Source organism: Meriones unguiculatus, chromosome 2 (genome assembly GCF_030254825.1).
Source record: "Meriones unguiculatus strain TT.TT164.6M chromosome 2, Bangor_MerUng_6.1, whole genome shotgun sequence".
In the NCBI taxonomy this organism is placed as follows: domain Eukaryota; kingdom Metazoa; phylum Chordata; class Mammalia; order Rodentia; family Muridae; genus Meriones; species Meriones unguiculatus.
In genome coordinates this window covers 59001873-59146051 of record NC_083350.1, presented here as the reverse complement: position 1 = coordinate 59146051, position 144179 = coordinate 59001873, and the positions used below count along the sequence as shown (strand labels likewise).

The following is a 144179-nucleotide window of genomic DNA, read 5'->3' as shown; positions in this document are numbered from 1 at the left end:
TAAACATTTCTAACCCTGATATATTTACTGGTTATGGATTTCTCTGAGTACTTTGATCGTGTGGTAATCAATTCAAATATCCCTCCTAAAAATCCACTGGAAATAAACAATATCACTTATATGAAAAGTGCTGCTTTAACGCTGTAGCGTACAAAATAGAATCTGGAAGACAGAATCTAAAATATTAAATTTGAAATTTTCTTAATACTTTGAAAGGAAGTAAAGAGAGAGAGAGAGAGAGAGAGAGAGAGAGAGAGAGAGAGAGAGAGAGATTGAGAGACCAGAGACAGAAACACAGAGAATTTGGTTATGATGGTGCTTATCCTAGAACTCCTGAAGTAGAGGCAAAGGGATCTGGATTTTGAGCGCTTCCCAGGTAATAATGAAAGTTTAGATCAGTTCAGGCTGCACAGAGAAACCTTGTCTCAAACAAGAGAAAAAGAAGCAAAAGCAATAACTGCAACAGCACAAGCAGCAACATCAACAAACTTGAGTGAAGGGAAACCTCCCAATGGAAGAGAGAAGATGGACTTTCAGTGCTGTGAGGGAGCATGAGCAAAGGCGTATGGATCAGAAGTACAGAAAAGAGTGAGACAGGAGGCAGGTTTTATGGTAAATACCCAATCACTATCTCAGCCTTCTCTGCTCTGAGGGAGGAGCAGGCAGAGTTAAGGCCACTTTAGACTATATAAAGAAACTCTGTCTCAACTTATTAAAAGGTCTAAGAGAAGATAGATAATGGGAGATGTTATTATCAAAATATATCATATGCACTCTGTATGTTTGTAATGAAAGTTTGAAATTGTTAGGTGCTGTGGAACACGCCTGTTATCTCAGCTCAGGGGGACAGTGCAGGCAGATCTCTGAGTTAAAGGCCAGTCCAGTCTACAAAGTGAGTCCAGGACAGACAAGGCTACATAGAGAAATCTTGTCTCAAAACAAAACAAAACAAAACAAAACAACAAAAACCAACCAACCAAAACAAAAAACAAAAACAAAGCACTTGCAATGTGAGTATTAAAAATCAGTGCAGAAGCAGGGTGCGGTGACACATGGCTGTAATCCCAGTGCTCAAGGAGGCAGAGGCAGGCAGATCTCTGTGAGTTTAAGGCCAGCCTGGTATACAAAGTGAGTCCAGGACAACCAAGGCTACACAGAGAAACTTTGTCTGGTAAAACAAAAAGAAACAACAACAAATCAGTACAGAGAAGGGAAAGAAAAAGTGAGATGAGGTATAAATGTGGTATTCAGACTGTGGGAACTAATTTTAAATTTGGTGGCACATCAGGATTCCATGGGTCACTAAGCCAAGCTGAGCATTGAAATGATAATTAACCCTATCCATTAGTTAAGACTATAGCAATTCAGCATGAATTTAATGTTGTGAACTTAAACATGAGTGTTAAAGTTGTCCAGTTGCCCCTTTTCAAAGAAGATGGATATTTCTTGTTTTCAGAACCAAATTCTTCACAATAAAACACTGAGAATGGTGGATTTTCATTTCTATCATTAGAAACTTATTGATAATTTCATCATCCACTTGGGTCTGCTAACAAAAGAAAACATGAGTGGGATACAGATATTAGAATAAAGTACCCTTCAGCAGGATGACTGTTGTGTCGTAAGAAGAATGTACTACATCATTCAGCTGACTCAGGGAAGTCCTCAGCTTTCCCTGGAGACTCTGGTCTGAGGCCAGGTCTGACCATTACATTTGAAGCCATTGCCCAGAATCTAAGATGAAACGAAAGTAAGAAAAGCAAGTGAAAACAATGTGGATGAAGAACAGTTCAGCTGTTCTTGCTAGTTGGGTAGTTTGCAAATTTCCTCAAGGGACAAGTAAATTCTGTCTCTCAAAATAAGTGTGATCTAACATATGCCCTCATAGCTACTTATGACATGGCTGAGACCCTGAAGAACAGAACTGCTCCTCCAAGGAAGTATAAGCAAAATTGGGCAGCAAAGAGACAGAGTAAGTCCTAAGTAAATACATACATACATACACGCACACATGAATACATACACACATGCATGCATACATATGTGTATGTAGGGGATGATGAGCTGGCTTATGCAAGTAAAGTTGTGTAGTAGGAAAAGTAGGTAAAATGGAGACTAGAGTTGCAGTTAAAGTATCCATGTAAAAACCAGACACAGCAGTGCAGGCCTATAATACCAATGAAAGGAAGGACAGATGGGAGGATCCCCTTAGTTTGCTGGTCATCAAATCCCCCCATCAGTTAGCTCCACCTTCATTGAGAATCTGTCTCAAACAATATGATAGAGAGCAATGGAGAAGCCACCTGAGGTGGACTTGATGTATCCATGTGCATATGAACACACACACAAAAACAAACAACTGTTAAATAGAATGTGCCAACACTAGCTAAGGGGAGAGTAATCTTGTCGAAAACTATTAACATAAGTATGTTATCAAGGCCATTATTTGCAAATACAAAGTCATAAAATATGTAAGTCCAAAAGTCATTGCAAGCTTTAGATATTTTTAAATTCTGTTTTTGCCACCTGGATGTTATCAGTTGGATGCATTTAAACACTAAACCAAAATCATTTCAGAAGGCTCAGCAACACTGGGCTCCTGTTAATTTTGTTTATTTACTTTCCATTCTGTATCCTAAATTGTTTTGTTCTAATAGCATTAAAGAAATCGAAATTGGACATTGTGATTGAAAACAATCCTCTTGCATTGAAAATAAGTGAGACCTCACCTTAGCGGCTGACACGTTCAGTTCTGTCCATGTTACCAGAAGCTGTTCTGATTTCCCTTAAACTTTAGGTTTAAGGGAAATTATTTATCAGAAAGTCAGTGTTAACCAGCTCTCGGCAGACCACTGACAGAGGATCAAACGCCCGTGTACTTCAGAATCAAGCATTAAGCTTTACACAAAGCCGACTTTATGGCTGCCTTCTAAATTCAATTAAACAGAGACAATGAAGATCTGTGACCAGTGACAGCCCCTGCCCTTTGATGAAACCCGTTGACAGGACGTATTGCAGAACTCTGCCCATTAACCACAAACTTCTAACTTTAATCTTTCTTTTTAGTTATCTGGTGTGGCCATTTTCCCGGCTCTGTCATAGCCACCGATTAAATATGTTGCCTTTAATTTTATTTTGCTCTTCGTGGTTAAATTCATATATTTCCACTCTTGCAGAGTGCCACTGTGCCCTACAGAATAAATAGTGTCTGGAACTTGCTCTATAGATCTATATTTGTAAGCTTGTGGAATAGTAGGTTTCCATGTGGAGTTTTGACCATTCTTAGTGTAAGATATCCCTCTCACCAACCCATCCTCTGCCCTACCCTCCCACCCCTCTTTCCATTTAAACCTCCCACCTATTATGCCACTTTCCCCTTCATGAATCCTCAACTTATTTCTTAGTATAAATAAGAACAGACACCCCGTGATTTACATGCTGTAGAAACACCTTCCGCCAGCTTTGCCTTTTTTAGCGAAAGTTTTCTGATAAATTGTATATGCTTACTTTAACACATAGTCAATTGCTTTATTTATATTTTGTGGGACATATACTTAGTTGTAGAAATTCTTTCACATTCTAAAGTCATAAAGCCATGCCTGTGTGACTTTATCCAAAGTCTGTCATCTTTGATTCATGCATACAAGATTGTAATTTGCCTGGAAGCACAAGCTGGTGACGGTTAAACTAGGCTCTCACCGTGGCACAGTCTGGCGTATCTGAGCGTATTTCAACAAGGAGATTGCCTGCTCTGACTGAGCTGTGGGGATGACTATGAGGCACTCATTTGATTGCATGTTCCTGTAGGAGGGCCAGCCTATTGAGCATGGGCTGGATAAGCGGATGCCGGACGATGAGCTGAGGCAAACCAGTGAGCATCATTCCTCCGAGTTTCCTGCTACTTCTGCTCCTGCCATCAGTGGGTGTCTGATTTCGTTTAAAGGAGTCTGCGAGGCAGATATTGGCCATATAATACAGGATAACCATACTAAAATCCTGTGATCCATACTAAATGTCTGTGATCTGGGACTGTAAGATGAAATTAACTTGTTCCTTCTCCAAGTTGGTCTTGGTCTGAACGCTTCCTCATGACCAACAGTACAGAGAAACTGGTATATTATTTTATCAGTTAATGCTCTTCCTTTCAAAACAATGAAATGTTACGCCAATTTACACTTTGTCAATTTAGCAGTCTTTGCACATTTCATGTAATTAACGCTCTACGTCTATGCATGTCTATTTCTAGCGTTTCAATTCTACTTCCTTAGTGTGTCTACTCTCCATTTCTTTATCTTGACATAAGCAAATGGCTGTAGTAACTGTGTCTTCCTATGAGTCTCCTGGGTTAGTATGTACCTTTGTTTTTCTACACACATATTAAAAATAGTTGACAAAAACGTGGTAGAAACATCATTTTTTTCTATTGTATTGGACCCTTTAATCTAATTTTAGAGTTGAAATTTTTTTATATTATATATTTCAGGTCTATGATATCTCCTTATGTATTCTTTAATGAATTTACATCAAATCAAACTTTTCCATTACAAAGGCAACACATTTCTTATCATAATGTATTTCTGTATTTTCTTTATTAAAAAAAAATAATGCCAGACACAGTGGTGCATGCTTATAATCTCAGCAATCAGGGAGGTAGAGGCAGGTGGATCTCTGTGAGTTGAGGCCAGCCTGGTTAATAAATTAAGTTCAGGAGAGCTAAGGGCAGTACACAGAGAAACCACTTGATGAAAAAAAATTATTTTGCAAACAGCATTAATGATTTTAAATAGTATTGTATCATGACTGGTTTGTTAAATTGTAAATCAATCATAATTTATCACTTAGCTAAGTATCATATTATATTCTTTTACTAATGTTGTTTTTCTTTACATGTCAAATATGGCATTTATGTAGGTAATAATATTTTAATTTATGATATTTTTTCTTTTTGTTAATTTTTTTAATTAATTTATTTATTATTAATTACAAATTATTCACTTTGTATCCCAGCTGTAGCCTTCTCTTTCATCCCCTCCCAATCCCATCCTCCCTCCCTCTTCTCTTTCCATGCCCCTTCCCCAGTCCACTGATAGGGGAGGTCCTCCTCCCCTCCCCTCTTACCCTAGCCTATCAGGTCTCATCAGGACTGTCTTCATTGTCTTCCTCTGTGGCCTGGTAAGGCTGCAACCCCTCCCTCAGGGAGAGGTACTCAAAGAGCCAGCCACTGAATTCATGTCAGAGACAGTCCCTGTTACCCTTACCAGGGAACCCATTTGGACACTGAACTGCCATGGCTACATCTGTGCAGGCGTTCTAGATTATCTCCATGCATGATCCTTGGTTGGAGTACCAATCTCAAAAAAGACCCCTGGGCCAAGATTTTTAGTTTTCTTGCTCTCCTTTTGGAGCTCCTGTCCCCTCCAGGTCTTTCATCTCCCACTTCTCTCATAAGATTTCCTGCACTGTGACCAAAGTTTCACTATGAGTCTCAACATCTGCTTTGATTCCCTGCTAGGTATAATATTTCAGAGGTCTTCAGTGGTCTGCTCCTGTCCTGTTCCCTGTTTTCATCCTCTTCAGATATCTATCCAGTTTGCCTTTCTGAATGAGGATTGATCATCTTACCCAGGGTCCTCCTTCTTGCTTAGCTTTTTTAGGTGTACAGATTTTATTATAGCTGATAATTTTATTTAATTTTATGTCTGGGAGTTGCAACTCTATAACTAAGTTGAACAGCAATAATACTGTTGGAGTATTTTTATTTCATGTATAACTCATTCACAGGCTTTCTTAATAATCTCCGTTGATAAAGCCATCAAGAGTGTCAGTTACTTCTTTCTGATTTATTCATAAGTGGACTCTTGCTGCTGGTGTCTTGCTTCCCTGTCTGCTGGCTGATTTTAAACAGGCGTTTAGAAACCGTTTTTGAAAGGATTCTTTCCTGTGGTCCAATAAAGTAATGAAAAACAGGATCTAACCTGGCAAGTCCACTTGCATTTACATTTGTCTCCTTGAAGTCACTGCCTACCTCTGCACATAAGCGTGTTAACTATTCAAGGATTGGCTATCCAGAAATCAGCAGTACCTAACCTATCTAACAAGGCAGAAGACTCAGAGATAAAAGTAACCCAGGCATTTTATTGTCCTCTTCGTGAATGTATTGACTCATACCACCTAAAGGTCTTTGTCATTTTCCAAACCTGGAGTCACCTTGAAACCCAGGAGGAGTGGAACGTTGTGAACAGAGAATCTCCAGGAAAATATCCCCAGGTGATGACAGGTGTGGAAAACATTGGTTTGCCTAGGAAGAGTGGAACCTTGTGAACATCCTCAGATGAGAATAGGGATGGAGAACACTGGTTTGCCCATAGGCAAGAGAAATCTCACAAGCACCTTGCTGCTTGAGCATTCAGGATGTCTTTGAATCACTTGGATCCAGTGATGAGACAGGATCAACCCCACTACATCTTGATTACACATCTCCTGTGTCCTTTGTACCATTTCATCCCTTTTTTAAAGCTATAGTTCAGGTATGTATCTAGAAGATGAACATGAGTCACTGAACCCTTTATCTGGCTGTCTCAGTTTTGAATACAGTGCTTGAATCCTCTCTTGTGGTAATGAATCATTATTTTGTTTGTCATGGTGCATTTATGGACAGACATGGCTTGTTGGGGCTGGAGGACTCAGGGCATTTACCATAAAAGCCTTTACAGTGTAAAAATTTTCCAGTTTTATTGGAATTTTGCTGGATACCTTAATCTACGGTACTTTTGTCCTTGATTCAGTTGAGACCTAGGGTATAGCAACAATCTGACATTACTTTTATTATTTAGGGTTTGTGACTGGTTGATTGATCAATTGTCTGTAGTTCTGTATTTTACCTCATAGAGGTGCAATTTTCCCCGTTGGGTCCAAATTTTGGTATCACTACCCCTGGGTTACTACCTCTTTTATGTACAATTTCTCCTTGCTTCATTCACTAGCTTTGAGTTAGCTGACTAGTTTGTTTTTTAATCTTAATTAATTAGAGAGTCTTTTTTTTTTTTTTTTTTTTTTTTTTTGGAGCTCAGCAGTGCATTCATAGATATCCTTTCAGGGTTTTTTCCAGTATATCCTCTCTAAATTTTGTGCCCCTCCCCTCATATTTCTGCTACATATTATATAGGTCATCTTTCTTCCTGAAATCTGGAAGCTTCCCCTCATTGTCTCTATTTAAATAATAGTCTTTGTTGTTTGGTCTTTGAGCTATGCTGAGCCCTCTTGTGAGTGTGATCCTAGATGACTGAGGAACATAGTGTTTTGTGTGTTTTGAATAATATCCATGACAACAAGAATTCTGTGCCTTAGGGGAAAGTTAAACTTCCCAACCAAAAATAAATAATTTGGAATGCAAAGAAATAATGTGCAATGTGTCTTAAAATTTCTAATTTTTAAGTGAACTATTAGGATTCAATAGGTTTAAGAATTACTGAATTACTAATAAGTGTGTCTAAAGGTCGCAGCTGAGAAAGGCAGGGTACATTATTCTGACATGTGGACATTGATTTCTGGGCACATCTTGTGATGACAGGGCTTACTACTATCACTCCTGGCCCTTCTTTTGCAACCTCTATATTCTTAGTTTCCCTCCTCTTTTCAAGCATATTATGTCCAACTTATCTCATCCATCTTGTTTGTTTGTACTGTATTTTTGAGATGTGGCTTTACAGCTCAGGTTAACCTCAAACTCACTATGTCTCCAAGGGGAGCCTTGACTGCTGATTTTTTTTTTTTTTTGTCCTGCAAAATATCATACATTTTTTTTGTTGTTAAGTTTACTTTTCCCTCTCTCTGCCAGATCGCTGCTGTTATAGACAAGAGACACGTGAAGCTTATCAAGCTGGCTAGGGTAACCAAAGTGCTGGGCAGGGCTGGTTCTCAGGGACAGTACATGCAAGTGCCTGTAAAATTTATGGATGACACCAGCCACTCTATCATCCAAAACATCAAAGGCCTTGTTGGAGAGGGTGATGTGCTCACCCTACTGAAGTCAGAAAGAGAAGCTGAGAGGTTGTGCTGGTTTGCTGCTGGGTTCCAGATATCCACCAACTGACCAATGGGATAACCTGCAACTGTTAAATAAAGCATTTATATTATTGAAGAAAAAAGTTTACTTTTCCCAATCCAGGTATTTAATGTCATCTCTTCTACAGCATTTTAATATCTTTTCAGACTATGCTGTAAAGTCCTATATGATCATATTGCTGTAATTCACTTTGTGTTTTATTTGTGTTTATTAATTCATGTCATCATCAGGACAATATGCACGTGTAAGGATTTACTTGAATTCAATTTTTCACCTAGGACTCAGCAGTAGGTATCCAGTAAACACATTCTAGTTGACAATGAGAAACAGTATACATATTTGTCTAGGTAAAATGCCAGAACCTGATGGTGATTAGCTTAGTTAAACCAGTATTTAAAAATGATCAACATGTGAGAAAAATACTGTAAGGTGAAAAGAACCAATTCCTAATGAAGTAAGTATGAGTGGGGAGTGAGAGAAAATGAGCTGACTGTGAAAAGTGGGAGACATATAAGACCTCAGTAGAAGCCAAACTAAGGCAGTTCTTGTGAAACTGAATTATCTTGGGTTTTTCTAAAGGTCAGATAAAAAATTTCAAGAGTGTCCCATTTGTCTTTCTGAATTAGGATTGAGCCTTGTACCCAGGGTCCTCCCTCTTGCTCAGCTTCCTTAGGTGTATAGATTTTAGTATGTTGATCCTATATTATATGTCTTATATCCACTTATAAGTGAGTATATACGGTGTGTGTCTTTCTGCTTCTGGGATACCTCACTCAGGATGATCTTTTCTAGATCCCACCATTTGCCTGCAAATTTAATGATTTCCTTGTGTTTAATTTCTGAGTAGTGTTCCATTGTGTAAATGTACCACAATTTCTATATCCATTCCTCAGTTGAGGGGCATCTGGGTTGTTTCCAGGTTCTGTCTATTAGCAATAAAGATGCTATGAACATGGTTGGACAAATGTCCTGTGTACCTGAGTATATTTTGGATATATACCTAGGAGTGGTATAGCTGGATCTTGGGGAAGTGTTATTTATAATTGTCTGAGAAAGCGCCAGATTGATGTCCAAACTGGTTATACAAGTTTCATTGGAGAAAGGAGAGAACAGGAAGTAGGACAGGAGCCTACCACAAAGGGCTTCTGAAAGACTTTACCCATCAGTGCATCAAAGCAGATGCTGTGACTCATAACCAAACTTTGGGCAGAGTGCAGCGATTCTTAGGAAAGAACAAGGAGATAATAAGACCAGGAGAGGACAGGAGCTCCACATGGAGAGCAACAGAACCAAAAAATTTGGACACAGGGGTATTTTCTGAGACTGATACTCCAACCAAAGACCATTTATGGATATAACCTAGAACCCCTGCTCAGATGTAGCCTTTGGTAGGTCAGTGTCCAGTTAGGTTCCCTAGTAAGGAGAACAAGGACTGTCTCTGACATGAACGCAGTGGATGAATCTTTGATCACCTCCCCCTGAGGGGGAGTAGCCTTAACAGGTGACAGAGGAAGACATTGCAGCCAGTCCTGATGAGACCTCATAGGCTAGGGTCAGATGGAAGGGGAGGAGGACCTCCCCTCTCAGTGGACTTGGAGAGGGGCATGGGAGGAGATGAGGGAGGGAGGATGGATGGGGAGGAAATGAGGGAGGGGGCTACAGCTGGGATACAAAATGAATAAACTGTAATTAATATATAAAAATAAAAATTTTATTTAAAAAATTTCAAGAGTGGACAATTTTAGCTGAGCAGACTCAGATGAATCGGTTAATTGTTTATATTAGACTTAGCAGTCCAAATATGGAGTCCCCAAAGAAGGTGCAATATAGCATCACTAGTGTTTGGTTAAAGATAAACTTGGCCACTTCTACGGATTATTGTTCTGTTTTGTTTCTACTGTTGCTTTTTCTACATTAGTAGTATTACAATGAGCCTTGGAGACTATGTTTAGAGCTGAAACTTTCACATGGAATAAAATAACATCACCAAGTTGTGCATGTAGAAGCTCCAAAGATAGCTCTAGAAGGATGATATTCTGAAGTTAATTTTCTGTCAAAGGTGAATAGTAGCTTTTTAATTAAAACAGCAACAGTTATTCAGGTGGGAGGGGCAGTTTCTTTCATCTCTTGGCTGGTGCTGCATGAAGCAGCCTTGTTTGTGTTGAACGATGACTGTGTCACTTCAAAGGATATGGATACCAAGGACTTCAAAGGTGCTTTGGCAGATGGTGCATGTGTATGTATGGCCCAGTGCCGATTCTCACATTAAAAGGTGTGTGTGTGTGTGTGTGTGTGTGTGTGTGTGTGTGTGTGTGTATGCCTGTGTGTGTGTGTGTGTGTTTTAACATGAACTCTGTTGACATTTAAACATGGTAATGAGCTCAGCTTTTCATCTGCTGTGCTTTTCTGCTGTCTTGACACCCTTACTAGCCATGAAAATCCAGGAAAGGCTTGGAGTCATTTTGAATATATGGAAACACAAATGAAATGCCTTTCAGAAGCATCTGACTCCTAACAGGCTCTTGTCAATAAAATCTGCTTTTGGAGAGAGAGAGAGAGAGAGAGAGAGAGAGAGAGAGAGAGAGAGAATGTGGGTTTTTTGACTATTCGCTGTGTTATCTTTTTTTAACTGATTCCACTCTACAAATATTCACTGAATGTTTCCTCAAAGTACAGCATTACATGAACTACTATAAAGAAGCCATTTTAAAATTAATGTGTAACTTCTGTCTAAGGAAACACACACAAGGTTTTTAAACACAGGTATCAAAGCACTCTGTGGAACGAACCAGATACCCAAAGTCATGGTCTACACTGATAGAACACCAAGGGCAAATACATGCATCACATGTTTGTTAAAGCTTGCACAGAGAAGAGTCCTTTGCAAAATACCATTAACCAAAAACTGTTGAGTTACATCTTGATCTTACACAAAAACTTTAACAAGAATAAAAACTGGGGAGGAAGAAAATAGAATGCAGAGGCAACCCCTACAAGGACTGGCAGATGGGTCTTTCTGTAAAGTTCTTAACCTGAGAGCCTGAGGACCTGTGTTCTATTCCAGAACTCACATGATAAAGGCAGCCATGACTGCGAGATACGTTAGTACAGTGGTGGCACAAAGGATGTGGTAGTAACCAAGAAATATGTGAGTTGATTTAAAGTCAGCATCATGAGATGGAATTCATGTTCCACTCCCCATTCTTCTCCCCCCTGCCCAACACACACACTGCTCTTGTGACCAGAACTAGAGATTGGATAGCCCAGTGACCAAGGAGTACAACAAGTACTACTATTCTACAAATGGAATGAAAAATAACATGATTCCTATGATATTCTGTAACAAATGGGAACAAATACAAAGAGCCAGAAACTATGCAGAGAGAGAGAGCGTGCGCAGAACACTCTGTCCTAAGTGGGATGTTTCCAACAAATATCTCTTCCCTTAAGTCTTGGGGAACTCCAAAGAAAAAAAGCAAATATGTCTAAGAGCTGGAGGGTATTAGAGGATATCAAGAAAATAAGTCCATCTAAACCCAACAAGATCACAGGATCTATGCACATATAAACTCACAGAGACCGAAGCCACATGCACACATTAAAGCAGGGGTTTGCACCAGATGGAGCCCTGAAGCTGAAAGAAGTGAACACATGTCCTCATGTCTAACACAAAAGCTATCTCCAGTTGATAACCATTCACAAATAAAAAAAATAGTTTCTCTATGGGAGTTTCACCTGGGAAACAAAATATTCTTAAGGGTAGGACATATGCACAGAAGTAGATAACTAACAGAAAACAAACTCAATGGCCAATTTGGAAGAAACTTTTCTTGCTAGGTGGTGTCAGCACTATTTTAGTTTTGAATTTTCATTTTTTTATTATTTTTACTTTAATTTTGTTTATGTATTTTTCCTATAGTTTTGTATATATTTGTATTATATATTATATAATATATATTATAGCTTCTGGTTTTGTGTTTTTATGTGATTACAGAATGTGTGAACAAGTGTCTCTATGTGTCTATATCTGTTTCTTTGACCTTTTTCTTTCTGTTTGTTTTGTCCTGTTGTTTTTTTTTTGTTTTAGTATATTTTTTATATTATATTACATTCATTATATTATATATTATGTTTCTCAGGTACCTGTTTGTTTTAAGTCCTGAGTGAATCTGAATGGGTGGGGAGGTGGAGAGGAACTGGGAGAAGTGGAGAAACTGTAATGAGAATGTATTTAATTGTTCTGGTTTGTAATCTCATTGTCACCAAACAGAACCTACCCACTGAGAGTCCTGAAAAAAAAAAAAAGTGTCCATGAGATCTGGCATGGTAGTGGTTTCTCTTCTATTATTCTGTACACGAAAGCACAGAAATAGAATAGTAACTAAGAATTTCATCGGTTTTTTAAGCATGAAACACAAAGATCACTCATGTCATAGAGCGAATGCATATGGACTATTTAAATTGTTTTCTGCTGATATAAAATATCACTCTTAATTCATTTGGCATTCTGTTATTTTGATTCATCTAAATGAATTCTGAAAGGTTACCGTGGAGATGACTATCTAGCATTTTATCTGGCAATGAACAGAGGGAAAAAAATGGAGACTGTACATGGACGCTCTGATCTAAATGTGTCATTAGACTGAGAACAAGTTGTTAATGTCACACTTGAAGGTGACCTTGTCAGGAAGAATTGTAGGCACCGCCATGCAATCTCCAGTCAGAACTGTCTTCTAGACCTCTTCATCATCCTTCTTCCAGTGTGGAAATACATCACTGCTCTGAGGTACTGATGAGAGTACACCAAGCACACACTCGTTTCCACAGCAATTTAGATACACCAGGGGCAGGAGAGTGACATTGGTTTTGGAAGAATTCTTTGTTAATATTTACAATGAATAAATTTCTTTCAGGCGTACAAAAATTTCACACACTAGCCTCTCCTTATGTGCAGAGAACATATTCCAAGACCAAACAAAGATACTCGAAACCTCAAATGGCTTCAGTCCTTCAGCCCGTAGTTAGTTTACTGTTCCTGCTTATACTGACTCATAGTAAAATTAGACTTCTACATTATGAATAAGAGATTAACAGGTAAATGTTAATCAAGTGTGCCAATCATGGAGAAAAGGCCCATGTCTGTTACCCCACTTCTGGAGGTAGACTGGTAATGATCAAGCATCTAAAGCTAATAATACTACATGGGCATTCTCTCTCTCCCTCCTCCCTCCAACCTGTCTCTCTCCCTCTCCCTCGCTCTCTCTCTCTCTCTCTATCTATCTATTTCTGTCTCTCTCTCTCTTTCCCTCTCTCCTCCTCCTTTTTTTCCTCCTCTTCCTGTCTCCTCTATTTTCCATTATCTCACTGTACTCACTCTTCTTCCCATGACAAAAGAAGACACCATAGACACATGATGAGCTGAAGACCTAATTGAAATTGTCAGGTATTGTAACATTGCCAGGCTGCTTTGTAAGGTCCTTAAACATAAACACTGCTGCAATCAGTATGAACTGAAACAGTACCATATACATTACTGAGTTGCTGTACAATGGCAGATTTGTGTCCTACTTGGGATAGAAGAGAGGATTCAGGTTTGCATGCATTACTCAGCACAATTCACAATTCAACTTAGTAGTTGATTATTTGTGAAATCTTCCTTTTAACAGTTTTATACGGTGAATGCATGCAGTCAAAAAAAAAGACAAACAGAAAAAGTATGGATTACAGGGGTTTTTATCTTAAAAGGTTATGAAAACAAGTAACCCCTAATGACACATAACATTATCCAGACATCAAAAGGAAGTGTTCCCTGGCAACAACTGCAACAAAGAAAGTGTTTTCACCTAATATCTAAGCTGGGGCAGATAAAATGAGTATGTACCTACTCTTTATGGCTAGCCTTCAAGCATCTAGGTAAGATCATCCTTGTAAATGCTAGAGCAACTGATATTCTAAATGTGGTGTGCACTGAATTTCTTCTAAATAATGCAGATGTTTCTTTCTTAATACACAAGGATTATTTTATTACCAGGAACAAAACCCAAAGCTTTATACATTCCAGTCTAATATTATGCCACTGAGCTCCAGCCTCAGCCTTCATTTCCCTACGCTTCAGAACACCATGTGTCTCAGTGTATTTACAACTTAAGCCACTTAACCTTCCTAATCAATGTGGATGTCCTTCTGTTGAACAATGAACTTTTCTAGTTTTAGAATTATATAAAAGAAGAAATTAAAAATACACCATGGGCTCACTTTTTTACCTAAACCGGTGTGGTCATATTCAAAATCTTTAATTATTTTACAAGAATCTTTAAGAATCTTATTGGTTACTAAGCACTGAGAACAATTACTAAAAAGATATGCATGAAATTTCCCTTTATGGATCTTATTACCTAGTTATGAAAATATTTAAGGGCCATATCAGTAAATATTTAAGGATTGTTACTGCAATAGCTAAGAAGCTGTTAGCTCAGCAGTTTCTACTGTTCTAGACCAATGACTAGAATAGTCCTGTTTTCCATAATCCTGTACAGTGGTTAGAATTTTTCTGAGCTCATCAACAAAAAAATAGTTCAAATCATTGAGTATAAATTTTATATCTGGTTAGAAAAAGCCCATCCCATATACGGGTGTAAGTGACAATGTTTGTCATTCAGATACACATGAAAACAAACATTTTTGATTCCCATGGGTCTTGGGAACCTGATCAGGAATTGGGTTTAACCTGGGTCTTCATCTCTGAATAAGGACAGGCCACCTTCAGAAAATGCCTCCTCTGAGCTTGGTGTTGATGAAGTAATTACTGCTAATGTAAGTTTCCCAGTTTGATAGAGTAGTCATTGTTATCTAAGAACCATGGAAATTTATAAACTCAAATGAAGGACAACCATAAAATTACATAAACACGCATATAATATATAATTAAATACATGTGTGAACACATGCATGCACACATAGATGCACAGACAAACACACACACACACACACACACATTCATTGACAAGGCCCTGGGTAAAAGGAAACTAAAACTGTGACACTGATTTAGCTGCCGAGCTATGGAATAATAGTAAATAGAAAGGGAATATGACAAGACTTAAAAAAAAAAAAAAAAAACAGAGACTTACTCTGTACAGTTGGACAATGTTTGATAGAATTGTCTTTGCAAAACTGGTGGGGACACAGTGAGTGTTCTAAACCCCTGTGTCTAGGATTAGTGGCCAAATAAAACTGGAGAACCATTAGGATATGATATTTTGGCTGTTGTTGTGTATGTGTTCTAAACATAACCAGTAAAGGAAAACTTTAGAATTTTCTCTTTTTTAATTAAATTTTTATTTTTTATATTAATTACAGTTTATTCACTTTGTATCCCAGCTGTAGCCTCCTCCCTCCTTCCCTCCCAATCTCATCCTCTCTCCCTCATCTTCTCCCATGCCTCTCTCCATGTCCACTAATAGGGAGGTCCTCCTCTTCCATCTGACCATAGCCTATCAGGTCTCATCAGGACTGGCTGCAATGTTCTCCTCTGTGGCCTGAAGGATGCTCCCCACTGTGGGTGGGGTGGGGGTAATCAAAGAACCAGCCACTGAGTTCATCAAAGATGGTCCCTGATCCCCTTACTAGGGTTTTCAAATAGAATTAATGATGATAAAAGTGATTTGGGACTTAAAAAGCAGAAAAAGCCCCTGCTTCTAGAATCAAGAACCCCTGCACAGATGTAGCCCATGGCAGTTCAGTGTCCAAGTGGGTTCCATAGTAATGGGAACAGGGATTGCTTCTGACATGAACTGATTGGCCTGCTCTTTGATCACCTCCCCCTGAGGGGGGAGCAGCCTTACCAGGCCACAGAGGAAGATAATGCAGCCACTCCTGATGAGACCTAAAAGACTAGGATCAGAAGGAAGAAAAAGAGACACTCCCCTACCAGTGGACTTGGGGAGGGACATACGTGGAGAAGGGGGAGTAAGGGAGGTATTGGGATGGGAGGAGGGAGGGAACTAGAGGGAGGATACAAAGTAAATAAAGTGTAATTAAAAATAAAATTAAATTAAAAATATCAAAGAAAAAAGAAAGAAAAGAAAATAAAAATAGAAATCAACTTTCAAAGTATTTTCAGTAGAATCTGATGTCTCAGTTTGCATCAAAGATAAAATATGGATCATATTTTCATCACTTCACATGATCACTATTGAACTGAGAGAGAGACTGAGGAACTTAAATGTGGAAAATAATAGATGTATATGGAAAGAGAAATATACTATTGAAAATATAGAACCTGTTGAAAGTCAGAATGATGAGAATTTTCCACAAGAAAATTTATAGTCAGTGTTGCCCTGCCAGTTCTGTGGATGTTAAGCAACTATCAAAAAGTGAGTTTGGAGACAGAAGTATTTATTCATAGTACTCAGAGGTAACAACAACTGAGGAACTAGAATTGTGTGTGTGTGTGTGTGTGTGTGTGTGTGTGTGTGTGTGTGGGCCTGTCTCTACATTTTCATAGGACAATGTGCTGAAAGCTGCACACCCAGCACTTTGCAAACTAGTGGAACCCTAAACTTATCAGCCATAGGATTTGTCATATCCTTGCACTGGAGGCTTTTTTTTTCTTATAACCATTTAAATAAAATGTTCTTTGCTTCAGACAAATGACCCTTAAATTCCAGTCATGTTCCCATAGGCACATCTGGGGAGGCCAGTTGTTGAGAGGGGACAGCCTGTGCCTCCAGTTGTAAGATGTGGACACCTTGTGTCACCCAACGTGTAAGTAAGTGCATAAGCAGCTCTCAGAAAGCAAATAGGCTGTAAAATAACAACTTTTTGAGGGAACAGAATTACTGAAAATGTCAAGGTCTAGACGAAATTTTTGTTTTAAGATTTCTGAATTATTTGTGAAAATGATACAAAATAAGCAAATAACCAAAGATTAAAAAAAAAAAAAAGTTATACCACCAAATTTGTGAAGTTGGAAGCTTTGCATTGTCAGGGTGGGCTGGTTTTAGACTTTTCCTATCTAACTACGGAAGGTAGTGAACAAAAACTTAGTCTCTCGGAGCAGAAAACCAAAGAAGACTGGAAAGAATTATCCCCAGGGAACAAAGCCAAGTTCATCGGGTTCACATCTTCCTTCCAACCTGTGACAGGCGACAATTCGAACAGAAGTCGCGCCATTTCTCAATTCAATCTTCAGTAACTGTTTCTCGATTTTGTTCTCCATACTCCGGGTGATGCTGTATTTTATTGCAATGCAGGAAATTACTTCTGGTGTCATTTTGTATAGGACTAAACATATCTGAGTTATGTTCCAGCAGTCAGGCAAACCCAAATGCTCAGGAGTATACAACAGCACATTTCAGCTTAGTGCTTGCTTTCATACATGTTTGTTTTCAGTGCAGGTCTGCACTCTACATGGTGTTTGTGCAGCTTAAAGGCATATCTCAAGGCATAGCTGGGCACAAGGAGAAAGAAAACAAGACAACAGTGCCAAGCAGATTTCCCCAAATTTCTTTTAAGAAGTACTATCAGCCCCCACATGTTCTATAACATTGACAGCAAGAGATCACATGATTTTGTTGAACACCAATAAGGAAGAACCAAATAACCATTCTTCTATTATAGGCATAATGGAAAGAACAAGCGAATCTCCCGTGACTCATCACATGACTGAATGGCCATTATGAAACAATCTAGAAAAGAGAACCTAAACCAGATGGGAAATCTTTAAAAATGTATTTCTGTACTTTTCTGGTTTAATCTTATGTCTTTTCCCTCATGTCTTCCTGTGTAACATGATGTGCAGTGCCCAGGGAGGAGGTGTGAGATTCCCTGGATGGTGGCAGAGGGTTATGAGCTCCAATATGGGAGCTGAGAACAAGCCTGGGTTGGTCCTCTTGAAGAGCAAACAGTGCTTTTAACCACTCAGTTACACCATGCAGGGTCCCAGAGAGAGCATTCCTAAACCAAAATATGTGTTTGTTTCCATGAAACATGAAAGCATTAAGTGTTATAATGGGGCTTTTTGGTAGTGAATTTCTAAGGTCCATGAGAATTTGACTACAGAAAAACATGATCAGCATTATAGGAAGAAGAATCCTCTGATTAAATCAATATCATAACAGCACTTTTCCTGAGTCTGGCATTCTAATATTTGAAGTGTCAACATCACAGAAACTGGTGATTGGTAAATCCCAGTGTAAGCATGATTAACATACATGATCATATTGTTGTATTTCCCGGGTGGTTTTCAAAGAATATTAGTGAAGTCTGTGTAGGTCAGTGAATATCTGTGTGTATAGATTTATCTATATTAATCACAATGACAATTGTAATTAGTGTATTGGTGAAGTGAAATTCTTTTCTGTCTTTGCCATGTCTTTGGCCTCTGATAGAATTGATCTTCCAGACAGGAATAGAATTCATTTAAAGTGAAAAAAAATGTTTATTGCTTTCTCACCTAAGTTTCATTATTTGTTTTATTTGAAAGTAAGACTGTAAGTTAAATGTTCTAGGATAAATAATTATTAGGTAAAACACTAACTTCAGACAATTCTAGGATGGGAAATTTTTAATTAATTTTAAAGGTGATGCAAGTTTATTCCAAAGTTGTACAGCATAAAAGACCCAAGGAAGAAGAACACATTTAAGAAATTAATCTACAAATGTCAGAAAAATAGGCAAAAATAATTTTGTTTTTCTGTAGGACAAAGAAGTAGGGGGGCAAAGTGAGTAACAGCTCAATTTGCTGTGTTTCATGGCCTGGGAAACTTCAATTGTGCTGTTTATTAGTTTACACCGTGGTGGTTCTGCCCCCATTTAAAAGGACTCATTGTGTAGGACCCCAGAAACATGAGAATGCTGGAAGAAAGGTGGCCATCATCAAGAAAACACACAGAGAAATGAAATGCTGTTGGTCACCTCTCAGGCTGTTCTGTTGACCCGTCATCCCAATTTTCTCTGAGTGGTTTCCCTCACAATTCTTAATAGGCTACAAAAGAAAAAAAAAAAAAAAAAGCAATGCCTGCGTTTTCAGAGTGAGCAAGCCACCCTAAAGGCTGCCCCTTAGAAGTAAAGAATTGTAACTCTGTCGTCTTTGAGTTCAAATTCCTTTTCCTCTCAGACCTGAAAGAATATTCTTTTGAGTATGATTTCCTTTCTTTTTCATCAGGCATGAGTGATAAAAGAAGGACACTAATAAATGGAATTAGACTCTCCTGCCTGTTCTCAAATCAAAAGCTTCAGGGGTAAATCAATTCTGCCATCCATTTTTTCCCCACAAGGACAGAACACACAAGAATGGATTACTGTTAGGGAGTTTTCACCCCAGCCATTGAAGGCACAGAATCACCAGCAACTCACTATGGAGAAGGGCACTGGAAGATTCCAGTACTCCTGTTTTCACACCACATCCATGCAGTAAAACAATTCCATTAAGAAACTAATGATGAGGGACACTGGTGTGTGTCACATTTTCCCTCCAACAAACTAACCCTCTAATACCCGTGTGATTCATCAGCCGTTTTCAGATGATAATTTAAAAGTTCATAATGGTAAATCATTTCAGGACACAATAGATGAATTAAAAATTCGTGACACTATGCACTAGCCATGTAGCTATGCATAACCTATGAAGTAAGAGTGTTGCAAACTGAGGGACTGAAATCTTCCTGGCAACCAGCATGTATTTTACAGAGCACGTGAGCGAAGTTACTTGTTCATCCCATTTATTTTTTCCCACTTATCACATATTTGGTTTTTGCTTGATATTGCATTAACTGCGGTGTGATAAAACTTCCCTTTCTATTATCTTTGACTGGTCACACTGTTTCTTGACACTTCTGTCTTGATTAAAAGCCAGTTTTATGTACATGGTTTCTTTGTACACTTAGAAAAATGTGTTGGTTTAAACAAGAGAGCATAAAATTTAATTCCTATGAGGTACACTGATATTACATCTGGCAGTCAGAGCTCACCCATGCTACACAATGACCAAGCCAGTTCAACTGTCACAGGAAGTCACAGGAAGCCCTAACAGCTAACTGTTGTCAATTTGCTAAGGTCAGTTTGACTTAGTATATGACAATTTTTTTCCTATCTAAAATCTTTTCATATTGTCTCTTTGCTCTTGTTTTTATTTACTTGTTTTTTTTTAAACAACATAATTATCAGGTAGATTTTGATAGATTCTATTTTTTCTGCTAGTATTTCAAATGCTGTTGATTTACTTTAATGAAACTTAAGTAGGTGTTTTGTTTTGTTTTCTATGGTTGGCCATACCAGGTGTGACATAGTTTTTAAAGTTGAGAATAGCATGACGAATTTCCTGGGAAGATTTCTTCTCTAGAGAATCCACTTTATAACTATAACTTTTTGGGTGAAAAGGACCATTGTATTAAATGCTCAGTAACACAGCAAGTTTGGGATAGTCTGGTTTTTGTGTTTCTTTTTTAAGTACAGGGAAGTGCTTTTAATTGAGAAGTTAGCTGCCTCTTAACTAAAAAACTTGTGTGATGTCCGGGTTTATTCTGTCTGTGGGGAAAAGGAGGAGATATAAATACAGGCCTCCAGGAACTTGGGCTTGAGCCACACTGTAGAGACCAGCTGATCAAATTGAAACCAGAAGAGATTTTCTTATGTAGCAATGCGTATCCTTTTGTTTCTCATGTTCAACAAAAACTTCTAGAAAAGAGAAAACCCACAAGGAAAACAATTGGACTAGGAGCCCATTTATAATTCCCAGAACATTTAAGAGACATGTTTTCTCTGCTTCTCTTGCTTTTGCGGTGCTGGGGATCAAAAAACATAATTTGTGCCACTGTAGTACACCCTCTGACCCAACTTTTTTTAAGTATTTTTTTTATGCTTGCTCCTTCAGAGGATTAGAAGCAGAGACTCCTAATATGCTCAAAAGAGCTACTGAAATCAGAGAAGAAATTACAAATAAACGCTGAATGAAAACGGTTATATTTGAGCTGGCCTTTGCACTATCTGTATGTTCCTTCTCTCAGGGGAAATAGGAAAACCTCATCGAGAGTATAGAGTATACCACGTAACATGGGCATATGTTTGCTTTCTTCAAGTAAATGTAATATCACAGGAAATTGTCGAAGTTTAAAATTATATTCAACACAAAGTCGTACGAGTTCAGTCTTATAAACATCTAAGTTGAAAGCAATTTTTACAGCCTCCCAGGTGTTTGCTTATCTATTACACGTTTTCAATCCCTATTCTTTAAAATAAGTGGTCCAAGGGGGGATAAAAAAACTCTTGTTATGTATTTTGAAAACAGAATTTTAATTAAATGTACTACAAACTCAGATAAGCACAGTCCTAGAATTCTCCTAAAATAATAATGTTTTCAAGATCAAACTAGTACAGATTAATTGTCAAACTTAAAATACATTTAAATACATATACTTACTGTTTTCTCTCATCAGAATAAACAACTCTGAGCAGTTGCCTTAGCTGCAAGAAATTGCCTTAAGAAGAGAGACAGAGGGAAGAAATAATGAAAAAAGAGAAATAAAAAAGGTAGGAAGGAAGAAAGAAAGGAAAAGAAGACAGAGAGAAAGAAAAGAAGAAAAAAGAGAGAGAAAGAAAGAAAGAAAGAAAGAAGGAAAGAAAGAAAGAAAGAAAGAAAGAAAGAAAGAAAGAAAGAAAGAAAGAAAAGAGAAAAAGAGAGAGAGAAAGAAAGAAAGAGAGAAAGAAAAAGCTGTTCACAGGCCTGGGTAACTATTGGTTCACAGTCATTTTACTGCCCTGGTAGAAATGAAGATATTCAAAACTTTAAAGTATATTTAGAGCCTAAAGATAGAGTCTAAACAGAAGTGTTTCTTAATGTGACCATCAGGATGATTATGAAACCAACAGCCCTCACAGAAACGTAAATTACCCCAGGAGTCATGTTGTGAGACAGAAAGGGTACCAGCCAGTGGGGAAATTTGTCTCCTTAAAAGAGGTTTCTAAACAAAAAGGGGGAACTGTAGAGAGCTGCGGAATGCTATGCCTTAAAGATGGAGCTGGTTTCCGCCTTCCACCTTCCCGATGGTGAGTGCTCTCTGTCACGAACAATTCCACATTTGGCTAAGGCTGAGGATCTGGCTTGCTTCCATGTATGTGGACCTATCTGCATTGCTCACGTGGCACGCCTGGGTTGGCTACCCAGAGGCTATTTAAGCTGTGGGCTGGCTTTCTCCAGGGTCCGAGGATTGTTCAAAGTTCCTGAATAAACTGCATTGAAAAAAAAAAAAAAAGAGGTTTCTAAAAGTTAACAATTGGTCAGACCACCTTATAAGATGAGATAATGATGGTCAGTAGTGGGTGAGACCATACCTTGACCAGGTCAGCTTGGCTGTCCTTATGCTTTTCTATCTTACTTCAGGACCCTGAAGATGGACTTGCGAGGCTTACTGAATCTCTTTATTCTTCTTGCCAATAAGACCACAGTGAATAAACCCTGCAACATTTTTTTCTTTCTATTTTTTTTTTTCCTTTACACTTTGAATTTGCTCTTTTAATTCACTTATTGAGGACAGTTGCCTGGGTCTGCCTTGATGTTGTGATATTCCCCATGCCCAGTTCAAAAACATCTTCATTTGTAATTTTTACTTAGGAGGTATTAGTAAATTAAAAAGTTCAGTGTCTGTATCATAGTTACAAAAGATATAAGAATATATTACAAAAAATATATTACATAGTTACTTATTTATTACTTAATTTTGAGAGGGACATACAGGAGAATTTAGAATGAATCTTCTTCCCTTTCCTGTGCTGTCTAAAAGCCTTGTTCTTATGACATTTGTTGCTAAGACAGATCTATAAGAATATTAAACTTGTTGCCACATTTTAAAGTGTCAAAAGGTGAAAATTAGGTATTTTCACTTTGCTTGGATAAGTTGATAGGAATCGATCAAAGCAGAAAAAAAGAAAAAAAAAACTAAAATGAAATTATTAACTAACTGGGATGGGCCAAAAACACATGCTGGCAGAAAATCAGTTTAATTCAATAACTAGCCAGCAATCCAAGGTCAATAAAAAGAGATGCATTTGTGTTTTTATTTCTTGTTAAAATTTTGATTAGGCAATTTTCAAATGTGCATTAGAAATAATAGGCTACAGTGATATGCCACTCTTGACTTACATGCCAAAGCTGATGAATGAGTGTGTAATAACTGCATTTTTTGGCTGTATTTGAAGTCAGTTTTAAACTTTTCTATAGCACAACAACAGAGCAAGAATCGTGGAGGAGCTAGAGGGACATCTCAGGAGCTAAGACCACAAGTTCAGTTCTCAGAATCCACTTTGTTCAACTCATAAGTACCCATGACTACAGCTACAATGCTCTCTTCTGACCTTGGTAGGAAACAGTACTAACATGAACATTGCACATACATATATATATATATATATATATATATATATATATATATATATAAACATAAACACAATTAAAAATTTAAAAAGTGTGTCCTATATTAGATGCACGTACAGGGTGCATGCATGTTCACACAGACAACACAGAAGGGTAGTGCAGTAGACACTGACGTATGCCAATCATCCAAACATTTTTAACTTGACATGGAAAAAAAAACCTGAGCCAAAGCTCTCTGAAATCAAATGTGAACTCATTTTGAAGCACCAGCAGTGTTTGAATTTTAAATTAACCTATTTACAATGAAACTCTGCTTCTGATTGCCGTCATCTTCAGGAAAATTAACAGTAATGATCATTGGTGTCATAATGCAATTTCCCCACAAAAATCACGCGGGCTTCATTACTGTTTACATAAATTGTCATAAATACCAATTATGGTTTAACATAGAATGTAATGCTCTTTTTTAAATCATAATCAGACGATTGTTCCTCTAATTCCTGTGCTAGGGGGATGAGGTTTAGATGCAACCTTTGTTGTGCGGGAAGTGTTTTCATGGTAGTTAGTGTTGCTCTAAGTGTTGGCTGGCTTCTTGTCAAATCATTCACTCTCCATTTGGATCATGTAGTCCTTGTTCCTTCTTGGAGTGCCCTCTAACACATAGGGAAGAACAGGGAGACATGAAAATGGCAGATGAGGGAGATACAAGCTGGAAAGTGTCCTCCAGGCATCTGCTGATAGATAGCTTCCAGTGGGATTGATAACAACCTTTGGTGTAATTACAGCAATGGCCTCATAAAGGACTAACACAATTACAGGACTGTTAGAAGAAGGTATTTGCTGTATCAATTCCAGCTTCCCCCACAGGTCAGCAGAATAAATAGCCAGTAAAGAAGATGTCCTGCTAAGTGGCTAGTTTTCAAAACAAAGAAGTGTTAAGTGCCTGTCAGGGGAGCTAGGAGAAAGGTTAGGATACAGAGCTGCAGTATTTGTATCATTTTGGTCTCTAAGAAGGGGATAAGGCAGCCCTGTAGGGTTGGGGGTGGGGGAAGGGGCCATTCCCAGGAAAAACAAGAACAGTTCTCCCTGATCCCTGAGGACAAAAGCCCTGGTCCCGCTTTTTGAAATATGACAAAGCGAAGCCAAGAATCATGCCATTTTGATCTGCTTGAGCTCGGCCTAGAATTCTTTGTTCATTGTTCTCTCTCAGTTCTTCTAAGCCTACTCTGAAGACTTAATAATAAAACTTGCATAAATTTCTTGCATAAATATATTGTCTTCTGATTCAGACTCAGGGAATTCCTTAAAAATGAGAGTCTGAAATAAATCAGCCCATGGTTCCTCGAAGGGCTCTATCCTGTGTGCCTGTTTCCTTGTGTACTTATGTAGATCTAGGTGTAGTCTGAACTCCTCCACAGCTCTTCAGATTCAGTGTTCCTTGCTCCCGTGACTTGTAGAACACAGAGATGCATCTCAGCTCTTCTCACTTGTGGCTTCAGCCACAGAACTTTCATGAAGCAACTCGAACTCAGTTTAGGAAAATAATAAATAACATTATAACATTGAAGAGAATTTCATCTTTGGAAAAACATCAAAGTAGAATGCAAAAAAAGTCTCAGAAAATTAACCATTGTTTAGCTGTCCAAATCAGATGGACACTAACAGCAAACTGCATGAACTGGGAAGAGAGATGGATTTTTTTATACCTTCGTCTTTCATGCATTATCAGTAACAGGGTGAGACTTTCGAATCAGCTGTGATTGTCATTAAAAGCCAGACATTTATCTCATCACACCACATTAAATTCCCAGAAGGAAGTAGGAAACAAGAAAGTACATGAGAGGCTCATGAGCTATGTAATGAAACATGGAAGCTGAAGCTTTTCTTGATCACCATTTATAAAAGAAAAAAAAAGTCTTATATTGGATAAAAGTAGTTCCAAATAGAGCCAGCTTGGACCCAGGACCTTGGCCTTTTGAGAAATCTCTACTGTGTTCTGACTTTGTTTAATAAATTTCTAATTATGTTCTACAACACAAAATTAAATATTTCTGTCTCCATTGTGTGAGCTTATTCATGAGCTGGGCATTAATCGTAAAACAATGTTTCTTGTTGTTTATTTATAGCAGATGTGAGTATTTATGTTGCTAAGCTTAGTTCCCTGCTAGGTCTTTATTGGTATAGGAGCTGTCTGTTTTTGCATGAAAATGGTTTCCGGGCTCTGGAGTTCATCTCTACCCTTGTGTTTAAAACAACAACTTTTTTTCTAAGGGAAGAATTTATGAATAACTAAGAGATTTCTGCTGTGGCTTCTCTGGTCTCTCACCAGCAGGGCATCCAGAATATGTTTTTGGGGACCAAGGAAATTCAATTTGGGATTTACTTCACAGTTTACAATGCTGGCTGCCTGCAAACAAAGCCAGCCTGATCCAGGGAGAGCCTGCTTCATACACATATTTGCATGGTGTTAATGTTCTACTTATTCATTGCTTTTTTTCTATTTTTTTAAAATTTATTTATTCACTTTACATCCCAATCTTCAACCCCTCCCTCCTCTCCTCTGGATCCCACCCCTTTTCTCTCTTCCCCTATCTTCCCTCACCTTCCCCTTAAAAAAGGGGAGCCAACTCCCACCAACCCACTCCAGCACATCAAATGTGGAACCTTATTGTGTACAACTGTGGTGATATCAGCTCACCTTCCCGGTTCTGTCTTCATGTTACACCACTCAGTTTATGACGATAGTAGGTATATTTTTTTAAGTGTATCATTTTCTACTTAATAAACATAATTAAAAATATAATTTAAAGATTAAAAATATCTTCTTTCTATTCTGTTTGTTATCAGGCACTTTGATGTCTGTATTAAAAATAAGTATTTGGCTAGATAGATAGATAAGAGCACACATGTTTGATTCCCAGAATGCATGTTGTTGGCTTACAACTGCATGTATCTTCAATTTCAGGGAACTGAATTCTATTTTCTGCCCTCATTTGGCACCAGACTTGCAAGCAAACTCCCCATACACATATTAATATAAATATAATAATGATGATGATGGAGATTAATTACATTTTATCATTACTTTCTCTAATTACTATTTTGTTGTATAGATTTTCCTATGTAAACATCTTCATGTATTAGTTTTTGTGCTTATATAATACATTATCCATAACATTTCACAGTCATTTATCATGAACCGGCTATACAAATCAAAGTTATTGTTTCATTTTAACTTTTTGATAAAAAATTGCTTATCTACATTGACTAGGCAAATGGTTCATTTAATGATCTAAAAACATGGTTCTTCATCATGAGATAATCAAAAATTCATGAAATGCTATTAATCCTTGTATTTAAGTCAAGATAATGGGTTTAACTACCATCAACATGGAAAAGCATAGCCAAAACACCTGGAAACTGGTAAGAGCAATGGACGGCTCTCCCAGAGCACACAGGTTTGATTCTCAGAACCCATGTTGGTAGCTTACAATTACAAGTACCTTCAGTTGCAGGACACTGGTTTTCCAGTGTTGGCCTCCTTGGGCACCAGGCACCCTTATAGTACACAGCTATAGAAACAGCCAAAACACCAATACAGATAAAATGAGTAATAATAATAATAATAATAATAATAATACGAGTAATAAATTTAAAAATTAAAAGAGATATTTCTCTTTTTAATAAGAATACGGGAATATGAAGGATCCTGGAATGTAATGTGTAATGTGTGACATGCTATGACCAGGGATCCATAATAGACATCATTGTGAACTGCAGGCAGATTTAATGGTAAACATTTAAAATGCTTTTGAAGCCACTAAAATAATCAAATGGCTTAGAAGTTTAACACTAAAAGAATCAATGTGTGCTGCTGACAACTTTCATAACAATGGCCTTCATTCTCTCATGGGGAAAGGCTAGGACCTAAGGGGTTTGTTTTAAGGTGATCTTGTAGTAGCCTCTGTGATGGGATCCCCAAGTTAGCATACAGCAGTGTCCAGGTGTTGAATTTTGACATATGTGGGCAACTTGCCTCAAAGATATTCATCTTTAGCAATTAGAGCTGCTGGTCCAACAAAGATGAGGAATATCATTAAGATGTAACCCTCATATTTTACAAATGTTCACACTTGGCATCTCCCCTCCTCCAACATAGACTTGGGGTTATGCATGAAACATTATGATGGGAGAAAATTCAGATTCCTTATTGGTACTCTGCAGACATTTTTGCATAGTGGGAAATTTAACTATAGTATAGAAAGCATTTAGAATCACTGGACAAATCCTAAGATTAAACCAACATGAGTACTTGAAGAGATGTGTTATATTCAAGCAGCTTGAGATTTTCAAACCTGAGTGACATGAACCAGTAAATCCTATAACATCTTGGAGAGAATTGCTATCAAGGGGAAACTGAACACATCACTTCACACATATACATACGGATATGGATTCATGATTCAGACACATAGACACCTTCACTGGAGTCAGAATCAGGAAAAGAAAAACCTAAACTGATAGACAAATCTGTGGATTACTCAGAAAGAGAAATGAGATGGAAAGTTCACTGCTGGTGCCCTGAGTTGGTGAAGGATCTCCTTCAGTTAGTGATACCAGCAGGAGCTGCCACAGTGCAGGCTGAGGAAATGCAGCTTTCTGCTCTCTCTTTGTGAGAAGGGGAAAGGTGTTGGAAAATAAGCTGGACCACACTCCTTTTATTATAACAGGGTCTTCAAGTGAAATTCTTTTCTAGAGCCAGGAAATTAAAGTTTCCTCAGAAGTTAACTGACCAGGAAGAAGGAAAACGCCCAACTCCAGTCTACTTCGGGTATCTGTGGAGGTTAGCTTTAATTGCAAACCCGGCATAACCTACACTAACTTGGGAAGAGTCTAAGTGAAGGTTGATGAGCATTGCCCTAGCGATTTTCTTAATTAAATTAATTGATACTGAAAGACCCAACCCACTCTAGGCAGCACCATTCTCTAGGCTAGCGGTCCTGAACTGTTGGCAAAGAGACATTGATCTGAGCACCGACAGGCAAGTGAGCATGTGTGCACTCATTTCATTCTTCTCCCAGCTGTTGGTATGATGTGACTAGATATCTGAAGTTCCTGCCTTGGCTTCCTCAAAATGATGAACTATAAACTGGAATAAACCTTTTTTTCTCTGAAGCTGCTTTTCAGTTTATTTGAACACAGTAACAAATGAAAATAAAACAGCCTCTCATCTTACCATCTCACAAAAGGGGTTGTGGGATAACAAAATGAAAGAGAGAGAGAAGTGTAAAGGAGTACTGGACATGGGAGTGTTCCTCTGACAATCACAACACTAAAAACGGGTTCTTCTCCAAGACTTTTACCCAGTCCATACATTTATTTTCACTTTGATGAAAATTTTATGGGTATATTAATAAACAGCAAACACAGTTTCAAGAGAGAATACACATCACAATCAGGCAGATGTGGCAGAGATGTTGGCGTGATCACATCACATATTTAAAAAAGCTATAATGAATATGCTAATAGCCCTAATGAAGAGACTACTGCTTAAGAATTGGAGATTTTAATTCAATAAGCAATTTGCATCCCATTGTCTTACATACTGTGCATTTTTTGTTTGATTTTATATGAGAAAACGTTCTTATAAGGGAGAGGAGTGTGAGATAGATAAAGAAGACATGTTATTTAAGGATGGACAAAAATCATGCCTATGTCAGAATGTGAAGTGGGTCAGTTAGCCCATGGATTCATAGAGTAGAAATCTGCAGACAAAATCACCCTGTGAATATAAAATGGGTCTGAACATGGTGACACCTTGCACCCAAGAGCTATGTGAGGGAAATCTAGGAGCACCGGGTTATGCTTGTAGACAGAAGAATTATGAGATACACTCACCCCTTCCCTCAGTAGTTCACGTCCTTTGACCAGCCTTAGGCTTGCTAGGTCTGCATAAGACCATCCAAGCAGAACCTGTGGTTTTGAACAGTCATAGAATGTAGCCTTTCTCTGCTTAGCATCCTTTCATTTTGGATTTTCTGACTTCTGTTTACTGTGAAAGGTACACTCTCAGTGGACAATGTATCTGAGGCTTTAAGTTTTTTTTTTTTTTTTTTTTTTTTTTTGTGTGTGTGTGTGTGTGTGTCCCAGCCACTGACAGGCAGCAGCATCTGTCTCCTGGTTCCTGCAAGGACTCGAGGGAGCCATTGCATACATAGAAACTCTGTTGGGTACTCTGCTGCTGAGTAATGACTTTCAACAAATAATAGCTTTAAATACATTTTCAATGTGCTATGTTTTCAGGTTATAATGAGTTTATTGGATCTCAGATTCATTGTAAGATTACAATTCTGCATGTGTGTGGAGGCTTTCAGTTTATATTAACACCTAAGGACAGGTGTGGTTTGAGTTTCCAAGTTGACAGTTTAGCAAGTGATTTAGTTGTAACCCCCGACCATAACGTCTCAAGGGGAACAGCATCACCTGTTGACCTACCTTTGCCTTCAGAGCTTTGTTCTTCGGCGGGAAGAGAAAACTAGAGAAATGCTCATCTGCTGTTTACCACTGCATTTGCTCAGGAAATGGGCAGAACTGGGGAAAACTCATTCTAAAATACTCATCTTAATGGTACAAGTGTATGAACTGCTGGTACCTTTGTCTAAGAACACAAAATATCATCAGGTTTGAAGGCCAGCGTTATTAAGAAAAAGGCCCATTATCCACCCAATCCAAGGAACTGGTATGTGTAGGAGGAATGAGGCTGGATTTAGAGAGGTTTTTCACTCCACATCTCTGGGCTGAGTCCAGATAGAATGAGACTGACCAAATGTCACTCTAATTAGAAAGCAATAACATTCCATGGCAAAATGAATTCCACCCTTTGAACTTGCTTCAAGGCGACATTTGTCTTCATTATGTGATGTGCATCCATGGCTTGGCAGCTGGATGTGCTTTACAGAGGCTTCTGCTGTAATAATGGGAAGGCAGGACCTTTTGCCTGACTGCGAGCCTGGGGTGTGCCCCAAACAAGGTGCTACTCAGCCTGGGCACCCTTCATAGTGCTTTTCAGTAAGTGTTTATAAAAGAATGTGAAGAGAACAATTCCTAACAGATCTCGGAAGGGATGTTTATGAAAATTAGACCAGCTAATATGACACAGTCTGTAAGTTCTCTCAATCTTCTAGAGTTACACACTCCACCTTTCCACTCTGGCTTTGAATGAGACACAGAACTCTTTTGGCAACATAGCCAAGTCAATAACAAGGGGAAGCTCCTGTGTATACAGTATTGTAGTCAGGAGTAATATAATATTGGATAAACATACCAAAACCTACAGACCTGAGGAAGCTAAACAACAAGGAGGACACTAGCAAAGATGCTTAATTCTTATTCAGAAGGGAAAACAGGATAAACACCGCAAGAGCAAAACAGAGGGTACAGGACAGGAGTCTACCACAGATTTTGTCTAAAAGACTCTGCCCAGCAGGGCATCAAAGCAGATGCAGAGACTCACAGCCAAACTTTGGACAGAGCACAGGGAATCTTATGGAAAAGGGGAGAGGGAAGATATAAAATGACTAAGAGGGGACAGGAGCCACACAAGGAGACCAACAAAGCCAAAACACACAGGGTCCGAGGGACTGCAGAGACTGAAGCATCAATCAAAGATCATACATTGAGAGGACTTAGACCCTCTGCTTAAATACAGCCCATAGACAGTTCAGTCTCCATGTGGGTTCCCTAGTAAGGGGAGAAGAAACACTCTTTGACATGAACTCGGTTGCCAGCTCTTTGATATTTTCTTCTATAGCCCATTATGGGTTATTAAAGTCAAATGATAGATCTTTTCATTGATGTGATTTATTTTTAATGAAAAAAGTTCTAAATAAACCTGGTCATGTTTTGATGTATGAAAATTGCATTAATAGAAAAACAGCATAAAATGGAATTTATATATAACACGAATTTAAGTCTTGGTCTGTGTCTTACCCTGCATTGTACTGGTGCATAGAAAGACCACAACTCAGACATTCGTTTAAAAAAAGTCACAAATTCATCATGCTTCAGGAGACTGAGACATCTGAAGTTCAGCTGTCTGCATATAATAGAAGGTAGAAGAACAAGACAGTGAGGAGAAGAAGAAAGGCAAAGAGACAACAAATTTATCCTTTTTTTTTAAATCAGGAATTCCTGCAGTAGTTAGCCTGCTTTTATAATGACCAAACCAAACATCCTTTTTTAATTACTTCTTTTATTTTTTGAGATTATAACAATTTTATTATTTCTCTCTTTCCTCGTTTTCCTCCAAATTCTTCTATATACCCCTCCTTGCTCTCTTTAAAATTCTTGGTCTGATTTTTGTTATGTGTGTATCTATACACACACACAAACACACACTCACACACACAGAGACAGAGACAGATTCAGATACATACACTGTTAAATATCATCTGCTCCATCTGTCTAATGTTACTTGTATTTTCATTTTCAGGGCTGACCACTAGAAAACTACCTGGTGTTCTCTTCCCTAAGGGAAACTATATCTCCAACTCTCAGCATACCACAAGGCTTCATTCTTACAGCAATGTATCACCTTTTAAAGGATTCCTATCTGTGTTTCACTCATGAAGAAAAATATGTGAACGTGAAGGAAGACTCCAAACCACGGTATCTTGACAAATGAACAATGACATGCAGGTCCAATCACTGAGTTCTACTAACACTCCAGTATTTTTTTTGAACAACAACCCCTCACACCCAGAAAAAACAAACTTCCAAACAACCAGGTTTCTAAAATTGCTCATATAGTTAAAGTGCAACTGTTGACAATGATGGCTCTGTGAACTGAGGTGCAACAGAAGTACAGTAAACCAGGCTGTGCCATATTGATGACATCCAAAAATGTCACCAGCCTTGAACTTCAGAGTTGGAAGAATAGGAATGACAAATGAATTCAACACAACAGAGAAAACTTCTCAAGGTTACTGCTACCACTAGTTTCCACATTTGTTTCCTATATTCACTTGACCTAGTAAAAGTCTGCATTGTATCACAGGGGAAGCACAAATCCTCATTTGGTAAATTGATCAACTAGTGTAAGTCAAACACAAAAGAATATATCTATATTGGACTTTCTTAGGCAAAAGAATTTATTTTGGATTAAATCTTAATAATTCTCTTTGCTTCATTTGTGTGTGACCTGTGCTTAATAAGCGTACTTTTCCCCCCACTTGTATCAGCCTACACTGATGAGAAAACCTCAAAGATCCCTTCTCAACCCTTTTCTCCAATCTGTGAAAAGCATCACCAGTGCTTGCTCCCCTGGAACAGGACTTGCTTTGCACCAACATCTTCTGAATATCTTAACTTATATCCCTTCAAAATAGAAACCTGACCCAGGTTCAGAGCATTACCACAAACACTGAAGATGAGACTTTAATCTTTGGGAATTCAGTTTATTAGCATAAGCTCTACCTTCTTCTCTTGGGAATTTAATCAGAAGAAATTTTCTGTAAAACTCTGATACTATGTAAGGTGTAATAATACTGTTCACTGTTTGTTACTCCATCCATACTCTTCAAGAGACTACTTGTGCTTGATAAAACAAGAAGATGGCAAGCTACACCTTCTCCTTGATGTTCTATCTTTATAACTCACCAGAGCAAACTAACAACCCAAACCTGTGAACTCCATGAAAAAGCAAGGGGTTTCTTGTTTTCAGTTTTAAACACGCTGGCAAACAAAGGCAGGGGTGACTTCTATTTGGAGCTATAATAACTGGAGTATCAATAGAGCCAGCTTTATGCCATGTATATCTCAGCCCAAAACAAATACTTTTCTACCCAGAAGGATCTTCCCTGAAGGGATGAGAATGACTCAGAGGAGAATACTTCCTCAAAAGCCCCTGCATTATTCATCTCATGTTAAAGTTTTTAAACATCCACTGTAGAGGTGTCTTTTTAATGCTGCTAACTTTTTTGCCTCTACTGATGATAGCATTATTGATTAATTAAAAACATAAATTCACCCTTATTAATCAAATATTAATGTTAAGTACTATAAGCATGCAGTACACTAACTACTAACTTGTCAACGTGCCTGTAACTTTCCCTTCTATAATCTATATGACTTTTTTTTAATAGAGGATTCTCAAGCTCAGTAGTAGACTCTTAGTTTTCTTAGTCATCATGTTCCTTGCCACTAAAGAATGACTTGTCCATCTCAGGAGGACTATTTTACTGTGACATTCACAAAGAAAGTTTCAGAGACGTTACTACAAAAATACACAGTTTTAGTTTTCACTATGTATAAAGAAGCTTGAGTTTTAATCATAATTACAACTACCACCAAACTTTCATAAATGTTTCAGGGACTTTGATGAGCTATTGAAATAATCTTCTGAGTTCTTAAAGCAACCTCATGGATAAATGTGATGACTTTTACAATCAGTAAATTGAAACATAGCAAACAGAACTTCCATGAGATCACACAGATTTCCCTTGCAGAAGTCAAGTGCTGAAGCAACTAGGGTTAGTCAACTTGAACTCTTCCTTTTGTTTATGGGATTCTCTGATCAAGCCAAAGATATAAAGATGCTAATTCATATTAGAAGTTCTGCTATGAAACCTTTACAAAGTTTATCATAATGCCCTGTTCACTTGGCACGGTATAAGATGCTATGAGAGAGGATTTGATTGACTTTCTCTTCTGGAAGGAGAAATTATATTTGTAAAAACTATCACGAATATGATTGATATTTTGAAATTTTCTGAAAGTACTAAAAGGTCCTGAGATAAAGCTGCCAACAGCCTTTGACCACAGGGAAACTCAATATGTATTCTTACCAGAAGAGACACTGATATGTGTACTGTGGCTATGCAGTTGTCCTTGCAAAATAATTGGGCCAATAAAGTTGGGCTTTTGGAATTCCACCATATGGATAAACTCTTAAAGTTGGAAGTCTCTGTTTATTTTACTTTCAGTAGAATTAGGAAAGATTGCAATTCAGAAAGAACTTGCTTTTATTTATGTATGTTTTTAACCAAGAAGGTAATTTTTTGTCTTAGGAAGGGTTGGAATGATAAATATATTAACCTGCTGCTGTCACTATATGAGTTCACCAGATTTCCAGTGATTCCTTGTGCTACTCACAACATCAGCTTTTTATTTCTTTTTCTTTTTTTCCTAAAGTCTAGTTGTCTCCATTATATCATAAGGCTAGGATCAGTGTTACACCTATCTCTAAAAGTGTTTTAGGGATGGCTTCTGTCTGACATGCCAGTTGGTAGGAGGCAAAGAGTAGAGAGGCTATGTCTATACTCAGTGTTCTGAACTATGAATATATGAATGATTAGTACCTAAAATTCCCTGAAAAAATTGAACTGGAGACAACCACCATTTTCAAGGCCCCAGTGGCTCCCAGGACCAAGAGCAAGATGAAGACTAGAAGAACCCCGCCTAGGACTGAGGGCACCAGGATGGAATGAACCTGAGACAGATGACACAAAGCACCACTGAAGTGGGCCAGTAGAGGAGCAAGCCCAAGACAGGTGGAATGAGGGCTAGACAGAAAGGCAGCCTGAGATGATCACAGGCCTTGGGGTGGGGGTGGGGCAGATCATATCCAAATGACCCTGCGCAGCTCCATAATACACGAGAGCAGAAATAGGACCCCTGAGAAAAACTTCTAAAACCTCTCCAGACCCTCAGAGACCCAGGCCACCTCTAAAAACAAAGCAAACAAGTGGTGGAGAAATGGAATAGAAACAGAAAGATGTGGGCACAATGATGAGAGGCAGAACTCTAGAATCGATGGTAGTGAGGGACAGCCTGATGTGAGCAGTCAATGGTGCCACCTGGGACCATGGTGTGGTTCTGGCCTGTACTGAGTCCTGGGAGCCATGTCTGGGTTCGTAGCCCTGAAGCTGTATGAGTCTCTTACAAATGACAAGGTGGATGTCCCTGGCCTAGGCTGCCACCTGGGGACATGTTAATGTCAGAGGGCTGTGTAGAACTGTCCGCACCCTTAACCTGGGCATTCTGGGAGAGCTTTCCCTAAGGGCCTGAAAGCTGGAGAGCTGCCGCTGCCACTGGCCGGCTGCAGTACTTGATGAGCTTCCCTGCACGTTGCAGGAGTTGAGGGTGAGCCAACCCTAGAGATTATGAGCATCGGTGACCTGGCCCCACCATTTGTCTTCCCTGCAGAAGCACGGATGAGGGAAAGATACCCTTCTCCCATCTCGCCCCTCACCACCTGTGTCAGGTAGGAGACCTGGCCCCTGAGTCATGAGACCAGGGGAGCTGTCTCTGTCCCTCACCAACTGCAGCACTCTGGAGAGCAGAACCTGCCCCTTTCCTGAGCAGCAAAGCTCCAAGTGGTGGGGGTGCAGGCAAGCGGTCCCAAAGACGTGGGCATGGAAGAGCTGAGCCCCCCACTACTCTGACATGCAGCGACATGGGCAAGGAGCAGATGACCCCCTTCTCTCCCCTTGCTATCTACAGCAGCCAAGAAAGCTGGCCCCAACCTTGTCAGAGCTCTGCCCATTGCCTACTGCAGCACTTGGGAGAGCTGGGCCTGTACCTCACTTTGGTAGCACAGTAAAGCTGGGCCTGATTGTGGGGGTTGTGGGTGAGGTGAGCCATTCCTAAGGATGTGAGTGTGGGAGAGCTGGCACTGCCCTTATCTTCCGTGTGGTGGCCCCTGTGAGGAAAAGATATCCTCCCCTTCTCTTTACCCTCCCCACCATCAGCAGGCAGAAGACTTGACCCAACAGGGTCATGAGAGTAGGAGACTTGTCCCTCCCTCTGGCCTTCTGGAGTACTCAGGAGAGCAGGACCTGCACCTCACCTGGGCAGCAGAGCAGAGTTAACCCTGCCAGGAGTGCATGCAAGCTGGTCCTGAGGGTGTGAGTGTGAGAAAGCTCACTAGTCTGAGATGGGGTGACTTTGGCTAGGGAGAGATGTCCTCTCTCCCTTGCCACCAATGGCCACCAGGAGAACTGGCCTTAATGGGTCATCAAAATGGGAGAGCAGTCCCTACCCCTCACCTGCTGCAGCGCTGGGAAGATCAGGCTCACCTGGGCAGCACAGTAGACCTGGGCCTGGCTGTGGGGGTTGGGACTGAGCCAGTGCAAAGGGTGTGAGTTTGGGAGAACTGGCCCTGCCTCTTTTCTGCTGGGTAGTAGCACAGAGAAGGGACATACACCTTTTTCTCTGCCTTCATCCTTCACTGTCTTTGGCAAGTGGGAGACCTGACCCTGGGGTCATGAGAATGGGATAACTAGCCATGTCCCCTACTGTCTGCAACACTTGGGAATGCAAGCCCTGCACCTTGTTGGGGCATTAAGGTAGAGCTGGACCCATTGTCATGAAAGAGTGAGGGCCGAGAGGCTGAGCAGCTCACATACTTCTCAGGCTCGGATGCAGGCCTTTGAACTGATCCACCCCAACATCTACACCATCAAAGAACTGCTGGAGTACATGAAGTGGCCAATTTACCGATCTAAAACTAAAAGATCTCTGTGACCACACAGCAACAACAGAATGCATGAGAAGAGTTCCAGTGATGTTCCAGTATCAAAAGAGCAGCAGAAGCCAGGGGCCTCAAACCAGACCAATGATTCATTGCAATGAACATTCACAAACAAAGAACTGTGGACAAATGGTATACTGTGGAAAAAAAATTGTGACACACTACAGTTTCCACAAAGAGGTATTTTTTTTCTCTGTTGGCAGAGAGGTTGTAAGTGTAGAGGGCAGGCATGATACCAGGAGGAGATGAATGGGAGTGAAGTACATGATGTGAAATTTACAAAGAACAGATAAAGAATGTTTAAGAAAAAGAAAGAGAAAGAAACAGTGCTGTAATTTTCCACGGCAATGCCTAAGTGGTTAGCACCAAGAAAGAGTTTTGTGAAACAGAATAGAGGGAATGAGAAAAAAAGAGAGATGAGGCTGTACATGTCAGATTTACCCAGGAACGTTTTATCCACAATCCCACCATGCCTCTGGCCTCTTGGTTCTTCAAAGCTCCTTTCTTCTACTTGGATTTATAAATATACCTTTGATTAAATACGTTGTGATTCCTAGATTTACTTTTGTTGTTTTACCTAATGAATGAGGATATGGTATAACTGTTTCCTCTCTTTTTCTATTTTTTAGACCCTATGGGATACTTTTTTTCAAGAAGCCAATGAAGTCTTATAATATCAACAAAGCAAAAGAAGTAGATCTGGAAATTAACAAAATCCATCACCCAAATACACACGCACTCCCTAAACACAAACAATCAAACACGTCCACACAACGAAATGCATACAACTCACACAATCAAGCAAAGACATAAACATGCATAAACATATAGGCTACACACACATACACACACACACTCACATATACAGACAGAAAATTAGAAATTCAAAAAATTTCAGGAATTGTTCAAGGTGACACCACCCTGTGCTGCACACACAGGAAGATGTCTCAGAGGGGAGCTACCTCTCAGTCCCACAAACTCCATCTTGTCCTGAGCTGTGCTACAGAGCCTAACAAATTAGCTTTAGGAATATTATGTTTCATATTGTCATCATTTTTCTTTTAAAAATTGGCACACAATTTTTGTTCATTGGACCATCTAAACTTCTACTTTTCATTGTTCAGGGGAATTGTCCCTAGAACTGTCAACAAAAATGACAGGACCATCTATCCATTTGCTCAGTCATCTGTCACAAACTCCAAAGCTGACACTTATATAGATCAACACTATGAGCAAACACATGAGGATAAAAAAGAAAGAAAAGATGGCAAAAAAAGATATTTAGGGTTTCCACAAACAATTTTTTTTATAATACAGAGTATCCAATAAACATTATTGGGACAGGAGGTACATCCATTACAGCCAAGGTCATGCATTGGTGATAGCAAGCCAGCTATATTCAATAGATCCATTACAATTGTACTCATTCAAGTACTGAGACATACATGGTCGGTATTTCACCAGCTGGTTGACTGAATTGTAGAAATCTACAACTATTCACAGAAAATAGAAGAAACTTCTTGCCAAGGAGATGAACATATTTCTAGAACCATCAGTGCAACTCACAGTAACCCTTAAACTTATATCGTGGATCAAATATTTAATAAAAAGAAACCTGTGGTAGATCCACTTTCATTAAATTGCATTTTCACCTGCACAAACATATATTTAAAACCCAGACACATATAGACATAGGTAAAGAATGGTCAATTTTAAAGCTTTAGAAACATTTCCAGACAAGTAGCTACTCTGGACTCAAGATATATCAAAAGGCCAAATCTTTCCTCTTTTCTATTCTCTCACACACGAGTAAAATGGCTGGGCACACAGTCAGTGCTCAGCAAATTGACTGAAGTATTGATTGATTTTTTTAGCCTGTCACCAGCTCTGCAGAGTCTGTTTTATAGCCAGAGAGAAATTCTATGGTCATCAAACAATGATCAATTTCTTCAAGGAAGTGACTTAGATCCTGAAAGAAAGAAAGGCGATTTGGCAGTTACAGGAGTTTAGATTGCTATTTTGTCCTTTTTCTTCTATCTCTGGCAGTATATAAGGGCCTAGAGTTGAAGGGGATGGCATTCTATTTCCTTAGTGATAACTGTCTTTCTGCCTCATAAATTTGGAGGAAATAAGCCAGCTTTCGCTCACATGCCTCTCTGTGTTAGCCATAGCATCACTTCCTCCATTGGGGCAGATATAGACCAGGGTTCAAGTTAAACTCTAAACAGTATGAATGAAACAAAGTAAAGGTTTTCTGGGAACTGCCAACTTGTGACTTGCTTGACAAGCCTAGTGTCAGGTTTTCCTCTAAAACAGCTGCTGAAGAACATTTTGCCTCCCCTCTATCCCTTCTTGATGGAAGGGTGAAAAATGAAAAAAAGAATTTGTGCATTGTGTGTCTGATCTGATGTGAAAGTTCCTAGGAATAAAAGACTATTTGAGCATGTCTGGAGTACAGAGATACTGAAGAGAGAGGGTTTGACTTTTTTCAAGTTTTTAAATGGGGTTCATAAATTACAACACCCAACTCATAATTAGCGACTAAATGATATTATATTATTTCATATTATATTATATCATATTATATTATATTTCTTTGAGTCTGAGGTACTTACTGTTTATCTGTATGATGCTATCATATAGTGTTGCCAACATGACAAATTATAGATCACCTGGAAGATGATCTTCTGATCATATCTATGAGACATTATTTTGATTAGTGTAAGAAGATGGGAATAATAAGTTCACTTTGGGTGGCATAATTTCTTAGACAGGAGACCTTAGACCATATAACTTAGAGAAAGCCAGCAGAGCATTTAAATTGTATTTCCTCTGGTGGCAGATATGATGTGACCATGTATTTTAAGCTATAGCTGCCTTGAAATCTGCTACGATGATGGCATCGTGAACTGTGAGCTAAAATAAGCCCATTGTCTGATAAGTCTGATAAGTCATTTTTCTTAGGTATTTTATCACAGCAACATAAAAAGGAACTAAGTAAGATACCTAGAGATAGGTCCTCTACAGGTCACCCAGCCCTACTTGTCACACAAGGCTGGGATCTCAACTAAGTAAGTTACAGAAGACTTCAATTCAGTAACATCAATGCTGATGATTTCTCCTTACACAGACGAGATGGTTTGGCATAGCTGCAATCTGCTAATTCTGATATTATTCTTAGGTTATGCACAGAACAGTTCTGGTTCCTCTTCTCTGTCTCCCACTTAATGCTATCCTTTACTAGGAATCATCTTCATGTTGAATAACAGTAGCTCACATATTTCTTACACACTTTAAAACAACTTTCATCTCAAGTGAATATTTTTATATTGTCACCAGCATGCCTACACTGTGACCTGAGGCAAATTCAGCCTTCCATATATAGTCTTATCCGTGTATTGAATAGAAGACCAGGTTTATTTTCTTCTTCTTTATTCTGTTTTATTTCCTTGAGAATCCACCTAAGTGCTATTCTCACATGCTGTTGGCTTGGTTAAAAAACCTCTCGTGCTCTTGCAGGAACCTAGACAAAATTCTCTACCTTATACCCTGGGGCTAAATACACAGCCTGTGTGATAATTATCTTTGGGGCTAAATATAAATGATTTTGGCCCTAGTTTAATGATTCCAAGAAAAGAGACTCAAGAAAGTTTATTACTCTGCAAATATTATTTTTATTTATATATTTTTAAATACTAGAAGTTTTATTAAATATTATTTTCCTTAAGTATTATCTTTCTGGTGTTTTTAATGTTTTTAATATCTTAGTGAAGCCATTCAAAAATGAACCATTAAAATGGTTCAAGCATTCATTCTATCATCAACCTTTTATACTTTGCTTCATACATAAATATATAATCTACCTCCCAGATATTACAAGACTTGTTTACCCAGTCCATGGACTTGGCATCTCTTGAACTCCTGTGTAGACACTGGGGCTCTTACTTTAGGCTTCTTCCTAAGAAGAAACTTTTAACAACACTGATTTGTAGTACATATTAATATATGGAATAACTGATTTCTTCATCTTTACCCTCAAACTATGATATAAATAAATATAAGCCAATATCAGCTATACACAAGTAGCTTAGAACACAATTTTTTGGATTAGTAACTACCAATTAATAAATTTTTCAAATACAAAAACTCAAGAAATAAAGTAACTTCCAGTCCTACTGTAATTTTTGACAAGCCACATAACTTCCTCAGAAAATATTGGGAACATTATTAAGAAAATTTCCTCATTTATCCATTCTCAGTCAATTTTAATGGTTACCTAGAGTTCATGTGGGTAAAGGTCAAGGAAAAGAATACAGGTTACAGTTAAAGGCAAATGCAAACATGCAAATTTTGCCTTTGACACACCAGGGTGATCAGAATAATTTGATAACTAACTTCTCTGAATAAGTTTTTGCATTTTAAAAATAGGAATGTGAAAGTAAAAATAACAATATTAACCACCTAAGATGTTTGTTAAGATGATTAAACAAGATGATACACATAAGTAACTAAAAACATGTTTGCTTTCCTTTTCTGAATATGCACTATGCCTGACAAAGAAAGTGTTTGCCTGCTTCCTGACTGATGGTAGGTCATACTCTGAATTCCTTAATGTAAGAACAATGTTTCTTCAGTTATTCTCTAAGCCACAAATACGTTAATGCCCATCAGTGGAAATCTTGAATAGCTGGACTGTCAATTTAGGTAAATTCTTAACTTAGATGACAAATCAAAATGGAGTAAAGAAGGAGTTAGAGATCAGGTCACCTAGGGAAACCATAGATGTATCTTGGGTTCTTTGTCTTCTAAATGATGCTTTGTGGTTAAACATCCTTGGAGGTTGGCTTAAATTTGTTCTACTTTTTCAAAAAATAAGGCACTAGGGCACACTCTAAATTCATCTAGAGTACCATTGGAAGAAACTCCATAAAAGTTGACATTCTGTCATGTCATGGAAGAGGGGAAGGGCTACCTTTTAAGTTCAGGCCACCTTTTCCTCAAACATTTGTTACCATGCTTAAATCTACCTACAAAACATAAACAGGGTCTTGTGGCACCTATTAAACACACACACACACACACACACACACACACACACACACACACACACACACGATGAATTTCTTAATACACGATCTTCCATGTTTCTTTTATCTGGCTTCAACAAAGGCCATTGAAACCTCTGGTCTTTTGCTAGATAAACTTCTTAAACTATCTGTGTCTTTCCACTGAATTTTTTTCTTAAAGACAAGAACTCAATCAGTAGGGTCTTTTAGAGGATTGCTGTGGTAGGTTCCTGTCTTATTCCCTGTCTTTTCCTTCTTCCAATGTCTATCGCTTTTGCCCTTCTGAATGAGGATTGATCATCTTCCCTAGGGTCCTCCTTGTTGTTTAGCTTCTTTAGGAGTATAGAATGTATATCCTATATTATATGTCTAATAACCACTTATGAGTGAGTGTACACCTTGTGCATCTTATTATTTCTGGGTTAGCTCACTCAAGAAAATCTTTTCTAGTTCCCACCATTTTCCTGCAAATTTCATTAATTCCTTGTTTTTAATTGCTATGTAGTATTCCATTGTGTAAATTTACCACAGTTCCTGCATTGAGGAACATCTAAGTTGTTTCCAGATTCTGGATATTATGAGTAGAGCTTCTATGAGCATGGTTGAGCAATTGTCCTTGTTGTATACTTGACCATATTTTGGATATATGCCTAGGAGCGGTATAGCTGGATCTTGATGCAGCACTATTCCTAATTGTCTGAGAAAGCACCAGATTGACTTCCAAAGTGGTTGTACAAGTTTACATTCCCTCCAGCAATGGAGGAGGGTTCTCCTTTCTACACATCATCTCCAGCATGTGTTGTCACTTGAGTTCTTGAACTTGATTGAGGTATCAAAGCAGAGGCTGAAACGTATAGTCAAACTTTAGGCAGAATGCATAGAATTTTATGGAACAAGAGGGATATATAAAGACCTGGAGGGGACAGGAGCTCTGGAAGGAGACCAACAGAGCAAAAAACAAAACAACAACAAAAACAAAACAAGCTTGGGGGCCCTGAAGAGAATGATACCCTAACCAAATACTATGCATGAAGAGGAACCTAAAACCCTAGCTCAGATGTAGCCCATAGATTTAGTCTTCAAGTAGATTCCCTAGTAAGGGGATTAGGGGCTTTCTTTGGGTTGAAATCAGTGGCAGGCTCTTTGATCATCTCCCTCTGGGGGGTATATCCTTGCCAGGCCACAGAGGAAGACAATGCAACCAGGCCCAATGATACCTGATAGGCTAGGGTCAGATAGAAAGGGGGAAGGACCTTGCTATCAGTGAACTAGGGTAGGGTCATAGGAGGAGAAGAGGGAGGGAGGATGGGATTGGGAGGAGATGAAGGAGGGGGCCACAACAGGGATACAAATTGAATAAATTTAGTTTCTCCTGATTTTTCACAGTGTCTCTGAGAAGTAGTGTAAAAGATGTTTATACATAAAAAGAAAACACATATACGGAATTAAAAGTTTCACCTGGCTCTCAGCTTTCATAGCTGCTAAGTTTTAAATCATTTAATATAAATCATGTGGGCTTTTGTTTATTTATTTATAAAACAAGAGGTAGGACATGTTGACACTCTTAAAAGGTATTGAAAACAATAAAAACTTTAATAGAAATGTCTTTATAAACTTATCCTGTAGGGAAAGTACCAAGACATGAAAACAATGTAGACAATAAAAGTGTATTCTTCCCCTAGACTTTGTGTCTTTTCTACTCTTGTGATGATATTTAGTGATATTCTTGGTTGGATTTGCTTTATGATTTTTTTAATGAAAATCCCTGGAGGGGTATTAGAAGTAACCAGTGAGATTGATTTCTGTCACCATTGCATTTGCTACTTATTTTCACCACTGTCTCCCCATGCAGACGGCCACATAACACCACAGATGTTAGCAGACTTCCCTAAGTAAGTCCCCCATTGGCCTCTTATGAGGTTAAGTTGCTATAATGGTCTCATTCCTTCAGGGCTCCTACTGAAGCTATCATTCCAATTTTTCTCTCTGATCTGGGTCAAGGCTAATGTGATATCCTAGGAGGGTTCATATATTAACTAGTTAACATATTAGCAGGGGTTATTGTATCGGATTAAGCCATTACTACCCACTATGTTGTAGCAGAGAAAGGACTCCCCAAGGATACAGCACATGATGGTCATGTTTGCATGAAAGAGAAACAAAATAAAGATAATGAAAATTAGTTCAGCTCTTGTTAAAATTTTGGTACTATACTTCTATGCAGTAGGCACTGAGATTGGCACTCCAGAAGCTGCTTACCAAAAATAAATACTCTGTTTTGCAAGTGTCATCCTTTCTTTTCATGTTAGACTCCATGTGAGATTTAGCAAGGGGTTTCATTACATTATTAATATTAAAACTCTTAGGGCCATGTGATAGTTCAGTGTGGAGAAGTACTTGACATGAAAGCTTGAAAACCTGATTTTGCTGCCTGAAACTCAGAGAGGAAAGTGCACACCCACACACATGCGTGTGCACGCAGACTCACACAATCATAAAATAACAATTAAAATACAGTAAAAGCCTTAATTTAAATTTTGTCACAAGTGTAATGTGAGTGTTAAATTTCTTTCTCATATAGATGTCAGACTTATGATGAGCACAAGAACCATCTTTTGGGCAATTTGTTTCAAGCTTTAATTAATTTTATATATACATATATATTCATCGGCACATCCATCTATTTTGAAATCATTTTTATTTAAAATAAAACATCAGTTCCTTCAAGTCATTTAATATTTTGGTCCCTACAGAAAAAAAAAATCATCTCAGAGACCTCAAGCCGTAAGATGATAATATTGAAATGCAAGTCACAAGCTTCAATTAGGTACAATCAGAAATCATGCAGTGACTTCATTAAGTATCATTAAGAATGATCAAAATATTGCTCTTAGGAAAAATACATCAAAAGCCTTGCATTTACACATTGATTAAACAGGATCTGCGATTTCTAAAATCTGGTACAAGAAAAAAGAATGGAGTAAATTAAGTGCTCATATCCTACTTAGCAACAAGGGAGTGCTTAGCAACGGGTGAAGGAAGGAATAAAGAGAGATGGTGAAAAACAAAATATGATCAGCCTAGGAAGGGGGGTGTCAAGAAATAACAATGTAACTGATTAGAGATGTTGGAGGCTGATGTTTTCCAAGCAGTGGGCAAACTGACATCTTACTTTGCTAGAAGTGCTTACTTTGCTATCTATCTATCTATCTATCTATCTGTCTGTCTGTCTGTCTGTCTGTCTGTCTGTCTGTCTGTCTGTCTATCTAGAGAGAACCATAGTCATAGAGTAAAGAACAAAGTCATCAAGAAAGTCTTCTTAGCCCAAGGTGCTCTTCATTAACACGTTTTCTCCCCAGGCCATTTGAGTGTGTGGTCTAGTTTTGATCTTTGCAAGGTGTTTAAGACTTAAAGAGGCTTAGGAGAGATTTGACATTGTATCGCTTTGATGGATCTCTAAGAGATCATTGTTCTTCTAATCACCCTACAATCCCCTTACTTTGCACTTGATCCCCTTTGCCTTCCAACGTGCTTCTATTCACCCCTGTGGCCATCTTGGTTGGACTGACATTCATAGTCTTTCTTCAAGCACTCAGAGATAATTTCATTGCATATTTCTATTTGTGTTCAATGGCCTCCCACAGGCTACTCTCACCTCCCTGCAGAACTTAGGACCCATTCTTTTACTCATTTATCCATTTGCCATCATGGAATATCCTACACATACACCAGTACTCTGTCCCAACACTACCACTTTCATATCTTTTCACCTGCAAATTATAGCTGAGTTCAGAGAGTACATCTCTGAAATCTATGAAACATTCTTTACAATGGTATTTCATAGTCGATCTAAGATCAAGCATTCATGATACACCCCAAGGAAAAACACAGTCTTCCTTGATGAATCTTTCATGATGAATATTCCTTACCTAAGCCAAATTAATGTCTTCCTTTTAAAAATGATTATTCTATCCGCATGCTACCATCAAACACACCCTTACTCCTAGCATATATTGCCTAAAGCCTCCTTGGGGAACTTGTATTATATACTCCTTTTGGGGTTTCTGTCTTCTTGATGAACCAGGAAATGTCTCAGAGGCTCTTCATGTTTCCTTCTTTGTGTAATGTTTGTTATTGAGGAAACATAAGGAACAGATACTTACAATAAAATTCCATATATACTAAGAAGCAACACTGGACCTAGCACCTATTCAGCAAGTATGTGCTCAGCTGCATTAAATACATGAGCACAGAAGCAATTTCCCCAATTCAAAAGTCACAGAGCAAGAGCTCCAAGAGGTACACATATATAACTCTTGGTTAAGGGATTCAAGGACACATTGAGAATTCTTCTTCTTCTCCGCCCAAGTAGGTTTCAGGGATGAAACTCTCAGGTCATTTGGCTTGGTGGCAAGTGATTTTATCCAGTGTGTCATCTTGCTGTCCCCCAGTGATTTTATGGACCATGTCTGTGAAGATCACCACCTGCTTCAGTGACTCATTTGACTAATTCATTATTTCGACTGTGTTTAAACTATTATGGATGTTTTGGCTGCTGTATTTATTAGTTTAATATGATTCTTTTCAATTATATTATTAAACCAACTGAAAATCTTGCATGCCATTGCCTTAGATATACTTAGTGTACAAAACTAATGGTCTCCAACACTTGTTAAGAGACATAAACTGTGGCTCCTTCTTCCTGTGGGTGCTACAGATGACAGGGTCTATACAGACCACTCTCTGAGGACCCTTTAACTGGCACCTAGAAGATATCACAGTGTTTTTTTTTTCAGTAGCCATCCATTTGCTTCTTGAGGATCGACTCTATTTCCTGAATTTTCATCTTCTCATCTGTCAAAGCCATTTCTCTCTTTATCTAATGCTTATAAAATTTTAACGGTGCATCATTTCTAATCTCTCAAAACCTAAATTAATCTTAATAAAATCTCTTTCTCTCTTTTCTTGTTGTGAAAGTCCATAAACTTTACCAGTAACCCTCACATTCTCAGTATTTACTAATGACAAAGACATCTTAGAATATGATTACGTCTATGATAAGAAAGGAGAAAGGAAAACATGAGGATGCAAAGAATAAAGAGGAGAAACCAGAAAGATACAGCTATAGCCAAAATTAAAGTAATGAGCAAACAAGCAGCTGCACAATTGAATGTAACAAATATCCAGACAGGACTGCAGAAACCTTTCTCCAGTGTCATCAAGGGAAGCAGAAATACTGGAACATCAAATCAGTAAAAAAAAAAAAAAAAAAAAAAAAAAAAGAAAAAAAGAAAAGAAAAGAAAGAGAGGGAGTAAAGGGGACATATTTAACCCTTTCTGCTGACTCTCATTCTCTCTAAAAGCTGGACAGGAAATATTTCAGGCTGACAGCTTCTCTGCTTACACTGTGTCTTCTGGGCCTTCAAGATGGTTTTATCCGGATAAAACCCAGATTCCACTGAAGCATCAGAGTGTTCTAGTCACTCAATGCGACATTCAGATTTCTTTGAAACTCTTGTTAAAGGAGCCTGAACATAAAAATATTAAGCGTCGTTGTGGGGCCCTCACCTTAAGATACCTACCAGTTAATCTTGCCAAGAAAAGAGAAAAGTACAGAGTAGCCAAGGAAGAACCAAAAACCCAAATGTCAAATCTCATTGATTAAAAACAAGACAGATAACTCAGCAAAGGCTTATCCAGCATGACTAGAGAGTAAGGTCGGATGGGGCTGTTTTTGTTTTTAATTGTGGTTTTTTGTTTTGTTTTGTTTTTAAATATGGGGTATTTTCAAGAATTGATTACTTAGTCAGAGCATTAAGAAGTAGCTGTGCACATTCATTTAATGGGCCAGTGCCTCTTGTACAGGGACGGAGCCACAGCATTCAATCTCATCTACTACTTGTTAGGCTGTGCTTCTCCTGGAGCATGTTTATTTATTACATATGCTATAAGCAGAAACCAGGAACTCGAATAATAAATAAACCCCTAAATGGGCTCTTGCCTTCCCCACCACCCATCTTCCCACCTGCAATCCCCACTTTCATAATCTCTGAATACTGGCTTGTTTGTTCCTTCAGGTCTGAACAAGTTCTTTTTTGCATTAAAATGTAATTTAACCAACAGTCACTTATGTGGAAGTATTTGAAGCACATTGGGGTGTGGGGAAGTTCTCCTGTCCCCAAACCTGCTATGAAGCTGTCCACTAAGAGAAGGGTGTCCTTCAAATAGATAAACACTTTCTGCAGAGTTTGTATGGAGGGTTATTGATGTAACAGAAAAAAAAAGACTATCTGTGTTGCTGGTTCTCCAACTGGAAACAAGTACCAAAGGAGAAATGAGAGGTATTTGGAATGCAGATCATAAAGCAATGCTGAATTTAATTGTGGCACCTCAAGGAGACATGTCAGACAGCAAGGGGTTTAGTGAGATTGGCTCACAAGTTTTGCAGTCTGGGGAAGGTCACTCAGAAACCTACTGGTTCACTACTGTACTCACTCTATTTAACTTGTTAGTACCAAAGAAACTGTCTATCCCAAGTTAAAACACTACAAGTCTAACCCCCTCTCCCCTCTCTCTCCTTTCCTCACTCTCTCACTCTTGACCCCTAGGCTCCCTCATTGGAAAATGAACTCATAACCTAGCATATATATACAATAGTATTACTTTGACTGAAATTATCTCCATCCAATTCCCACTGAGTTTGCTTCGATAATCATGTGTGTTACAGATGATTTTTATTTTTCACCAACACTATACATTCTTTCAAGATTAGTTCTATCATACTTTTATTGTAGTTTGTCCAATGTCAGATAGAAGACCATAGAACTTTTGACTCTTTGAATTTTTTATATATGTATCATATATAATATATATATTCATATTTAAAATCTTCGTTATTTAATAGAATGGAAATATGTATAATTTTGTCATATTCCATAGTCAACATGCATCAAACCTTAGCTTTCAAGAACGTAACTTCATACCTTAATATAAATGAATTCCTTAAGGGAAGATAGATGTCAATGTGGTGAAAAATTTATTTTCTAGGATTAGATTTTTCTACCATTTCACAGTGAACTCATTATCATATAATTAAACAGTCTAAACATCCATGTCCCACACACAACAAAATGTATCCTAGACCTGATCACTCCATGGTCAAGGCAATTAGCATGAGACCATGCCAAATTCAAAGAGGTAGGCACTAAAAGCCATACTTTAATATTCCAAGACTGTAGAGTTGATATTTAAAACATATGACATTGTCCATTTTAAGAAGCCTGATGGAAATTAAACAAATTTGATAAGAAAGTTAAGCATACTGTGACCCCTTCCCAGTTCATCTTTAACTTGAGACTTCACCAGGTGATTAGCAGAATGCCTGCCCTTCAGAGAGAAGCAAGGCCTCTCCCTGCTTCACAGGCATCCAGCTCTCTCCCCTCAGTACAGATGGAGGCTTTGTCCTACTGAAGGTTTTTAGGTGTTGTGCCTCTCCAAAACAAGGGAAATCAGCTCAGATTTAGGATCCCACGCCTGTTTAGAAAAGTAATGCTCCTCTGTCCACTCCAAAACCCAGAACATCAAATATTTCCCTCTTGCCAGGCAGCTTGGCTATTCCCCAGGCGTTTTCAATCTAGTTGAGTAAAACAAAAATTGCATAATTTGTCATTATTTCCAAGGAATGAGATGTGCCTTCTCCAATCCCTTTCTGGTTAAATACAATGGTGCTGAGCTTCCTGTGAATGCCAATGCCTTCTTTCTCTGCAAGAACAGAAATAAAGAATGGCAAAAAGAAGTACTCCGCTGATTGCCTGTAGCTCACTGCTTTAGGGTTTGTTCCTGGGGTATTCTTTATAGATGTGCAGCAAAGAAATTTCACACTTGCTGGGAAAATCTAGGACTGGAAGCCAGGACTCAACAGTCAAATTTAAGATTTACATCAACAACAATATAGCATATATAACAATCATAACAACATTGTAACAATCATATCAATGCAGGCAAGCCAGGTCACAGCATCAGCAGGGTTTTCATGCTTAATATGTGAGTTGTCTTCTCTTAATGTGTTCCATTATAGGGGGGAAAAAGCTAAGAAAGTGTTTTACAATTTTTAAGTATTTTCATAAATATATAGTGGGGTGTTTTGGAAGAAAAAATATAAAGAATGCTGTCACCCTTTCTATAGTGAAAAGCTTGAAATCTGTGCAGAAAGAAGAGTTTAGAGTAGAGAGAACACAAGACCAAACATTGGAAAACAAGAGCATATTAAATCTTATCTACCAAGGGCACAGGCAAACAATGATGCCCCCACCGTGTCTTTTGTGTTTGGTGCCCCTCTGCTGACACTTGGTTACAACCACAGAGTAAAGCAGGCTCATAAAGTAAGATTGATGGCTGGGAGGGTGATCAATGGCTGCCATGAAAGGGGAAAAATACTGATAAATGTTTTTTCCTCTTTTCACAACCTTTTGCTAAAGCTGTGCAAAATGTGTCATGCATAAAAAGTATGCAATTTTCATGTAATTAGAGAAACACAAGATGAAAATGAGTTCCATCAGAGCAATCAAGGATGGTAATGTGGCGTGTGTTTGTCAGTGTCGGTTTGTCACGAAAGCAAAACCCAAGTGTGTGTGTGTGTGTGTGTGTGTGTGTAAAATTTCATTTTAATTCTGAAATATATACATGTCTTTTTTGCTGTGGCAAAATCAGTAGTTTTGTTTTTTTTGTGGGTTTGTGTGTGTGTGTGTTTGTTTTTTGCTTTTTGTTGTTTCAAAGAGTAGAATATTAGTTTATTTAAAACATTGGTATTACGAGATATATTTATTCCTTGGAGGACCATATTTAGAGCAGGAGTTGATAAGTTTACATGTTGATATATATATATATATATATATATATACACATATACAAGCAATAGCATAATTTATTGCCTCTAAAATTACATTTCCATCATACAATGATAAAATGACACCTGTTCCTGGTTGCATCACCAATTCCTGAAAACCAACACTGTTGCGCTGTTGTTTCTAAATCCTGTTTGCACCAATATTTCTAAATACTTTTCCTCCCTTTTGGTGAAAGGGCTTTCATTTTTCTTCATTGCATGTTAGTTCTTTCTTCTTTACTTCTTTCACTAATTTCTTTCATCCTAATCATTTATCATGCTACTTGAAGCAGTTTATTGAGCATCAAATTGTGTCAGGCATGCTGAATTCTCTAGTGATAGGAAAGTAATGAAGTCATGACTGATGTGCCCAGACTGATTCTACTTTCATGGAACAGAGACAATTAACAGAATGTGATAAGATTTAGACAGGATGGATTTGGAAATTCAAGAGATAGTTAACATTGCTTTCTCTCATACAGCCATGAGAAGTTTCTATGGAGCTCAGTCTTGCCACTTAGGAGTTAGAGCTGATGTGGTAAAGAGACATCTCAACAGAGTAACAAGTAAAGGCAATACACCATAGCTTGATCCATCATGGCAAGCTCAATGTCAAAGTTCTTTACAGGTCAGGTTGAGTACCTAAAACTAGGTCCTGGGGGTAAACTAAAGACCTGTAATGATTTCATGAAGTAGTATGACACAGTCAAAATAATACATAGAAGGAAGAAAGTTGCACGTGGAGTGTGTGCATTGGGTATGAGTTATCACATCTGTTGAGAGCAAGTTTGGAAAATCCAGATGAAACACGGGGATTACTGAAGTTACAGTAGTCATCAGTGTTGGGGAGAAGTGTGTGTGTGTGTGTGTGTGTGTGTGTGTGAGAAAGAGAGAGAGAGAGAGAGAGAGAGAGAGAGAGAGAGAGAGAGATACCACATAGGGATTTATGAGACATTAAGATAAGTGATGGTTGAGAGTGAAGTAGAGGTGGACTTTAGGTACTTAACACAAGCAACTGTGTGAGAAGTAATATTTTTTATGAACCATAGAGCATGGGAAAGGAGAGGGAATGTGCTAGAAAATAATAAGCTAGGATTTAATGTGGAATAAACATAGACATTTAAGTCAGCAACACTTGTACAAAAGAAATCAATATCAGGATTTCAAACACTTTCTGAAATACCAAGAAGTTTTAAGATCATAAGATTAGTGCTGAGAAACATTCATTCATGTATTGAAATAGTTAAAGTAGGGATAAAGGAAATTTGACATCAGAAATTTGATCTTTTAAAATACAAACCATGGTTTTGCCATATATGAATTCTTATATTAGACACTTAAATTCATTCTAAGCCTTGGCTTCCTTGTATGTGAAACCAGAGTGATGGATAGCAAGCTTATATAATCAACATGATGAATCCCACAGCATATCCCATCGGGTTCCTGACATAATTTACATAATATCACAAGCATGTGTGTAAAGTAATGGAAGGAAAATATTGCTAACAAATATGAGTTATCAAAGCTTTTAATTTTTTCATAATAAATGTCTCCTTCCCAAATTTAACCATTGCTTAGCTTCTTGCTTTATTTCTCTATTCATATATTATATTGTCTATTAGAAGTTAATTTGGTTGAAAGTAAACTTGTAACCGCATAAATGTGGAGTGATCAAAAGTTACAGATTTTATTTACCTACAAGTGTGAACATGGTAGCAGGAATTTATCAGGTACGTGAACTTCACACGACATATGCAGCTACTGAACACTGGCAGGTACAGCCACCCATAACACGCTGCCTCTTCTGTTGGCAAATCAAGGTATCCTTTGTACCTTGCTCTTCAGAATGGATGAGCCTCATCCGCTCAATAAACACAGGCTGAGTTTTGAACTGCGATGATAAAAATATGATATTCCCGTTTTCTTTCTCAGGATGTCGATTAGAATTAGAAACATAGCATGCACATGACAAGTCTGGCATGTGCAATGGGAGGAACTGTGGGGCAGGAAGCTTATGAGAGTTAAGAGAAAAAGAAGACAAAGAAAGGCGGGACAGGAAGATAATGAGTTTGCACCCACTTGCAAAAGTGTTGCTAGTGGGAAACCACACAGGCATCTCTAGCTGGCGATTGTTCATGTGGATGAACTTTGTCCTCACCTCTTCAACACAGCATTAATCCTCCTTCTGTCACAGTCTTCCAGTTTCTTATTGCCCAGTATTTGTTTCCTTACTCCAGAGAAATTCAGGTAGTGGCTGTGTGGCTGCCTGTGAAAACTTTTCGACCTAATATTTTGATCTAATATTTTTTTTTAAAAAAAAGCTTATTTGAAAAGCCTATAGTGAGAATGCTATCTATAATTCTTACCATCAATTCCTTTCCTTTTCTCTCTTTGTGAGTAACATTTATGTTTTCAGCCACAGCCATGTGGATGAAATTTTCTTCATTCTGAAGTGAAAATGTCTTTTTTTTTCCAGAACTTTCTTGTGCCTCTAAACTAATTCTCTGTTACTATACACCTCTTTTAACGTTGACTTACATATTCTTTTATGTCAAGCGCAATAGTCTCAAAATCCTCTTTGTGAGGCATCTCTCATCTCATGATTGTAGAGGTCCATTCTGTCTTCTACAGGAACAGTATAGAATTTTTCTCAAATTATGATGGTTTCTTAGTTAATATATTGTAAAAATAAAACACACTGCTCTTTTGCTAAATATTTGTGTTTGTTTTTCTTAGTATTTAAAATATACATGAGACATTATAATGTTCATGTTTTCTAACCTGGGGTCAAGGAAACTGTTTTCAAAGAAAGCAAATGTCAAATTGTGTGAAATTGGCTGGGTTAAGTCACCAAGGCTCAGTTTTTCTATTGTAACACAGAAACAGCTACAGACAATACAAGAAGAGTAAGTTAGAATTTATCCCTGTTTTTCATTTACAAACGTAGAATTCTGACTGGATTTGATACGTAGTATAAAATTTGGCAATTCTGTTAAACGCAGTTGTCTATTTCTGTATTCTGTGTGGAGAAGATAGCCAAGTGATTTGGAAATGAGGCACCCTAAAATTCCAATAGCTTGGAAAGATGACTTTGAAGTTCTGACTAATTCCACTCTGGTGCATCTATGCCTGTGTTCCTGCTCATTCAGTAAATGTACGAAAACAGGGAATGCATCCTGGGAAGTTTATAATCTTCAGGTTTATACTAATCAGCTATTCATGTATGGATGCAATTTTTAACATACACCTTTGTTTCTTTCCTCTCACTTTTCCTGTTGGATCTTAGTTTTTCAGTTATTCTCATTTTTTTTGTTTTTACCAACAGTTTTATGAAATTATATGAATTTATCATTATGATTAGGTTCCCCTCTGGGAGAGAAATCAGGAAAAAAATATCAAGGAATGGTGAGCCAATTTTATATAAAATAGGGTGGACAGAGATCATGTCACACTAGGCTGTGCTCTGGTATCTGAAATGAAGACTCAAAGCAACAAGAAAAGCAATTAGCTAATTCCTGAAGGACTAATTACCTAAAACGTCAGGTGGATTGAGAAGCTCTGGACAGGACTTTACTGATAACACCTGTGGGATCTCCTAATGAGGAAATCTGGGTACCAAACCTGCTGGCATCTACCAACATTTCCAGACCACAGGAGTACTGACCTGCTGATAGACCTTTCCATCCCAGAAGTCCCCCCTTGTGGTCCCATAAAGACCAAAGACCATGTTCCCACAATATCCCTTCTGCAGAGAGACTGCAGCCCTTCTGTTCTTATTGAAGAACAATTCTGATTTCTGGAAATGCCTGTTTTGTATCCCTTATTCACTTCCATCAGTCATTATCAGTTCCCACAGCTACATCACTTTTCATAAGCTTAGATAGTTCAGAGATTTGAGACCTATACTGACAGGTCATTTCTCTGACCTTCTCAGTCATCTCAAGAGCTCCTTCCTAAACATTATTTGGGAAGAGCTAAGTCTCAAACACTGTCACAGGAAGTGAAAACTGACCTCTGTCCACATGGTTTTTCTGAAACATGAGATGATCTGCTTGTTGGAAGCCATTGGCTTGTACAGCTTTTTGACCCATGGCTCTTTCATTGTTTCAAGCATCTCCTTACTTTTAGTTGCTGTTCTCCTCTTTGTAACAAAATGGGCAACAGGAGCATGTTAATGGATCAAAAGTGTGTTTCTGCTCACAGTGCCTACTGAGGAGTCTATCAATTGGCGGTAAAGAAGTGCCACTGGAGTGGATCAGCCTCCAGTGATAGGTGGAGCTTCCTATTAATAGGAAGTGTAGTGAGAGGAAGCAGGTCCAGGTCCAATGGGACTCCTCCGGTCAGCCATGTTCCCTTCCAAAGGTTCCAAAACCAGTGGAAGGTTCCTAAGTAGAGCAGTGGCACCATTTGGTCATCAAGTAACTAAATGCATGACCTTGAGGGGAAAAGTTCACATGCACTTGGGTACAGAGTCCTCCCAACCTGTAGCAAGGAAGACTTCCCTCAAGCTCAGTTTGTAGATTGAAGCTCCAAATCACTGAAGCCCAAACCTTACCCGGATTCCTCATGCAGATAGGACTGTAGACCTATTGTGTGGGAATGCTTCTGAGCTATTCTCCTTTCCTATTTCAATCTGAGAATTGAGAAAATGTGTAACCACACAACTGAAATTTTAAAACTGTGGAGAGTGACTCAAAAATCAAATTAAAACATAATCAGAAAAAATGAAGCTTATATTTTGCATTTGAGTGCCTCACATATTTACTTATGAGTATTTAACGTGTATGTTCTTGATTAGAAGCCAACTATACCTAGCCGTAATGATTATAGTGAATCATTTATGAATAACCACGCTTGAGTCTTGAAAATGGTATTCCTCCCCCACTCCCTAAAGTATGGGAACTTGTGAAGAAACTGGAAATTACACAAGAAAAGATGAGTAAAACTGAGGGACCAACCAACGCTCTTGAATGAGGCGAGTATTGAGAGTGAATGGCAACTAAACATGTAACTGACATTTCTTTTAACACTTGGCACAAAACTGGGTGGACTGGAGTTTGATTTGAAGAGATCAATTGGAGTAAGGAAAACAGTCAGCTGGGATTTAAATGGTCTAACTCCACCCAGATAAATGCAGTTAACTCAGAGTAAGTGCTCTAGGCTGTGGTCTTGGGGCTATGCAATGATCTCTGGGCCATGAAATACATATGTTAAAGGCAAATTTTCTAAACTTGAGTTAGCAGGGGATGTTACCCAAGACCCAGATGGAAGGTGTCAAGAAAATAATCTTGTCACCTACCTCTCCCCCCCACCTCCTGCTGATATACAAAGCTGCACCACTGTGCTTGTTTATCCTGAAGCGAGAGAGCATGTGCACACTACCAGCTGAACGCTGCCAGTGTCACACCCCAGTGACACAGGGCCATCTGTCCGGATATTATACATTTTGATTCTCCCGGAATGTATGAAACTGTGATTAAGGATGTCCTCCTATACTATCCGCTCTCAGATCTCTCCCTGAAAGGGTATACAAAGAACTTTCTAGTGGAGAAAGTGAACACCATAAAAGGTGGGGGAGCTGTGAGGAAATTTGCTACTTATCTGAGCCCAGGAGGCCCTGCAGAAACTGATGTACCAACCAAGGCCCATACACAGAGAGGACTTAGACCCCCTACTCAGATGTAGCATGTGGATGCTCGTGAAAGGGGAGCAGGGCCTGCTCTGTTGTAAACTCAATTGCCTGCTCTTTGTTCACTTGCCCCTGGTGATGCAGCCTTGCAAGGCCACATAGGAAGAGGACCCAGGCATTCCTGATGAGACATGATAAGCTAGGGGAAGATGTCAGGGGATGAGGACTACTCCTTTCAGTGGACTAGGGGAAGAGGATATGGAGGAAGAAGAAGGAGAGAGTGTGGGACTGGGAGGAGTTGAGGGAGGGGTCTACAATTTAGATTTACAAAGAATAAATATAAAATACACTTCAAAGGTCTGGTCAAAGAAAAAATAAAATAAGTGGATGAAGAAACCATATGTTTGGGTAGACCTGTGCTCCTCAAGTATGTCAGCTGAGGAAGTCCTCCTAGCCTTAAACTAAGGAGCCTTAGTCCTCCTTAGTTTAAGGAGGTTGTTGAATATATATGAATGAAATTTCATCTCTGAGTACACCTATGCCAGGAGACAGATGAGTTCAGTTTGTCTATTGAATAGGCAGGAAGATTAGTAGAGGCAATTATACTGTCTGTGGTACCAACTAAGTCCCCACCCAATAAGAATTATGCAGGAGAGATATGAGAGAAAGCAGAGGAAATACATTTCCTGAGGAGGAGGCGTGCCTGCTAAACAGATCGCAGGTTATTTAGATTCTTTCAGACACAAAAGTTTCCAGTGTGTTCCGCACTCATAAGGCATGATGTGGTTGGAACAGTGGGATTTTGCCTGGAAGTGATTATTGTGGGTGAACCTTTCTTGCTATATTAAAGAGTCACATGAGAATTGTATCCCAAGGAAATTATATTCTAAGAGGTGATCTCTTGAGTCAGCATGAACATACTATAAGAAGGGTAAGTGATTTACTTTTTTATTTTTTTTTTTTACGTTAGTTGTTATTTATCATTTGCAAACTGCTTTATGGTTTAAAGAATCTCACTGGGTGAAAAGTGGTTCTGATGGTTTTTGAATTAAAATATAAAAATAAAAATGATAAAGCTCTGAGCTAACCAGAACTTAGTATTATAAGCAAATAATAGGCAGAAGATAAAATCTGTAATATTATTTAGAAATTGATTATAAAAATGTATTTGCTGTCTAGATAAAATGTAAACTTCATTTCGGTTTGTTCATGAATGGATTGGTTATATAGTAAAATACACAGTTTGAAATATAGTGGAAGAGATATCATATCAATATTTATTCTCTTCTATCTTCTTTATCTTCTTAGTGGCATTACCTTGGCAGGACATGAGAAAAACAGAAAACAAGCAAATTCTCGGTCATTGTTGGCAACTGGACGCTCAGGCACTTTGAATCCTGACTTGAATAGACTATTTTGAGATTCGCTTGGCAGAGTCTTACCTGTCTCTCCTAATTTGGCCTGGAAGCAATTTGGAGTAACACAAAGAACTTGTATTTTTGAGGCAAAGAGTTACATACTTCTGGTTGCATTTTGAGTTTCAGAACATTCTATCTGCCATTCAGGAAATTAGCACACACTGCTCTTGTCTGGAATTTGTCATAGGGATTTTAATCATCATTGCAAATAGACGATGTTGTCTGGGAATAAAATAAATAAATGCAAAAATATCTATGTAATAGACATGTTATAATGCTATATTACTTATCTTGGTTCTTACCCAGTCCTGCATAATAATGTGATATATTATAGTTAGAGAGCTACTTCAGGGCTGGTGCAGGGGGCTACTTACTGGTCAAGGCTGGAAATTGTAGCCTTCCCTCATGATCACTGTGTCTAGGGGACAAAGAAAAATGTAGAAATTTACTTCTTTACTTTCTCTCCCATGCACTTTTCCCTCCTTTACTTGTGTACATCGCAATAAACAGCACAAAAACCCTTTTCAGACAAAAAATAAATAAATAAATACATAAATAAATCCCAGAGCCAGCTTGGAAGAACGTTTGATAATCTGAACCATTACGGAGGTGAAATTTCATTACACAGATGGTGACATCCCGATGTCTATCGTCAAAACACAGCAGGTAGAAACTATCAACCAGGCCCATTCCCATCTATAAAATTACACTTATATTAATGTCACTCCAGATTTCATTATGCAGAAAATGATATTGCACAGGTCTCTAGCACAGAAGAGGTGGTAAGCTGGGGGTGAGGAGATGGTAGGGGAAGACAAGGGTGTAGAGGCTGGGAAGATAAAATGAGGAAGCCATCTGTGAAGAGACCACAGATACAAACTTACATGAGGGCTGCCTGGGACTAGGCATGATGGTACAGAAATTATATATATATATATATATATATATATATATATATATATATATATCACAGATTCTGCTGCCAAGTCCTGTTGATTCTTGATTGATTTCCTGACAGACATCCTTCTGAGGTTCCTGACAGAAGGTTTAAAAGTCCCTACAGTGAGAAGCAGGATGATTTACAGCTAATTTTTATTAATGGAGAATGACAAGTATTTTCCTTGACTCGACAAGATGCTATATCAATCCAGAGAAATTCCCCTGTATTTACAATGCCATCTTCATCTCCATCCACCTTAGTCAATATCTCAGAAATGGAGAGAGAGAGAGAGAGAAAGAGATGTATATATACACATGCATACACACTGACACAACCAATTACAAAAGCCTAAGGATTTAATATTTATTAAATTAATAAAAAAAATTATTCACTTCTATAGTATACTTAGTGAACTAGTTAAAAAAAAGGAAAGGCAGAGAAGAAGTCTCAGTGGGTAGGGTGATTGTTATACAATATGAAAAACTAAATTTAGGTCTCGAGAATACATGTTCAAGAACAACAACAACAAAAAGGAGCCCTCTGTGGGTACACTCCTGCCTTGTTCCTTGTATTCACCTTCTTCTAATACCTATCCTAATTGCCTTTCTGAATAAGGGTTGATCAATGGACCCAAGGTCTTTTTCTTGCTTAGATTCTTTAGGTGTACAAATTTTAGTATCCTTATCCTATATTGTATATCTAATATCCACTCATAAGTGAGTATATACCATGTCTTTTTTCTTCTGGGATACCACACTCAGGGTGATCTTTTCTAGTTCCCATCATTTGTCTGCAAATTTCATGATTTCCTTGTTTTTAATTGCTGAGTAATATTCCATTGTGTAAAAGTACCACAATTTCTGTATCCATTCCTCAACTGAGGGACATCTGGGTTGTTTCCAGATTCTGCCTATTATGAATAAAGCTACTACAAGCATGGCTGAGCAAATGTCCTTGACATTCACTTGAACATATTTTGGATATATACTTAGGGATGGTATAGCTGGATCTTGAGGTAGTACAATCCCTAATTATCTGAAAAAGTGCCAGATTGATTTCCAAAGTGGTAGTACAAATTTACATTCCCACCAGCAATGGAGGAGAGTTCTCATTTCTGCACATCCTCTCCAGCATGTGTAGTCACTTGTTTTTTATCTTAACCATTCTGATGGGTGTAAGGTGAAATCTCAGGGTCATATTTATTTATTTATCTCAAGGTCATATTTATTTATTTATGTATTTTTATTTCAGTTTATTCACTTTGTATCCCAGCTATAGCCTCTTCATTCCCTCCCAAAACCACCCTCCCTCCCTCTTCTCCTCCTATGCCCTGACCCAGTCCAGTAATAGCAAAGGACCTCCTCCAATTCCAGGTCTATCAGGTCTCATCAGGACTGGCTGCATTGTCTTGCTGCTTCTAGGGTACCTCACTCAAGATGATTTTTTCTAGTTCCCACCATTTGCCTGCAAATTTCATGATTTCCTTGTTTTTAATTGCTGAGTAGTATTCCATTGTGTAAAAGTACGACAATTTCTGTATCCATTCCTCCACTGAAGGACATCTGGGTTGTTTCCAGCTTCTGGCTATTACACATGAAGCTGCTACAAACATTGTTGAGCAAATGTCCTTTTTGTATACTTGAGCATCTTTTAGATGTATGCCTATGAGTGGTGTAGCTGGATCTTTCCCTAATTTTCTGAGAAAGCGCCAGATTGATTTCCAAAGTGGTTGTACAAGCTTACATTCCCACCAGCAATGGGGAAGGGTTCCTTTTTCTCCACATCCTCTCCAGCATGTGTTGTCAGTTGCGTTTTTGATCTTAGCCATTCTGATGGGTGTAAGGTGATACCTCAGAGAGTCTTTTTGATTTGCATTTCCCTGATGACTAACAATGTTGAACATTTTTTAAGTATTTCTCTGTCATTCGAAATTCCTCTATTGAGAAATTTCTGTTTAGCTCTTACTCCATTTTTTAATTTTCACTTAAATTTATTTTTAAGTTTTATTTTTTTTATTAATTACAGGTTATTCACTTTGTATCCCAGCTGTAGCCCCTTCCCTCATTCCCTCCCAATCTCACCCTCCCTCCCTCATCTCCTCCCTGCCCCTCTCTAGGTCCACAGATAGGGGAGGTCCTCCTCCCTTTCCATCTGACCCTAGCTTATCAAGTCTCATCAGAACTGGCTGCAATGTCCTCCTCTGTGGCCTAGCAAGGCTACTCCTCCCCTGGTGTGGAGAAGGAGAGGTCAAAGAGCCCACCACTGAGTTCATATAGGAGACAGTCTCTCTTCTCCTTGGATCCACTTGGATTCTGAGCTGCTATAGTCTAAGTCTGAGAAGGGGTTCTAGGTTATATCCATATATGGTCCTTCACTGGAGAATTAATCTCAGAAAAGGCCCCAGTGCCCAGATATATTTAGTTCATGTGACATTCCCGTCCTCTCCAGGTCTTAGTAAACACCGCCCCCCCCCCCTTCTTTCATATGATTCCCTGCACTATGTCCAAGGTTTGATTATGAGTCTCGGCATTTTAATTGGATGACTTTATTTGTTGCTGTTTAACTGCTTGAGTTCTTTATATATTCTGGATATTGGCCCTTTGTCAGATATAGGGTTGGCGAAGATCCTTTCCAAATCTGTAGGCTGTTGTTTTGTTCTGATGACAAGGTGCTTTACAGAAGCTTTTCAGTTTCATGAGGTCAATTTATTGATTGTTGATCTTAGAGCCTGTGCTCTGTATGTTCTGATCAGGAAGGTCTCCTATGCCAATGAGTTCAAGGCTCTTTCTCACTTTTTCTTCTAACAGGTTTAGTGTGTTTAATATTATGTTGAGGTCTTTGAACCACTTGGACTTCAGTTTTTCTGCAGGGTGATAAATATTATTCTATTTGCATTTTCTACTTGTAGAGATATGGTGACAGTGGGCAGCCTTGTCTTATCCCTGATTTCAGTGGGATTGATTTAATTTCTATCTGTTTAGTTTAATGTTGGCTATAGGCTTGCTGTATATTGCCTTTGCTATATTTAGGTAAGTGCCTTATATCCCTGATCTCTCCAGGACTTTAAACATAAATGAATGTTGGATTTTATCAAATGCTTTTTCAGTATCTAAGGAGATTATCATGTGGTTTTTGTTCTTTCAGTTTGTTTATATGGTGGATTACACTGATGGATTTCCATATATTGAATCACCACTGCATACCTCGAATGAAGCCTACTTGGTCATAGTGGATTATATCTTTGATGTGTTCTTGGATTTGGCTTGCTAGTATTTTGTTGAGTAATTTTGCATAAATGTTTCTTAGGGGGATTGGCCTGAAATTCTCTTTTTTTGTTAGATACTTGTGAGGTTTAGGTGTCAAGGTGACTGTGGTTCCATAGAGTAACTTTAATAAAGTTCTTTTTGTTTCTGTTTTGTGGTACAGATTGGAGAGTATTGGTGTTACCTCTTCTTTGAATGTCTGGTAGAATTCTGCACTGAAACCATCAGGCCCTGGGCTTTTCTTGGACAGAAGACTTTTGATGACAGCTTCTATTTCCTTAGGGGATATAGGATATCTAATTTATTTACCTGATCTTGATTCAGCTTTGGTAAGTGGAATCAATCAAGAAAATTGTCTACCTAGCAGGGTGTTAAAGCAGATGTTGAGACTCATAACCAAACTTTGGTTGGAGTGCAGGGAATCTTATAAAAGAAAGGGGGATAGAAAGATCTGGAGGAGACAGGAGCTCTACAAGAAGAGCGAAGCGACAGAACCAAAAATCTGGGCATAGAGATCTTTTGTGAGACTGACATTCCAAACAAGGACCATGCATGGAGATAACCTAAAACCACTGCACAGATGTAGCCCAAGGCAGCTCAGTCTCCAATTGGGTTCCCTAGCAACCGCAACAAAGGAGGTCTCTTAAATGAACTCAGTGGCTAGGTCTTTGATCACCTCTTCCTGAGTTGGGGGCAGAGTTACCAGGCCACAGAGGATGAAAATGAAGACAGTCCTGATGTGACCTGATAGGCTAAGGTCAGAGAGACGGGTAGGAGGACCTCCCCTATCAGTGGACTGGGGAAGGGGCATGGGGTGCAGAGGGAGTGAGAGCAGGATTGGGAAAGGATGAGAGAGAGGGCTACAGCCTGGATACAAAGTAAATAAATCGTAATAAATAAATAAAAAATTAAAATAAAATACAACTAAAAAAAATCAGGTCTGGTGGTATACCTCTAATATCAGTTCCTGGCTGATGAACACTTGTGGAGAAAGTATTTGAGCTCCAGGTTCATTGGGAGATCCTGGTCTAAAAACTAATGTAGAGAGATATTAACAATGAAACTTCTCACCTTCCTCCAGCCTTTACATACATGTGTACAAGTATACACAGAAAGAGAGAGATAAAAACAGAGAGAGAGAAAATTGATTTATACAAAGAAAGGTGGATAACAAAAAATTTTATTCGTGTCTTTTTCCCTCCTCTTCTCACACAGTTACTGAGATGAAGGAAGATCCCATCTTCATTTCTTACTGGGCCTCTCATATTGACTACCAAGAATGGCAAAAACTGGTTTTCCAGAATCTGTGGTATCTGCATCTTGATGCTGAGAACAAAATTCAGGTTCTCTAATAGAAAAGCAAGTGTTCTCAACCATTGACCCATGTCTCTGCCTCCCAGGAGCTGTATGTTAACCATATTTCATCAAAAGAAATAAAATCTCTGTTGCCTTTGATAAATATCATATGTATGTATGCATATGTATATTTACATATACATATAATATTACTGACACATGTATAAATATTCTAATCTTAGAGCAAGTAGTAATAAATAAGAAATTGTTGAAGCAAAACCACATTGACCAATAGCTTTATTCTGTCAGGTGCCTTCATTATTAATTTTCCTTTGTATGTGTAAGTTAATAACATCTAGCTTATTCCCTTTTTCTTTGCAGTGTCAGGATCTATAATTCTCATATAGTTGCTTTTTCACACTCTTTTTACAAGAAAGATGAGGAATTTGATTATTGAAAATGTGATTGACCAGGGAACTTTACCAAGTCACTTAAATCAGTCTTTACTGGGGTTTTAAAATATAGGAGTACTCAGAGATGAGTTAAGTGAGCTGCTTATATATAGTTGTTTGTTTTTCATTTCCTAATAGAAAATTCAGCCTGGCTTTAGTCAATACCCTTGTAGGAATCTCTCAATTTCCAATTTTAACAGTTGTGTTAATCTTTTAAGAAATTTATTTGGGTTTATTTAATGTGCATTGGCATGGTGATATCAGATTCCCTGGAACTGGAGTTACAGACTGTTGTGAGATGCCATGTGGGTGCTGGGAATTGTTCCTGGGTCCTTTGGAAGAACAGCCAATGCTCTTAACCAATGAGCCATCTCTCAGGAAACCAGTCATGTTAGGCTTTGCATGTCTTTACCAAGAGTACTTTTTTTATTATTTTATTTTATTTTTTTAACTTTAAATATTTGTTAATATTAGTTACAGTTTATTAGTTTTGTATTCCATCTGTGTCCTGCTCGCCCATGACCTCCCAATCCCATCCTCCCTCCCTCAAGTAAGGGGAACAGGGACTATTTCTGACATGAACTCAATGGGGGGGCTCTTTGACACTCCTCCCCAGGGAGGAGCAGCCCTGCTAGGCCACAGAAGAAGACTTTGCAAGCAGTCTTGAAGATACTTGATAAACCAGGGTCAGATGAAAGGGGAGGCAATCCTCCCTTATCAGTGGACTTGGAAAGTTTTTCTTTTTTTAGGAAAAAAAAATAGTGATAAATTAAGTAGAAAAATGCAAGGCTGTAAAGAAAATCCTTTCTTCCCATGAGAGTACTTTAAAAGTTGTATCTTTTCTTTTTCAGATTATAATATAATTACATCATTTACTCCTTCTTTTTCCTTTCACTAAACACTCCTTGCTCTTCAAATTTATGACCTCACTTGTTCATTGTGTCATGAATATACAAGCTGCACAATCCATGTTGTTTCTTTTTTTATTAAATTTTTATTTTTTATATTAATGACAGTTTGTTCACTTTGTATCCAAGCTGTAGACCCCTCCCTCATTCCCTCCTGATTGCATCCTCCCTCCCTCACCTCCTCCCATTCCCCTCTCCAAGTCCACTGAGAGGGAGGTCCTCCTCCCCTTCCATCTGAACCTAGCTTATCAGATCTTACCAGGACTGGCTGTAGTGTCCTCATCTATGGCTTGGCAAGGCTGCTCCCTCCTCTGAGGGTGTGGTCAAAGAGCCTGGCACTGAGTTCATGTCAGAGTCAGTCCCTGTTCCCATTACTAGGTAACCCACTTGGATACTGAGCTGCCATAGGCTACATCTGAGCAGGGGTTCTAGGTTAACTACATGAATGGTCCTTGGTTGGAGAAAGCCTTAGAAAAGACCCATGTGAGACTCATAGCCAAACTTTGGGCAGAGTGCAGGGAATCTTATGAAAGAAGGGGGAGATAGAAAGACCTGGAGGGGACAGGAGCTCCACAAGGAGAGCAATAGAACCAAAAAATTAGGCACAGGGATCTTTTGTGAGACCGATACTCCAAACAAGGACCATGCATGGAGATGACCTAGAACCCTTGCACAGATGTAGCCCATGGCAGCTCAATGTCTAAGAGGTTTCCCCAGTAATAGGAACCGGGACTTTCTCTGACTTCAACTCATGGGCTTGCTCTTTGATCACTTCCAACTGAGGGGCAGCAGCCTTACCAGGCCACAGAAGATAATACAGCCAGTCCTGATGAGACCTGATAGACTAGAGCCAGATGGAAGGGGAGGAGGACCTTCCCTATCATTTGACTGGGGAAGGGGCATAAGAGAAGAAGAGGGAGGGTGGGATTGGGTGGAGACAGGTGAAGGGGATACAGTTGGGATACAAAGTGAATAAACTGTAATTAATAAAAATAACAAAAATTAAAAAACCAAATACAACAGATTTAAAAAAATATATTGGTATCTTGCACAATCACCATCGGAGAGAATTCCTCAGTCAGAAAATGAGAATAGGCTAGACATTATGCTGAAAGAGTATCTAAATTGGAGTTCTCCATTGGTTTGCTCCCCTCGGAGATAAGGTAATTCCATGAAAGACAGGATGAAAAGATTGTACGAGTCACAGGAGATGAAAGACACTGGAGAACACGACCCACTGAATCAACTAATCAGAGCTCACGTGTTCAAAAAGACTAAAGAACATGCACTGATCCCTGCATTGAAGTGCACTAGTTACGTATATTTTATAGCTGTTAGCCTGGTGTTATTGTGAGGCTCCTAACACTGGGAGTAGGTTTATCTCTGACTCTTTTGCCTGCTCTTGGGACTCTAATCCTTTTATTGGGCTGCCTTGTACAACCTTGACACTGAGGGCTTGTCTTAATGTCTCTTGTTTGCATCATTTGGCTGTTATATCTTAGAGGCCTGCTCTTTTCTGAAGAGGAAATAAGAGAAGAATTGGGTCTGGAGACAAGAGGAGGTGGAGGGTATCTAGGAGGAGGGAAAAGAGAGGAAACTATTGCCAGCATTTATTGTATGATATAAGGCTTTATTTTCAATTAAAGTACTGACTTAAAATAACAGTAAACTAATTAGCAGAATTTTGAGTTCTAATCTTCAGTCTTTTGTAATGAATTTTAATTTATACTAAGAAAATGTAAAAGTGATTGAGTGTGGGTTTAACTATTAACAAATTCAGTCTAAAAATACATTCCACAAACTACAAATATTCCTTGTATGTTTTTCATGTAACTCAATTTTCTTGCTGTACATTTTGCACATGTGCACATGTTAATAGCACCAAATTCACATTTTACGTTTCTCTCATCTTGAAATTATATATTTTGCAGATATGTATTATTTCATGTGTAACTGATTTATACTTTTGATACTAATTATTTTTTCATAAAATATTGTCATTTATCTCTTCATTGATTGATTTTAAAGTTTATAAATAAAAGTAATGTCATCATTTTAGACTATATTAATTAATAGATATTTATATTCTTCTTAGGTAAATAGCAAAGAAAAAGAATTCTGGATTATATGCTGGACATTTTTATTATGATTTCTAAAGATATTTTCTGAATTGCTGCACAATTTTCATTTTTCACTACCAAATAAATCTTCATTTCCCTTTATGGGTACCTCCTCTGAAATTTAGCTATTTTAATGATTGTCCAGTGGCAGCTAATAATTAGTGTTAACTTGATGATTAGTAATTGTGTTACCATAATGTATCTAGCATTCGAATATCTTTTCTTATGAAGTATTTGTTCATATTTTTGTTACTTATAGAACTGAGGTCTTTGTTTTGGATTGAAGACTACCATTGATGCAATGTTTCAGCTTACTTGTTTATGTTAAGTAATCTGAACTTCAATAAGAATGAAATCAAATTCATCCAAAATAATTTGGATGAAGACTAATTTATCAATTTCTTTTGATGGCTTTGTTGTCCTTAGAAATGATTTCTTATCGAAAGTTAGCATTGAGTTGGATGGTGTTTCTTTGTAGTTCCTTTTTTTATTAATTAATTCACTTTACTTCCTGATTATAGCCCACATCCTCCTCTCCTCCCTGTCTCACCCTTCCCTTCTCTTCCATCAATCCCCTTCCCCTACTCCTCATAAAATCGGAGCCACCACCACCAACACATCTGAGCACATCAAATTGCATCTGGACTGAGCACATGCTTTTCCCCTTTGGCCTTGTGAGGCAACCCAGGCAGGATAAAGTGATCAAAAAACAGGCAACAAAGTCCATGTCAGAGATAGAAGGGATTTCCAGGAGATCCACCTGAAGTCCAAACTGCCCATTGGCTTCAGCTACATCTGTGTAGGCAGCTTAGCTCCAGTCCCTGCATGGTTCTTGGTTGTTGCTTCAGTCTCCACAAGGCCTCCTAGGCCCTGATTAGTTGGCTCTGTTGGTCTTCTTGTGGCACTCCTGGCCCCTCCGGCTCCTTCTATTCTTCCCCTCATTCCTCTATAAGTCTCCCTGCGCTCTGTTCAATGTTGGCTCTGTTAGGCTCCTGTCTACAAGCATAGCAGAGAATTTATAAATGTGTCTGGGGTTGGCTCACTCCCATGGGGTGGGTCTCGGGTTGGGCCAGGGATTGGTTGGACATCCCTTCAAGCTCTTTTCTCTCTTTATCCCTGCACATCTTGTAGGCGTTGTAAATTTTGGGATGAAGTATATGTGGATGGGTTGGTGTTTCTCTCTCTCCAATAGGAGTCCTGTTTAGTTAGAGAGTGGTCACTTCAGTCTCCATGACCCCTATTACTACGGGTCTAAGCTAGAGTCACCCCCATATCCTCCCAGGAGCCTTCCCTGTTGCAGGTCTCCAGTTTGTTGCAGAGATGTCCCTGCCATAGTTTTTCTTCTATTTGTAGAAGAAACCTCATTTCTTTCCACAACACCTCTCCTACACTGTTTCCCCTCTTTAACGGTTTCTGCTGTCTGTTGTATTTCCCCTCCTGAGTGATGTTTAAACATCTTCCCTTGGGTCCTCCTTGTTATCTATCTTTTTTGGGTCTATGAATTGTAGTATAATTATGCATGGTATGTACTCACTTATAAGCAGAACTTAGCCATACATTTTTCTTCTTCACTAACAACTTGGCCTTCAAGAGTTTCATTTGTTTTAGTTTGATTTCTTTGTGACTAACTCTCATTTGACAAAATTGAACAGAATACTCTAGAAATCAACACATTTTAGTTAAAAATTGTGTTGCTTTCTGAGTACTGTGATAATACTTTTAGCCATCTGCTTCTTCCCTGTCATTAATGTGAACATCACCTACAGCTAATATGTACTCCACTCACATACCAGCTAAGAAGCATAGGCAGGCAGATACACAGAGTTCAAAACTGTCTGCAAATTCAGACAAATCTCTCAGAATATATCTACATGCATAAGCAGAGACTTAATGCTTAAAGAAAGTCCTTATTTTTAATTTTCACACCTTATATTTACGCTAAGTATTTTGTTTCATATAAGTTGTACATTGTAAGAGTCATTAGACTTTCATGCTTCCATTTTTTTTCTTATGGATAATCAAATTCTCCTGCATTCTTACTTAAAAATAACTATTGTAAGAGCTGGAGAGGACAGGGTCTCCACAAGGAGAGCAACAGAACAAGAAAATTTGAACACAGGGAACTTCCCAGAGACTCATACTCCAACCAAGGGCTATTCATAGAGATAACCCAGAACCCCTGCACAGATGTAGCCCAGGGCAGTTCAGAGTCCAATGGGTTACATAGTAATGGGAAGAGGGACTGCCTCTGACATAATCTGATTGGCCTGCTCTTTGATCACCTCCCCCTGAGGGGGGAACAGCCTTACCAGGCCACAGTAGAGGACAATGCAGCCACCTTTGATGTGATCTGATAGACTAAGATCAGAAAGGAGAGGAGAACCTCCCCTATCAGTGGACTTGGGGAGTGGCATGCAAGCAGAGGGAGGAGGGAGGGTGGGATTGGAAGGGGAGGAGGGAGGGGCTTATGGGGGGATGCAGAATGAATAAAGTGTAATTGATGAAAAATTTAAAAAAAAGGGAAAAAATAATTTAAGAACCTTAAATGACTTTCAAAAGTGGAGGAAAACATGGAGTTAGTCAACTGGCATGGAGCACGTCTCGCCCCTGGGGGCAATGGTCTCCTGAACCTACTCAGACCTCGGATACCACCACTGCTAGTTCAAGAACTGATGCAGGATGTTCCAACGAGGGGGTTAAGGCTTCTCATAATATTTCCTATAAGCCCACACCTGTTTGTTTATATCCCCTATTTTTATTCATTATGAGCCAGATAGAGCCAAGTAATTGTGGTAATGATACTTGCTTTTTAGCCGAATGCTGGAATGCTAGTAAATTTAGGTATGCCCTGGTTACTCGCATACCTCACTGGGTGCCTGTGCCCATTGATGCCCCTCACGCTATGACTCTCTTCAGACAGAAAAGGGATCTTGGAACTACAGCCACCATTGTTACTGCCATCTCATTGGCGGCTGTTGGAGCTACCACCACGGCATTAGCCATGAGTAATACTGTGCAGACTGCTCAGACCCTGAACAATCTTTTAGCCAATGTAGCTCATGCCTTAGATGTACAAAAATGAATTAATGCTCAACTAAAAGGAGGCTTGATGGTGTTCAATCAGAAGATTGACCTTGTGCAGGAGCAAATTGACACCCTATGGCAAATCGCTCAACTTGGCTGTCAATGAAAGTATGCTGGACTTTGAGTCACTAGCATACAACATGAGAATTTTTCTTGTGCTGCAAATCTGTCTAAACAACTGTTTAGCTATATTTTAGGTAATTGGACTGGAGAATTCGATACTACGATGGAGCAGCTGAGAGTGGCCATTGTCGCAGTAAATTCTACCAGAGTGGACGCAGGACTAGCCACAGGATTATCATCATGGATTGCTGCAGCCATGAATCATCTGAAGGAATGGGTGGGCATGGGAGCATTAGCAGGCCTTCTGGTGTTGATCTCCTTGGTTTGCCTGTGGTATATATGCAAGATTAGAGTCTCACAACAGCGTAATGCAGCCATGACCATTCAGGCCTTTACAGCCATTGAAGCAGGACAGTCTCCCCAAGCATGGTTGGCTACCATAAAAAGCTAAAATGTTATGCTCAGGATGCGAGGCTAAGCACTGCACTCAGGGTCAGCCGCTTTCGACCCAGAGAAGAGCATGTCTGATTGCATGCAGGTTGATGCCCCAGGTCCCGCCTCTGTGAAAAAGGTATCGGACGGGTCTGATGCTCTTTGGGTGGATGACACCTAAATGAACATTGCTACAAAGTCCCAATTTATTTCTAATATCAGAGATCAGACCTCTACTCTTGCCTGATGCGTCTAAAACAAAAAGGGGGAACTGTAGAGAGCTGCGGAATGCTATGCCTTAAAGATGGAGCTGGTTTCCGCCTTCCACCTTCCCGATGGTGAGTGCTTTCTGTCATGAACAACTCCACATTTGGCTAAGGCCGAGGATCTGGCTTGTTTCCATGTATGTGGACCTATCTGCATTGCCCACGTGGCACGCTAGGGTTGGCTACCCAGAGGCTATTTAAGCTGTGGGCTGGCTTTCCTCAGGGTCAGAAGATTGTTCAAGGTTCCTGAATAAACTGCATTGAAAATAAAATAAAAGAAAATAACTATTGTATCCAAATAACCTTGTCAACTTTGACATTTGGCTACATATGCTTTGGTCTGCTTCCACTTATCTATCATTACATCAGTCACACAACTATCTTTATGATTTGCCCCATTCAAAATCTAAAGTATATCAATTGATAATTCATTTGGCTCTTTTTTTGGAGGGAGAGTTTGAGACAGGATTTCTCTCTGTAGCATTGGCTATCCTGGACTCGTTGGTCAGGCTGACCTCCAATTCAAAGAGAAGGCCTGTCTCTACTTCCAGAGTGCTGTGATTACAGAAGTGTGTCACTGTGCCTGGTTATCTCATTGGGTTCTTACATCAGTGAGTCTATTTATATTCTTATTAACAATAGTGAACTTGTAATTTTATATTATATGTCACATAAAATTAATTAACTGAATACTTCATTAAATATAATTTCAAATTTTAGACTACTATATTTTATGCCTTTCTGTGCAAATGTACAATTATAAGTAATATTGGAATAGAGCATGATGCTTTATACCTGTGGTATACCACTGTGTAGTACAGGAGGAAGGATCATGAATTCATGAATATCTTTGGTTACATAGTAAGTTCGCACATGAAGAGAAAATGGGGCAAGAGTTGAGAGAGAAAAAGAGGAGTAGAAGGAGAAAGAGGAGGAAGAATAGGAGAAAGATAAGAAGCCAAAAAAAGCTGCCAGTGGCTGAAATGTCCATGTTATATACTTGAGCATCTTCTGGATATATGCCTAGGAGCGTTATAGCTGGATCTTGAGGAAGCACTATTTCTAATTGTCTGAGAAAGTGCCAGATTGCTTTCCAAAGCGGTTGAACAAGTTTATATTCCCACCAGCCAAGGAGGAGGGTTCCCCTTTCTCCACATCCTCTTCAGCATATGTTGTCACTTGAATTTTTTATCTTAGCCATTCTGATGGGTGTAAGATGAAATCCCAGGGTTGTTTTGATTGCATTTTCCTGATAACTAAGTATATTTAGTATTTCTTTAAGTGTTTCTCTGCCATTCAATATTCCTCTAATGAGACTTCTGTTTAGCTCCATACCCCATTTTTTAATTGGATTACTTGACTTGTTGCTTTTTTTTAATTTTTTAATTTTTTTTATTTTTTTTTTATTGTTTTTTCTTCTCAATGCAGTTTATTCAGGAACCTTGAAAAATCTTCTGACCCTGGGGAAAGCCAGCCCACAACTTAAATAGCCTCTGGGTAGCCAACCCCAGTGTGCCACGTGGGCAATGCAGATAGGTCCACATACAGGGAAGCAAGCCAGATCCTCAGCCTTAGCCAAATGTGGAGTTGTTCGTGATAGAGAGCACTCACCATCGGGAAGGTGGAAGGCGGAAACCAGTTCCTTCTTTAAGGCTTGTTGCTTTTTAACTTCTTGAGTTCTTTATATATTCTGGATGTTAACCCTCTATCAGATATAGAGTTGGTGAATATTCTTCTCCAGTCTGTAGGCTGACATTTTGTTCTGATGACAGTGTCTTTTTCTTTACAGAATCTTTTAAGTTTCATGGAGTCCCATTTATTGATTGTTGCTCTTAGAGCCTGTGTGTTTGTGCTCTGTTCAGGAAGCTGATTCATTGTGCCAATGAACTCAAGGTCCTTCCCCATTTTTTCTTCTAACAGGTTTAGTGTGTCTAGTTTTATGTTGAGGTCTTTGATCCACTTGAACTTTAGTTTTGTGCAGGGTGATAAATATGCATCTATTTGCAGCTTTCTACATGTAGACATCCAGTTAGACCAGCACCATTTGTTGAAGATGCTGTCTTTTTTTCCATTGTATGGTTTTTGCTTCTTTGTCAAATATCAAGTATCTGTACATGGGTGGAAATATTTCTGGGTCTTCTATTCGATTCCATTGATCCACCATTCTGTTTCTATGCCAGTACCATGCAGTTTTTATTATTTTGCACATGCTCATAGTGGCTTTATTCATAATAGCCAGAGTCTGTAAACAACCCAGATGTCCCTCAACAGAGGAATGGAAGCAGAAATTGTGGTACATTTACACAATGGAATATTACTCAGCAATTGATAACAAGGAAATCATGAAATTTTCAGGCAAATGGTGGGAATTAGAAAAGATCATCCTGAGTGAGGTATCCCAGAAGCAGAAAGACACACATGATATGTATTCATTTATAAGTGGATATTAGATATATAATATAGTATAAACATACTCAAATCTGTACACCTAAAGAAGCTAAGCAAGAAGAGGACTCTGGGTAAGATGGTCAGTTTTCACTCAGAAAGGCAAAGGGGATGGACTTTGGAAGAGGGAGAAAACAGGGAACAGGTCAGGGGCCTATCACAGAGGGTCTGAAAGACTTTATCCAACAGGTTATTAAAGCAGATGCAGAGACTCATAGTCAAACTTTGGGCAGAGTGCCGGGGATCTTATGAAAGAAGGGGGAGATAGAAGACCTGAAGGGGACAAGAGCTCCACAAGGAGACCAAGAGAACCAAAATATCTGGGCCCAGGGGTCATTTCTGACACTGATACTCCAACCAAGGACCAGGCATGGAAACAACCTAGACCCCTGGACGAGATGTAGCCTATGCCAGCTCAGTGTCCAAGTGAGTTAGGGGAACAGGGTCTTCTGTCTCTAACATGAACTCAGTGGCTGGCTCTTTGATCACCCCTCCCCGCTGAGGAGAGCAGCCTTACTAGGCCACAGAGGAAGACAATGTAGCCAGTCCTGATGAGAACTGATAGGATAGGGTCTGATGGAGGGGGAGGAGGACAGCCCCTGTCAGTGTACTGGGGTAGGAACATGGGAAGAGAAGAGGGAAGAAGTGTGGTATTGGGAGGGGATGAAGAAGGGTGCTACAGCTGGGATGTAAGTGAATACATTGTAATTAATAAAAAATAATTATGCATGCACCTCCCCAAGTCCACTGATGGGGGGAGGGTGGGACCAGGAGGGGAGGAGGGAGGGGCTTATGGGGGGACACAAAATGAATAAAGTGTAATTAATAAAAGTTAAATAAAAAATAATTAATTTTTAAAAAAGAAGTTGCTAGTAGAAGAGGAGAACAGCAATGAAAGAAAGGAGAGAAAAAAAGATAAAATTTGTAATTTAAACTTAAATTTTTCCTTTTTGTTTGAAAAATGATTGATTTAAAAATTTGATTTAGAGAATTTATAACTCTTTATTTTACCTTTGGGGTCATGAAAATAAAACTTTATTAGAGTTATTAAATCAATTATTGATAAATTAATCCTACTCTGGAGGTGAGGATAGTCACCAGTCCTGACAATTGATTCTGAGAACCTGAGCCAGACATGCATGTGTGTTGTGACTTCAGAGATAGTTTCATTAATGCTTGGGTCAGTATTAAAAGTGCTGTGAAGTTGATGACATAAACATTTTCCTTTCTTTACCACCTGTCAATCTATGTTCTTTAAGAAGATTTGTCCCTATTGTGACCCAAAGCACAATATGGAAACACTCCAGAGTCCTAAGAACAATGAATTTGCACCAATTGCATCACCTGATAAATCTCCTCCATTTCATACAATACCAATCACATTATGTACAAACCCCAGTTTAAAAGTCCTGTAGTATAAAATATTAATGATTTCAGGAAATCAAGTTAAATTATTAAATCAGATATGGGAACTCCTCATAAGAATCTTAGAGCCTACACAGTTGCATGACTCAGAATAAACACAGCAAATAAAACTCTCTTCAATTTAAAAGGAAGAGACTTGAAAGGGAAAGGTATAACGAGCTTGTAAATGGTGAGAAAATGAATTATTGAAGGACAGGAACTCCACAAGGAGAGCAACAGAACAAGAAAATTTGAACACAGGGAACTTCCCAGAGACTCATACTCCAACCAAGGACTATTCATAGAGATAACCTAGAACCCTGACAATGCAGCCACTTCTGATGAGAACTGATAGACTAAAATCAGAAAGAAGGAGAGGAGGACCTCCCCTATCAGTGGACTTGGAGAGGGGCATGCATGCAGAAAGGGGGGGGAGGGTGGGACTGGAAGGGGAGGAGGGAGGAGCTTATGGGGGGATACAAAATGAATAAAGTATAATTAATAAAAGTTAAATAAAAAATTAAAAAAAAAGAATGGCTAACAAAAGGCTGGCTTCTTGGTGTTGCATAAAATAAGCTGTGGAGCATAAGGAGCACACAGAGAAAGAAAGTGACCACGTGACTCTGACTCATCACCACCACCATTTAGGAGTTCTTCGAATTTTGGTAACTAGCTGTGTACTCAACAAACATTTGAAGGGCCTTGGGCAATTTACTAAGAAGTCTGGCCAGCATTCATCACATTACAATTTCTCTACATCATCACTAGCAGCATTTTGGATACAGGCTAAAATAAGAGTGCTGGTCTCCTCTGCAGGCATGGGTCATCAACATGACAAGGGAGTGTTTAAAAAATGCCCATTTAACAAGCTTCATGTAAAATAATGTTATTGCTCACCCATGGCTGTTGAATCTGGACTCTACTGTGGAATGTGAGGTCCAAATTCATTGCAAAGTCCTGTAAGCAGCCTTGTATGCCAAATAGTGGATAATTGTTCTAAGTCTTTATGAATAGTACCTATTTATAACGTAAAGGAATAATGGTGCGCTGTAGGTATCAAGTAGAAAAATTGAAAATGACATAAATATCAATAAAATGGAACTCATGTAGTCTACGTGTGTTTGCTCAACAGTCACTGACAAGAAGCTGAAGGGGCCTCTCTACAATGACTGTCAACAGTGCGGACAACTGAAAGGATTTACAGAACTCCTTCCACAGCAATGCTTCAAGCTCCCATTATTTTCCATCAACACATGATCACTTGTTGGATGTTTTCAAAAAGGAAAATAAAAGCTGAAGATAAAAGAAAATAAATAAAAAACACAAACAAGGAAATAAAATCAGCTCAGCATTTTTGCATCCTTACTGCAAACTCCCCATGCTCCATCATGCATCTGTCTTTGGAGTCTATTTCCTCGCTAGGGAAAAGTCAGGGCACATGTTTGTCAGCACAACATGGAATCAAACACACTGTTTCTCCTCAGAGAGCTTTGTTGGCAGTCACAGGTGGATCTGCTCCAGGACCAGCAGGTTTCAGGCCCCTGGAGATGGCAGATTTACAAAGGGCAGGGAAGAATGGCACCAGCACTGACTTTGATATTGTGTGGTTGTAAATCTCTGAAGGGTGGGAATGCAGAGAAGGGGGCTTTTTAAACAGTGCTTCCAGAGGGCTGAGCTAGAGTACAATGGGGATACACACCCACACATCAGTATAAATCTCACTCTGTCTGCTTTGGTCCAGTTCTCAACCATATACTCTACATTAAGGTGTTTCTTCTTCCTGCTTCCAGGCATCATTTGGAAACTGCTTTCCTGCCTTGTCTTTACTGACATAGGAAACACAACTTTTACTTTCTTTTTGGGGAATGGTGGTATTAAAATGAAATACTGTTTTATTAATAAAACTCTGTCTTCTGTAATATTATATATACACACAATAAGCCCTGAACTGTAATATTTACTGTAAATATTGTTTATAATAAATAATATCAGATTTTAAATCTTTGGGTTTGATAAGGCATATCCTTAAAAATCTTAGGGAACAGTGTTTATTTCTCAATTGTTCAAATAGAAATTATGTCCTTAAGATGTCTTTTGATACTTTGAAGGATGCTGAAACTGCCACAGCCTCAGAGTTCTTTCCAGTCAGCACCAGTTCACACAGAAGCTCCGACTCTGGGTGAGCTCTTCAGTGCTGCTTTTGATACTTCTGACGATGGTGCACATGACTCCTTCTTCTTTAAAGCATAGCTACTCCTACCTCAAACACTGGTTTGTAGTGCTTCTTGTTGATGCGCACCACGTCTAGCATGATCAGAATTCTGAGAAGACCTTCCTAATACATACGCATGCCCACTGTTTTAGTAACCTCAGCATGTACAAGACATTTCACTTTATGGAGCCCTTTTGCATTCAAGTTTCCCAGAAAAAAAAATAAAAGATAATAAAAAGTAAAGAAAGGAAGCCAAAATTGCAGGTCAAACAAACCTAAGAAAGGAGATTTCGGTACATGTTATTTCCACATAGAAGTCAGAGGAAGGAGGTTTTCCAAGTCCAGATATCCAGCTATGGCTGGTGTGGAATTGAGGGCCAGAACTCTTGGTTTATGTGTTTGCTATGACTCTAAAAGAAGCTGTTCACCAGAGTGAGGCTGAAAATACACTGACAAGACAGCCACCAAACCCAAAGGGCAGCAATGGCAATAGGGTGCCTCTGATCTTGATAAGCTTTGAAGTAATGGGCAGTTAATGGAGCTGAGTATACTCTGGTTAGTTGCTCTGTGTAATTTCTCTGCAATCACTCTCTCTAGATGTCCTGGTGTTTCTTTGTATTCATAGATTTTCATATTCCATTTTTTAAAACTTACCTACAGTTGCCATCTGGAAAGGGCTTGTATATGCCAATTCCTCAGAAATGATAGCTTCAACATTTCTATTAGGAAACAACAAAGAAATTATGAAGAACATCTTAGAAGAGGTAGCTATCCTTGGGAAAATGCTTCAGTTGAAGTTCTGAGGACAAGAAGACAGAAAGCTTTATGCCCTGTGAAAATGTCTTATCTTTAATATAGTAAGCTAATAAATCATTAATTACACCTTATCTTCCACCTTGGGTCTTTTATCTTCAAAACAACTTAGAGATCTGGCCACACTTGTTAGAGTGTGACCTAGTATGCATGAAGCCCTGAGTTCAGTTATTAGGGTTGCATAAAACAAGATGGGTTTTGACTGTAAGTTAAGCACATGAGAGGTAGAAGCAAGACTATAAAGTGAAATTCATCCTCAGATATATCCTCTCCTTTAGACTAAGTTTGAGACCAGCCAAGACTATTTGAGACCATATGTTTAAAAATAATAAAGTTGGAAGACTGCAGTTAAACTTACAACTCATGGAAAATTCAGTATTTTCCAAGAACATGGCACTGTGTGTATTAGGTAGCTGGCCAGATTGGCAGATATTAGCCAGCTTGTTATACACTGGGACTGGATATCCCTTATAGTCAACAGCCTGTAAAAGCAGAAACTGGGACTTTAGGATTCCAACCTCTGATCGGAATAGTATGACGAGATTCATATCTATGATGCTGAAAGAGCATGTGGTATCTTTATCTGCAGTTGATGGAGGACTATCTAAATCTGGCAACAGGGGCCCCAAACCAAACATGATAACTGTCTAGTGCAAGTGTTTCTGCTAAACAACCAAGACATACCATTGCCATTGCTATCTACAGACAAATCCCTACAGATAGAGACAGTCTATCTAAATAGGCCTGTAAATGAGCTGAATGGAATATAGTCCTACAGGAAAAGCCACTTTTTCTAGAGCTAGAAGATAATATAAACCTACGTGAAATGTGTAGGACAGTGGTCTCTCACACACTGGGGTTGTATTTTCTCTTAGCCTGGGAAACTACTCAATGTGTTCTGTGAAGCAAAAGGAGTGCATACACACACAGGAGGAGTCTGAACAACAAATTTCTCTAGACCTCCCGTAAGTAATTGGACTTTGCACGGCATAAAGTAAGTTCCATCAAGCTTGGAAGACACACAGATATGAAGAAAAGTCATTGTCAGCTTCAAGACCTAAATTGTGTCTATGCTTTAGAGAATCTTACTGAAAAAACTGGGGACACGTTTGAAAATCTCCTGACTGTACTGGTGAATTTGGAAGCAAAACCGAGGTCTGGGAAGATTTGTAAAGGAAAACATGTCAGAAGCCTTCAGTGGAGGTGGTACATCAAAATCAGACTGGCAACTGAATGTCTTGTACATGGTGATTTTATGTTTTTGGCAGGAGTTTTAATGCAGTGTAGGGGGTGGAAAATAGCATAAAGGCAAAATAGCAAAAAGATACATTTTATTAATTTGTGTTTGTGTGTGTGTGTGTGTGTGTGTGTGTGTGTGTGTAAGTTATAGCTTACAGGCTAACCGGCATCTACACTGAGAACCAAACTGTGGTTCTCTGTAAGAGCAGCAAGTTCTCTTGACTGCAAACCTCTCCATCCCTGACATTGTTTCATAATAAAAAAGGACACAAAAATTTAGAGTTGTCAATTTTCCTAAGTTAAAGTCAGGAAATATTTGTTATGAAGTGTTATGAAGCAAGACTTGGAATCCAATTTGAGTAAACTGCAAGTCACAAAAGTGTTGAAAAGACCATTAAATCAATAAGCCAAATGTCTTTTGATACCCTCTCAGCATTTACACCTATTTCACTCTGTTTTCTGTCCCTACTTCATAAGTATATGCTCCATTCTCCAGATTCTTGCAAACCTTCTTCGAAGCGAGTAATCACTTCTGAGTAGTCTTGAGTCACAACTGTGTGTCAGGAGTGCTTAAGTACACGAGGGGTGCCTCATGTCAATGCATGCCAAGATCCCCAGGGATCTTTAGCTTTCTATCTGCACTTTACTCACCCAAATACCCCACTAACTTCCTAGTTTGTTCTTTTGAAGGCTATCATTTCTGTGTGTTCTGTTCTTTATGCCTTATAGTGTTTACTTTCTGTTCTATTATCAGTTTTAAAAGCCCTCTCTTGAACATTTTCCACCTCTACTAGGGATGGTTAGTTTTATTTTTTTTTCTGGATTCTCCTACATATTGGGTACATCTCCAGGGTGATTTTCCCATTGGTATGCTGGTCCTGTATATTTTCCTTTAAATAAAACCTATGTCCTTTTAAATTTCAACAAGCCATTAAAGTTATGTACATCTCATGTCAATTAAATGATATCTAAAAAGAGTAAAACTTTTATTTGTTCTAATAGTAAGAAATTTTCTGAGTGTAGTGATGCACACCTGTAATCCCAGCACTCAGGGAGGCAGAGGCATGCAGATCTCTCTGAGTTCGGAGCTAGCCTGTTCTACAAAGGGAGTCCAGTACAGCCAAAGCTACACAGAGGAACCCTGTCACTGTGTCTTTTACCAAAAGTATAAAAAATTTAAGTATAACATATACAGAAACTAGTATATTCATGTACATATATTAGTACATATTTATGATATGTATCTATGAACATATATGTGTCATATTTGTGATAGTTGTCTACTTGTTGATGTATGCATGTCTTCAGAAATATTTGTGTGTACATGTATACATACACCATCTGTAAAGATTCTTCAGAAGAAGCATATCTCTAGTCTAATCACCATCCTTACACCAATCAAGGTACAAGGGACTTAATTACTATTCTTGGTAAAGGAACATGAATGAGTTTTATTGCTGAGAAGACGTTGGATATGAATTGGTCTACTGTAGACTTTAATTTTACTGAAACAAGTTCAGCTTGCGTTTTCTGGTAATGTCTCTTAGCTCCCACATCTCAAGACTGGTAATGTATTTTTTTTTCATCTTTGTGTCATCAACAGCTGTTTTCTGGAGAGCCAGGTAGCTGAGAAAAGTGAAGTTATTTTGAAAATCTAGAAGCTAAAATGTGAATATTAGGACTGGCAATTCTTGTGGTTTGAATGAGAATATTCCCCAGTAAACTCATGTACTTGATCACATGGTTCCCTGTAGTTGGTGGTATTTGGGACTGTCTAGGTTGTATGGCTTTGCTATAGGAAGAGTCTCACTGGAAGCTGGCTTGAGATTTTTTAGTCTCATATTATCACCAGTTAACTCTCCCACCTTTGTACTTGTGGTTCAAGATCTGAGATCTCAGCTTACTACTCCTGCACAATTGATAACTTTTAACTTGTCTCCAAGCCTGTATGGAGACTTATGCCTCTGGATCTGTAAGCAAAAATAAGCCCTTTTTACTAAAAGTTGCCATGGTCACAGCGTTTGATCAGAACAATTTAAAAGTAACTACTATAGCAATATATATACTCTAATGAGGAGGTATAGCTTTTTACAAATGAGACTCACTATGCATTGCCAAACGACTCATCTCCCAGTGTGAGCTTACTTGCAACTTTCCTCTGTCACTTGAATCTTGAGGCTGTGTTTGGGAATGATAGATTTTTATTACTTGTTATTTGTAATTGAATCACTGTCAAATATTTTATTTCTGCCCTTATACCATTAAAAAGGTAAAAGAAAGACAGCAGAAAATACCTGTTTTTCATTAAGTGGAATTTATCTATGCTTAGAATTTTATGTCTTGTAAAATTCTAAGAATAGATAAAGGTAAAAAGAGGTAGGATGAAGCTATACAGAAATCTTAGTAGTAAATTTTGGCACCAGGTGAAATTCAGAGAATCTCCTGTTCAGTTCTTCCATGAAGCCATCCGTAATTTCTGACTAATTTTTTACATTCTGCCAACATTTCACTCACATAAAATATATAAAATCATGACTTCCCAAAATCTAGGAATCTATCTCACATCATTGTTCAAAGAATGCAGGTGTACTGACTAAGGAATTAAGATTGTAGAATATGCTTGGAAGAAAATGCCAGATAACTGTGATGTGCTGTGGAAATGGCTGTTGTAACAGATACTCCTGTCCAGTTGTGACCTCTGCTTCTATTGATTTGCATGTTTTCTGATTAGCCTCTCTTTACTCAATTAAAGGTGTTGCATTGTGTTGGTAGCTATAATTACTTTGTACTCCACAGCTTATAAATGATCTGGTAACATCTGGGTGGGATTATGATAGAATTAGCAGAGAGATACACAACATATGGAGATTGTGAAGTCAAAGAAAAACTGCATTTAAAGGAGCCTCTGATACTCTCTGTGGATCAAGCAGCAAGAGATGGCTTTGAATTCCTCCCTGTTGAAAGTAATAATTGTGTTTGGGTTTGTTCTCATGGATCATTTAGACAGGTCTACCCTTGAAACAATAAATGAAGGGAAATGGTAGCCAATGACAAAAAAAGAGAGACTATATTATCACACTTTAGTGGTGAGCTAGGTGGATAGAAGAAATACCAGAAGATATAAGTTGCCTCATGGGCAAATAAATAACTAAAGTTAAGCAAAGTTCTGCACCATCTCTTCATTTTAAAACCTTGACCTAGTCCTAGACCTGTGTTTATGTAGTAAGCAATCAAGTACAAGCTGCCACCAGCAGAATCAAGATGAAATGTCCTGGTAATTTAATTCTATCTGAGCCTTTATACCATGATGTACATTGGTATGTCACCAAACATAGGTGATGAATAGAATTAGTGACAACGAGGTTATCTTCTATAATTTGGACCAGAAACAAAGAATTCTTCTTAATCAAGAATTCATATTATTCAAAAAGTCTTATTAATCAAGATCACATGTGAACATGTGTCTTTGCCATTCTTCCCCAAGAAGAGAAATTGAATTGCACATAGAATCTAATCTCTGATTACATCATTTCTTTTTTTCTTTTTACTTTTTAAAAAGTTAAAAAGTATTTTTTAACTCACTTCACAGCCTTGTTACAGCCCCATACTTCCTCCTATCCCAGTCTGACACTCCATTCCTACCCTTGCCCCCAGAAAAGGGGAGCTCCCTTTCCCATCCACCCCAGGTCATCAAATTGAATCAGGACTGAGCTTGTCCTCTTGCCCTGTGGCCTGGCAAGGAAGTCCCGCCAGGAAAAAGTGATCAAAAAGCTGACAAGTGAGTCTGTTTCCCATGCAGTCACTACTTTTCTTAATAAAGAACCCACATGAGGCCTAAGCTGCCCATCTGCTACAACTTTGTAGGGGAACTAGGCCCCGTTGGTGCATGGTCCTTGGATAATGCTTCAATCTCAGCAAGCAGTTAGTTGGTTCTGTTGGTCTTCTTGTAGAACTCCTGTCACCTTCAGGTCCTTTTCTCTTTCCTTACACTTTTCCACAAGACTCCCTACACATAGCCTAGTGTTTGGCTTTGAGTCTTGGCATTTGTTTTGAAGCACTGCTGGGTAGTGACTCTCAAAGGACAACTCTGTCAGACTCCTGTCTGCAAGTTTAGCAGAGTATCATTCATAGTATCTTGGATTGGCACTCTCCTATAGGATTGGTCTTTGGTTGGACCAGGAATTGGTTGGGCATTCCCTTAATCTCTGCTCTATCTTTATCCATGCACGTCTTGTAGGAAGAATAAAATTTGGGTAGAAGTTTTTGTGGGTTGGTTGATGTTCCTCTCCCTCTGCTAAGAGACTTGTCTAGTTAGTGGATGTTCTTTTCTTTTTTTTAATTTTTTTCCCTTTTTTTTTAAATTTTTCATCAATTACACTTTATTCATTCTGCATCCACCCATAAGCCCCTCCCTCCTCCCCTCCCAATCCCACCCTCCCTCCTCCCTCTGCTTGCATGCCACTCCCCAAGTCTACTAATAGGGGAGGTTCTCCTCTCCTTTCTGATCTTAGTCTGTCAGTTCACATCAAAAGTGGCTGCATTGTCCTCTACTATGGCCTGGTAAGGCTGCTCCCCCCCAGAGGGAGGTGATCAAAGAGCAGGCCAATCAGATTATGTCAGAGGCAGTCCCTCTTCCCATTACTATGTAACTCAATTGGACTCTGAACTGCCCTGGGCTACATCTGTGCAGGGGTTCTGGGTTATCTCCATGAATAGTCCTTGGTTGGAGTATGAGTCTCTTGGAAGTTCCCTGTGTTCAAATTTTCTTGTTCTGTTGCTCTCCTTGTGGAGACCCTGTCCTCTCCAGCTCTTACTATTTCCCAGTTCTTACCTAAAATTCCGTTCACCTGCCCAACAGTTGCCCATCCGGCTCAGCATCTGCTTTGATAGTCTGAAGGGCAGAGGCTTGAGCAATAAGACAGTTGAAGGAGATCAAGGGGATACAAATTGGAAAGGAAGAAGTCAAATTATCACTATTTGCAGATGATATGATAGTATACGTGAGTGACCCCAAAAACTCTACCAGGGAACTCCTACAGCTGATAAACACCTTCAGCAAAGTGGCAAGATACAAAATTAACTCAAAAAAATCAGTAGCCCTCCTGTATACAAAAGACAAAAGGGCTGAGAAAGAAATTAAGGAAACAACACCCTTCACAATAGCCACAAATGACATAAGGTACCTCGGAGTAACCCTAACAAGGAAGTCAAAGACTTGTATGAAAAAAATTTCAAATCTCTGAAGAAAGAATTAGAAGAAGATATGAGAAGATGGAAAGATCTCCCATGCTCATGGCTTGGTAGGATTAACATAGTAAAAATGGCCATCTTACCAAAAGCAATCTACAGATTCAATGCAATGCCCATCAAATTACCAACACAATTCTTTACAGACCTGGAAAGAAAAGTTCTTTTCAATCTCTATAGCCTCTTCTTACTGGTAGTCTCTGCTTGAGTCCCTCTCATATCCTCCAAGGAGCCTATCCCAACTTAGGTCTCCAGCTTGTCACAGAGATACCCCTATCCTCAGTTTCTCTTTTCTCTACAGGCCTTCTGACCTCTGAGCCCCAACCCTCCTTAGGTTTGATCTTCACCCTATTAACTCTCTGCAGCCCCTTTCCTACCTTGTTCCCTTTCTTCAACCACTACCTCTGTCTATTTTGACTCCCCTTCCAGTGAGAGTTGTGCATCTTCTTTTGAATCCTCTATGTTAGTTATCTTCTTTGGTTCTGTGCCTCATAGTATGCTTATCCTGTACTATAGCTAAAATCCACTCATAAGCGAGTCCCTACCATGTGTGTCTTTCCAGGTTAGGGTTACCTCACTCAGAATGATCTTTTCTACTTCAATCCATTTGCCTGCAAATTACATGATTTCTTTGTTTTTAATAGCTGAGTAGTATTCCATTGTGTAAATGTGCCACCACTTCTTTATGCATTCATTGATTAAGGGACATTTAGGCTGTTTCCAGATTCTGGTCATTATGAATAAAGCTGTTAAGAACATAGATGAGTAAGTGTTCTTGTTGTATGATGGAGCATCTTTTGGGTCTATACCCAAGAGAGGTATAGCTGGGTAGATTACATCATTTCTTCCTTCCCTTTTCTAAAGATATTACAAAATACCAGACAGGGCAATTAAAGGAAAGAAATAGAATACACATACATATAAAAACTATAATATACTTTATATATAAATGTACATATAAATTCATATATAATATATTTGTATATTATATTATTATATATAAATATATTTATAAAACTTGTACTTATAAAATATATATTAATATCTATAAAATATATATTTATATATAAAATATTTGCTTACTTATTATATAAATGTAATATAAATATATATAATCTGTTATATTTATGTATTTCTACAAATATGTATTATATAATATATAAATATTCTATATACCATATATAATAGAATAATACAAAATTATATAAATACATATATCATATATATATATATATTATATATATAATCCAGGATTCTACTTTACAGTTCTGGGTGGCCTTGAACTGACTAGGTAGATGACAACAAACTTAAATATAGAGATCTGCTTGCTACCTAATTCTTAGGATTAAAGCAATGAATGAAGGATGGAGGGAAGGAGAGAGGGAGGGAGGGAAAGAAAGAAAGAGAGAGAGAAAGAAAGAAAGAAAGAAAGAAAGAAAGAAGAAAGAAAGAAAGAAAAAGAAAGAAAGAAAGAAAATAATGACCAATATGTAGAATCTGACATTTGGTTGATTATGAAAATGTACAAATGATAGATGTGGCACAAAACACTGGAATTGCTAAGTAAGGCAAACTGAACCTAATAATAACTCTACCAAGTGCGTACCTATCAGTGTCCTGTTGACATGTTCTATTTCCATACATCTAACTACTGCTAATCATGATATCAGTGTGAAATGTCTCCCTATAGCTTCATGGGTTAAGCATGTGGCACTGTTTTGTGAGGATACGGAGCCTTTCAGAAGTGGATCAGTGAAGATGGCCTTTGTAGGCCTAGTGCAGCTAAGGTTCCATTCTAACTTTCTCCACTCCCTGCATGACATGCTGTAGTCAGTCTCACATTCCTGCCAACAGGAACTGAGATCTTCTGTCACTATGTCTCCTTAGCTATGATGTCTAGAAATTCCTAAGATCAAACAAAAATTAATTCTCCTTTCCTTAAATTACTCTGTGTGGTATTTTGTCATAGCATTGAGAAAGGGAATGGAGAAATTATATAATTACATTATAATACCAAAGCAATGAAAGGAAGGAAGAAAAAAAGAAAGAAGAAAAAAAAGAAAGAAAGATAACATGATATTGGTATCTTCTTCTCTATGTTTGGTTAATGTCCAATATGTAGAACATGATTAAACTGCTTTTTTCCTGTTTTCTGAATGTATATTCTCATATAATATCTGTCCCAGAGAAGAAATGGCTTGTCCTTATCCATCAATCAGACTTTCATATTATGTGAGTGAAACGTGCAAGATAACATGGAATAAGATGTATATCTATGCTTAAACACTGAGGGATTTAAAGCAACATTCTTCTATAGTCAGAAAAAAAAGTACACATGACACAGAATTGTGGTATTTTAGACCTAGTTGTTTTGTAGTGATAGTTCCCCTGGAAATGTTTTGATATATATTATTAAACGTAGACATTATGAAATCAAGAACAATCTCTTACAATATATTTTAAGTCTTTGGGAGTTTCATGTATCTTTTGTTCACATTAATTACCAACTCTTCTCATATAAAAGTTCCTTCCTTAACTAACAAATCAACCAATCAACCACCCAACCAACTTTCTGCTCCTTTAATAAAGCACTTCAGAATCAATTTGTGCTGCATAAATAGTCTTGGATGTGTGCTCTTCATCTGTAGAATAACTGAATCGTCAGGGACTACAATCTTAGAAAAAACTTTCTCTTCCTACCCAACAGATAATAATTTTTCAATATCTTCAAGGCTTTGGGTAGAACTGTGTATCCAACTCCCCTCTTCCTGGTGGGGTTTGGTCTGGCTTGAAATTACACAAGTTTTGTACATGTTGCCACAGTCTTTCTGAGTTCATATATAGCTTCCCTTGTTTGCCCAGAAATTAATGTTTCCTTGTAGTTAGCCACTACCTCAGTATCTTAAAATTTTTATCTCTACTTCTGCAATGATTGCTGACCTGGAGTGGGGGTGAGGAATATATTTTCCCTTTAGGGCTGAGAATTGTTCATTCTCTTAATCGCTACACCTTGCTCAATTATGGGTCTCTGAGTTAATCCCCATCTACCACAAATAGAACATTATCAGTGGAGGAATGAGAGATGTGTTGATATATGATGATAATGATAAGTTTTTAAGAGTAAGATTAATACTGTATACATTTATCTTCTTAAAAATAGTAACTTTTCCCCTAAGGCTTATTACCTGAGCAATAGGTTCTTGGCTCAGTTGTGTTTCAAGGAATAGGTCTCCTCTTGTAAAACAGGATTTAAATCCAATCCAATCAGAAAGTAGTTGGTTACTCCCATGAAGTTCATGACACTATCAAACCGAAGGGCATGTCCTGCTAGGCCGGACATTATTGTAGCGTGCAGAGTTCACACTGTGTAAAACTGATGAGATGACTTTTACCCTCTGTTAGCTACATAGCAACTTCTGGCACTGTAAAAGGTAACCAATAGGTTCAATATGTTTCAAACCATATAGCTGATGTCTGCTGCAAGATGCCCTTACAAGTCAAGTTTGGGTGAATAACAAAGAGCAATGACCATGGGCTATAATTCTTGGTGATCTTTGAAACAAAGAACTGTGTTTTAAAGTATATATATTTTTAATTACAGGTTGTTCTACATTCACCATAAACAGATGTCTATTGGGTATGACAAGGACAGTGTTGCTCAAGCTATGGATAATTGTGTCTCTAACCCAGACCTGTATCTTGAGTTCCAAACTTGATTGTGTATCAAAACTCAGCCTGAGCATCTTTAGAATCCAAAGTCACAATGTCCAGGTTTTAACTAAAGAGATTTTTATCATAAATAAGCCCTCTGCCTCTCAATATAACCAAAGATTCCTATCACTATTAAGTTGGACTTTGGGATGTTGAGACTTTCTATCAATTGACGTAATTCATCAGGGCAGAACTATTACAGTACAACACAGAGAATCCTTTCTTTATTCAACAGACTTTCATATGAGAAGACTGGGCAGTCCTTTGGGAGTCACTGAGCATAACAATCTTCACAGATGACTTCTAGTTCCTTCTGGTGACCCAGAACATACACAATAATACATCTCATCTACTTTCTTCTCCCCATTTTTGTTCTTTTCTTTCTTAAGTCACTTCTTATTTAATGCACTCCCATTTAGAATTCTACTTGGAAATAATTTTAACTAGTTTAAAGAAGATTTAAGATTTCAACAACATAGACTAGCAGAAAATAGTTCTGAATAAACTGAAAAAAAAATTGGATCAGAGAGAAAAAAATGCCACTCCCCATTCTCCTCCCCAAAAAACAGAATGTCATAATAGCTCCTGATTTACTATACCTTTCAGGACTGCCTATTGCTCTTAGCAATCTGTAAAGCAAATACAAACAAAACAAATCCTTTCAGCATATCTTCATGAAACTGTCTGGGATGTGACAAAACTTTGAGGAACTGTTTTGTGATAATGGTTTTTTACTTTATTGGTACTTCTCCAGAGAAGGTGGTGAATGGCTCCTTTCAAATACATAGAGCTAGCAAAGACTGAAGTCAATAAAACCTTGCAGAATAATTTGGGATGGAAGAAAAAGAGGGGCAAAAGGACATAAAAGGAATGAAAAGGAAAGTGGGACCTATAAACATAAAAGCCTGAGGAGCATATTTTGTGGGAATCGATGATGCATATCAAAATTGGGAATAGTTATTGGAGGAGCAAGAAAGCAAATAAAACAAGGAGATATACAACACCTGTCACCAGTCTGCACGTCCAGCTTATCACACACTTTTTCAGTGCTGTTTGTATGTGAGTTTCTTCTGGCTATGAAAACTGTTTAGATTTTTCTGAAAATTTTCTCACTATCAGAGGAAATAATGGGTTGATGAGTTTCAGAAACAATGGATCAATGGATACACCATTCTGTTTAAGAATGTGAAAGATAACAATTGAGTTTTCTTAGTAAATAAAGCAATTTGTATTCCCAATGCTTGGAAATACTAATTACTCAATGATGATAACTAACATAAGGCAATAATATGTTCCTCAAAGAAAGAAAACTGACAAAAAAAGAGATTGAGAGGTCAGAATTTGTTGGTGAAATTTGCACTTAATTTCAGTGCTTAAAATCCCATGTAGTGTCCCCTTGATCTCCTTCAATTGTCTTATTGCTCTAGCTAGGACTTCAAGAACAATGTTGAATAGATATGGAGAGAGTGGACAGCCTTTCCTTGTCCCTGATTTCAGTGGGAATGATTTAAGTTTCTCTCCATTGAGTTTGATGTTGGCTATAGGCTTGCTGTATATCACCTTTACTATGTTCAGGTATGTGCCTTGTATCCCTGATCTCTCCAAGACATTGAAGGAGATCAAGGGAATACAAATTGGAAAGGAAGAAGTCAAAGTATCACTGTTTGCAGATGATATGATAGTATATCTGAGTGACCCCAAAAATTCTACCAGAGAACTCCTACAGCTGATTAATACCTTCAGCAAAGTGGCTGGATACAAAATTAACTAAAAAAAAATCAGTAGCCTTCCTGTATACAAAAGACAAAAGGGCCGAGAAAGAAATTAGGGAAACAACACCCTTCACAATAGCCACAAAGGACATAAAGTACCTTGGTGTGAACCTAATCAAGCAAGTCAAAGACTTGTATGAAAAAAATTTCCAGTCTCTGACTAAAGAATTAGAAGAAGATATCAGAAGATGGAAAGATCTACCATGCTCATGGCTTGTCAGGATTAATATAGTAAAAATGGCCATCTTACCAAAAGCAATCTACAGATTCAATGCAATTCCCATCAAATTACCAACACAATTCTTTACAGACCTTGAAAGAAAAATTCTCACCTTCATATGGAACAACAAGAAACCCAGAACTGCTAAAACAATCCTCTACAGTAGAAGATCTTCAGGAGTTATCTGCATCCCTGATCGAAAGCTGTACTATAGAGCAACAATACTAAAAACTGCATGGTACTGGCATAGAAACAAATTGGTGGATCAACGGAATCGAATAGGAGACCCTGACATAAATCCACACACTTATGGACACCTGATTTTTGACAAAGATGCCAAATCCATTCAATGGAAAAAAGACAGCATCTTCAACAAATGGTGCTGGTCTAACTGGAAGTCTACATGTAGAAAAATGCAAATAGATCCATACTTATCACAATGCACAAAACTAAAGTCCAAGTGGATCAAAGACCTTAACATAAAACCAGACACACTAAACTGCTTAGAAGAAAAAGTGGGGAATACCCTTGAACTCATTGGCACAGGAGACAACTTCCTGAACAGAACACCAACAGCACAGGTTCTAAGAGCAACAATCAATAAATGGGACCTCATGAAACTGAAAAGCTTCTGTAAAGCAAAGGACACTGTCCTCAGAACAAAACGACAGCCTACAGATAGGGAAAGGATCTTCACCTTTAATAATAATATAGGTTTATCCTATATTACTGCTCAGCAATAAAAGAACAAGGAAATCATGAAATTTGCAGGTAAGTGGTGGGATCTGGAAAAGATCATCCTGAGTGAGTTATCCCAGAAGCAGAAAGATGCACACGGTATATACTCACTCATATAGACATATAATATAGGATAAACCTACTAAAATCTGTACACCTAAAGAAACTAATCAAGAGGAAGGACTCTTACTAAAATGCTCAATTCCTATCCAGAAAGGCAAAGAGGATAGTCATCAGAAGAAAGATAAAAGAGGGAACAAGTCAGGAGCCTGACACAGTAGACCTCTGAAAAGCTCTGCCCTGCAGACTATTAATGCAGATGATGAGACTTATGAGCAACCTTTGGGCAGAGTGCAGGGAATCTTAGGAAAGAAGTGGGAAACAGCAAGATCTGGAGAGGACAGGAACTCCACAAGGAGAGCAACAGAACCAAAAAATCTGAGCACAGGGGTCTTTCCTGAGACTGATACTCCAACCAAGTACTATACATGGAGATAACCTAAGACCCCTGCACAGATGTTCAGTATCCAAGTGGGTTCTATTGTAATAGGAACAGGGACTGTCTCTGACATGAACTGATTGGCCTGCTCTTTAATTCCTGAGGGGGAAGCAGCATTACCAGGCCACAGAAGAAGATGAAGCAGCCACTCCTGATGAGACCTAATTAGTAGGATCAGAAGGAAGGAAAAGAAGTCCTCCCCTATCAGTGGACTTGGGGAGGGGCATGCAGGCAGAGGGTGAAGGAAGGGAGGGATTGGCATGGGAGGAGGGAGGGAACCACGGGGGGGATACAAAGTGAATAAAGTGTAATTAATAAAGAAAAAAACTGTAAAAAAAATAAAAGAAAGTAAAGTGAAAAAAAATCCCATGTAGTGGATAAGCTAAGATCAGATGGAAAGGGAGAAGGACCTCCCCTATATGTGGACTTGGAGAGGGGCATAGGAAGAGATGAGGAAGGCAGGGTGGTATTGGGAGGGGTGGAGTAAGGGAGCTACAGCTGGGATACAAAGTGAATAAACTGTAATTAATATGAAAAAATTAACATTTAACTTAAAAAAATCTCATGTACTGTGAGTATACAATTAAGATAAATGTGAAATCATCTTCATGTTCTTGGGGAAGCACACTGGTGGCATGAAAGAGGACATCCAGAAGGTTGAAAACAGCTAGAGGAACTGGAGAGTTTGACAGCTACAGGGAGAAAACATTAGTTCTGTTTTTCAATCATACAAACATCTGGGAGGCATCTAAAAACAATGCCTGTCTAGTAGGTAGGTAGATATCTAGGATATGTATATTTATCATTTCCAAGGTAGTTTAATACAAACACAGGAAAACATCTACTGGCATCTATATAACTTGCTCAGAACTTAAATGTATAGTCCCTGAGGGCCCAAGAGACTATATTGTGGCTAAATGACCATTATGCTGACCTATTGTAGCTATTGTGAAAAAGTCATCATGATAGGGGAGGTCCTCCTCCCCTTCTTTCTGAGCTTAGCCAATCAGATCTCATCAGAACTGGTTGCACTGTCCTCCTCTGTGGCCTGATTAGGCTGCCCCCTCCTCAGTGGGAGGTATTCAAAGAGCAGGCCAATCAATTCATGTTGGAGACAGTCCCTTTTCCCATTACTATGGAACCCACTTGGGAAGGGAGGAGGGAGGGTGCTTCAGGTGGAAATAAAGTGAATAAACTGTAAATAATAAAAACATAAATTAAAAAAAGAAAAAAGTCATCAGAGACACAGAAAGAGAAAGAGGAGACAAAAGAAGAGGAATAATATAATTATTTGGATAGAACTAATGGAATGGGATACATATTGAAAACCATAATTGTAAAAGACCTTGAACCAGGAGGTTCAATTCTTGTGTGTTTTTGTTGGTGGTGGCCTCAGCTAGTTTTGCGACTTTGAGTAAGTTTTATAACCTTCCAGCACACAACACCCTCATCACTAACATTAGAGAGCACTACTAAATGCTTTCTGAGCACTGCCCTACTCAGAGACACTATTATTTTCTATTCATGATAGCAGTCCCAATTATATGGTGCTGTGCACCTCCAAAATGTATTTATGTGATAATGTTTGTTCTTTCAAACAATCCTGTATAGTAGCTTATATAGAAAGCACTATAGCTCATTTTAAAGATAAGGAAATGAAGGCTTAGGAAGGTAGGATGCCTTTCTCAAGGTTGCTTAGCTAATTAGTATTAGAGCAAAGACTAGAAACATGAGTCCGCTATGCTTGTAAAGATATCACCTTATTCCTTGGAGAAAAAAATAAAACCATATTAGAAGAGCGTTTCTTTATGTGAATTTTCTTCAACTATTGTATATCAACAGGGATGAGAGTTTCTTTTAAAAAAAGGAAAGAAAAAAGAAAAACAGATTTATAAAAAGGGAAACCCACGGCTGTATGTAGAAAATATAAACAGAGTTTAAAAAGCATTTTGTAATGTAATTTAAGTTTTTGCTGTTAAAATTTCATACATGAGCACACTATTTACATGATTTTTCGACCATACCTTTCCCAATCCATCTTCTCCCATGGCCTCTAGACTCCCTCTCTAATTTATGACCTCTTTATAATTATCATCATATATAGATATATAGTCATATGGTGATAATTATATATTTTATATATAAAAGATAATATATATGATTATATGTGTTATATATGTAACACACATTTACGTTGGCACATCACTTGGGATTGTCACCTGCTGCTGTCATTGTGATGGTTTTGTTTAGGTAATTAAATTGTTTAGATTCCATGTTTACAGCTTCCCTGGCCTTGAGATATTGCCTCAGAGCGGACACCCAGTCTTCTGGCTTTTACCTTTCTTCCCCCTTTTTCTATGCTTTAGGTGTAGGGATTATTAGATAAATATATCACTTGGGGTTTGACATCATATAGGCACCTTTTCTCTGTATTTTGGCTATTTGTGGATTTCTGTAATGCTCTCTGTCTTCTACAAAGAGAAGCTTCTTTGCTGGAGGTAAGAGATCCACTTATCTACGGAGAGAAGGAAGTTAGAAATTGTACTGCTTTAGAAAACTGTCATTAATTGGCTCTCTTCTAGAGTCCATAAGCTTACTAGCCACAAGTAGTAAACTAGGTTTTCTGAAGCAGGCATGAACTAGCTCCTGTTGAGCTGGTGTGGAGTACAACTAAATGGGCTCTGTTGTCCCCATTACATGTGCATCCCTGAATGGTTGGTTGTGTGACTCTTCACTTAAAAGCAATATTTTTAGGACATTTATACTGAAGATGGATGGTGCTGAGGATACATGTATACATATACATATTGTAAGAGAGATCAAGATTTATCAAAGAAAATATTTGCCAAAACAGGGCTTTTATAGACTAATGATAGTATCAGATATGTTGAAAGGAACATTTGTTGCAACAGATGGCAAACATTATTGAAAATCACAGCCAATCAAAATGTGAGTGTGGAGTTCAGTTCCAACTAACATATCTATAAAACAGCCTTTGCACCTACAGCTCAGGGGATCATTGCAGAAGATGCAGAGAGATTGCAAAAGCCAGAAGAACAGAAAAAAAATGCAGTAAGATTGTGTCTCCTAGGACATGTCAGAGACAGTACAACCATGAAGTCTCATTCACATGGCTGCCTAAACATGATATGAACAAAGGCAAACACCAACAGACATTCTTACATGTATGAGGTAAATCTTTAGACAGAGAATTACAGGCAACTATAGAATGATAACAGCAGAGAAATATTCTTCTTCAAGGCAGACCAATTCTTTATACAATAAAAGTAGTCAGCCTTGAAAACATATACACATAACATTATATACAATTACATTTATATATTTAGAAATATATATATAGATACAAAAGATGTCATGTATTTGAAAGAAAGCAAGAATGGTACATGGTATATTTTTTTTGAGAGAAGGAAGGGAAAGGATTAAATGATGTAATTATATTTTGAAAACATTAAAAAATAAGAAATGTAATGAATCATTTTATATATAAAACACATGAAATTTTCTGGCAAGACTCAAACTGAATGCATGTGAGTAATAAACTTTTAAGGATATGATATTTGGTGTTAGAAACAAAGTGGAATGTCTTGAAATTTGGTTTAAAATATTAGAAAGCTGACTAGCAGCATATGCTTGTAAATGTAGAAAATTAGACCTACCCCACCCCCACATACACATACATTGTATAGTCTGGCCATGTCAAGGTTGGCCATAGTACCTTGCCCACATTTTTCCTTGACTCTCTTTTTCATATCCCCATTTTTATTTCTTGTCTCAACGTCTGCTTTCCACAGACACAAGATAAGACACTAAATAGTTTGTGTTTAATGATCCAGAACATCATATAGGAAAAACTATGAGAACAGAAGTATTTTACTAAAATAAGGTATATTCCACCATAAAAGAATCCCCAAGAATTCTTATAGGGACATAAAATATAGTAGGTTCATAAAACTAGGTAATTCCATAAACATAATTCTCTTGAGTTAATAATGTGAAAAACTACTGATGTGTTGGACAAGCTTATATTTGCTGACAAACATCTATTACCTTAGATTCAAAACTCAATATTCCACAAGATAAAAAATTGCTAAAAAGACCAGCATATGCCAATACTGTCAAAGACAAGAGCAGAAATCATGTCAGCTGCCAGAAATACAGACTACAAAGACCAGAAGACCAAAGAAAAAAAATGGAATCCACTGAACAAACACCCACCCAACAAAGACAAACTCAGACACCTAGACCTATATTCATCCCAAACCCAGATGCTTAAACACCAGTGTAAGGACACTTCAATAACAGCCAGGGCAATATGGCACCATTAAAGCCCGGTTATCCTACTGCAGAAACACCTGAATATTTCAACACTGCTGAATCATGAGAAAATGAACTTAAAACCAACTTTATGAAGATGATAGAGGCCCTTAAAGAGAAAATGAATAAATCCCTTAAAGAAATCCAGGAAAACATAAACAAACAATGGCAGTAAATGAATAAATCCCTTAAAGAAATCCAAGAAAAACAAATGGGAAACAGGTAGGAAATGAATAAAACTGTTCAAGATCCAAAAATGAAAATAGGAGCAATAAAGTATTAGTCAGTTGTTTTAAAAAAACTAACAACATAAAATTTGCAGGCAAATGATTTGAACTAGAAAAAAAAAATCATCCTGAGTGAAGTAACCCAAACCCAGAAGACAAAAGTGCTATATATTCACTTACAAGTTGATATTAGCTACAAATTAAAGGATGCTACAATCCTCAGACCCAGAAAGGCTAAGTAACAAGGAGGGCTAAAGAGGAGGGGTATGAATCTCCCTGGGATAGGGAAATAGAGTAGATATGATGGATGGACTTGGAGGCAGATGAGTACAGGGACAGGAGGAATCAGATGGGGAAGAATTGAGGGAGAGAGTACAGGGAGAGACAACTGGAATTGGGAGTCATTTTATGGACAAGGTGGAAACCTAGTGCAATAGAATGTCCCAGGAATATATAGGGTGACTCTAGGAAAGACTCCTAGTAATGGGGGATACAGTTCAGAATACAGCCTAAACTCATCATCTTCTGGAACTCAACAAGCTTTCCAGAGGAAGGACTGGGACACTAAACCAGCCACAAAACCGCTGACCTCCTATTTGTCCTGCCTGAAAAACGTGCTAGTGTAAGCTTGCCACAGAATTTGTGGGAGCAGCCAACCAATGACTGGTCCAGCTTGACATCCATGCTACAAGAGTGAGCACTGCCTGTATGGCCAGAAACCAGATTCTAGCAAAATAAGTAAGTAAGTAAGTAAGTAAATAAATAAATAAATAAATGTCGATGAAATGATTCCTAATAATATGATGCTATTCTCATAGACAAGAACCTAGCATAATCATCATCAAAGAGGCTTAGTCCAACAACTGATAGAAGCAGCCAAACATTAGGAGGAGCAATGGAAGCCATAAGGTCAAAGACACCGTAGGAAAACAGCCCACAGAGTTAACTAACCGGGACTCATAGGTACTCACAGAGAGTGAAACAACAATCAGGAAACCTGTATGTGTCTGACCTAGGTCCTCTGAATATATGTTATCATTGTGTAGCCTGGTGTTCTTCTGAGACTCCAAACAGTGGGAGCAGGAGCTGTCTCTGACAATTTCACTGCTATTGATACACTCTTCCTCCTACAGGGTTGTCTCATCTAACTTTAAATATGGGGGTTGGGCCTAGTCTTATTGCTACTTTGTATGCCGTGTTTGCTTGATATCCCTGGGAGGCCTGTCCTTTTCTGAAGGGAAATAGAGAAGGAATCACTCTAGGAGAGAGGAAAGTAAGGGAGAGGAGAGAGAGGAAACTAAAGTGCAATATAATATATGAGAGAAGAAGGGAGGAAGGAAGGAAGGAAGGAAGGAAGGAAGGAAGGAAGGAAGGAAGGAAGGAAGGAAGGAAGGAAGGAAGGAAGGAAGGAAGGAAGGGGAAAGAAGGTCACAACTGAAAAACGAATAACAAAAATATTGACCAGCACGTACTTTACTAGTATATAGTTGATATTTGTGTTGATATATGCAAATTTAAATTAAAAACACAATTAAACAGGTGGAAATGCTTCTAATTCAATAATGGTATGGAGCCAAATAGTTCATGTTTTTATACAAAATACAGCAAGAGAGAGAGTGAGCTTGGGTCATTGACCTAGCTATGGTCAAAGAGCCCACCACTGGCCTCATACCAGAGACAATCCCTGTTCTCCTTACTAGGGTACCCACTTGGATACTGAGCTGTCATGGGCTACATCTCAGCAGGTGTTCTAGGTTATCTCCACGAATGGTCCTTAGTTGGAATATCAGTCTAAGAAAAGAGACCTGTGCCCAGATAGTTTGGTTCTCTTTCTCTCCTTGTGGAGCTCCTGTCCTCTCCAGGTCATATTATCTCCCCCTTCTTTCCTAAGATTCCCTACACTCTGCCCAAAGTTTGGTTATGAGTCTCAGCATCTGCTTTGATTCCCTGCTGGGTAGAGTCTTTCAGAGGCCCTCTGTGGTAGGCTCCTGTAATGTTTCCTGTTTTCTCCTTCTTCCAATGTCCATCCCATTTGTCTATCTGAGTGAGGACTGATCATCTTACCCTGGGTCCTCTCTCTTGCTTAGCTTCTTTAGGTTTACAGATTTTAGTATGATTATCCTATCTTTTAGGTCTAGTATCCACTTATAAGTCAGTATATACCATGTTTGTCTTTCTGCTTCTGGGATACCTCACTCAGTATGATCTTTTCTAGATCCTATCATTTGCCTGCAAATTTCATGATTTCCTTGTTTTTAATTGCTGAGTAATATTCCATTGTGTAGATGTACCACAGTTGTTATATCCATGTCTGTTGAGTGACATCTGGATTGTTTCCAAGCTCTGGCTATTATGAATAAAGCTGCTACGGACATGGTTGAACAAATGTCCTTGTGCATTTCAGCATATTTTGGATATAGGCCTAAGGGTGGTGTAGCTGGATCTTGAGGAAGCGCTATTCCTAATTGAATTTTATCTCCACTCGTTAGTGTCATCACCTGCCACTCAGAGCCAGATGTGGACAGAACTGATCAGGAAAACTACTAGGACCAAGGACCCAGCAAGAAAAAGAAGAGAGCTGCTGTGGAAAATGAAATCAAGCTATTGAGACCCAAGATCCTTCAAATGTATCAGGGAGTCTAAAGTTAATTCTGGAGGAAGAACCAGCAGTAAGGTGTGGGTGACTGCAGTTAAGTCTCCTCAGTACTGTTATATCTGTTGTATTTCTCTCTCTCTCTCTCTCTCTCTCTCTCTCTCTCTCTCTCTCTTTATCTCTCTCCTGCTCTCCCTCCTCCTCCTCTCTCTCTCTCTCCCCTCTCTCCCTTTGCATGTGCAGGCCAGAGGTTACTTTTTCATTGCCTGAATAGGGGACTTTCATCTTATTTTCTGAGATCTGATCTTTTTCTGGCTTAGAACTCATCGTGTAGGCAAGTCTAATTTGATAATATGCTCCAGAGAGCCACCCGTGTCCATGTCTTCATCACTTGGATTATAGGTCATGCAATCATGTTTTGTTTTGTTTGTTTATTTGTTTTAATGTGGGTTCTGGAGTTGGAACTCAGGTCCTTTTACTTTCAAGGCAAAACCTTGATATTGAGCTACTTCCCTAGTTCAACATTGACATTTTTGAGGCCACACCTCTGTTGAGAGAAAACTGCCTATAGTTAGCATCAGTTTCTTCTGCCTCCAACATTTAAGTAAGTAGCCTCCTTTCAGTTGCAACACATCCTCAGAACTATCTGAAGGCTTCATGGGGCACTGCTCTGTCGTTTGAACTTAGGACACACCCTTCTTAAAACGTGTTAAGCAATATCACTTCGGATGAGTTAACATGAATATTGCTCATGCGAATGAATGAGAACTCTGACCTTGTTCTTCCTATGCTAAAATCTGTTGCACAGGCTGTTCCTGTGTTGTCCAGAAATGCCTTGTACTTAAATTGAATGGTTTTGTTGTGACAGAAGATATTGAAATGGGAATCCAGGACTAAGATCAGAGTTTGTGCCTACATTTCCTTCCAGTCAGCTAGCACCTATGGCTGATTGCTTTATAGATACAGATGCTAGAAGCATCAAACATAGGAGCCTTCTATAAGGATACTGAACCTCTGCTCCCACTGACCCTAAGTTCTACCTGCACAGAAAAAGAATTGGAGGTAGTCATTATTTTCACACAGTGTCCTGGCTGATGTTGTAGACTTGATAACCTCTTCTAAGTCAGAAAAGCATAAAGTATAGCTTATTGCCCTTGGTGGCATCACTTCTCTCAGGTGTCCATTATTCTCCCCATGTGTCTTGCCCTGTGACCTTTCCTTCCAGGGATAGTACTGTAACAGCAAGATCTGTGCTCATTCTTAATGCCAGCATTACTATCGTTTATCATTATTGCAATCCTGTGAATTATGTTGATGATCACCATTTTATAGCGGAAAAACTGGAGACATAGACAAAGCAACTTGAATATATATCTAACAGATGGCTCCATTGTGATTGAACCTACATCTGTCTCCAGAACTTGAGTTAGGACTGACTGCACAACCATCTTTTAAATTAATTAATTTCCATTTTCACCATATGTGCTATTAATGCACTTTGAATATCCTTACGTTGTCAAACTACAACGGTGCATTTTACATAGATTTTCCACTGAAATGATGTTTTTAAAGAGCAAGATTTTGTAGACACAGTTTCAGTGGAGGCTATCTTATTTTTTTTTTAAGTTCTAGAAATGTGTCTCACTGGGAGGGAATTTGTCTATTGTGTATAAGGACCTAGGTTCAATGTCTAATAACAAAAAAAAAATGAGAATAAGGATGTGCTTGTCTGGTGGATTGATAAATTCAGGTATCTGATATAGAAGATGCTGTGGCTGTACCAGGGACCGTGTGAGTGTGTGTGTATGTGTGTGTGTGAGTGTGTGTGTACCCACACAGAGAGCAGAATGGGTTCTACATTGGTGTGTCCACATTCACTTATAGAACAATATTCTGATATTTCTTTGAAGAAATTGTTTGAGTGGGTAGAAAAAAGCTTCTTAAAAATGGAGTGTTCTGGATTTTTGTTGTTGCTGATTTGGTTTGGAATTTTGTTTGTTTGTTTGTTTATTGCTCTATGTTACAAACAGTATGAGCTTTGGAGAAAACGGCCTGATTGTACTTGTAGTTTTCTGTCCTCTTATAGGATCTCAAGTAGCTGGTTGAACTCCCAGCTGTGTGTTAAAATGTGAACTGCAGTTTGGTGGATTTGTTTTTAGTATTGCAGAAAATGCCTGCATTGAGTCTGCCACATCTGTGCTGTAAGTGCTCAAAGGGGAAGTCTCATTTGTTAACGTTACTCTTATTTGGGACTTACTCTTATTTGGAGGGTTTTATGTTAACCTATTGACTTATTCTTATTATTCTTATGCTTACTATTCTTACTCTTGTGCATACATATTTGCTGTCTTTGTTCTCTGTTGTGTTCTGTTACCAAGCCAAGATCTCAAGCTCTTAAATGATATTCTATGACAGGTACTCTATCTCCCTCCCCAAACTTTCTCTGTGTGTATACGAATAGTTGTGAGCCAAGGGTGCCCATGTGAGATGTGGGTAACTCCTGCACATTCGTATATTGACACAGGTAAAACTCAGAGACAACTGTACGTATTTTTCTGCCACCCTCTAAGTTTTGATGGAGGCCGGGCCTCTAATGAACCTGTAAGTAGATCAAGAGGGCTAGGATGGCTGGCCAATGAACTCTCATGGATATGCCTGTCCTTGCTTCCTCATCTCTGGGATGGTGGGCTGGTTCCACCATGCCAGCCTCTTACATTGTTTTCTGCATGTCCGAACTCAAGTGTTCCCATTTTGTATAAGACAAATGTTTCTCCAACTGAAAGCTGTGTCTTGCTCTTTATCTCATCAGTAATCTTCCTAATGTATTGCTTGTTTCCCCCAAGGCCCAGACTTCATGGAGGTGTGAAGTGGAAATTTCTGGTTTCTTTAAAGACTGAATTTTGTCATGTTTCTGCAAGCTGGTCACGTGATGCTTTGCTCAGGTTGGTTTGTGAGAGGTCACATGATGTGTGCTGTAACCCTTCACATGTAAAGAGTGTGACTTTGGCCAGCTGAGAACATCCTTGGGTAGACTTTGAGGAGTATACATATAGAGGAGCCCAAGCACAGGAGACATCGCTTTTCTGATTTTCATGCTTCGACACTTGATTTCACAGAAAGAAACGTTCCAGAGAACTTCTTCAGGCAATCCAACTGAGTCTTTTAGCTTTTTCTGCTTCATGTTGGCCTTTGGACTGGACTGCTGGTATCCTGAAGACTGGGTCTGGTAATCCCCTGAGGGCCCATCAACCCTGATCAGCAGAAAGTAGATAAAAGATCTACAGCCCTTTTTCCTACTAATCTCTTCCCTAAGGTTGGACAGGGGAGGTAAAGGTGCTTAATAACCCTAAATAAAGTACGTTTGGTGAAGATCTAAGCCTACAGGGATGCTATTGTTTGATCCCACATTGGTGTTATGTAAGCAAGGGATAATATGCCAGATATCAATCCCTTCCATAAGAGCAAACACACTTTGCTGCTCTTCATTTTCTTGGCTAAAACAAGACATGTGTGCCAATCTTATTTCATGTTGACAATGAAATTCCTGGAATGAGAAAACTACCCAGTGCATGACAGAGTTGCTCCCCTCCTCAACGGAGTCTCTTCATTGACACACTTGTGCTTTCATGCTTACATCAGTGCTGAAGGCAGAGAGAGACATTAACAGTGTCTTTGAAGGTGCTCACACAGTCTCTCTTAGTAGTACATCTATTGTCGTTGGACCATCTTCTAAGGAGCTAGTAATGGGGTGTGCTGTCTTGCCAGCCCCTCAGCACTTTGCAGCCTGCTCTGCACATCTACTTATTCAATAAATATTTGTTGAATTGAATTGAATAGCATTGCAGCAGCATGGCTAGCACCACCCACCAGCTGGCATACCAGGCTCACGTCGGTTTATCAGCTCTGTTTCTCCTGCCAAACACCAATGCACTCCACTAAGCGTCCCTCGGCTGTGAGTCTGTATTTTGGCAAACTAATTGACCTTAATGTAAATGTTCCCAGCCACATGAAATGCATTGTGGAAAGCAGACCAGAAGTCACAGCTGACTGCCAGCTGCCATCACAGGATGGCATGCAATTTATCCCTCCACAAACCCTCTCTAACACAACAAATAACAATGCTTTTCTTAGAAACCTCCTGTCAGTGTGCAAGGCATTATATTTTAATAACCAATACAAAAGAAAAAAGAAGAATATGGTAAGTATTAAAACAAGAATGTACCTTTCTCTGGGAAGGAACTCACCTGAGCTTATCAAAGATGATGCTTAGAATCACTTACTCCATAAAACAGTAGATCATCTGGTAGGGAACTCCATTAGGTAAAGGCACTGGTTTGGGGTCTGTTTTCTTCTCTCTATCATTGTTACACTTAGAGACCTTCAACTTCTTACACCTCAGCTACTTTCCTAGGCATTAGCTTTCGCACCTCTCAAATGGAGAGAATAACTTTCAAACACTCTCTTTCCAAACATTGATGAGGGACTCAACTGTGTAAAAAGCACAAATTATCTATGAACAAGATTTTTTTTTTTACAAATGTCAGCAACACAAGTAAATATATTTTATTTTCACCCTCTACACAGTCTGCTTGCTTTTCAATGTTTACTCTAAGCCATAGTTCTGCCATGGATTTGTCCATTTAATGGCTAAAGGTCATGTTTAAGGAATGATTAGGAAACACAGGGAAGGTATAGACTGCAGTCAGGTTCTGGTTAACATTTATGCTATGCTTAACCAGATGGGTCTCAAAGACTCAGATAGGGTCTTCTCCTTCTACATAAGTAATTGTACCTTAGAATGTATGGAAGTGAAAAGGTATTAATGAAGAGCCATTGCACCCAGAATCTGAGACCTAAATTAAACCATAAAGCATGATCTTGTGTTCCAAGTTCCAGAGCTCTGCAGAACAGTGATAAAAAAGTGCTGACACTGTTTCTTTGGAGCTCTTGTAGAAGCCTGATTCTGGAGGATGTGAGAAAGACCATTTTTTAAAAATTATTTTATAGCCCAGCTCTTTCTATCACTGAGCCACTGATGCTCATCTATGTTGTACCTGGCTTTCATCTCAGTCCATTCTGCACAGTGAAGCCATTCCTCTATTAACAGCATTACAAATGTCCATGTGAATGCTTTGCCCTTAAGCAGTGACACAGTTGTTTGAACATATCATACACATATGCATATGCTATTAATCATTCATTGTGGATCCTTGCTTCATTTCTTATGTTGGCATTCTTTTTTTCTACTCTCCAAAATGGAACAAAATGAAATCAAGTCCACCAAATTATTCATATCTCAAAATTAGCACAAAGATTCTTATTTCATTGAGTGATTTGCAATGGCATAGACCAATGCTTTTCTAGTGGCTACTACTACTGCTATTGCTACTACTGCTTTGAGGCAAGATCTCTCTATTACATAGGCCTGGGTAATTCACTATGCAACCCAAACTGACTTCAAATCCACAGAGATATGCCTAACTCTTCGTGCAAAGTGCTAGAAATAAAGATGTGTGACACCGTATTTGGCCTTTAAGTGACTTTTAGTTGCTTGGCTATTTTCTATGGTAACTTTCTCTGCACCCATTTTGAAAGTGTCAATTTTGTGTGCAAGCCAAATTATTATGGTTCTCAGAACACAGGCCAAAAGCTAAAGAGGAGCTAAATTATGCTGATTAAACCCAGGGAGAATACAGGAGACTACAAAGCCATCAAAAATGAAATCAACAGAGAAAAATGATATTGAAAGGTGATTTCAGAGGAGGATGGCAGGGCAGAGGTGACTACAACAAAGACACCTGAAAATGTAGAATCCTCTTACATTTTACAACTGATATTTATGACTGCGTTGTTATAGTATACATTTCATAAAACTGTACCATGTGTGTTTGCTGCACCAGCCAATAAACAGGATTTTTAAAAATTTAATCTTCTTGTATATATAGTTTATGACAATCTCAAATATCTCAAAATGGTCTCAAATTCAATATGTAGCCAGGACAACCTTGAACTTCTAATCCCCCTCCCTGCATCTTCTGAGAGTTGCAATTACCCACATGTGCCAAATTTGATGCCAGTAATATACAGCAAGACCTCATGCATACAAAGCAAGCACTATACCAGCAATGGTATATCCACACCTATTTTAAATATGTTTTAAAACACAACTTCATAAATAGTACACTTTTTTTTCATTTGGATTACTGAATTCCTAAACACGGTTACTAAGCTTTTCTAAAGGTAAAGACAATAAGATTGAACATGCAAAAAAAAATTAAATTTTCTCCTTTTACTTCCTTTTTTATCATGTATTTCTGTTCCATTCCACAACTTGCCATCTCTTACCTCTTGCATTCCCCCTTCTTTTCTTTCCTCTTTCTCTTTTTCTTACCCATTTCTCTCTATCTGTTTTGCCCTCTCTTTACAACTCTTTCATACCTCTGTCTGGTTTTGTTTAATCCTCACTTCTATTCTTCCAGTCCCAGTTATAAATGATTTTCTCTAAATAAGATAATCTAGTAAGTTATTTTATCATATTTTAACAAATATAATAACAATAGGATAAATGTTTAGGGCTTAATAGGTTGTTCTGGTATTACTTCCTATCTATTGCTTCTATGCTAAACTATATCATGGTAACATTTTAATTTTAAATGTTTCATATGTTGTAGAGACAGCTATAACAGTATCCTGTGGAGAACATGTTGTTAATTTCATAATTCTTTTTTATTATTCACCCCTATTTAAAAAAGAAAACAGAAAAAAAGAAGAAAGTGAGTGTGGGAAGAGGAGAGGACAGAAAAATATAGGAAAATGCAAAAGGGGTACTTAAGGATATGTATTGCTTTAGACAAGTGGTTATATTATTTAAATTCAGAGTATATTTCATCATTCAAAAATGAAAGGAGACAAACAAAGACAAAAACACTGTGCCCTGGGGTCCCAGCAGAGACTAATACCCCAACCAAAGACCATGCATGGAGAGGACCTTAAATGTGTGCTCAGTTGTATCCCATAGAACTCAGTGGGTTCACAAATAAAGGGAGCAGAGGCTGTCTCTGGCATGAACTCAGGGGCAGGCTCTCTGACCACTTCCCCTGGGAGATGCAGCCTTGTGAGACCACAGAGGGAAACAATGCAGCCAGTCCTGGTGACACCTGATAGGCTAGGGTCAGATGAAAGGGGAGGAGGACCTCCCCTATCTGTGGACTTGGGGAGGGGCATGGGAGGAGAAGAGGGAGGGAGAGGGGGATTGGGTGGAGAGGAGGGAAGGGGCCTCAACCTGAATATAAAGTGACTAAATTATAATAAATAATAATAATTTGAAAAAGAAAAGAAACTGAAGAAATACTTAAGAGTTAAAAAATCACTAACATTTGTAAATCAAAATTGTGGACAAAAAGAGTAACCATGGAGAAAGATGCATGATTAGTGAGAAGGTTGGAAACTATCAATGCTGACTTCTTACACATGAGCGTCATGGGGACCCACTGTGTACCCAAAATGTTCATCAGAGCTCATTAAGTTAAAAGTAGAGAAAATTAAATAAATCAAGGCTATAGTGCCTTCATTGAACTGCCCATCTTTTATTTTTTATTTATTTATTTATTTTTTACCAAAAGGAAGAGATAGCACTGAGAACCATCCTGACAGATGTCCCACTAGTTAGGGCCACTGCAGTTCACCATAGTTTTAGAATCACAGTTTATATTTCTTCTGAATTTTCTGAATACCACCACTGCATATTTGCTGTTATTTTGTATTCTCTTTTGAAGAAAACTATTTCCTAGACAAAAATATGCCAATCAATCTTTGACTGTTTTAACTCTGAGGATAACAAATTTCACAATATCCAGGTCCGAGTCTTGGTAGACCTCTGAAGTAATTGGTGAAATTTATGGACACAGCTGGTTTGCAGCTGTAAAATCCTGCATTTTTTAATGCAAAATGGCATCTGTGCCTGCTAATTGGATACTTAGGCATAAACACATAAATTTCCAGGGAATTAGAAAGGTGTATTTCTTGGATCCTGTCCACATCCTGCCATTTTGAGAATCATGGCTCAGATTCACTTTTCTTCCTTGTTATTCTTGTAGAGAGGGTGGAGAACTGAGCCTTCTCCTTGGTGTAAGTATTGCCTGGTGGGGAACAGCTTTGTTCCCGTTTTGATCCTTTCAAGCTCTGTGCTAAAAGCCCTTAGTATGTTGTGGGAGCTTATCGCCTAAGTGAGTGTGGGCTCTGTGGTCACTGTGCACAGAATGAAAAATGAAGCTGGAAAATGCAGCCCTGTCTCAGAAGTCAAAAGTCTGAGACCATAAAGAAGCAGTTAGAACTCGGCCTGGTTCAGCAAGCATCTCTGTACTCTATTGGTGCTGTCTAGCTTTCTAAGTTATTTCAACAATAGGATGGAGGTTTATTCTGCCTCAAGTATATGCAAACTTTATTAAATTTGTACTCATAATTATTTTGAGCCTGAGACAAAGTGACTTGGGCCCCAGAGCTTAGCCTGTTCTCCTCAGAGCAGATTGCTTTCTGATTCATCCATACACTAGTAATTTCCATTAGAAAGCCTGTGAACATCAAGTTGATGATTACAGGCCAAAATCACAAGTTCAAAAGGGTCCAGCCACTCTGTTCTGCCCTTCAGCTATTATCAACTTTGGGGAATAAAAATAACACAAAAAAATTTAAACACCTCACTCAGGTGTATCCACTTTTAACATAAGTACTACAAAGAGTGAAGCGTGAATGCAAAGAGAGAAAACTGCTTTTGAAGATTTAATACACGCAGAATGGAAAGTCTGGTTGTGACTGAAGGGGACTTTTCACCTCAAGGTCACTGCTTAGCCCCCACCTGGACTGACGGCACAGTCCTCACATTCAGTTATTTATGAGTTTTGTGATTTCGTTTTCTCACAGTACAGTCTCCCAGCTGGCAGACCTGCTTTATTCCCATGCAGCCTGTTGCTTGTTTGTCCTGCTCTTCCCATTGCAGCTCACATGGTCTGACCTTTTAGCTTGGCTGATGGCGTTGCGATGGAGAGGGTCATGATCCTCTCTATCATATTTCCCTTCAAAATATCAAGTTGGAATCAAATTCCCTGGCCTTTGATATTTAACAAGAAAAAAGAGAAAAAAAAGATGACTTACGAAACAAGGTACTGCTTGGTTGTCCTCGGAAACACCAACGCGAACTTTGGCCTAGTTTAAAAGTGTCAGCATAGATCAACTTACTTTGTCCCTCTAAAATTGAATATGTAAAATGCATACCTCTGAAAAATTTTTCTTGAGCCCGTACAAACCAACACATATTTTAAAATAGTTGACTCATAACATTTACTGTAAAGATAAGAACAATTTTTATAAATAATTACTAACACTGAAGTGGCAGAAAAACATTTTTAAAAATACTATAGTTTATAAATTCTTTCCTTACACTTAATTAACACATTCAGCAGAAAACTATAATTTATTTGTACAGAACAAAATTTAAATGCAGAGTAACATATCAAGTTAGCAATACATAATAAATACTATGGAAACTCAGTAGCTGGTATGGGTTCCTTAGGGAAGGTTTGAAATAGGAGGCAAGACACACATACACAAATACACAGTGCAAGAAGGAGAAACCGAAGAACATTCCAGAAAACTAAAGTAGAACATAAGTACAGGGGAATCTGTGGAGGTGATGTGATTGACAGGAAGCCTCTTTTTTAGTTGATAGAGTAGATACTTTAGAGTTTGTAGACAAGCATAAGTTTCCACCACAAAACCCTTTTTTCTTAAGCCAGTTCTTCAGCTTTTGTGTCCACTGTCTTCTCAGGCTACTCATAAATATAAGAAGTGGGCACTGACATCTGTTGCAGCCATGGACTACAGAATCTAAATCTCTTGACCCTTAATGCTGAGATGGTCTTCGAAAGGTAAGAGGTGAGAAATCCAGATGTGGATTCCAGTAAGGGAGATAAATTCTGCCTTATAGTGTTCAGACTGTGGTTTGGGGCTTTAACATTTTTCTTTCATTCTCCTTTAGAGCCATCAATTGCCTTATACAGACATTGAATTCACTTACAAAGTTAAAACAGAAAAATAAAATGGAATGCAATGATCAGGAAATTCCATTTTTTTTTCTCTCCCTTTCGTTATTGTGTTGAATGTGTGCAGAACTGTGTGAGGTTATTCATTTGTACCCAAACAGGAATATAGGATTTGCCATATTGGATCAGTCCACTGGTCCATCAATGTTGTATTTTCACTGCCTCTGGCACATGATGATACATGAAGCACCAGAGGAGAATGAGCTCCTCGCATACCCACAAGGCAGCGAGTCAATTGTGCAGCGCAATATATGGGGCGAACATCTTCACTGCTCAGGATAGGGCTCCATGAATGAGACAAGATTTGAAGATGTCCGAATAAGACAGGGGCTGCATCATTTGAAGACAAATTCAGGCTGTTGTTACCTTTGGAAACTGTGTCCAGTGTCTTCTTCCTCACTTTCGATTATAAGAACTACCATTTATCCCACAATAATAAATTTCTGTAGTCGTGTCTGGCAGAATAAAGACAGGGCTGTATGATAACTGACACGTGGCTGTTTATTCCTCGTAAAAGCAAGCAAGCAGCCAGTGATGGAAATTAAGGTAATATCTCAGAATTTGACCCCTTTACCATGGTATTCAATACATAAGTCCCATGTTCTGCTCAGTTCCTTAGGTTATTTGTTCCTTCCCTAAATTATTTGGGACATAGTATTTTCAATAGATACACACTTAGTCTAAGCCTGACTGGGGAATTATGACACCATGCATATTCACTGTGCAAGTAATGACAGAACTGTGTCACAGTTGATACTGAGGTTGATGGGCAGAATCAGTTAAGACAAGTTCAATTCCAGCTGATAGGACGTGGAACAAACACTATGCTGGTATTTTCTTTCTAGAGGGCAAATTAGCAAAATATACAACAAATAATATAGCGATCCTCAGAATCTAATAATTGTGCTATGTGAAACACATTCTGGGGCTAGAGGGATGGCTCAGTCGTCAGGCTTCCTTTGTAAACATCAGGATTGGTGTTTGGATTCTAGTGTCAATGTAAAGGCTCATGGTCCTGAGCACTACCTTGAACCAAGCACACAGGACGGTGAAGATGGAGGGACTGCTGTGCTACGCTGCTACAAGTCTAACTGAAAAAAAAAAAATAGTGAGACTCTGCCTAAAAGGAACAAGGCAGAAAATGATAGAGGAGGACTCCAAACATCTTCATCCTTCACAGATGCATGGTAGTCACTGTGTCTATATAACACACAGGCATACACACAATAAATAAAGTAAAATGTAGTAATATTAGCGATCAGCTTATAGGATGGGAATAGTGTTCAATGCAGAAGATAGTGTTCTGATCCAAACCATAGTCTTGCCTGTTTATTTCTAGTTTCAATAGTGATCCTTAACTACGATGCTTGTGCTGTAAATTGCTAAACGTGACTGTAGTATTGATGGTTGGACCAGTCTACATACTCAGTCAGTGTCAATATGAAGTGAAACTGCAAGGTCTTAGTTTGAAAAAAATAATGAAATGTTACTGTTAAAAACATTGAAATAGGGCTGGAGAGATGGCTCAGAGGTTAAGAACACTCACTGTTCCACTTAAGGCCCTGAGTTCAATTCCCAGCAACCACATGATGGCTCAGAACCATCTATAGTAAGGTCTGGTGTGCAGGCAGAATGTTGTATAAATAATAAATAAATCTTTAAAAACAAAACAAAACAAAAAAAACATTGAAATAGACTTGTACAACTTTTTTGAAAATCAATCTGGCGATTTTTCAGACAATTAGGAATATTGCTACCTTAAGATCCAACTATACCTCTCCTAGGCATCTATCCAAAAGTTGCTCAAGTACACATCAGTGACATTTGTTCAACCATGTTCATAGCAGCTTTATTTGGAATAGCCAGAACCTGGAAACAACCCAGATGTCCCTCACTTGAAGAATGGATACAGAAATTGTGGTACTTTTACACAAAGGACTACTACTCAGCAATTAAAAATGAGGAAATCATGAAATTTGCAGGCATATGGTGGGACCGAGAAATGATCATCCTGAGTGAGGTATCTCAAAAGCAGAAAGACACACATGGTATATACTCACTTATATAGACATATAAGATAGAATAAACATATTAAAATCTGTACACCTAAAGATAAACAAGAAAGAGAACCCAGGGTAAGAGGATCAATCCTCACTTAGAAAGACAAATGGGATGGACATTGGATGTAGAAGAAAACAAGTAACAGGACAAGAGCCTACCACAGAGGGCCTCAGAAAGACTCTACCTAGCAGTGTATCAAAGCAGATACTAAGACTCATTACCAAACCTTAGACAGAGTGCAGGGAATCATAAGAAAAAAGGAGGAGTTAATATGATCTGGAGAGGACAGAAGCTCCACAAGGACCAAATATCTCTGGACACAGGGGTCTTTTATGAGACTGTTTCTCCAACTAAGGACCCTGTATGGATATAACCTAGAACCTCTGCTCGGATGTAGCCCAAGTGGATGTAGCCCAGTATCCAAGTGGATACCCTATTAAGGGGAACAGGGACTGTTTCTGACATGAACTCAATGCTGACTCTTTGACCTCTCCACCCCCGAGGGAGGAGCAGCCAGGCCAGGCCACAGAGGCGGACTTTGCAGTCAGTCCTGAAGATACCTGATAAACCAGGGTCAGATGAAAGGGGAGGAGGTCCTCCCCTATTAATGGACTTGGAAAGGGGCAAGGAGGAGATGAAGGAGGGAGAGTGGGATTGGCAGGGAATGAAGGAGTGGGATACAGCAAGGCTACAAAGTTAATAAATTGTAACTAATATTCAAAAAGATAAAAATGGAAAGAAAAAAACATTGAAATATTGAGGTCCGAAAGTTTCATTTCAGGACCCATTGATTGGCTGGTTGTGTGATTTTTAAACTAATTTTTAAATGTCATGTGAAAAAATAATTTTAAATGTTATCATGTGCTTTATTGTTCACATTTATATGCTGCAATTCAAGCTTTAAGCAATAGCATAAAAACATTATGTTGCTCTAGAGTTACCAATATGAGTTGTCTCTACTCTAATTTTATCTATTCAGAAAAAAATGTGTTTTTCATGAATGGTGGGGATACCACATGAAACTGACTCAACTATTGGTAACTCAGTCAGGGGGATACTTCCCTATCTTGTCAGTGCATTCTACCTCTGGCTTGACAAAAATAAGGAATCAAAGAGAAAATAACTATATTTGACTCTATCACTCTCTTTCTTCTAAAGTATTAATTTTAAGGTAATTGTTTAGCTAATTTACAAGCTAGTAACTTTTTTAATGAAGAATATCTGAGAGGCTTTCAATTGTCCATAACTACCAGAGTGAAATGACCTTCATTCCACATTCAAAGCCAGTCCCTATTCAGAGAGCAGTGTGTCCTCTTCCATTAGATCATAGTTCTAGCACATAAAGTGCTACATTAAAAATAAAAAAATAAAAAAACTTATTGAATATCATGTTACCTTGAGTTTTTACAATACTATGCTTCTGGTACATTGTAAATTTTATTTTATTTTAATTTGGGGGGGAATTTCATACTTGAGTATGAAATGTATTTATATTATTTCTATTCCACCTCTGCTCCATTGACTCCTCCCATGTCCCACCCACTGCCTATGAAATTGATGGCACCTTATTTGTGTATATGGTATAAAGAAATACCGCTCAGTGGTATACCTGAGTGGTATACTTGCTGAGTTCATTTAGTGCAATTCATATTAACATGTATTGAGGGATGATCAGTTGTGATGGGATAACCTATCAGGACATTTGTTCCTGGAAAGAAAGATCGTCCCTTTTTCAGCACCTAGTAATTGTCTGAGGGTCTTTATCTAGGGGTCTTTTGAGATACCCCATGACCACTCTGGTTTGGCATGACAACTGGTAACATCATTGTTTAGGCAATCATGATGCTGAGATTTTATGGGTGCAGCTTCTTGGTCTTATCTGAAAGGTATAATGTCAAAACAGACTTTCTGGTACTCTGGCCCGTAAAATCATTCTGTCCTATCTTCTTTGATATTCCCTGAGCTTTATATGTAGGGATGATGTTGCTGATGGATCATTTAGGGATGGGTACCCTTGTTGGGTGTTTTAAATGTAAACAGTTATCCACATCTTTTCAAACAATACATGTTGGGAGTATATGTATCATTTGTATGATTCTTTTTTTCATTTGAATTGCAATTTATAAAACTCAAGCTCAAAGAACAATCTTTAAGAGTTCAGGACAAAGCTGGAGCAATGGTGGCACCTGCCTTTTATCGCAATGCTTGGGAGGCAGAGGCAGATAGATCTCTGTGAGTCTGAGGCCAGCCTCGTCTACAGAGTGAGTTCCAGGATTGGCAAAACTACACACAAAGTAACCCTGTCTTGGAAACAAAAACAAAAACAATTCCAGACAAAACAATAAAACAATAGAACATTAACTCAAATATTAGGAATCCTTTTAAAAAAGCAGTCTGTTAAACTAAGCCAGTGATAATCTACTATGAGCAAGGGTACTGATAGAGTTCCTGATACATATTAGATTGGCAGTTTGTGTATGGATATGTGATATAAAATACCTTTTGTGGGCATTCTTTATGTAATTTTCTCAATGTATTGGATTTGTATCCAAGCCATTTAGTTCCAGCATCAGTGTCTCTTCTTGTGAGTTTAAACTGTACCTGCAAGTTAATATTCTTATTATGAGATAAAATTAAGTTAACAGTAAATAGTAAAGGGGAAAGTTTGATAAAATTAAAGAAGCTTGATGAAATACTTTCTTGTAACAGTAATCTAAATATAAAATCCTAGAGAATAAGTCATCTTTCTATTTTCGGAAGTAAGCATGTATCTTTGAAATATTAAGAATTTTCTAATGACCAAGTTACAAAAATGCAAATATTGAGTGTTCATGTTTTTCTTTGCTTTGTGATTTAATATCTGTGTCTTTGCATTTTGGTGCCAACTGTAAAAATTTGATCTTACCTGATGTGTCTAAAACAAAAAGGGGGAACTGTAGAGACCTGTGTAATGCCGTGCCTTAAAGATGGAGCTGGTTTCTGCCTTCCACCTTCCCGATGGTGAGTGCTCTCTGTCATGAACAACTCCACATTTGGCTAAGGCCGAGGATCTGGCTTGCTTCCATGTATGTGGACCTATCTGCATTGCCCACGTGGCACACTGAGGTTGGCTACTCAGAGGCTATTTAAGCTGTGGGCTGGCTTTCCCCAGGGTCAGATGATTGTTCTAGGTTCCTGAATAAGCTGCATTGAAAAAAAAAATTTTGATCTACAGTTTTCAGCTAATACGCCTTATCAATTCCAAACTCTTCAGTAGAAACTTCACAAGTCAACTTTTAGGCAAGAGATAGTTACTTTTTTACTTTTTATTTTGAGAAGTGTTCGGTCCAGTTAACTGAGTCAAGAGCATTAATCAAAGTCAAGAGTATTTTGTTTGCAGAATCTGTGATACCAGTAGTACAAATCCATACACTGGCTTAGTGTGATCTGTAGTAATCAACCATGTGACATAATATACCAAGCTACTGCATATAAAATGAGTTTGTTTTGAAGAAAATCATAATAAGCACTAAATGGACAAGGGGTGGAGTATTTGAGGATATCATTTTGCTTCAGTTTAAGATTAAAGTAGAAAGACACATTTCCCCATCTGAGGTGGTAAGAGTAATGACCAGGAATGTTCAAGTTCATTTCACATCTCAGTAGAAGACATTATTTGATAGGCTCTTGCATATGTAAATATTTAGATGAGATTATACTGGTTAGTCTGGACGTAAATTCGAAATTAATAACCAGGAACACATATACAGAGAAAGAAAAAATATACAGGCAAATAGAAGTTGGATTACCATATCTATAAGCCAAGGCATCCAAGAGTTGCCAGTGGCCGGGCAGAGAAAAGAGCTCAATCTGTGGATGGTTCCCTTAGCAACTGAAAAGGAATGATGTTTGATGACATTTTTAGTTCAACTTTTTTACTCATAAAGAGAACATTTCTATTGCTTTAATTAAGTGACTCAAATTGTTCTGATTTCTTATTTGGTCCTGGAAATTAATACAGTATTACCACTGAATACTGGTGATGGCTGACTATAATTTTAATGAAGTTTTTTTTTGCATAAAGTATGTTTCACAAAGTCAGTCAATATTTTTTTAGCCTTTGATCTATTTATATAAGAAAACATAGTGTTCCTAGTTAGAATTTTAAAGACAAAAGAACAAAATTATAAAAGGTGAGATGATTCATTCATTGACTTGTAGAATCAAAAATAAGGAAATGTCTATGAGAAGATACAATTATTCAATTAGGACTATGACCTACCTTATATAAATGGTACCTGAGGTTCTTGCATGGATGGATGGATTTCAGAGTTTATAATATGTACACTTGAGAATTTGATTATACATAAAATTCCAAAGAGTCTATAAAACCTTCCAGATTATTATTGCTAGTATATTCCTATGTCCTATTATAGTCAACACTGAAATTCACAAAATATGTTCAACTCTATGTTTGTCCCCAAAAGCTTAAGGCACAGGTAAGGGGTGGGGCAAATAGCTTTAGGAACTGCCATCACTGGTTTTTTTTTTTTCCATTGAGAGTCTTAGGACATTTTTCTGACATACCCTGCTAGCATATATAAGATGGCATTGTTCGTCAGAAAACAAAATCAGCAGCCAGTGGGAAAGGAATGGGCTATTCAACGATGCCATTTGCTTAATACCTTTCTAGTAAGCACAAGATGATACACTTTACCATCTGTAGTATAATGAATGAGTGCAGGAAGTCTAATGATCGTAAGTAATGATGAGGAATTGACAAAGTCTCACTGTGTGTGTGTGTGTGTGTGTGTGTGTGTGTGTGTGTACACAAGCACACTGTTGCTAGAGTTAGGCTTATTTTTTTAATTGTCTGTTTTTGTCAACATGACACAAGCTAGAGTCAACTGAAAGAGGGAAGATAAGTTGAAATAATATCTTAATCACATTAGTCTGTGGACAAATAGACATTTTCTTGATTAATGGTTAATGTGTGTGATACAGGGATGAGGCATACGGTCCTGGAGAGTATAAGAAAGAAGTTGAGCAAGCCACCAAAAATAAATAAATGAATAAATAAATAAATATAACTATAAGAAGTATAGCTCCATGGCACCTGTTTCTCTTCCTGCTTCTGGAATTCTGCCTTGAGTTCCTGCACTAATTTCTCTCCTTGATAGACTGTAAAATTAAAGTGTGGGCCAAATAGGTTTACTTCTCTTCAAGTTTCTTTTGGTCTTGAGGGCTTATCGCAGCAAGAGAAATCATACCAGGGTAACACATGTGTTCATATGTGTAAATATGCGCATGCATATTCGTACAAATATGGGCATACATGTATGTGTGTGTGTGCATACAAGCATGCATGAGTGTGTGTGAAATTTGATAAAAGGGGAAATCTTTTTTTTTTCAATGCAGTTTATTCAGGAACATTGAACAATCCTTGGACCCTGGGGAAAGCCAGCCCACAGCTTAAATAGCCTCTGGGTAGCCAACCCTAGCGTGCCACGTGGGCAATGCAGATAGGTCCACATACATGGAAGCAAGCCAGATCCTCAGCCTTAGCCAAATGTGGAATTGTTCATGACAGAGAGCACTCACCATCGGGAAGGTGGAAGGCAGAAACCAGCTCCATCTTTAAGGCATAGCATTCCGCAGCTCTCTACAGTTCCCCCTTTTTGTTTTAGACACATCAGGCAAGAGTAGAGGTCTGATCTCTGATATTATAAATAAATTGGGACTTTGTACCAATGTTCATTTAGGTGTCATCCACCCAAAGAGCATCAGACCCGTCCGATAAAAAGGGGAAATCTTAATATCATTTTACAATGGTATTTTCTGAAATTGAGGGAATGAGATTGTGTATTTCTGGTAGGGAGAATTATTCTCTTCTTTCACACATATATCTTTCTTCTGTGTTATTTTTGTTAGTTCTTAAACTGCAGGTAAGCTTCATAAATCTTTTCTTTGCAAGAAAAAGGTGGAAAGTGGAAAAGAGAAAGAGTGGGGCAGGGGGGTGAACAAAAAGAGTGGAAGAATTCTGCATCCAAAGCAATATGATAAATTAGCAGAGACCAAGCTGACTGTTAATTAAGTTAATATTATGAAGGGAAAGTTTTATTTTTGTTTATCTGACAAAGTTCACCTTAATTGTGTGTGTGTGTGAGAGAGAGAGAGAGAGAGAGAGAGAGAGAGACAGAGACAGAGACAGAGACAGAGACAGAGACAGAGAGAGAGAGGTGGACATAGGAGACAAGGAAAGAGGAGAGGAAGGGAGAAGTTGAAGGAGAGAGAACAGCAGAATGCATGCCTCCTGTCAGGAGCAGAAGATAGGTTGGAAAGTGCCCAGACCCCTCCTATGAGATGTCTTTATTATAGAGAGGACAGTCATCTTCTTCATAATGGTCAACTGAAATAATTATATGTCCTTATGCCTGTGAAGCAAGGAAAATAAACTTAATCATTAAAAATGTGGTATGTTTCTTTTTAAAAATGGTCTAAAGTGCATAATAATATATCAAATCATTCTGGAAAAATCATGAAACCTCACAATGAAAAAGAAAATCTCCCTTGCTACAAAGGCCTGCAGTCAGCCTCCCAGTTGTAATTCTCTAAGACAGCTGGATATTAAGAATGTGAAGAATATTCTTGAGTAGATTATAAATAATAGTGTGAGACAGAGTGAATTATATTTTCCAATAATTGCCATTACATTACAGACTGGGGGGAGAGGATGAAAGCAAAGACAATGTGAATGCAAGGAATTAAGTCCTTCTCATACCCATGGAAAATAAAGAAATAAATCAGATAAAGAGAGAGAGGGGGGAGGATAAAGATATCGGGAGAAGAATGGGACAGAGAGTGGACAGACAGAAAGACATACGAGGAAAGAAAAAAAGGATATTAAAGTGAAAAGACCAATATTTGTTTCCAGATGAGTGCTAATGAGGTTTCACAAACCTCTGTAAAAAGGAGGGATGATTCTAACCTAACCTGTGGAAAGAAAAGTATGCCTGTCAGCAGGGTCTACAAGCCCAGTTTTCATGAGTTAGTCACAGACTTTTCCCCTTGAAAACAAGAAGCAAGAAAATCATACATGCTTATTTATTACATTTCCCTATCTTTGATCTATGTATTTAATATAAAATTAGTTTAATGTAAACTCAAAGGTGACAGCATTTCAAAGACTAAGAAATTAGCTTCTTCCATAATCAGTTTCTAATGTTGTTACAAAACATCCTTCAGTAGTTTTCCCTCCCTAAATATTTCACGTGATCTGGGGGTTACCAAGCAAAGTTAGCTCTAAGACATACTCGACATTTTTAAAATGTAAATCATCAAATCTGTCTGTCTATTTCTGTCTGTCTCTGTCTCTCAATCTCTCTCTCTCTCTCTCTCTCTCTCTCTCTCTCTCTCTACCTATTGAGATAGTTTCTTGGGACATACTTCTCTTTTAACCAAAGAGAAAAGACATTACTTTTTAATGTTGATATTGTGAAGTGAAATGTGAAAGCAGGAACATAAAAAATTTAAGTCCTGAGAACACATTACAAAGGAGAAAAGGGTTGTTTCGTGAGTGGAGCTTAAGAATTTTTTATCTAGATAGTTTGTCTGCATGGTCAAACCTGTACAAACAAAGACCTTGATTACTGGAGAAGAACCTGATGTCTCCAGGAGCTGAGATAGGCACGAAGGTGGTGTGAACCCAAATCCTGCCCACTCTGAGCAAACTCAGGCAGGTGGACTCAGGGGTAATGGATAATAAATGGGGTCCAGAAGAGAGAAAAAGGATTCACAAGTATAAAGATGAAGAGGAAAGATACATGGAGAAAATCCAGTTTAAGAGGGAAGGAGTATGTCATCATTCTGAGACAAAATATAGAAACTAAAGAAAGACTGAGAGAAAAATGACTCAGTGTGTTGTACCACAGAAATGTGCTCTAGTTCCACTGTCACAGAGACAGGCTCCCTACATGATTCTTCTTCTGTTTTCCATCAGACCAGATTTCCATGGAAACACTACTGAGGTTTTCTACCCACTGCAACAGTGTGAATGTGGCGATCAGGAACAGTACCTTGTACAAATCATTTCTTTCCCAGTCACTATAGAATGTGACCCAATGGACTAGACTTAGAATGGTGGAGTGTGCTTATTCTACACCAAATTCTACCCTGATCAATTCTGTTTGGGTTTCTTTCCTCTCCTCTAGACCAAAAGAGCTATAGCTATGTAAATAGTATATTTCCCAAAATATATGTGATGCAATCTAGTGTTGTCTAATAAAAGATTAAGAATCCTGTCCAGCATCATAATTGCGAATTTATAGCTCTTATTGTTTTTTCTATTATTCTCCATTCTCCCATAATCATCCACAATCATAACCACACTAATACAGACCTCACTTACACCTTCTTTAATCCTAGTATGTACCCCATCTTCAATTTAGATGGCAAAACAAAACCATCAAAAACAAGTGCACTAGGTTCTTTAAAATGAATTTCTACTTTTGCATCTCTTTCCTTCTGACTCCTTTCTAGATAGAAGCTTTACACAGTTTGCATTTGGTGTCAGGTTCCAGATGTTTTCAGGAATCTTAACCCCTTCGTCTCAGGACATGGATCTTACAGAAAAACAAACATAAGGACAAATATGACATTGGACTTTGACAAATGTTTGTTTATAAAGTAATTTATATTTATTTATTTGTGAATGTGTGACCTTGTCAGTGTCTACTATCATATAACAGTGCATGAGGAGGCCAGAAGAGGGTATTGGATACTCTGAAATTGGAGTTTTAAGTGGCTGTAAGCTATGCAATTTGGGAATTGGGACCTCAATTTGAGTCCTCTAAAGAATATTACAATATAAGCTCATAAATACAGTATACTGGAATATTTCTATGCCTTTCTTCTGTTCTTAAATTTTTTTTGTTAATTTTGCTGAGGATACTTTACTTGATATGAATACCTACCTTCTAATCTACAGTACAATATTATGCGTATATGCACAGACACACACAGTAGAGAAGGGATGGGGGAGGAAACAAGAATTAGAGGGACATATTGTTGAACAGATAAACAGATAAGAGAAATTTCAGAGCTAGACAAGCTATTGATTGGTTAAGTCTTTGAAGTAATCTGTGGAGATGAGATTAAAAGCAGACAGAGGAATTAGAATTGAAGAAAAAGCTGCAGTTTACTTTTTTAAATTGACTGATTTTAGGCTAAATTTCTTTTAAAATTTCATTTAATTATTTAATTAATTACTTCTTTATTTGGTTTTACACTGCAGGGTTTCTCTGTGTAGAATTGGCTGTCCTGGACTCCCTTTGTAGACCAGGCTGGCCTTGAACTTACAGAGATCCTCCTACCTCTGGCTCCTTAGCACTGGGATTAAAGATCTGAGCCATCACACCCAGCTACGCTAAATTTCTTTATTGATATCAGCAATGACAAAGATGAGAAGTTCTTTGGTTGTCACGAATAATCAATAATTTTCCTGTTCAAATAAAAAGTATTTTGTTATAGAAGACAAGGGTCAAATTTTGTGGGCTCATGTTCTAATGCTGGTGATTCTATTGAGTTTTCAAAACTTCTATTTTATTAGTGAAACTTTTAAAACATTAATAGACAGAAATTAAAGGGAGGTGGTCAAAAGTGATGTCAACTTTGAGTTGGAAAAGTATGGTTCTTTGATGTTAATGCACTCAGAGCTCCGTTATGAGACTCTTCAGAAGCAACACAATGGTCAGAATAGAAGAGCTGAGAAGATGGTCACTATGAGGTATTTAATTTGGAGAGCACTGTTGATGAAATGTTTGGAAAGAGATGGAAACCACTCTAGTCTGCCTCCTGGTGTTAGTAGGCTTAGAGAGGTCACAAACACAAGAAGATGGCCACCTTCATCATGTTTAAGTCTCAAAAGTCCTGACTCAGGGCAGAGAAACTGAAGTAGGTTCATTAGAAGTCACGTAGTTCATCTATGTCTTTATAGAGTAGATTAAGAAGTCTCCCCTATTCTGCATTCCTTCTTACAAGGAAATATCCTGGATATATTTATATTGCTGTTGTAAAACACGATGGCCAAAATCAACTTGAGGATAAAAGGGTTTATTTGAGTTATTTGTCCTAATTACCATCCATCATTGAAGGATTCTAAGGGAATCAGAAGCAAGGAGGAAAATTGCTGTGTACTAACCTGTTCAGCCTGCTTTCTCAAACAACCTAGAACCATCTATCCATGGAGAGCACTGCCTACTGAGAGCTGGGCCCTCTAACAACAATCATTAAGCAAGAAAATGACTCAGAGATTTGCCATAAGATAATTTGGTGTAGACATTTCTGAATTAAGGATCCCTTTTTTCAAATGACTCTAGCTTGTGTCAAGTTGACACAGAATGTAACCAACACAAGAACATTTTTAGACAAGAAAAGTTATAAAATATGCAATTATCCCCCAAAAAAGTTGAAGTATACAAATCTCCCCACCTTGCCTGAAAATATTTACATTTCTGTTTATTAGCTTTGCTTTGGTACCAGGCAGTTCAACTCAACACTAATGTTTCAACAAAAAACTGTTTCCAATGAACTTATGGATTAAAATATCATTTCCTTACTTAGGCTATTAACTTAATAGGATAATATATAATGAGTTCAGTCTTATAAATGGAATTGATAATCACTTACTAATTTTGAGTAGCTGTTAACAACTCCACATGCTATTCTGTAATTCAGCATTATTTCTTGTCAAGTCTCATAGGTCAACTATGTGCCAACTTTGCAGCCACTTCTGGCACCTAACTCCATTTTGTATTTCTATCGCAAGTCTTAAAACTGCTCATACCTCTCTGAGAGTGAGTCAGTAACCTCACTCCTGCTGTTATCATTCCTCAACCTCCTTAAGACCTTGAGCTGACTTCCCTATCTGCTTGTACCTAGACTACTGTCTTCAGCTAGAATATCCCATATAAGGAAAGGGAGTGGCTGACACACCTTCATCAAACACAGTCTCAAAGAAAGACATGATATACTCATCAAAGTCCTGATGTCCAAGAAAAGAACTCTAGCCTGGTAGCATGAACAGAGCTCATAGCCCAGAAAGATGTTCTAGGGATAGGAAAGGAATCTCTTACAAGTTATGCTTACCATCCCTTCATAATAAAGGCAAAGGTAGTGCATCAGCAGGGACAGGCAGCCTCTCATCCCATGTGTAGAATGACTGGCTTGGGTAGCTGAAGATTTAAGTGGTACTGAGTTCAATGTTACTAGTCTTAAGGACAGTCATATCCAGAGAGTGGCATGACTGGTGAGGTCATTTTAAGTGAGGATGTGCACCATGGCTGTCAAGCTCACCTGGACAATAGTTTTCTATTTAATGAAATCCATGGAGATGGCCTGATGGAAGGGATTTTGAGAGTTCAGGCTTTCTCTAGTCATCATTTGGAAGAAATGTTTCTCAAGTGTTTTTCCTTTATATCCCAGAGTTCCATAAAAGGGGACTGAAACCACTTGCTTTATTATTCTCTGACTTTTGGGTCTTCTGTAGTTTTTGCATTGAGGTCAATTCTCCACTTCTGTTTCCTCCCAGGCTCTAAAATTGATCCAGATCTAAAGCCAGGGGAATCTACAAAGCTCAAAGTCTGTAGCTTACAAGTTTCACCCCTTACAACCAAGTGCAGAATAATCTTTAATGATCTTTTCTACTCACAAGAACAAAACTCTTAAGGTAAAATGATACCTAAACTGTGACATTACATGCTACTTTCATGGCAAAAACCTTGTTTCCTCCCTCAGAGATTTGGCTTGGGAATTACAGCCTTCTTAACTGGGAATGGGTCATTTGCAAAGATGTTTCCCATTTATAAATGTCAGCTGCTGAAACACATTCTTATCACCCTTTGCCCTTGTCCGTTCACTCAAAACTCTCCAGTGATCCTGTACTCATTGTACTATGCTATATTCTCCACACAATTTTGGGACTGGGGAGAAGATATGGGGCAAAACCAAAACGAACCTGTTTTCACATTGATAGCATTCACTTGTCTTTTGACCCCCTCTGTCCTTCAGCCCTGACACCTGCATTCCAGGCAGTTCTTTTGTAGCATCTCTCCATGTAAGTCTATTGACACCCTCACCTATTAACTGCCTCTGACCTGGTTATCCAAAGCACTACTTTGATGTTAGTTGACAGGCCCTGTATCGTTGGCAGGGCATTGTCCCACACATCCTGCTCTCAGCTTCCTGCAACACACTTACTTATTCTGTCAGTTACGGAGTGACTTCTCCCACTGCCTTAAGTTGTTTATGTTTGTCTCCAAAAAAAAAAAAAAAAAGAAAAAGAAACAAACAAACAAAAACAAAAAGCAGCAAACCACCTCTACCTCTCTCACAAGAAGTCATTTGGGAGAGAGCCTTTGCCAAAGCAGCTCCCATAATATTTTTCCTTACACATTTTTAGCATTTAACTGAGGGTAGAAATAAAAACTTTGTTACTAAGCAGTACAGCTCTCCCCAGCTGAATCTTCACTTTGTTCATGGATCAGCAAACACCCTGGTTCGTCTGTAATTGAAAAAATATTGCCACATTTCTATTAAAAACCTTCCCCTTCATGAATGTTTAAACAAATTAACTTGTGCAGGAAGAAGTGATACGCATATCAAAACAGTTCTTAAACCTGAAGTCAACCATAGCTGCAGAGACCTGCATGCTGGGAGGTATTCCTTTAGAATTTTGCACTAGCAATTTCCAAGGCTCCCTTTCCTCTCTTCAAGCAGCACTTGTGTTTTGATCTTCAATGCCCTTAGAGGTTGGACCATTGATTAAAAACATTTTTGCTTTCCTAAGAACCAAGATGGCTTTGAAGGACCACATTGAGATGAATGGAACCATCATGTATAGTGAGATCCTACGATCTCACACTCAAGATGCATGCTGAAAGTTCCATTAACAGCCACATTTGAAAGTGTGTCCAGGTGCACACCACACTCAAACATGCAGGTTTTGTTCACTCTCCTCATATTCTCAGTCTTCTCATCTGAGAAGCCAAACAGGGTAGTTTCTGTATCCAGAGATGGAAAGAAGTGATGAAGTTCTGTGGGGAATGTAAATATAAGCCTTTTGGAGGCACATAGGGAATGGCCAGTGAAGCATCAGGAACTCTTATGGCTCCTAGAAGATCCTGGTCCACTGCACAGAGGGTTGATATACTAGAGCCTCCTAGCACACTAGGGAAGTCTCCAAATAGATCTGAAGAGAGGGTAGTGACTGCTTCCCCCTTCTTTACAGAAGTCTCCTGAGGTGGCATTGCCCCTCCTCCACACACACACACATACACACAAACACACACACACACACACACACACATACACACACACCACATTTTCTTATAGTCACACCAATCTGATTGATTGTTGAGGTCAGATTTTTTCTTTGTCATTTTTTTCTCTTTCCAACATCATTCTTTCTGACTTGCTTGCTTTCTCTTTATCTGAGTTTCTCTGTATCTGTTTCTACATCTTTCTTGGTCTTCTTCTCCCTTTCCTTATTCTCTTTGAGGCTAGTGTGGGATGGTCTGGTTGGCCTTTCAATCATTTAAAGACCTTTACACTGGACAGTAAAATTAGATGTGCACCTTTGAGTTTGGTCTCCTGAACCTGATTCCTGGAATTCGGTGTGGGCTCCATCACCACTTACCCCATTTCTCTGGTTCTTGATCCTCACAGCAACAGAGATGGAAACCTCACAGTGATGAAGTTGTTTGTGTACATCCCAAGTAACTACATTGTCTATATGAACACAGTTTTCATACCATGAGTAATGTGTATAAAACACAGGATTTCCTTGATACATGAAATTGTGTATTTTTAGTTTTAGAGAAAGCACAACAACCCACCTGGTCCACACTTAGAGTCTTTCTACACATACCTTCAGAAAGGAGTAGAGGTCAGATTAACTTTGCACCCTCTTGTCATTCTGGATTTTGAGAAACTCTACTTATATAACAAAGAACTATGTTATGGTCCATAGCTACCTTAACAAACATGTTGCTCTCCTGTTCTGCCTTGAAGATAAAGACCATTAGAACATGGAGTTTTTGGAATTTGAACAAGTAAAGACACAATTTTCCACCCCCTCAGGAACTCAGTGCAGAGGGCACTAGTTAATAATCGACTCAGAAAACTACATTGAGAGGAAGAAGTGTGCCACAAGGAGTGAAAGTAGAATAAGGAAAAGGAGGAGACCAAGAAAGATGTAGAAACATATACAGAGAAACTCAGATAAATAGAGAACAAGCAAGTCAGAAAGAATGTTGGAAAGAATGAAAAATAAAGAAAACTTCTGACCTTGAATACTTGGTAGAGGTATGTGAGCTGAAAGTTCCCACTCTGAACGTTGAGGAAATTAATTCATACATAAGTAAATAAATAAGTGGATTAACTAATTTAGATGTCATCTTACTTCACAGGCTTTTCTTTCCCTTCCTTTGTGTTAATCATTGCTTTTATCTCAGAAGGAATGAAAACTCCTCTCCCCTAACACACATTGAAACCTTCTTAAGAAGAGAGATTTCTTATTTATGTATATTCTTTGAGTATCAAAGTCTGGTTGCCACAGATAGATGAAAAAAACAAAGCAATGACACAGTTCGCTTGGGTTCTTCTCAGTCCCCAGTAGATACCTGCACCCCAGTTGACTCAGCTAACACCACAGGGCTGACTCTACTCCTTTTTCAGTGCTGTAAGCTGTACAGAAAGGCAAGCCACTGAATATCTTCAAAGAAACAAATATGTGGTCCATGTGAAAGGGGGAGGGATAGAATCTGCCAAAGCTTTGGGCCGGAAAAGAATGAGGGTGTGTAGAAAGCCTCTAACATAGACTGTAGGTGTGGCACAAACCCTTGGAGACTGTGATAAACTAGATTTTGTTGTTGTTTTGTTATTGTTGTTGCTGCTAGTAGTCTTGTTACACATTCAATTCCTTTAATCCAGTTGACTACAACAGCTTTTGTATTAATGTTGGGATTTTAGAGAAAGCAACCCTGAGAGTCCCACCCTCTTCTTTCTAGCTATCTTTCTGACTCTCTTTCTTCCTCTTTCTTGCTCTCTCCTTGCAACTATTTTCTTTCACTACCCAAGTTATTCAATTTCATAAAAAATTACTCAGTCTCCCTTAATTTCATTAAAATCACAAAAATGAAGAACACATTTTTAGTAATAGTTTCAAACCTCACAGAAATGTATTGCTTTTCTTTTCATTTTTGTTTGGTTGCCTCCCCATTCCAGAGATAAGTACTATAAATAAATACAGATTTAATCTCCCACCACCAAAGGGAAATGTGGAGTACAGGTGAATGGAAGAAATGATAAACATAGAAAAATAGCCTCTCTGCTCATCAAACCTTTCATTTTCAAACAGAAATAATTACAGTGATGGTCAGTGGGGAGATATGAGCAATTTACAGACTTGTAACTGTGGCTCCTCTGAACACATTTTTATATTCAGGGCAAGGAAAGGGACTCCCAGGTCCTGCAGCATTGCCTATAATCTTTATTTCATTTTTAGAAGTTATGCCGTAATATAATGTAAAAAGGGAATACATAAAAAGTTATAAAGTTAGGAGAAAACATGGTTTGAAGTATGCTGCCATTTCCTGACAGGGCGTGTTCTGTGGATATGCAGAGAATATCAAATGCCGTTGAAGCAGGCACACTAGGACTGTGAAACTAGACAGGACACTCAAGTCAATCTCCCTCAATGCCACTGGACTAGCATTCTTATAGAAACAGACTGTTTGAACAGCCCTGGAATTCTGAGTGTGGATGTGCTTGGAACATGTGAGATGGGATCTTCCCACCAATTTCATTACACTGGCTTTACAGCCTTATCTTCTCACATTCTTCCTTTGTGCTCCCAATCATCCATAAATGAAGCAATGCCTGAATCAGTGTGATTGATTGTAGCATGGCATGCATGTACACTCATGTGAAGGAAGTTATTTTTCTACTCCATGCTCAATTTGTCTTTGAGATGCTCCAGGGAAAACCCTGCACCTTGGGGATAGGTTTTGGGTGAGAAGATGAGATAAAATTCTCAAGCCAGTGGGAAGCTCTGCACAGGTGACCAGCCCTACTTGATGCCTGTGGGTGTTTTCACAGAGAAGAACTCCCGTTTTTTGCAGTGATGTTTATTCTGGTTTCTTGAGAGGAACTAAGAGGAGAGTTATGTAGCATCTGGGAAACAGAGATAGGAGGGTTGTCCTGTGTCACTCTCCATCCTTTGTGGTTAAGCTGAGCAGAAACTTTGTCTACTATTGTAACCTCACTAATTTCTAATTCACATGCATTTAATCACCAAATTAAAGCCAGATGTAATATAAACTCTTTTGCCTTTTACCCATTCTGTTTTTCTCAACGGTCTTAAACTTTTCTGATGCTGAAACTCTTTAATATAGCTCTTTGTGTTGTGCTGACCCATAATCATGAAGTCATTGCATTGCCACTTCATAAATGTAAATTAGCTAATGTAAATATTAAATATGTCTCCCCAGAGGGGTTGCAACCCACAGGTTTATATTTTATATTGAGAATCACTGGTTTATACTTTAATCCATTTCAGTCCATTGGAAAATGGATTTGGCTTAAGTCTAAGGTATCTTTGCCATACCACTACCCACTAAAATGTGTTTAGAAAATACTACAAATTTCATGTATATGTTCAGATTACTTAGTACAGATTCTATGCTCCTCTCTCTGTCTCTCTCTCTCTTCCTTCCTTTCCATTCCATGTGCAATATAGCAGACAATTTTAAAATGAGAAGCCTAGTGGTATAAAGACCCACATGAGAAACTTTAGTAGCTACGGACAGACCTGACAGGGCTGAAGAAGGACTTCCAGACTAGCCTCAGAAAGGGAAAACAACAAGTCACATTAACAGGAATGGACTTATTTGAAAACAATTGAGCAAAGCGTTCAGACAAAGATTTTTGGGTGAAGAGTGGATTTTTGAGGGTAAAGTGGAAAACTGGAGCAAGCAGATAATATAGTATTTGGATTATTTGGGGGGAAAATGCCACAACAAATGTAATTTTTTTTGATGAATTTGGCTACTTTTACTGAGTAGATTCCAAAATAATCTTTCAATTTTCCATTTTAGTTTGATTTTGTATAAAATCAAAATGTAATGAGGGGGGCATTTATCCAGCTATCCAGTACGGTTGCCATGAATATTTTTCTTAATTTGTGCGGCCTGCTTTATTTAAGCAGAGAATGCCCAGAGTCCAGTCAGCTCCTGCAGATAACAAAACCAAGTGTTCATGCTATTTGCCTATTGTCCAGTGATATTTTTTTTTAAATATAGTGTCCGCATCTCTTTGTTTTTGTACCACCTGACTGTATCTACTTGTAGTTTTCCTTAGATTGCTCATTTTACCGCCATTTTCTGGCAACGCTGTGGGAGAAAGTGGACATGCACAGTCTCTGTCATGCACATGCTGCATTCACATCCACAAACATAATTTCAGCTTGAGGGAATTCTCTCCAGAAAAACCAACCAAATCTGCTCACTCTCCCTCAGTCAAAACTTTACTGTCAACTCTCCAATACATTGAAATCCACGGGAAAGAAATATGGTTGAAATTATGAGATCTCAGGAGATTGGTTGAGGTGTGGACAAACACTTCAAAGCTTACATTTAGCCTGTAGAAAAGTCCCTTTGCTATTTTTTTTTCTGTTTTGTTTATAACAAAGTGTTGACACCCCTTCTACTCTCTTATGCACAATCAAAAGAGGAGGTATTGATGATTCCTTCGCCGATCACCTGTCCTGAAATGAAATAAAGGATTGTCCTTTTGGTGTGCAGGGACCATGGGGTTGACACTGACCTGATGCCTGAGGGTGTACAGTAAAGCGAGATTCAAAGACAATGTGGGATGGCATCATGAAAAGAAAAATGACATCTCTAATAACCACCAGGAATGGCTACTAATTAGCTGAAATGACAATAATTAACAGAAATGACAAGTCTAATAAATTTTCACTTCGGCATTGTCAAGTAGCACTGTGAGATTCTAGCTTTCATTTTCAATATTAATCCCCATGGAATTTTTCTTAGATGAGGGGTCTTATAAAGTGCAGAGATGGAAATAAGTTCATACGCTTACTCCATCAAAGTGTGTTTTGCTTATTTTACCAGTGCAATTATCAGCAAGAAATGGATTAAGACACCACAATGCCTTCCTGAAAATGTGTGTGTGTGTGTGTGTGTGTGTGTGTGTCTCATTTATGTAGCTCAGCAACACCCAGCCATGGAGATTAGGAAATCAGAAGAAATAGTTGTTTTTATTTGTATTTGATGTCTTCAAAGATAAGAAGTTCTCACCCCTCCCTTTTCTTCCTCTTCAGCAACAGACAAAGAAGGTTAAATCTTATTAGCATGTCCTATAGAGCTACTTGTAACCTAAGTGACCTGTCATGGCACTAAATGCTACTAGAACTTTCTCTGTACTTGCAAGATGGAAATTTTATGCATCAATGCTTTTATGCATGCATTTGATTTGGGAAGTTCACTGCTTCATGGATATGAGCATTGTGATCATGTAAATTGATCTACATAATGGGATTTTGTGTGTGTGCATGCATATATCTCTACGGATGCAGATGTATGGAAGCATTTTCAGAAACGAAGGATAATACATGAAATGTTAACTTTAATGATCTGAAATGCATTAAATTTAAACTATCTTGTATATGTATGCAGGCTTTACATCTCTATCAATGTGCTCTGCAAGAATTTAAAGGAGAAAAGAAGTCATTATATACTCTGATGTGCTGTCCTAAATATGACTACAACGTGGTACTATTCTAGGCAATAAATAAGACCCAAGAAGACCGAGACTTATGGAGCTTTTAAAGAGAGCCTTAGCACAATAGTAATGAATGTCCAATCTTTTCTGGGGATGTAAGCTCTACCTTCCAGGTGCCTTGCCTTAGAGGCAAAGCTTTTTGCCTCTAAACTATCTATTGTTAAATACCAAAAGTTTTAAGTTGCAGAGTTCTGATGTCTGAAAAGTGAATAGTGTGCTCAGCTTCCTCCTTTGCTGAGTTTGTTCACTATTATGCCTCATTGCTCCATGTTCTAATAGTTAGCTTGCTCAAATAAGCTAAATTAGCTACAGCATTCATTCCTTAAGACTTATCTTGTGCAGACAACACAACACCTTAACCAAGGTCCACTTAAAGCTATCTATAATAAAGCCTGTTTGGTAACCTTAATCCTTTAAATTAATTTCAGGCAAATGATATCCAAGGAGGGTTGCAGCCTGTATATTAATCACTTTCAAAACTATGCCTTGTGTTAATGACCTATAGCAACCTAGTTGTTAATTTTCTCAAACTGGATTCAATTGCTTGCCTTCATATGTATCATTGTCAACAATGAGAAGATACACGGCACCATTCCCAGATAATACCAATGAGTACAGATGGACAATTCATCAGAAGGAGTTCTGAACAACAGGCTTCCTACTACCTTAAGAAAAAAGTGCATGTAGTGGAGGAAAACTTTAAAAACTTAAATCAAGCATCTTTGCGTTTCATTTGCAATCCCATCAGTTATTAATTCAGTCCTGGAACAACAGAAACAATAATCCTGTAGATTTGCTCCTGAAAACGAGCCTTTATTTTTTAAAATTGTATTCTGCACCTAATCAGCATAATCATTTGGCAAATATTTATTTCATAACTGTTAAATTGTAGAAAACCAAGGAATGATCATTTTCTATCTTTTCAATGGTTACTTTTCTGGGCTACAGAGAATATTAGAAGTAAAATTGAGTAGACACTGATATGAAAGTTTGAAAGACTTGTGTGTGTGACATTGACTTTGTCAGTTTATGAAGAATATTGGAAACTTCATAAACTCTTCTTTACAGCAGTGACAGTGCATTAGTTTGGGTACTATCTTCCCTAATCCACAAACACTTGAAATCCATGAATGTACTTCTCCATAAATCTAATAACTTACCATTATGGAAAAGCTAAACATGAAGATAGGGGGTTGGAAATGGAGATAGTGTCTTTGGTGACCCTGCTATAAGCCCGAGAAGACCAAAGCTGTTGGGAAACAGTGACAGTCAGGAAGCAGGGCAAGTGTAAAGAGGAGGCTTTCATCTCATAACCTCCAGAGTGGTTTCCCTTGTGGCAGCTTTGTACATCTGACAACCAAAAGAAAGCAAGAACACACTTCTATGATCAGAAGTTCCATATGCATATTCTGTTGTGACTTATAAGAGTTACTTTAGAAATTTTATGTACCTGAAAATTGGTCATAGTAAACAACCAAGTTAAGGTTTAGAGATGTGGAATCCGAGCCTGTTTTTATTATTATTATTATTATTATTATTATTATTAATTACACTTTATTCATTTTGTATCCCCCCATAAGCCCCTCCCTCATCCCCTCCTGATCCCACCCTTTCTTCCCTTTCTGCATGCATGCCCCTCCCCAAGTCCACTGATAGGGGAGGTCTTCCTCTCCTTCTTTCTGATCTTAGACTATCAGTTCTCATCAGAAGTGGCTGCATTGTCATCTTCTGTGGCCTGGTAAGGCTGCTCCCCCCTCAGGGGAAGGTGATCAAAGAGCAGGCTAATCAGATTATGTCAGAGGCAGTCCCTCTTCCCATTACTATGTAACCCACTTGGACACTGAACTGTCATGGGCTTCATCTGTGCAGGGGTTCTAGGTTATCTCTATGAATAGTCCTTGGCTGGAGTATGAGTGAGCTGGAGAGGACAAGAACTCCACAAGGAGAGCAACAGAACAAGAAAATTTGAACACAGGGAACTTCGCAGAGCCTGTTTTAATCAAAGATTAATATTTGGTTAGCACAATAGGCTTATGTATAATGATACATGCTGTGTTTTTGCTGTAATTGTGGCTGTGCTTTCTGAAGAGGTGCTCTTCCCTAGGCAGAATTATGCTGTCCTTACAAACATCTTGGTGGATACAGGAACCATCAAGTTCTCTTTTTTGTAAATAGAAGTCTCCTCAGCTCTGTATCCTCAGGCTGGATCCTTGCCCAAATAATATGCTCCCAGCTAAGAAACTACCCATTTTGGCTTGAGGGCAGTGTCTTCAGAGTCTAGATTCTGCCATCACACAGGCTTTCGATGACTGCCTTTTGAAAAGACTTAGATTACCCTAACCTACTAACAAGAAGCCAACAAGAAAAACTCCACCATGAACCCATGGGAAGATGGAAAACAACGGGGTGAGGGTGGGGAACAGCCACAGGCCTCCGTGCAGGGCCCGGGAAGTCTGAAATTCTTTTTTACTTCTCTATATCCTCATGCTTTAGCACATTGGTTACTCAATAAATTTTATTGGTTGATGGATTGATGGATTGTATTTGTCAAGCTGACTAATCACAAAGCGTATTTTAAATCTCTAGATGAGACAGTGTTTTATTGTTCATTTGTCTTCTGATTCCAGCTGCCCTCAAGATGAATTATACTGGGTAATATAGTGCTATTATGAGAAATATCAACAAGAATTCAGGATATCATAAAGAAATGAGATATAAAATGTCACAAGCCAGTATTTTTTTTTTCATTCCCTGCATTTGTTATCTTACATTTGGAAAATCAGAAAATATGTGAAAATTGGACGTGTTTCTAACAACAGAAATAATATTAGTATGGACACATATGAGAAAATTAAATTGCATTTCTATCATCAAAGCCAACAACTCCTTAGATAACCCACCTCAGCTCCATGGTTGCCTCTTGGCAGTAATGAGGACTGGACCGTGCATTCTGTGTCCTTTGCTTTAATTCCTTTTCTTTCATTTTCTTTTATTTTTATTTTTGCTGCTGCTGTTGTCTGTTTAATTGTAGGTCCTATTAAAGCAATTTCTTTAAATGGTTTATCTATCTCTTCATTTTCCTACCTTGGGCAGGATTCTCTCTCATCTCCTGCTTATCCAGTGAGGCCCCTCCATTCTTTTTTTTAATATTTATTTATTTATTATGTATGCAGTATTCTGCCTGCATGTATCCTGCAAGCCAGAAGAGTGCACAGGATTTTATTATCGATGGTTATGAGCCACCATGTAGTTGCTGGGAATCGATCTCAGGACCTTTGGAAGAACAGCCAGTACTCTTAACCTCTGAGCCATCTCTCCAGCCCCCAACCCCTCTTCATTCTTTTTATTCCTAAATTATGAGTTGAGTTCAAAGTGGTCAGGGCTCAGACAAAATTTTGAGTTTTAATTGGCCAGGGATTCCCCAAAATGATTACTATATGGTAAAACACACTGTTAGGTTTCTATAGCAAACACTGTAAAAAAAAAAAAAAGAGAGACATCTAAAAAGAAAATCACATCAAAACTACCAGTAAAGAGTTATCAGGTTTAATGAATAATGAAATCTCCCTTTAGATCACCCTACTTGACAGTCATCACTCTTGTAACCAGCTGGCTTTTGGCCTTTTGTTTCTTTCACTGAGCATGCCTTGAGCGCCACACAACACCGTCACATAGTAATATAGGTTGAAAATGCTTTTGATACGCATATTACCTGCTAGGAAGTCAGTGATCATATTGGCTAGCATGGAATAATTTGTATACTGTAATTTGACTAGGGAATAGAAATCTTCTAAACAGCTCCCTTTCTTTCTTCCAACATTGCCCCCTGCCTTTCTTTTCTTGACTTGTTTCCATTATTTTTCTCTTTTTACTTCTCTGCTTCTTTTTTGCTTCTCTGGTCCCATTTAGACCAGAAATATCTACTAAGAACAAAGAACCAAGATAACAGGTATAAAAAGACAATCCAATGGCATAAATTTTAGGACCATTGTGCACTCCCAAAGGAAAAAAAAATAACCTATAAGATCCTAGCAGATTTCTAGTCTCCCCCTTTGAATAAAAATAGAATGTTTTTAAACACCGAAGTAAGAAAAGTAAGAAGTGCACTAGTGTTTTGTCATCAAACCCACATTGCCATTTGTGTCAGTGTCAGGCCAAGTGGAAGTTAGTGTGGCTGTGGCCAGGGCCAAGACAGAGGTTCTCCTTGCTATCCACTCTTTTCTGTCATTTTGTAATAACAATAACCTTTGTCCAGCCTTTATAGGTCCCTGGAGCTCAGTTTCTCCCTCTACAAAGGCTGGATGTAATGAATCTATTAAAAATAACTGAATATCTTCACAGGATACTTTATCCTTCTCACTTGTTATATGACAGTATAGGAACAAGAGATAAAAAGAATATCAGTTAAATAATGTTTTGTTTGTGCTAAAAATCATTCATTTATATAACGAGACATATACAACCTTACTTCCCTTTGTCATTCCTATACCCAACTCCTACTCCTTCCTCCCTCCCTTGCCCCTCCTTCTCTACCTGTCTCTATTCTTTATCCTTTCCCCTTTTTCTTTCTTCTTTCCTTTGTTGCCTGTGTGTGAGAGAGAGAGAGAGAGAGAGAGAGAGAGAGAGAGAAAGAGAGAGAGAGAGGGAGAGGAGTAGTGTTTAGGACTAACCCTAAGTCTTGTATGTCCTCCTACAGTAGAAAACATTTCCAGCCTGAATCTTTGCTCAACTTTAGGTTGGTGATGTGCTGTTAACTTTATCCTTTTTTTTTCTATTTTTTTCTGACCAATTATCCTTGTGCATTTATATTGCAATAAAATCAGTCATAGTAAATCAGAGTTGCCTAACTGAAACAAGATAAAGATGAGAAGAATAGAAAAAGAGGGGTATATGAAGGGAGTTCAATAGAGGAGAGAGGATGAGAAAACAGCAAAAGAGATAATGACAACAAATAAGCCTTCAAACTGCAAAAGTCAACTAAAAAGATAATCTTTTTAATTATATAGCAGATTCCACAAATGCTGAATTTCTCTTATAAATAAGCAAAGATTCCGTGCACTGTGCCCAAAATTTGGCTATGATGCTCATGTTTGTATACCGTAATTCGACTAGGGAATAGAAATCTTTGGCTTGATACCTTGGTGGGTAGAGTCTTTCAGAGGCCCTTTGTGGTAGGCTCCTGTCCTGTTCCCTTTTCTCCCTCTTCTGATAGTCACATTTGCCTTTATGAGAGAGGGTTGATCATCTTACCCAGGATCCTCATCCTTGCTTAGCTTCTTTAGGTGTACAGATTTTAGTATGTTTATCCTGTTATATGTTTATTATCCACTCAAAATTGAATATATACCATGTTTGTCTTTTTGCTTCTGGGATATGTCACTCAGGATGATCTTTTCTAGTTCCCACCATTTGCCTGCAAATTTCATGATTTCCTTTTTTCTAATTGCTGAGTAGTAGTCCATTGTGTAAATATATCTAAAGTTCTGTATGCTTTCTTCCATTGAAGGACATCTGGGTTGTTCCAAGACTCTGGCTATTACAAATAAAGCTTCTACAAACATGACTGAGCAAATGTCCTTGTTGTATACTAGAGCATATATTGGATATATGCCTAGGAGTGGTATAGCTGGATCTTGAGGAAGCACTATTCCTAATTGTCTGAGAAAGCACCAGATTGGTTTCCAAAGTAGTTGTACAAGTTTACATTCCCTCCAGCAATGGAGGAGGGTTCCCCTTTCTCCACATCCTCTCCAGGTGTGTTGTCACTTGAATCTTATGAAAGAAGAGGGAAATGGAATGACCTAGAGGGGTCAGAAGTGCCATAAGGAGAGCAACAGAATAAAAAAAAAAAAATCTGGGTCCAGGTGTCATTTCTGAGACTGATACCTTGGACCATGCATGGAGATAACAGAGAACCCCTGCACAGATATATCCCATGGCAGCTCAGTCTCCAAATGGGAACTTAGTAAGGGGAACAGGGGCTGTCTCTGACATGAACTCAGTAGCTGCTCCTGAGGGGGGGAGCAACTTTACCAGGCCACAGAGGAAGACAATGCAGCCAGTCCAGAAGCTTGATAGGCTAGGGTCAGAGGGAAGGGGAGGAGGACCTCACCTATCAGTGGACTGGGGTAAAGTCATGGGAGAAGAAGAGGAAGGGAGGGTAATATTGGAAGGGGATGAGGGTAGTTGCATCAGATGAGATATAAAGTAAATAAGCTTTAATTAATAAAAATAAATAAATAAATTTAAAAAATACAGAAGCAAATTAAATTTGGACTTTGCTTTCCTACTTTAGAATACATTTGTTTTCTCAGAGTCACTGATGTTCATGGCTGAACAGCTAGAACATGGCATGGAAGGTCAGTAGTAGCTAAGGACAAGCAGCTATGTACTCTGCTATTCAGAGGGGTTGTGAGTGGCTTCTCCAAAAGCTCAAGGAAACCCATTGATTCAAATTGCTGCTCTGTACTTTAGATTTGTGAGATTTGAGGAGGTAAGAGGTGTTACTTGCTCATAGCTTCTTCAGTGGAATGTTTCCAAAGCCTTATCTCTCAGTTTCAGAGAGCAAATTTGCTGTCTGTTGACTTTCTGCTTCCTGCTCAGAAAGAATATGCATATGAATGGTATTTGGAATGGAGGCATTGGCACTTGAAAAGGCCAAGTAAACAAACATTGTGTGTCCATTACCCAAGTAAATTTCTAGTAAAAAAAAAAATATATATATATATATTATATAGTAAATATATATATATATATATATATATATATATATATATATATCCTCCAGGGTCATTTCCCATTGTGTTGAATCCCAGTATACAGTGGCTTGATGGTAGCTAGGGCCAAGTCATGATCATGAGAAGTCAACTTGAATAACAACAGAAGCAGCAGCAAAAACACTCCCATGGGAAGATTTTATTTACTTTCCTGACATACAAGGCTTCATGGCATCAAATATTGTTTAGCACATAAAAAAAGTGCAGAACCTGGATCACTGAATCCACTATTCCTCATGTTTAGAGAGCTTGCTCACTTTATAAAGATCAAGATTCATCAGTCAAGTAGGAAGTCATTAAGTGAATACAGAGTAATAGGAGAGAAGGTGACACAGGCTGAATGGAAACTCAAGTATATCTGGACTAATGGAATATGCACCTATAGAAAGCCTTTCATGTATATAATATAGAACCATGATCCATGAAAGGAGCCCGAACAGCAGTAAGAAACTAAAACTCATGAAAGTAATCTGCAGTCCTCTTTCTAGGCCCAAGAAAGCATTACTAGCACTAACAAACTAATTGATGTCTTAAAAATCTCAGAAATAATATTCTTTTAATCTCCATACAAACAGATATTAGAATTTTAAGCCTCTCGACTCTTTGTGTAATGAACATCTCAAGGTATCAGGTGCTAAAATTAAATGAGAAAACATGTTGTATTGTATGGACAGAAAATCACTGGCTGTTATAGTGATGAGCCTTCACAATCCTGGAAAAAGCTCTTTTAGCACAAGGGAAATTGCATCTCCCGTTTCCTTGTATTGTCTTATGTGAGCACACATGCATGCATGAACTCACATCCATAAGGTTCTTCTATTATTATTAAGAGTGTTCATTATTGTGTAGTTCTGAATCACACCTTAGCTTCTCTGGTGAAGTACTCTAGAGACCCAGAAGCCAATAACATCTAGCACAGAGCTTGTAAGATTAATCATTCCTTTTCACAACAGGCATTTTCAGCCCTTAAAAGCCTTGGCATTCTGAGTAGTGAAGACACAAGTAATATGTGATTGCTTAATCAGAGTCTGCTTAAATGGCCCCCTACTTAGGGCTCACTCAGAATTCCTCACAATCATTTCCCTTTTATGTGAATGTGAGTGACTGTTTATTTCTGTTCATCCAATTTTCATAAGGAAAGGGAACAAAGTGTTTTCTTGGCTTGCTTTTGTTTGCTTGTTTTCATTGAATTTTTTTTTCTTCGTAAGAAGCTGTACGTGTGAGAGAGAGAGATGAAATTGAGTGATTCTGCAGTCTGGGAGTGCAGAAGTTGAGTGGCAGGCTAGCCTCATTCACCAGATGAATCACTCACTCCAAGCACAAGTGATTCAATTTTGTGCCTCAGCAAAACTGCAGATTACTACATGCCATACACCAGTGGGTCGCAACCCCAGCTGAGAATTAGAATTCCACTGGGAGCTAATTTTAAACACCAATGTTCATTCCCTTACACAGAGTGTGAATGTTCTTAGGTGTATGCATATGGTTGTGCCTGTTTGTGTGTGAGTGTGTGTGTGTGTGTGTGTGTGTGTGTGTGTGTGTGTGTGTGTTTGATGTCCAGGTGCTTCCAGTGTACACAGTGGAACTGGATGAGAATCAGTTCTAAAGCTACACTTTTTCACTGGCACTTGCTGAACATAGAGTGAGATTAGATTGTCGAGTTCATGAATAATAAATGTGCTATAATTCAACTAGAAAAAAACAAAGAATGTGAAATTGATATTTTCTTAAAGAGTTTTTTTTAATGTTCCTTAGATAATAAATTGTTGTTTTATTTCGACATAAAAATTGACCCAATTGCATTAAAGTGGACATTTTTGTTCTCAAAATGTTCAGGATTCCAACAGAATATCTGAATAATTGAATGATCAACCGCCTTTATATTTTTTGTTGTTGTTGTTGTTAATCAGAGACTTCACTGAGATTATTATTTTTATCTAGAACATTCAAAATTGGGGCCAATAAGTTGGCTCAAAGGGTAAGAGCACTTTCTGCTCTTACAGAGGAGATTGAGTCTGACTCCCAGTACTCACATGTCAGCTCAAAACTGCCTATTACTTCAGTTCCTGGGAGCCTTCTATGTTCCTTTGGTAGCAGGAACAATCATGGTGCTCTTCCATAAATATAAGCAAAACACACATATGCATAAAATAAAAAACTCTTGTAAAAAATGTTCAAAACTGGAATTTGACATTATCTTATTCAGAGAAGAGTTTTGTTATGAATCTAAAATTATATACATTTGCAACACTATTTTTATATAACATTTACATTTTACTTCAGAGTTATCTTGTGCTAACACATATGCATACAACACATTATATGTATATATATTATACATATATAATATATATAATATATATTATATAATATATATTTTATACATAATACATTTTATATTATATATATATATATATATATATATATATATATATACACATTAGGATTTTTTTCCTTAGACCCCTGAAGAGGTGACCTTAATTCAATATCAGAGAATCAGCCTCCAAAAAATCTCTGAATCTTTCTGCTGGTATTTTCTAATTTGTCCTGTGTCTTTAGCTTCATGCTCTGTGAGAGTCTTTTTTTGGGCCAGCATTTTGTTTCAATTACATTATCAGCTCTGTGAGTAGTTTTAACTCCCACCATGTAGAACAGCATTGGACACCTTGCAATGCATCCTTAATTTGTTTCCCCACCTACAGCAACTCTCTCTAAGCTCCAAGTCTGTGTGCAAACAAATTTCGTCATGTCTGATGATCTCTGCTGCATTATCATCATGGGGCAAATTGCATTTATTGGAAAAAGTTTTCACTTAGTTTTGGCCCTGATAAACATAGACTCCCTCCTCTAACAAACTGTATCTCTTTCTGTATCACGCAGTGTGACGTCATCTTGTGATCAACTCATAATTTCCTTACATAAAAATCATATTTTAGTAACAGTGGGGATGTGAACAGTGGAGAAGACAGATCTGTAAGTAGTAAATAGTTTGCTAATTAACCCTTTTGTCTCCTTGCCTTAGGCACAAATAACCTTGAACATCTGGACCTTAGTAATAAAGTCACCTCTACCTGTATCATCTCCATCATTGTTCTTCAGAAAGAGCAAAATTTGAGACAAGGTGCAGCTGCCAGATGGCCACTTCCATTACTGTCTCTTCAAGCCATGGGCACAATATATCTATCTAACCAGTTCCTATGTTTGTATAAACACTTCAAAACACCCAATCAATCACATCTCTCTAGCCAGCACTTTTCTTAGAGACGTATATCCCCTGACCTAGTAGAGACTAGATGGGACTCTATTCTTTCATGAGCTGAAGATTTAATGGACCAGACACAACAATGGCACAGGCGAGTGATTTCAAGGAACTCTCATTATAACCAGGATCTATGTTGCGGAGATTCACAGGACGCAGGTACTGCCTTTAGAGACACATTGCCTTATAGACAGTGTTACAAACAACCAGGCTGACAGCTTTTACTAAAGGTCAAAAAAGGTTATGTGAGACTCTTAACTGTAAAACTCTGGCTGAGAAGAAATTTATAAGTTTCTGTCTTCCAGAAAGTTGATTTTGGTAATAGTGTATCTATTAAAATTTGTACAGTAAGGCAGCTCATCGTGCATAGTGAGGAAGAAAATGATCAAAGACTTCTTCAGCACTGATGTGTGTGTGTGTGTGTGTGTGTGTATAAACTGAATTGGTACCTAAGTACTATCTCATAAGATGCATTGCTTTTTGAAGGTTTTTTTTTTTTCTCCTTGATTGCTTTCTGTAACTATGCCATTTTGTGCTTATCTTTATTTCTTGGAAGTTCCTTTATAATCAGGTTCCTGATTTTATGCTAAAAAACACAAACAAGATATAGGATTAGTGAAGTGTGCTTTAAAAGCAAAGGGTTGATCAGAGCACATTCTGTCTTCCACAGACAGCATATCTGTACAGATGGAACACAAAGCCATTCTGAAGGAACATTAAAGCAGCCCAGCCTTCATGGGAACACAGTGTACTCTACACTGAGGGTCAGGAGCATAAAATTACCAACCTTCAATGATCCTGGCCGCAGGAGTCATAACAACCTCATTTGTGTTTGAAGAGTATTTAATAGCACAAATTTTCAATACTTCAGTTCAAAAGACATGAATACATGGAACTGAAGAGTGTCTTGTTGCAAAACATGGGGAGTAATCATTACTGACAGAGCAAATGATGTCCTCACCACTCCAGGATTTCGACTTTAAATAACTTGACTCTATTTTCAAATTCTAACAGTTGGTAGAGACAGAAAGTAAGTTGTTCTTCAGGCCCAACAGGCCGTAGGGCTTTCAGATGAACATGGGACTCTTCTTTGAATCTACAAATAAACTACGGTCAGCTGATTCCCAGCTTAAAAGGACTGGATTCAGACTGATCATGCTGAGAGTGCTATAGGACATTGGAGGTAGCCTTTTCTTCCTATCTGTTTTCAAAAGGAGTTGAAGCATTACATTCAAAATTTCGGAGCATAAAAAATCAAAATGACAACAACAAAAAGCTACTGAAATCTTTCAACTAGTCTATGCCTTGAAACAAAAGGTGATTGTGTTATAATCCCAGCCTGTCTGAGATTATTACCAGTAGATACAGAGAGTTACGTTTAAAATTTTCTTCCTTTTAACATGTGATCTACTTTTTAAAAATATTCCTCTGCCTTCAGGTTGAGTTAGTACTGTTATTCTGAGAATTCAGGTTGAATGTTCTTGATATGTGTAGGGGAAGAAATAGATATTGTCTGGTCCTAAATGGACCAGATAATGACCTAGGAAACATGAGGCAAGATGCCTCCTCTGGTTCTGAGGTGGAAACATTTTCAGCTTCCATCCTTTACTCTAAAAGGCAGAGAATGACACTGTTTAACCTGGTACTCAAGTCAGACAGAAGCATGGAGGAATCAGAGGTTTCAGAGCAAGCACAAATGCCATGCTCAACATGAATTTGACTTCATACAACTCGAGGCTTCTACTTTATTTCACAAATCGCTTCCCATGCATTTGTGGGTTCAGGCAACAAATACAACAAATACCTTGATTCTGGAAAGTATTTTCCAAGGCAGAGTGCTCTATTTAGGCACAGACACCCACCATTCTTCCAGACTTCATCTCAGTTTCAACCTACGCAACAGTACTGCCAGGATTGTAGCATTTGTGGTACAAGAGGCTGAGAAAGTATGTTTTCAACAAAAATATTAAGTAGGGATTTGTTTTTACTTTTGTTAACTCTATTTTGTTTTAGTTTATTATGAGCTAGAAAAGAAAACTTGGTATCACCTGGCAGGATCATTTGATTCATGAAGTGGAGTGAAATACGGAGACTTTGCATGATCCTTCCGCCTTGGCTGCTGCACCCAGGAAATCCTGATGTCTTTGGAAGCCCTGCTTTGGATAAACAATAAACCACTGGATAGTGAACACAGCTAAGTTATGAAGTGTTTGTTTTCCTCCATCCTCAGAACCCATGTCGTGTTTTTTGTTGTTGTTCTTGTTTTGTTTTGTCTTGTCTTGTTTTGTTTTGTTTTGTTTTTAAATCTAGACCTCAGGTAGCACATACTTGTAATCCCATACCTGGGGAGGTGAGAAAAGGTGGGTCCCTGCCCTCATTGGCCTGCAAGCCTAACCTACCCAATCAGGTCCCAGACACTGGATCCTTTCTAAAGAAAACATTCTCTTCTCAAATGAAGAATGTAGCCCAGTGTATTCTGTTTATTGACTTCACTCTTGGCTGAGATTTTTTTGGCTGGTCCTTTATTTTTTTACCACAATATTCTTATGTCAGATGCTGGGCAGGGAAGATGAACTCAAAGGACACCTCTCTTGAGAAAAGGAATTAACATCAGAGCTCCAGCAAGCAGCCTCCAGGAGGTAAGAGGGATCTAGCCAGACTAACGAGGGAGAAGAAATGAACAGTTAAGTCCCGATTGTTTGTCAGAGAACCTCTCTTCCCTGGAATGTAAACTGACTCAGTCTGAGTGTTTCACACTGCTCTTTGCCTCCTCGGCCTGCTCTTGTCATAAAACAACATTCCGGGAAGACTACAAGTTTCGCGTTGTTTTACATGTCAACAATGGTGAATTTATTTGGAAAGCTACAACTTTCACGGATAATGAACTCCTGAGCCATGGAGAGGTCAAGTGCCAGGCGGGTCATCCCAGGCTGCTAGTTGTTCCTGTCTGATCAGCTCTAGCTTATTAAAAACAAAGGGATAAATTTGAAGAACACTTCCTTACCTTGACTGAAGATCGTCTTATCCTTTTATTGCTTCTTGTATCTTATAAGCATCCTCTTACTGCTCAGTTCTGTTGAGTGGATTTCAAGCATCATGTCTCAAACCCTTCTTGTATGAGACACTGTGATATCCACATCATCCAATCCTCTTGGCCAAGACAGCTTGTGTGAGCAATGATCATACCTCTTTCTTTTTACACTTTCGCCTTCCCACCAGTTTTTATTTTTTAGTAGTAAATACTAAAGTTATATCTAAGTTATATCTCAATTCTTTACAGATTTATTTTATTTACAGTTACATATAGTCATATAATGAATTTTATTTGTTTTCACCTCATTTCTTTCTACTATCCCCTTTTCTCTTTTGGTGAAACTTTTCATGTTTCACCAAAACTCACCTCCTACTTTCATATGCTGTTTTTGTGTGACCCAATGAAATTAATTGCAGTATCTTCCCTGACCATGATATGAGGTTCTTTACTAGAGCAAGGGCTCTAATATAAACAGAACCGAGATTATAAAGGGTTTCTCAAATCAACTCTGACATGGATAGGAATGAAGACCATGTAGAGGAATCAATCAGTGGCCAAAGAAAATGATACCCCTTCTTTGCCTACCCTTAAATGCCAGTAAACCTCCAGGGAGATGGGACATTATGAATTTTTCTCCCATTTTTTCTTCTTGACTGTTGAGGCAGATATCAAACTGGGAAATAAAACTTCCTATCCCCTTATGAGCTCCTCTTCTCCGTAGAGATGTCCTTAGAGATCCATACTTACATTTGAACAAAAAGGTATTGTTTTCATGTCTGAGGAGCTCCCTCATATTACAGAGCACACTATATAGTTCATTTAGGTTGCAACAATGTGATGGATATTCACTTGATGTGACGAATTTGTGCTAAGGTTTAATAAACATTGGACAGGAACAAACTTCCCTATCCTCTGATTTTGTTTAAATTTGCATTTCCTTAAATATTTTGTCATTACACCCATATAATACACATGATATAAATTCGTTTGATCTTGCATCCTTTTGTTCCTCACTATCCTCAAAAGCCAGAAATCCCCAATAATTTTTACCCTAAAATCTTCTAAGCTTGGAGAACTACAGGGAATGTCACTTTAGTCATCTAACCCGCTTTCAACTCAGACAGGTATGAGTCTTACAGTTTGATTATGTCTTCTATTGTGCATTCTTGGCTTGAGTCATCTGTCCTAACACATACTGCTCCCAGAGCACCTATCACCATGATTACCATGACATTATAAACTCAGCTGCAGCCACAGTGAGGTGCATATGACAGCAGAAATTTGAGGCTTATATTGCGTGCTCCTACCCACTTGGAAGCTCACAGGTTAAAGGACATTTATAAAGGACATGTATTAAGACATTTCTCTATCTTTTTGATTAATTTTTTTGCCTCTTTGCCCTTCCATAACTCTCATTATAACTGAAATTAGTTGTTCACTGGCTGTGTTCTCTGTTCAATTATATGGTTCTTGAGGACAGGGGTCAACCTTATGATCTGTCTAGTCCACTGATACATCTTTAGTACCTAACGCATTTCCCTAACAGCCACTTATTTATTAAGTGGATTGATAAATGGACAGAGAATGAAAATACTGTCATTACTTTTTATTAGATTTAGCAAATGATTGTTCAACCTTTCATTTGAATCTGCCCTTGGGACTATCAAGAACTTCACTGACTCTGTCCCTCTCCACAACTATTGATTTGTCTACGTGTTCTTCATTCTTATCCATGTCAGAGGTGATTGAGAAACCCTTTAAAATCTCAGTTCTGTATATTCTAGAGATGTTGGTTAAACAGTGTATGTGTGAGTGTTTGGGTGTGTTTAACAAATAAACAAAAATTGACTTAATATGACTTTAAAATTTATAT

General features: G+C 38.3%; 1 non-coding gene across 1 annotated transcript; it reads left to right on the top strand.

Annotated features, from left to right (window-relative positions):
• The first annotated feature begins 34666 nt into the window (after nt 1-34666).
• Nucleotides 34667-34797, top strand: LOC132652648 (small nucleolar RNA SNORA17). Its single transcript, XR_009590234.1, has one exon. It is a non-coding gene; the product is annotated as a small nucleolar RNA SNORA17 (small nucleolar RNA).
• The last annotated feature ends 109382 nt before the right edge of the window (nt 34798-144179 follow it).